The sequence below is a fragment of the Colletes latitarsis genome, chromosome 12 (assembly GCF_051014445.1).
Source record: "Colletes latitarsis isolate SP2378_abdomen chromosome 12, iyColLati1, whole genome shotgun sequence".
NCBI lineage: Eukaryota > Metazoa > Arthropoda > Insecta > Hymenoptera > Colletidae > Colletes > Colletes latitarsis.
This window is the reverse complement of record NC_135145.1, coordinates 10,585,458-10,729,636: the sequence shown is the minus strand read 5'-3', so window position 1 is coordinate 10,729,636 and position 144,179 is coordinate 10,585,458.

Genomic DNA, 144,179 nt, shown 5'->3' with positions numbered 1-144,179 from the left:
ATGAGCCAGATAAGGGCAAATACCAGACCTAATCCAGACCTAACCGGTGTTATACTCTAAAATATAGATTGAATCCATGCTTTACTCACTGTTTCAGTGTGGTACCACATTACTACGTGATCGCAGCCAGAAAAAGCCAAGGATCTTGCCAAGGAGTATACGAAAAATGCGAAAGTATGAGTCAGATGTTTACAAATACCAGACCTAACACAAACCTAACCGGTGTTATCCTCTAAAATATTGATCGAATCCAGGTTTCATTCACAGTTTCAGTGTGGTACCACATTTCAACATGATCCAAAACTGAAGAACCCCAGGATCTGGCCAACAAGCATCCGAAAAATGCGAAAGAATGAGCTAGATGATGGTAAATGCCATACCTAACCCAGACCCAACCGGCGTTATCCTCTAAAATATTAACGGGAACCACGATTAATTGCCTGTTTCGGTGCGCTACTTTATTGCTACGTGATCCAAAGCAGAAGAAGCCCAGGATCTGGCCAACAGGTATGCGAAAAATGCGAAGGTATGATCCAGATGATTGCAAATACCAGACCTACCCCGACCTAACCGGTGTTATACTCTAAAATATAGATTGATTCCAGGCTTGACTCACTGTTTCAGTATGGTACCACATTACTACGTGATCAACACACGAAAAAGCCCAGGATTTGGCCAACAAGTACACCAAGAATGCGAAAGTATGAGCCAGATGATGGTAAATGCCATACCTAACCGAGACAACAACAGGCGTTATCCTCTAAAATATTAATGGGACCGCGATTAATTGCCTGTTTCGGTGCGGTACCTCATTGCTACGTGATCCAAACCAGAAAGAGCCCAGGATCTGGCCAACAAGTATGCGAAAAATGCGAAAGTATGAGCCAGATGAGGGCAAATACCAGACCTAACCCAGGCCTAACCGGTGTTATCCTCTAACATATAGATCGAATCCAGGTTTAATTCACTGTTTCAGTGTGGTACCACATTACCACGTGATCCAAATAAAAAAAAACCCGGGATCTTGCCAAGAAGTATGCGAAAAATGCGAAGGTATGAGCCAGATGAGGGCAAATAACCTAACCCAGACCTTACCGGTGATATCCTCTAAAATGTAGATCGAGCCCAGGTTTAACTCACAGTTTCAGTGCGGTGCCACATTACTACGTGATCGAAACCAGAAGGAATCCAGGATCTGACCAACGAGTATGCGAAAAATGCGAAAGTATAAGCCAGATGACGGCAAATGCCAGACCTAACCCAGACCTAACCGGCGCTGTCCCCTAAAATGTAGGTCGAATCCAGGTTTAACTCACTGCTTCTGTGTGGTACCACATTTCAACATGATCCAAAACAGAAGAAGCCCAGGATCTGGCCAACAAGTATGCGAAAAATGCGCAAGTATGAGCCAGATGAGGGCAAATACCAGACCTAACCTAGTCCTAACTGGTGTTATACTCTAAAATATAGATCGATTCCTGGCTTATCTCACTGTTTCAGTGTGGTACCACATTACTACGTTATCCAAACCAGAAAAAACGCAGGATCTTGCCTCGTAGTATGCGAAAAATGCGAAAGTATGAGCCAGATAATTGCAAATACCAGAACTAACACAAACTTAACCGCTGTTATCCCCTAAAATATAGGTCGAATCCAGGTTTAATTCACTGTTTCAATGTGGAACCATTTTACTACTTGATCGAAACCAGAAAAAGCCCATGATCTTGCCAAGGAGTATGAGAATAATGCGAAGGTATGCGCTAGATTCGGGCAAATACCAGACCTAACCCAGACCTAACCTATGTTAACCTCTACAATATCGATCGAATCCTGGTTTAATTGACTGCTTCAGTGTGGTACCACATTACTACGTGCTACAAACCAGAATCAGCCCAGGATATGGCCAACAAATACACGAAGAATGCGAAAGTATGAGTCAGATGACGGCAAATGCCAGACCTAACCCAGACCTAACCGGCGTAACCTCTAAAATATAGATCGAATCTAGGTTTCATTTACAGTTTCAGCGTGGTACCACATTTCAACATGATCCAAATCAGAAAAACCCAGGATCTTCCCATGAAGTATGCGAAAAATGCGAAGGTATGAGCCAGATGAGGGCAAATACCAGTCCTAACACAAACCTAAACAGTGTTATCTTGTAAAATATAGATCGAATCCAGGATTAACTCACTGTCTCTGTGTGGCACCACATTTCTACGTGATCCAAACCGGAAAAAACCCAGGATCTGGCCAACAGGTATGCGAAGAATGCGAAGGTATGACCTAGATTAGGGCAAATACCAGACCTAACACAAACCTAAACGGTGTTATCTTCAAAAATATAGATCCAATCCAGGATTAACTCACTGTCTCAGTGTGGCAACACATTTCTACGTGATCCAAACCAGAAAAAACCCAGGATCTGGCCAACAGGTATGCGAAAAACGCGAAGGTATGAGCTAGATTAGGGCAAATACCAGACCTAACACAAACCTAAACGGTGTTATCTTCTAAAATATAGATCGAATCCAGGATAAACTCACTGTCTCAGTGTGGCACCACATTTCTACCTGATCCAAACCAGAAAAAACCCAGGATCTGGCCAACAAGTATGCGGAAAATGCGAAAGTATAAGCCAGATGACGGCAAATGCCAGACCTAACCCAGACCTAACCGGTGTTGTCCTCTAAGATATTGATCGATTCAAGGCTAAACTCACTGTTTCAGTGTGGTACCACATTACTACGTGATCAACACGAGAAAAAGCCCCGGATCTGGCCAACAAGTATCCGAAAGATGCGAAAGTATGAGCTACATGTGCGCAAATGCCAGACCTAGCCCAGCCCTAACCGGTGTTATCCTCTAAAATATAGATCGAGTCAAGGTTCAATTCACTGTTTCGGTGTGGTAGCACATTACAACGTGATCCAAATCTAAAAAAGCCCAGGATCTGGCCAACAAGTATCTGAAAAATGCAAATCTATGAGGCAGATAAGGGCAAATGTCTGACCCAACCCAGACATAACCGGTGTTGTCCTATATAATATTGATTGAATCCAGATTTAGCTCACCGTTTCTCTGTGGTACCACATTACTACGTGATCCAAACCAAAAAAAGTCCAGGATCTGGCCAACATGTATGCGAAGAATGCGAAAGTATGAGCCAGATGTTTGCAAATACCAGACCTAACCCAAACCTAACCGGTGTTATCCTCTAAAATATAGATCGAATCCAGGTTTAATTAACTGCATTAGTGCGGTGCCACACTACAATGCGATCCAAACCAGAAAAAGCCCAGGATCTCACCAACAAGTATGCGAAAAATGCGAAGGTATGAGCCAGGTGATTGCAAATACCAGACCTAACACAAACACAACCGGTGATTTCCCCTAAAATATAGGTCGAATCCAGGTTTCATTCACTGTTTCAGTGTGGTACCACATTACTACGTGATCCATACCAGAAGAAGCCCCGGATCTGGCCAACAAGTATGCGAAGAATGCGAAACTATGAGCCTGATGATTGCAAATACCAGACATAACGCAGACCCTGCAGGCGTTATCCACTAAAGTATTAACCGCAACCGGGTTTAATTGCCTGTTTCGGTATGGTACCTCATTACTACGTGATCCACACCAGAAAAAGCCCTGGATCTGGCAAACAAGTTTGCGTAAAATGCGAAGGTATGAGCTACATGATGGCAAACGCCAGACCTAATCCTGACCTAACCGGTGTAATCCTTTAACATATAGATCGAATCCAGGTTTAATTCACAGTTTCAGTGTGGTACTTCATCACAACGTGATCCAAACTAGAAAATACCCAGAAACTGGCCAACATGTATGCAAAAAATGCGGAAGTATGAGCAAGATAATGGCAAATGCCAGACCTAACGCAGACCTAACCGGTGTTATCCTCTAAAATAATAATCGAACCCAGGTTTAACTCACTGTTCCAGTGTGGTACCACATTACAAAGTGATCCAAACCAGAAAATGCCCACGATCCGGCCAACATGTATGCGAAGATTGCGAAAGTATCAGCTACATGACGGCAAATACCAGAGCTAATCCTCACCTAACCTGTGTTATCCTCTTAAATATTGATCGGACCCCGGTGTAACTCACTGTTTCAGTGTGCTACAACATTACTACGTGATCCATACCAGACAAAGCCCAGGATCTGTCCAACATGTATTGCGAGAAATGCGTCAGTTTGAGCCAGATGACAGCAAATACCAGACCTAACCCTCGCCATACCAGTGGTATCCTCTCAAATATTGATCAGACCCCGGTTTATCCCACTGTTGCAGTGTGGTACCACATTACTACCTGATCCAAACCAAAAAACGCCCATGAGCTGGCCAACAAGTATGCGAAAAATGCGAATGTATGAGCCAGATGATGGCAAATACCAGACCTAACCCTGACCTAACTGGTGTTATCCTCTAAAATATTGATCGGACCCAGGTTTAGCTCATTGTTTAAGTGCGGTACCACATTACAAAGTGAACCAAACCAGAAAAATCCCAGGATCTGGCTAACAAGTATGCGAAGAATGCGAAAGTATGAGCCAGATGACTGCAAATACCAGACCTAACCCTGACCTAACCGGTGTCGTCCTCTAAAATATTGATCGAAACCAAGCTTAATTGCCTGTTTGGGTGTTGTACCAAATTACTACGTGATCCAAAACAGAAAGAGCCCAGGATCTGGCCAACAAGTATGCGAAAAATGCGAAAGTATGAGCCAGATGAGGGCAAATCCCAGAGCTAGCCCTGACCTAACCGGTGTTATCCTCTAAAATATTAATCGAACCCAGGTTTAGCTCACTGTTTCAGTGTGGTACCACTTTACAACGTGCTCCAATGCGGAAAAAGCATAACATCTGGCCAGCAAGTATGCGAAAAATGCGAAAGTATGTGCCAGATGATGGCAAAGACCAGACCTAACCCTGACCTAACCGGTGTTATCCTCTTAAATATTGATCGGACGCAGGCTTAACTCACTGTTTCAATGTGATACCACATTAATACCTGATCCAAACCAGAAAAAGCCCAGGATCTGGCCAACAAGCATGCGAAGAATGCGAAAGTATGAGCCTGATGACAGCAAATACCAGACCCAACCCAGACGTATCCGGCGTTATCCTCTAAAATACTGATCGAATCCAGGTTTAGCTCACTGTTTCTGTGTGGTACCACATTATTACGTGATCCAAACAAGAAAAAGCCCAGGATCTGGCCAACAAGTATGCGAAGAATGCGAATGTATGAGCCAGATGATGGCAAATACCAGACCTAACCCTGACCTAACCGGTGTTATCCTTTTAAATATTGATCGGACCCAGGTCTAACTCACTGTTTCAATGTGGTACCACATTACTACGTGATCCACACCAGAAAAGGGCCAGGATCTGGCCAACAAGTATGCGAAGAATGCGAATGTATGAGCCAGATGATGGCAAATACCAGACCTATCCCTGACCTAACCGGTGTTATACTTTTAAATATTATTCGAACCCAGGTTTAACTCACTGTTTCAGTGTGGTACCTCATTACTACGTGATCCAAACCAGAAAAAGGCTAGGATCTTGCCAACAAGTATGCGAGAAATGCGGAAGTATGGGCCCGATGACTTCAAATACCAGACCTAACACAAACCTAACCCGTGTTATCATCTTAAATATTCATTGGACCCAGGTTTAACACAGTGTTTCACTGTGGTACTTCATTACTACGTGATCCAAACCAGAAAAAGCCCAGGATCTGGCCAACAAGTATGCGTAAAATGTGAAGGCATGACCCCGATAATGCCAAATACCAGACCTAACCCTGACCTAACCGCCGTTATCCTCTAAAATATTATTGGAACCCAGGTTTAACTCACTGTTTCAGTGTGGTACCTCATTACTACGTGATCCAAACCAGAAAAAGGCTAGGATCTTGCCAACAAGTATGCGAGAAATGCGGAAGTATGAGCCCGATGACTTCAAATACCAGTCCTAACACAAACCTAACCCGTGTTATCCTCTTGAATATTCATTGGACCCAGGTTTAACACAGTGTTTCACTGTGGTACCTCATTACTGCGTGATCCAAACCAGAAAAAGCCCAGGATCAAGCCAACAAGCATTGCGAGAAATGCGATATCATGATCCAGATGATGGCAAATACCGGACCTAACCCTGGCCAAACCGGTGTTATTCTCTAAAATATCGATAGAATCCATGTTTAACTCGCAGTTCCAGTCTGGTAGCACATTACTACGTGAACCAAACCAGAAGGAGCCCAGGATCTGGCCAACAAGTATGCGAAAAATGAGAAAGTGTGAGCCAGATGATGGTAATTACTAGACCTAACACAAACCTAAACGGTGTTATCCTCTAAAATATTAATCGCACCCAGGTTTCACACACTGTTTCAGTGTGGTACCTCATTACTACGTGATCCAAACCATAGAGAGCCCAGGATCAAGCCAACAAGTATTGCGAGAAGTGCGATAGTATGAGCGAGATGATGGCAAATACCAGAACTAACCCTGAACTATCCGGTGTTATCGTCTAATATATTAATCGAACCTAGGTTTAGCTCACTGATTCGGTGTAGTACCTCATTACTACGTGATACAACCCAGAAATATCCCTGGATCTGGCAAACAAGTATGCGAAGTATGCGATAGTATGAGCCCGATGATTGCAAATACCAGACCTAACACAAACCTAAACGGTGTTCTCCTCTAAAATATTTAGGGAACCACGATTAATTGCCTGTTTCGGTGCGCTACCTCATTGCTACGTGATCGAAACCAGAAAAGCCCAGGACCTAGCCAACAAGTATGCGAAAAATGCGAAAATATGAGCCAGATGAGAGCAAATACCAGAACTAACCCCGACCTAACCGGTATTATCCTCTAAAATATAGATCGAAACCAGGTTTCTCACACTGTTTCAGTGTGGTACCACATTACTCCGTGAACCAAACTAGAAAAGGCCCAGGATCTGGCCAACAGGTATGCGAAAAACGCGAAACTATGAGCCAGACGATGGCAAATACCAGACCTATCCCAGACCTAACTGGTGTTATCCTCTAAAATATCGATCGAATCCAGGTTTAACTCGCAGTTCCAGTCTGATACCACATTACTACGTGAACCAAACCAGAAGGAGCCGAGGATCTGGCCAACAAGTACGCGAAAAATGCGAAAGTATTAGCCAGATGATGGCAAATACCAGACCTATCCCAGTCCTAACTGGTGTTATCCTCTAAAATATTAATCGCACCCAGGTTTCACACACTGTTTCAGTGTGGTACCTCATTGCTACGTGATCCAAACCATAGAGAGCCCAGGATCAAGCCAACAAGTATTGCGAGAATTGCGTTTGTATGAGCCAGATGATGGTAATTACCAGACTTAACCCAGACCTAACCGGTGTTATCTTCTAAAATATAGGGCGGATCCAGGTTTAATGCACTGTTTAAGTGCGGTACCTCATTACTACGTGATCCAAACCAGAAAAAGCCCAGGATATAGCCAACAAGTATGCGTAAAATGCGAAAGTATTAGCCAGATGATGGCAAATACCCGACCTATCCCAGTCCTAACTGGTGTTATCCTCTAACATATTAATCGCACCCAGGTTTCACACACTGTTTCAGTGTGGTACCTCATTGCTACGTGATCCAAACCATAGAGAGCCCAGGATCAAGCCAACAAGTATTGCGAGAATTGCGTTTGTATGAGCCAGATGATGGCAATTACCAGACCTAACCCAGACCTAACCAGTGTTATCCTCTAAAATATAGGGCGGATCCAGGTTTAATGCACTGTTTCAGTGCGGTACCTCATTACTACGTGATCCAAACCAGAAAAAGCCCAGGATCAAGCCAACAAGTATTGCGAGAAATGCGATAGTATGAGCCAGTTGATGGCAAATATCAGACCTAACCCTGACCTAACCGGTGTTACCTTCTAAAATATAGATCAAATCCAGGTTTAATGCACTGTTTAAGTGTGGTACCACTGTAATACGTGATCCAAACCAGAAAAAGCCCAGGATCAAGCCAACTAGTATTGCGAGAAATGCGACAGTATGAACCAGATGGTGGTAAATACCAAACCTAACCCAGACCTATCCGGTGTTATCCTCTAAAATATTAATCGAACCCAGGTTTAACTCACTGTTTCAGTGTGGTACCTCATTACTACGTGATCCAAACCAGAAAAAGCCCAGGATATTGCCAACAAGTATGGGAGAAATGCGACAGTATGAACAAGATGTTGGCAAATACCAAACCTAACCCAGACCTATCCGGTGTTATCCTCTAAAATATTAATCGAACCCAGGTTTAACTCACTGTTTCAGTGTGGTACCTCATTACTACGTGATCCAAACCAGAAAAAGCCCAGGATCTGGCCAACAAGTATGCGTAAAATGTGAAAGCATGACCCCGATAATGCCAAATACCAGACCTAACCCTGACCTAACCGGCGTTATCCTCTAAAATATTATTCGAACCCAGGTTTAACTCACTGTTCCAGTGTGGTACCATATTACAATGTGATCCAAACCAGAAAATGCCCAGGATCTGGCCAACATGTATGGGAAAAATGCGGAAGTATTAGCCAGATAGTGGCAAATACCGGACCTAACCCCTGGCCAAACCGGTGTTATCCTCTTAAATATCGATCGAATCCAGGTTTAACTCGCCGTTTCAGTGTGGTACCACAATGCTACTGGAACCAGACCAGAAAAAGCGCAGGATCTGGCCAACAAGTTTGCGAAGAATGCGAAAGTATGGGCCAGAGGATTGCAAATACCAGACCAAACACAAACCTACACGGCGTTATCTTCTAAAATATAGATCGAATCCAGGTCTCATGCACTGTCTCAGTGTGGTACCACATTACTACGTGATTCCAACCAGAAAAAGCCCAGGATCTTGCCAACAAGTATGCAAAAAATGCGAAATTATTAGCCAGATGACGGCAAATACCGGAACTAACCCTCACCTTACCTGTGTTACCCTCTTAAATATTGATCGGACCCCGGTTGAAATCACTGTTTCAGTGTGGTACCACATTACTACGTGATCCATACCAGAAGAAGCCCCGGATCTGGCCAACAAGTATGCGAAGAATGCGAAAGTATGAGCCTGATGATTGCAAATACCAGACCTAACGCAGACCCTGCAGGCGTTATCCACTAAAGTATTAACCGCAACCGGGTTTAATTGCCTGTTTCGGTATGGTACCTCATTACTACGTGATCCACACCAGAAAAAGCCCTGGATCTGGCAAACAAGTTTGCGTAAAATGCGAAGGTATGAGCTACATGATGGCAAACGCCAGACCTAATCCTGACCTAACCGGTGAAATCCTTTAACATATAGATCGAATCCAGGTTTAATTCACAGTTTCAGTGTGGTACTTCATCACAACGTGATCCAAACTAGAAAATACCCAGAAACTGGCCAACATGTATGCAAAAAATGCGGAAGTATGAGCAAGATAATGGCAAATGCCAGACCTAACGCAGACCTAACCGGTGTTATCCTCTAAAATAATAATCGAACCCAGGTTTAACTCACTGTTCCAGTGTGGTACCACATTACAAAGTGATCCAAACCAGAAAATGCCCACGATCCGGCCAACATGTATGCGAAAATTGCGAAAGTATCAGCTACATGACGGCAAATACCAGAGCTAATCCTCACCTAACCTGTGTTATCCTCTTAAATATTGATCGGACCCAGGTTTAGCTCACTGTTTCAGTGTGGTACCACATTACTACGTGATCCGAACCAGAAAAAGCCCAGGATCTGGCCAACAAGTATGCGAAGAATGCGAAAGTATGAGCCAGATGATGGCAAATACCAGACCTAACCGTCACCTAACCTGTGTTATCCTCTTAAATATTGATCGGACCCCGGTTTAACTCACTGTTTCAGTGTGCTACAACATTACTACGTGATCCATACCAGACAAAGCCCAGGATCTGACCAACATGTATTGCGAGAAATGCGAAAGTATGAGACTGATGACAGCAAATACCAGACCTAACCCTCGCCATACCAGTGGTATCCTCTCAAATATTGATCAGACCCCGGTTTATCCCACTGTTGCAGTGTGGTACCACATTACCACCTGATCCAAACCAAAAAACGCCCATGAGCTGGCCAACAAGTATGCGAAAAATGCGAATGTATGAGCCAGATGATAGCAAATACCAGACCTAACCGTCACCTAACCTGTGTTATCCTCTTAAATATTGATCGGACCCAGGTTTAGCTCATTGTTTAAGTGCGGTACCACATTACAAAGTGAACCAAACCAGAAAAATCCCAGGATCTGGCTAACAAGTATGCGAAGAATGCGAAAGTATGAGCCAGATGACTGCAAATACCAGACCTAACCCTGACCTAACCGGTGTCGTCCTCTAAAATATTGATCGAAACCAAGCTTAATTGCCTGTCTGGGTGTTGTACCAAATTACTACGTGATCCAAAACAGAAAGAGCCCAGGATCTGGCCAACAAGTATGCGAAAAATGCGAAAGTATGAGCCAGATGAGGGCAAATCCCAGAGCTAGCCCTGACCTAACCGGTGTTATCCTCTAAAATATTAATCGAACCCAGGTTTAGCTCACTGTTTCAGTGTGGTACCACTTTACAACGTGCTCCAATGCGGAAAAAGCATAACATCTGGCCAGCAAGTATGCGAAAAATGCGAAAGTATGTGCCAGATGATGGCAAAGACCAGACCTAACCCTGACCTAACCGGTGTTATCCTCTTAAATATTGATCGGACGCAGGCTTAACTCACTGTTTCAATGTGATACCACATTAATACCTGATCCAAACCAGAAAAAGCCCAGGATCTGGCCAACAAGCATGCGAAGAATGCGAAAGTATGAGCCTGATGACAGCAAATACCAGACCCAACCCAGACGTATCCGGCGTTATCCTCTAAAATACTGATCGAATCCAGGTTTAGCTCACTGTTTCTGTGTGGTACCACATTATTACGTGATCCAAACAAGAAAAAGCCCAGGATCTGGCCAACAAGTATGCGAAGAATGCGAATGTATGAGCCAGATGATGGCAAATACCAGACCTAACCCTGACCTAACCGGTGTTATCCTTTTAAATATTGATCGGACCCAGGTCTAACTCACTGTTTCAATGTGGTACCACATTACTACGTCATACAAACCAGAAAAAGCCCGGGCTCTGGCCAACAAGTACGCGAAAAATGAGAAAGTATGAGCCACATGATGGTAATTACCAGACCTAACCCAGACCTAACCGGTGTTATCTTCTAAAATTTAGATCGGATCCAGGTTTAATGCACTGGTTCAGTGTGGTACCACATTACTACGTGATCCACACCAGAAAAGGGCCAGGATCTGGCCAACAAGTATGCGAAGAATGCGAATGTATGAGCCAGATGATGGCAAATACCAGACCTATCCCTGACCTAACCGGTGTTATACTTTTAAATATTATTCGAACCCAGGTTTAACTCACTGTTTCAGTGTGGTACCTCATTACTACGTGATCCAAACCAGAAAAAGGCTAGGATCTTGCCAACAAGTATGCGAGAAATGCGGAAGTATGGGCCCGATGACTTCAAATACCAGACCTAACACAAACCTAACCCGTGTTATCATCTTAAATATTCATTGGACCCAGGTTTAACACAGTGTTTCACTGTGGTACTTCATTACTACGTGATCCAAACCAGAAAAAGCCCAGGATCTGGCCAACAAGTATGCGTAAAATGTGAAGGCATGACCCCGATAATGCCAAATACCAGACCTAACCCTGACCTAACCGCCGTTATCCTCTAAAATATTATTGGAACCCAGGTTTAACTCACTGTTTCAGTGTGGTACCTCATTACTACGTGATTCAAACCAGAAAAAGGCTAGGATCTTGCCAACAAGTATGCGAGAAATGCGGAAGTATGAGCCCGATGACTTCAAATACCAGTCCTAACACAAACCTAACCCGTGTTATCCTCTTGAATATTCATTGGACCCAGGTTTAACACAGTGTTTCACTGTGGTACCTCATTACTGCGTGATCCAAACCAGAAAAAGCCCAGGATCAAGCCAACAAGCATTGCGAGAAATGCGATATCATGATCCAGATGATGGCAAATACCGGACCTAACCCTGGCCAAACCGGTGTTATTCTCTAAAATATCGATAGAATCCATGTTTAACTCGCAGTTCCAGTCTGGTAGCACATTACTACGTGAACCAAACCAGAAGGAGCCCAGGATCTGGCCAACAAGTATGCGAAAAATGAGAAAGTATGAGCCAGATGATGGTAATTACTAGACCTAACACAAACCTAAACGGTGTTATCCTCTAAAATATTAATCGCACCCAGGTTTCACACACTGTTTCAGTGTGGTACCTCATTACTACGTGATCCAAACCATAGAGAGCCCACGATCAAGCCAACAAGTATTGCGAGAAGTGCGATAGTATGAGCGAGATGATGGCAAATACCAGAACTAACCCTGAACTATCCGGTGTTATCCTCTAATATATTAATCGAACCTAGGTTTAGCTCACTGATTCGGTGTAGTACCTCATTACTACGTGATACAACCCAGAAATAGCCCTGGATCTGGCAAACAAGTATGCGAAGTATGCGATAGTATGAGCCCGATAATTGCAAATACCAGACCTAACACAAACCTAAACGGTGTTTTCCTCTAAAATATTTAGGGAACCACGATTAATTGCCTGTTTCGGTGCGCTACCTCATTGCTACGTGATCGAAACCAGAAAAGCCCAGGACCTAGCCAACAAGTATGCGAAAAATGCGAAAATATGAGCCAGATGAGAGCAAATACCAGAACTAACCCCGACCTAACCGGTATTATCCTCTAAAATATAGATCGAAACCAGGTTTCTCACACTGTTTCAGTGTGGTACCACATTACTCCGTGAACCAAACTAGAAAAGGCCCAGGATCTGGCCAACAGGTATGCGAAAAACGCGAAACTATGAGCCAGATGATGGCAAATACCAGACCTATCCCAGACCTAACTGGTGTTATCCTCTAAAATATCGATCGAATCCAGGTTTAACTCGCAGTTCCAGTCTGGTACCACATTACTACGTGAACCAAACCAGAAGGAGCCGAGGATCTGGCCAACAAGTACGCGAAAAATGCGAAAGTATTAGCCAGATGATGGTAAATACCAGACCTATCCCAGTCCTAACTGGTGTTATCCTCTAAAATATTAATCGCACCCAGGTTTCACACACTGTTTCAGTGTGGTACCTCATTGCTACGTGATCCAAACCATAGAGAGCCCAGGATCAAGCCAACAAGTATTGCGAGAATTGCGTTTGTATGAGCCAGATGATGGTAATTACCAGACCTAACCCAGGCCTAACCGGTGTTATCTTCTAAAATATAGGGCGGATCCAGGTTTAATGCACTGTTTAAGTGCGGTACCTCATTACTACGTGATCCAAACCAGAAAAAGCCCAGGATATAGCCAACAAGTATGCGTAAAATGCGAAAGTATTAGCCAGATGATGGCAAATACCAGACCTATCCAAGTCCTAACTGGTGTTATCCTCTAACATATTAATCGCACCCAGGTTTCACACACTGTTTCAGTGTGGTACCTCATTGCTACGTGATCCAAACCATAGAGAGCCCAGGATCAAGCCAACAAGTATTGCGAGAATTGCGTTTGTATGAGCCAGATGATGGCAATTACCAGACCTAACCCAGACCTAACCAGTGTTATCCTCTAAAATATAGGGCGGATCCAGGTTTAATGCACTGTTTCAGTGCGGTACCTCATTACTACGTGATCCAAACCAGAAAAAGCACAGGATCAAGCCAACAAGTATTGCGAGAAATGCGATAGTATGAGCCAGTTGATGGCAAATATCAGACCTAACCCTGACCTAACCGGTGTTACCCTCTAAAATATAGATCAAATCCAGGTTTAATGCACTGTTTAAGTGTGGTACCACTGTAATACGTGATCCAAACCAGAAAAAGCCCAGGATCAAGCCAACTAGTATTGCGAGAAATGCGACAGTATGAACCAGATGGTGGTAAATACCAAACCTAACCCAGACCTATCCGGTGTTATCCTCTAAAATATTTATCGAACCCAGGTTTAACTCACTGTTTCAGTGTGGTACCTCATTACTACGTGATCCAAACCAGAAAAAGCCCTGGATATTGCCAACAAGTATGGGAGAAATGCGACAGTATGAACAAGATGGTGGCAAATACCAAACCTAACCCAGACCTATCCGGTGTGATCCTCTAAAATATTAATCGAACCCAGGTTTAACTCACTGTTTCAGTGTGGTACCTCATTACTACGTGATCCAAACCAGAAAAAGCCCAGGATCTGGCCAACAAGTATGCGTAAAATGTGAAAGCATGACCCCGATATTGCCAAATACCAGACCTAACCCTGACCTAACCGGCGTTATCCTCTAAAATATTATTCGAACCCAGGTTTAACTCACTGTTCCAGTGTGGTACCATATTACAATGTGATCCAAACCAGAAAATGCCCAGGATCTGGCCAACATGTATGCGAAACATGCGGAAGTATTAGCCAGATAGTGGCAAATACCGGACCTAACCCCTGGCCAAACCGGTGTTATCCTCTTAAATATCGATCGAATCCAGGTTTAACTCGCCGTTTCAGTGTGGTACCACAATGCTACTAGAACCAGACCCTGAAAAAGCGCAGGATCTGGCCAACAAGTTTGCGAAGAATGCGAAAGTATGGGCCAGTGGATTGCAAATACCAGACCAAACACAAACCTACACGGCGTTATCTTCTAAAATATAGATCGAATCCAGGTCTCATGCACTGTCTCAGTGTGGTACCACATTACTACGTGATTCCAACCAGAAAAAGCCCAGGATCTTGCCAACAAGTATGCAAAAAATGCGAAATTATTAGCCAGATGACGGCAAATACCGGAACTAACCCTCACCTTACCTGTGTTATCCTCTTAAATATTGATCGGACCCCGGTTGAAATCACTGTTTCAGTGTGGTACCACATTACTACGTGATCCATACCAGAAGAAGCCCCGGATCTGGCCAACAAGTATGCGAAGAATGCGAAAGTATGAGCCTGATGATTGCAAATACCAGACCTAACGCAGACCCTGCAGGCGTTATCCACTAAAGTATTAACCGCAACCGGGTTTAATTGCCTGTTTCGGTATGGTACCTCATTACTACGTGATCCACACCAGAAAAAGCCCTGGATCTGGCAAACAAGTTTGCGTAAAATGCGAAGGTATGAGCTACATGATGGCAAACGCCAGACCTAATCCTGACCTAACCGGTGTAATCCTTTAACATATAGATCGAATCCAGGTTTAATTCACAGTTTCAGTGTGGTACTTCATCACAACGTGATCCAAACTAGGAAATACCCAGAAACTGGCCAACATGTATGCAAAAAATGCGGAAGTATGAGCAAGATAATGGCAAATGCCAGACCTAACGCAGACCTAACCGGTGTTATCCTCTAAAATAATAATCGAACCCAGGTTTAACTCACTGTTCCAGTGTGGTACCACATTACAAAGTGATCCAAACCAGAAAATGCCCACGATCCGGCCAACATGTATGCGAAAAATGCGGAAGTATGAGCCAGATAATGGCAAATACCGGACCTAACCCTGGCCAAACCGGTGTAATCCTTTAACATATGGATCGAATCCAGGTTTCATTCACTGTTTCAGTGTGGTACAACATTACTACGTGATCCACACCAGAAAAAGCCCAGCATCTGGCCGACAAGTATGCGAAAAAAAATGCGCAATTATGAGCCAGATAATGGCAAGTAGCAGACCAAACCCTGACCTACCCAGTGTTATCCTCTAAAATATTAGTCGAACCCAGGTTTAACTCACTGTTTCAGTGTGATACAACGTTACCTACATGATCCAAACCGGAAAAAACCCAGAATGTGGCCAAACAAGTTTGCGTAAAATGCGAAGGTATGAGCTACATGATGGCAAACGCCAGACCTAATCCTGACCTAACCGGTGTAATCCTTTAACATATAGATCGAATCCAGGTTTAATTCACAGTTTCAGTGTGGTACTTCATCACAACGTGATCCAAACTAGAAAATACCCAGAAACTGGCCAACATATATGCAAAAAATGCGGAAGTATGAGCAAGATAATGGCAAATGCCAGACCTAACGCAGACCTAACTGGTGTTATCCTCTAAAATATTAATCGGAACCAGGTCCAATTGCCTGTTTCTGTGTGGTTCCACATTACTACGTGATCCACACCAGAAAAAGCCCAGGATCTGGCCGACAAGTATGCGAAAAAAAAATGCGCAATTATGAGCCAGATAATGGCAAGTAGCAGACCAAACCCTGACCTACCCGGTGTTATCCTCTAAAATATTAATCGAACCCAGGTTTAACTGACTGTTCCAGTGTGGTACTTCATTACTACGTGATCCAAACCAGAAAAAGCCCAGGATCATGCCAACAAGTATGCGAGGAATGCGACAGTATGAACCAGATGGTGGCAAATACCAGACCTAAGCCCGACCTAACCGGTGTTATCCTCTAAAATATTAATCGAAACCAGGTTTAACTCACTGTTCCAGTGTGGTACCACATTACAATGTGATCCAAACCAGAAAATGCCCACGATCCGGCCAACATGTATGCGAAAAATGCGGAAGTATGAGCCAGATAATGGCAAATACCGGACCTAACCCTGGCCAAACCGGTGTAATCCTTTAACATATAGATCGAATCCAGGTTTCATTCACTGTTTCAGTGTGGTACAACATTACTACGTGATCCACACCAGAAAAAGCCCAGCATCTGGCCGACAAGTATGCGAAAAAAAATGCGCAATTATGAGCCAGATAATGGCATGTAGCAGACCAAACCCTGACCTACCCAGTGTTATCCTCTAAAATATTAGTGGAACCCAGGTTTAACTCACTGTTTCAGTGTGATACAACGTTACCTACATGATCCAAACCGGAAAAAACCCAGAATGTGGCCAACAAGTTTGCGAAAAATGCGAAAGTATGAGCTAGATGATGGCAGACGACATACCTAACCCAGACCTAACCGGTGTTATCCTCTAAAATATTAATCGAACCCAGGTTCAACTCACTGTTTCAGTGTGGTACCTCATTACTACGTGATCCAATCCAGAAAAAGCCTAGGATCTGGCCAACATGTATGCGAAAAATGCGGAAGTATCAGCCAGATAATGGCAAATACCGGACCTAACCCTGGCCAAACCGGTGTTATCCTCTTAAATATCGATGGAATCCAGGTTTAACTCGCCGTTTCAGTGTGGTACCACAATGCTACCAGAACCAGACCAGAAAAAGCGCAGGATCTGGCCAACAAGTATGCGAAGAATGCGAACGTATGAGCCTGATGGCTGCAAATACCAGACCTAACACAAACCCAAACGGCGTTATCTTCTAAAATATAGATCGAATCCAGGTTTACTTCACTGTTTCAGTGTGGTACCTGATCACAACGTGATCCAAACCAGAAAATACCCAGAATCTGGCCAACATGTATGCAAAAAATGCGGAAGTATGAGCCAGATAATGGCAAATGCCAGACCTATCGCAGACCTAACCGGCGTTATCCTCTAAAGTATTAACCGTAACCGGGATTAATTGCCTGTTTCGGTGTGGTACCTCATTACTACGTGATCCAAACCAGATAAAGCTCTGGATCTGGCAAACAAGTATGCGAAGAATGCGAAAGTATGGGCCAGAGGATTGCAAATACCAGACCAAACGCAAACCTACACGGCGTTATCTTCTAAAATATAGATCGAATCCAGGTCTAATGCACTGTCTCAGTGTGGTACCACATTACTACGTGATTCCAACCAGAAAAATCCCAGGATCAAGCCGACAAGTATTGCGAGAAATGCGATAATATGAGGCAGATTATGGCAAATACCAGACCTAACGCAGACCTAACCGGCGTTATCCTCTAAAGTATTAACCGGAACCGGGATTAATTGCCTGTTTCGGTATGGTACCACATTACTACGTGATCCAAACCAGAAAAAGCCCACGATCTGACCAACAAGTATGCGAAAAATGCGAAAGCATGAGACAGATCATGGCAAATACCATAACTAACCCTGACCTAACCGGTGTTATCCTCTAAAATATTAATCGATCCCAGGTTTAACTCACTGTTTCATTGTGGTTCCTCATTACTACGTGATCCAAACTATAAAAAGCCAACAAGTATGCGAAGGGAGGATCTGGCCAACAAGTATGCGAAGAATGCGAATGTATGAGCCAGATGATGGCAAATACCAGACCTAACCCTGACCTAACCGGTGTTATACTTTTAAATATTATTCGAACCCAGGTTTAACTCACTGTTTCAGTGTGGTACCTCATTACTACGTGATCCAAACCAGAAAAAGCCCAGGATCAAGCCAACATGTATTGCGAGAAATGCGTCAGTAGGAGCCACATGATGGAAAATAACAGACCTAACACAGACCTAACCGGTGTTATCCTCTAAAATATTGATCGGACCCAGGTTTAACTCACTGTTTCAGTGTGGTACCACATTACTTCGTGATCGAAGCCAGTAAAAGCGCAGGATCTGGCCAACAAGTACGCGAAAAATGCGAATGTATGAGCCAGATGATGGCAAATACCAGGCCTAACCCTGACCGAACCGGTGTCACCCTCTAAAATATTGATCGGACCCAGGGCTATCTCACAGTTTCAGTGTGGTACCACATTACTACGTCATCCAAACCAGAAAAATCCCTGGATCTGGCCAACACGTATGCGAAAAATGCGAAAGTATGAGCCAGATCATGGCAAATACCTGACCTAACCATGACCTAACCGGCGTTATCCCCTAAAATATTAATCGGAACCAGGTTTAATTGACTGTTTCTGTGTGGTACCACATTACTTCGTGATGGAAGCCAGAAAAAGCCCTGGATCTGGCCAACACGTATGCGAAGAATGCGAAAGTATGAGCCAGATGACTGCAAATACCAGACCTAACCCTGACCTAACCGGTGTTATCCTCTTAAATATTGATCGGAACCAGGTTTAATTGACTGTTTGGGTGTGGTACCACATTACTACGTGATCCAAACCAGAAAAAGCCCAGGATCTGGCCAAAAAGTATGCGCAAAATGCGAAAGTGTGAGCCAGATGAGGGCAATTCCCCGACCTATCCCAAACCTAACCGGTGTCGTCCTCTAAAATATTGATCGAATCCAGGTTTAACTCACTGTTTCTGTGTGGTACCACATTACTTCGTGATCCAAGCCAGAAAAAACCCACAGCATGTGGCCAACAAGTATGCGAAAAATGCGAAAGTATCAGCCAGATGAGGGCAAATCCCAGAGCTAGCCCTGACCTAACCGGTGTTATCCTCTTAAATATTCATCGGACCCAGGTCTAACTAACTGTTTCAGTGTGGTACCACGTTACTACGTCATCTAAACCAGAAAAAGCCAAGGATCCGGCCAACAAGTATGCGAAAAATGCGAAAGTATGAGCCAGATCATGGCAAATACCAGAGCTAACCCAGACCTAATCGGCGATATACCCTAAAATATTAATCGAACCCAGGTTTAGCTCACTGTTTCAGTGTGGTACCACTTTACAACGTGCTCCAATGCAGAAAAAGCACAGCATCTGGCCAACAAGTATGCGAAAAATGCGAAAGTATGAGCCAGATGATGCCAAATACCAGACCTAACCATGACCTAACCGGCGTTATCCCCTAAAATATTAATCGGAACCAGGTTTAATTGACCGTTTCTGTGTGGTACCACATTACTTCGTGATCGAAGCCTGAAAAAGCCCAGGATCTGGCCAACAAGTACGCGAAAAATGCGAATGTATGAGCCAGATCATGGCAAATACCTGACGTAACCATGACCTAACCGGCGTTCTCCCCTAAAATATTAATCGGAACCAGGTTTAATTGACTGTTTGGGTGTGGTACCACATTACTACGTGATCCAAACCAGAAAAAGCCCAGGATCTGGCCAACAAGTATGCGAAGAATGCGAAAGTATGTGCCAGATGATGGCAAAGACCAGATCTGACCCTGACCTAACCGGTGTTATCCTTTTAAATATTGATTGGGCCCAGGTCTATCTCACTGTTTCAGTGTGGTACCACATTAATACGTCATCCAAACCAGAAAATGCCCAGGATCTGGCCAACAAGTATGCGAAGAATGCGAAAGTATGAGCGAGATGATGGCAAATACCAGACCTAACAAAAACCTAACCGGTGTTATCTCCCAAAGTATTGATCGGACACAGGTTAACTCATCGTTTAAGTGTGGTACCACATTACAACGTGAACCAAACCAGAAAAATCCCAGGATCTGGCAAACACGTATGCGAAAAATGCGAAAGTATGAGCCAGATCATGGCAAATACCAGACCTAACCATGACCGAACCGGCGTTATCCCCTAAAGTATTAATCGGAACCAGGTTTAATTGACCGTTTCTGTGTGGTACCACATTACTTCGTGATCGAAGCCAGAAAAAGCCCAGGATCTGGCCAACAAGTACGCGAAGAATGCGAATGTATGAGCCAGATGACTGCAAATACCAGACCTAACAAAAACCTAACCGGTGTTACCTCCTAAAGTATTGATCGGACACAGGTTAAGTCATTGTTTAAGTGTGGTACCACATTACAACGTGAACCAAACCAGAAAAATCCCAGGATCTGGCCAACACGTATGCGAAAAATGCGAAAGTATGAGCCAGATCATGGCAAATACCAGACCTAACCCTGACCTAACCGGTGTCATCCCCTAAAGTATTAATCGGAACCAGGTTTAATTGATCGTATCTGTGTGGTACCACATTACTTCGTGATCGAAGCCAGTAAAAGCCCAGTATCTGGCCATCAAGTACGCGAAAAATGCGAATGTATGAGCCAGATCATGGCAAATACCAGACCTAACGCTGACCTAACCGGTGTCACCCTCTAAAATATTGATCGGACCCAAGGCTATCTCATTGTTTCAGTGTGGTACCACATTACTACGTCATCCAAACCAGAAAAAGTCCAGGATCTGGCCAACAAGTATGCGAAGAATGCGAAAGTATAAGCCAGATGACTGCAAATACCAGAACTAACCCTGACCTAACCGGTGTCATCCCCTAAAGTATTAATCGGAACCAGGTTTAATTGATCGTATCTGTGTGGTACCACATTACTTCGTGATCGAAGCCAGTAAAAGCCCAGTATCTGGCCAACAAGTACGCGAAAAATGCGAATGTATGATGCCATATCATGGCAAATACCAGACCTAACGCTGACCTAACCGGTGTCACCCTCTAAAATATTGATCGGACCCAAGGCTATCTCATTGTTTCAGTGTGGTACCACATTACTACGTGATCCAAACCAGAAAAGGCCCAGGATCTGGCCAACAAGTATGCGAAGAATGCGAAAGTATGTGCCAGATGATGGCAAAGACCAGATCTGACCCTGACCTAACCGGTGTTATCCTCTTAAATATTGATTGGACCCAGCTCTAACTCACTGTTTCAGTGTGGTACCACATTACTACGTCATCCAAACCAGAAAATGCCCAGGATCTGGCCAACAAGTATGCGAAGAATGCGAAAGTATGAGCCAGATGATGGCAAATACCAGACCTAACCCTGACCGAACCGGTGTCACCCTCTAAAATATTGATCGGACACAGGGCTATCTCACTGTTTCAGTGTGGTACCTCATTACTACGTCATCCAAACGAGAAAAAGTCCAGGATCTGGCCAACACGTATGCGAAAAATGCGAAAGTATGAGCCAGATCATGGCAAATACCAGACCTAACCATGACCTAACCGGCGTTATCCCCTAAAGTATTAATCGGAACCAGGTTTAATTGACCGTTTCTGTGTGGTACCACACTACTTCGTGATCGAAGCCTGTAAAAGCCCAGGATCTGGCCAACAAGTACGCGAAAAATGCGAATGTATGAGCCAGATCATGGCAAATACCAGACCTAACGCTGACCTAACCGGTGTCACCCTCTAAAATATTGAGCGGACCCAAGGCTATCTCATTGTTTCAGTGTGGTACCACATTACTACGTCATCCAAACCAGAAAAAGTCCAGGATCTGGCCAACAAGTATGCGAAGAATGCGAAAGTATAAGCCAGATGACTGCAAATACCAGACCTAACCCTGACCTAACCGGTGTCATCCCCTAAAGTATTAATCGGAACCAGGTTTAATTGATCGTATCTGTGTGGTACCACATTACTTCGTGATCGAAGCCAGTAAAAGCCCAGTATCTGGCCAACAAGTACGCGAAAAATGCGAATGTATGATGCCATATGATGGCAAATACCAGACCTAACGCTGACCTAACCGGTGTCACCCCCTAAAATATTGATCGGACCCAAGGCTATCTCATTGTTTCAGTGTGGTACCACATTACTACGTGATCCAAACCAGAAAAGGCCCAGGATCTGGCCAACAAGTATGCGAAGAATGCGAAAGTATGTGCCAGATTATGGCAAAGACCAGATCTGACCCTGACCTAACCGGTGTTATCCTCTTAAATATTGATTGGACCCAGGTCTAACTCACTGTTTCAGTGTGGTACCACATTACTACGTCATCCAAACCAGAAAATGCCCAGGATCTGGCCAACAAGTATGCGAAGAATGCGAAAGTATGAGCCAGATGATGGCAAATACCAGACCTAACCCTGACCGAACCGGTGTCACCCTCTAAAATATTGATCGGACACAGGGCTATCTCACTGTTTCAGTGTGGTACCTCATTACTACGTCATCCAAACCAGAAAGAGTCCAGGATCTGGCCAACACGTATGCGAAAAATGCGAAAGTATGAGCCAGATCATGGCAAATACCAGACCTAACCATGACCTAACCGGCGTTATCCCCTAAAGTATTAATCGGAACCAGGTTTAATTGACCGTTTCTGTGTGGTACCACATTACTTCGTGATCGAAGCCAGAAAAAGCCCAGGATCTGGCCAACAAGTACGCGATGAATGCGATTGTATGAGACAGATGACTGCAAATACCAGACCTAACAAAAACCTAGCCGGTGTTACCTCCTAAAGTATTGATCGGACACAGGTTAACTCATTGTTTAAGTGTGGTACCACATTACAACGTGAACCAAACCAGAAAAATCCCAGGATCTGGCCAACACGTATGCGAAAAATGCGAAAGTATGAGCCAGATCATGGCAAATACCAGACCTAAACCTGACCTAACCGGTGTCATCCCCTAAAGTATTAATCGGAACCAGGTTTAATTGACCGTATCTGTGTGGTACCACACTACTTCGTGATCGAAGCCTGTAAAAACCCAGGATCTGGCCAACAAGTACGCGAAAAATGCGAATGTATGAGCCAGATCATGGCAAGTACCAGACCTAACGCTGACCTAACCGGTGTCACCCTCTAAAATATTGATCGGACCCAAGGCTATCTCATTGTTTCAGTGTGGTACCACATTACTACGTCATCCAAACCAGAAAGAGTCCAGGATCTGGCCAACAAGTATGCGAAGAATGCGAAAGTATGAGCCAGATGACTGCAAATACCAGACCTAACCCTGACCTAACCGGTGTCATCCCCTAAAGTATTAATCGGAACCAGGTTTAATTGACCGTATCTGTGTGGTACCACATTACTTCGTGATCGAAGCCAGTAATGCCCAGGATCTGGCCAACAAGTACGCGAAAAATGCGAATGTATGAGCCAGATCATGGCAAATACCAGACCTAACGCTGACCTAACCGGTGTCACCCTCTAAAATATTGAGCGGACCCAAGGCTATCTCATTGTTTCAGTGTGGTACCACATTACTACGTCATCCAAACCAGAAAAAGTCCAGGATCTGGCCAACAAGTATGCGAAGAATGCGAAAGTATAAGCCAGATGACTGCAAATACCAGACCTAACCCTGACCTAACCGGTGTCATCCCCTAAAGTATTAATCGGAACCAGGTTTAATTGATCGTATCTGTGTGGTACCACATTACTTCGTGATCGAAGCCAGTAAAAGCCCAGTATCTGGCCAACAAGTACGCGAAAAATGCGAATGTATGATGCCATATCATGGCAAATACCAGACCTAACGCTGACCTAACCGGTGTCACCCTCTAAAATATTGATCGGACCCAAGGCTATCTCATTGTTTCAGTGTGGTACCACATTACTACGTGATCCAAACCAGAAAAGGCCCAGGATCTGGCCAACAAGTATGCGAAGAATGCGAAAGTATGTGCCAGATTATGGCAAAGACCAGATCTGACCCTGACCTAACCGGTGTTATCCTCTTAAATATTGATTGGACCCAGGTCTAACTCACTGTTTCAGTGTGGTACCACATTACTACGTCATCCAAACCAGAAAATGCCCAGGATCTGGCCAACAAGTATGCGAAGAATGCGAAAGTATGAGCCAGATGATGGCAAATACCAGACCTAACCCTGACCGAACCGGTGTCACCCTCTAAAATATTGATCGGACACAGGGCTATCTCACTGTTTCAGTGTGGTACCTCATTACTACGTCATCCAAACCAGAAAGAGTCCAGGATCTGGCCAACACGTATGCGAAAAATGCGAAAGTATGAGCCAGATCATGGCAAATACCAGACCTAACCATGACCTAACCGGCGTTATCCCCTAAAGTATTAATCGGAACCAGGTTTAATTGACCGTTTCTGTGTGGTACCACATTACTTCGTGATCGAAGCCAGAAAAAGCCCAGGATCTGGCCAACAAGTACGCGATGAATGCGATTGTATGAGACAGATGACTGCAAATACCAGACCTAACAAAAACCTAGCCGGTGTTACCTCCTAAAGTATTGATCGGACACAGGTTAACTCATTGTTTAAGTGTGGTACCACATTACAACGTGAACCAAACCAGAAAGAGTCCAGGATCTGGCCAACAAGTATGCGAAGAATGCGAAAGTATGAGCCAGATGACTGCAAATACCAGACCTAACCCTGACCTAACCGGTGTCATCCCCTAAAGTATTAATCGGAACCAGGTTTAATTGACCGTATCTGTGTGGTACCACATTACTTCGTGATCGAAGCCAGTAATGCCCAGGATCTGGCCAACAAGTACGCGAAAAATGCGAATGTATGAGCCAGATCATGGCAAATACCAGACCTAACCATGACCTAAACGGCGTTATCCCCTAAAATATTAATCGGAACCAAGTTAAATTGACTGTTTCTGTGTGGTACCACATTACTTCGTGATCCAAGCCAGAAAAAGCACAGCATGTGGCTAACAAGTATGGAAAAATGCGAAAGTATGAGCCAGATGGGGGCAAATCCCAGAGCTAGCCCTGACCTAACCGGTGTTAAACTCTAAAATATTAATCGAACCCAGGTCTAACTCACTGTTTCTGTGTGGTACCACATTACTACGTCATACAAACCAGAAAAAGTCCAGGATCTGGCCAACAAGTAAGCGAAGAATGCGAAAGTATGTGCCAGATGATGGCAAAGACCACACCTAACCCTGACCTAAGCGGTGTTATCCTCTTAAATATTCACCGGACCCAGGTCTAACTCACTGTTTCAGTGTGGTACCACATTACTACGTCATCCAAACCAGAAAATGCCCAGGATCTGGCCAACAAGTATGCGAAAAATGCGAAATTATGAGCCAGATCATGGCAAATACTAGACCTAACCATGACCTAACCGGCGTTATCCCCTAAAATATTAATCGGAACCAGGTTTAATTGACCGTTTCTGTGTGGTACCACATTACTTCGTGATCCAAGCCAGAAAAAGCACAGCATGTGGCTAACAAGTATGCGAAAAATGCGAAAGTATGAGCCAGATGAGGGCAAATCCCAGAGCTAGCCCTGACCTAACCGGTATTATCCTCTAAAATATGGATCGAATCCAGGTTGAATTCACTGTTTCAGTGCGGTACCACATTACATCATGCTCAAAAGCAGAAAATGCCCAGGATCTGGACAACAAGTATGCGAAGAATGCGTATGTATGAGCAAGATGATGTTAAATACCAGACCTAACACTGACCTAACCGGTGTTATCCACTAAAATATTGATCGAATCCAGGTTTAACTCACTGCTTCTGTGTTGTACCACATTACTGCGTGATCTAAACCAGAAAAAGCCCAGAATCTGGCCAACAAGTACGCGAAGAATGCGAATGTATGAGCCAGGTGAAGGCAAATACCTGACCTAACCCAGACCTAACCGGAGTCGTCCTCTAAAATATTGATCGAAGCCAGGCTTAATTGCCTGTTTGGGTGTGGTACCACATTACTACGTGATCCAAACCAGAAAAAGCCCAGGATTCTGCCAACAAGTATGCGAGAAATGCGAAAGTATGAGCCTCATGAGGGCAAATACCAGACCTAACCATGACCTAACCGGCGTTGTCCCCTAAAATATTAATCGGAACCAGGTTTATTTGACTGTTTCTGTGTGGTACCACATTACTTCGTCATCGAACACAGCAAATGCCCAGGATCTGGCCAACAGTACGCGAAGAATGCGAATGTATGAGCCAGGTGATGGCAAATACCAGAACTAACCCAGACATAACCGGTGTCGTCCTCGAAAATATTGATCGATACCAAGCTTAATTGCCTGTTTGGGTGTGGTACCAAATTACTACGCGATCCAAAACAGAAAATGCCCAGGATCTGGCCAACAAGTATGCGAAAAATGCGAATGTATGAGTCAGATGATGGCAAATACCAGACCTAACCCTGACCTAACCGGTGTTATCCTCTTAAATATTGATCGGACCCAGGTCTAACTCGCTGTTTCAATGTGGTACCACAATACTACGTCATACAAACCAGAAAAATCCCTGGATCTGGCCAACACGTATGCGAAAAATGCGAAAGTATGAGCCAGATCATGGCAAATACCTGACCTAATCATGACCTAACCGGCGCTATCCCCTAAAATATTGATCGGAACCAGGTTTAATTGACTGTTACAGTGTGGTACCACATAACTTCGTGAACGAAGCCAGAAAAAGCCCAGGATCTGGCCAACAAGTACGCGAAAATTGCGAACGTATGTGCCAGATGATGGCAAAGACCAGACCTAACAAAAACCTAACCGGCGTTATCCCCTAAAGTATTGATCGGACACAGGTTAACTCATTGTTTCAGTGTGGTACTACATTACTACGTCATACAAGCCAGAAAAAGCCCAGGATTCTGCCAACAAGTATGCGAAAAATGCGAAAGTATGAGCCTGATGAGGGCAAATACCAGACCTAACCATGACCTAACCGGTGGTATCCTCTAAAATATTAATCGAACCCCAGGTATAGCTCACTGATTCAGTGTGGTACCTTCCTACTATATGGTCCAAACCAGAAAAAGCCCAGGATCTGGCCCACGAGTACGCGATAAATGCGAAAGTATGAACCAGATGATGGCAAATACCAGACCTAACCCTGACCTAACCGGTGTTATCCTCCAAAATATTAATCGGTCCCAGGTTTAACTCACTGTTTCAGTGCAGTCCCACGTTACTACGTGATCCATACCAGACAAAGTCCAGGATCTATCCAACATGTATTTTTTTTTTTTTTTTTTTTTTTTTTGTCGTGGGGAAAATCTTCGAAAGACTCCCTCCCACCTCCTTGGGGAGAGGTGGGAGGGGTGTGTGGGATTCCCCGCGCCCGTACAACGACAGGCGCGGGACCTACCCACTAAAAACCCCACGGTGACCCTTCGGCACGCTTTGGGAGGATACCGGGAATCGCTCGAAGCATTCTTCCGGTATCCTCCCCGTGCCCGCGCTTTCGCGCCCATCCCCCGGGGGAACAATCGGTCCCCCCAGTAGACACACTGCCTCATAGCGGCGGGACGGGGCCACTCCATCCCGCCGCTATCCGTCCCGGGGATCCAACATGTATTGCGAGAAATGCGTCAGTATGAGCCAGATGATGGCAAATACCAGACCTAACCCTGACCTAACCGGTGTTATCCTCTAAAATATTGATCGGACCCAGGTTAACTTATTGTTTCAGAGTGGTACCTCATCACAACGCGATCCAAACCAGAAGACGCCCCGGATCTGGCCAACAAGTATGCGAGAAATGCGTCAGTATGAGCCAGATGATGGCAAATACCAGACCTAACCCTGTCCTAACCGGTGTTATACTCTAAAATATTGATCGGAACCAGGTTTAACTCATTGTTTCAGTGTGGTACCACATTACTACCTGATCCAAACCTGAAAACGCGCAGGAGCTGGTCAACAAGTATGCGAAGAATGCGATAGTATGAGCTTGACGACTGCAAATACCAGACCTAAAACAAACCTAACCGGTGTTATCCTCTAACACATTGATCGGACCCAGGTTAACTTATAGTTTCAGTGTGGTACCACATTAGTACGTGATCGATACAAGACAAAGCCCAGGATCTATCCAACATGTATTACGAGAAATGCATCAGTATGAGCCTGATGATGGCAAATACCAGACCTAACCCTGTCCTAACCGGTGTTATCCTCTAAAATATTGATCGGACCCAGGTTTAACTCACTGCTTCAGTGTGGTACCACATTTCTACGTGATCCAAACCAGAAAAAGCCCACGATCTGGCCAACAAGTATGCGAAAAATGAGAAATCATGAGCCAGATGATGGCAATTACCAGACCTAATCCAGACCTAACCCGTGTTATCCTCCAAAATATTGATCGGACCCAGGTTTAACTCACTGCTTCAGTGTGGTACCACATTTCTACGTGATCCAAACCAGAAAAAGCCCACGATCTGGCCAACAAGTATGCGAAAAATGAGAAATCATGAGCCAGATGATGGCAATTACCAGACCTAACCCTCACCTAACCTGTGTTATCCTCTTAAATATTGATCGCACCCAGATTATTTCACTGTTTCAGTGTGGTAGCTCATCACAACGTGATCCAAACCACAAAAAGCCCCAGATGTGGCCAACAAGTATGCGAAAAATGCGAAAGTATGAGCCAGATGATGGCAAATACCAGACCTAACCCTGACCTAACCGGTGTTATCCTCCAAAATATTAATCGGTCCCAGGTTTAACTCACTGTTTCAGTGCAGTCCCACGTTACTACGTGATCCATACCAGACAAAGTCCAGGATCTATCCAACATGTATTTTTTTTTTTTTTTTTTTTTTTTTTGTCGTGGGGAAAATCTTCGAAAGACTCCCTCCCACCTCCTTGGGGAGAGGTGGGAGGGGTGTGTGGGATTCCCCGCGCCCGTACAACGACAGGCGCGGGACCTACCCACTAAAAACCCCACGGTGACCCTTCGGCACGCTTTGGGAGGATACCGGGAATCGCTCGAAGCATTCTTCCGGTATCCTCCCCGTGCCCGCGCTTTCGCGCCCATCCCCCGGGGGAACAATCGGTCCCCCCAGTAGACACACTGCCTCATAGCGGCGGGACGGGGCCACTCCATCCCGCCGCTATCCGTCCCGGGGATCCAACATGTATTGCGAGAAATGCGTCAGTATGAGCCAGATGATGGCAAATACCAGACCTAACCCTGACCTAACCGGTGTTATCCTCTAAAATATTGATCGGACCCAGGTTAACTTATTGTTTCAGAGTGGTACCTCATCACAACGCGATCCAAACCAGAAGACGCCCCGGATCTGGCCAACAAGTATGCGAGAAATGCGTCAGTATGAGCCAGATGATGGCAAATACCAGACCTAACCCTGTCCTAACCGGTGTTATACTCTAAAATATTGATCGGAACCAGGTTTAACTCATTGTTTCAGTGTGGTACCACATTACTACCTGATCCAAACCTGAAAACGCGCAGGAGCTGGTCAACAAGTATGCGAAGAATGCGATAGTATGAGCTTGACGACTGCAAATACCAGACCTAAAACAAACCTAACCGGTGTTATCCTCTAACACATTGATCGGACCCAGGTTAACTTATAGTTTCAGTGTGGTACCACATTAGTACGTGATCGATACAAGACAAAGCCCAGGATCTATCCAACATGTATTACGAGAAATGCATCAGTATGAGCCTGATGATGGCAAATACCAGACCTAACCCTGTCCTAACCGGTGTTATCCTCTAAAATATTGATCGGACCCAGGTTTAACTCACTGCTTCAGTGTGGTACCACATTTCTACGTGATCCAAACCAGAAAAAGCCCACGATCTGGCCAACAAGTATGCGAAAAATGAGAAATCATGAGCCAGATGATGGCAATTACCAGACCTAATCCAGACCTAACCCGTGTTATCCTCCAAAATATTGATCGGACCCAGGTTTAACTCACTGCTTCAGTGTGGTACCACATTTCTACGTGATCCAAACCAGAAAAAGCCCACGATCTGGCCAACAAGTATGCGAAAAATGAGAAATCATGAGCCAGATGATGGCAATTACCAGACCTAACCCTCACCTAACCTGTGTTATCCTCTTAAATATTGATCGCACCCAGATTATTTCACTGTTTCAGTGTGGTAGCTCATCACAACGTGATCCAAACCACAAAAAGCCCCAGATGTGGCCAACAAGTATGCGAAAAATGCGAAAGTATGAGCCAGATGATGGCAAATACCAGACCTAACCCTGACCTAACCGGTGTTATCCTCTAAAATATTGATCGGACCCAGGTTTAACTCACTGCTTCAGTGTGGTACCACATTTCTACGTGATCCAAACCAGAAAAAGCCCACGATCTGGCCAACAAGTATGCGAAAAATGAGAAATCATGAGCCAGATGATGGCAATTACCAGACCTAATCCAGACCTAACCCGTGTTATCCTCCAAAATATTAATCGGACCCAGGTTTAACTCACTGTTTCAGTGCGGTCCCACGTTACTACGTGATCCATACCAGACAAAGCCCAGGATCTATCCAACACGTATTGCGAGAAATGCGTCAGTATGAGCCAGATGATAGCAAATACCAGACCTAACCCTGACCTAACCGGTGTTATCCTCTAAAATATTGATCGGACCCAGGTTTAACTCATTGTTTCAGTGTGGTACCACATTACTACCTGATCCAAACCTGAAAACGCGCAGGAGCTGGTCAACAAGTATGCGAAGAATGCGATAGTATGAGCTTGACGACTGCAAATACCAGACCTAAAACAAACCTAACCGGTGTTATCCTCTAACACATTGATCGGACCCAGGTTAACTTATAGTTTCAGTGTGGTACCACATTAGTATGTGATCGATTCAAGACAAAGCCCAGGATCTATCCAACATGTATTACGAGAAATGCATCAGTATGAGCCTGATGATGGCAAATACCAGACCTAACCCTGTCCTAACCGGTGTTATCCTCTAAAATATTGATCGGAACCCGGTTTAACTTACTGTTTCAGTGTGGTACCACATTACTACCTGATCCAAACCAGAAAACGCCCAGGAGCTGGCCAAAAAGTATGCGAAAAATGCGAAAGTATGAGCTACATGATGGCAAATACCAGAGCTAACCCACACCTAACCTGTGTTATCCTCTTAAATATTGATCGCACCCAGATTAATTCACTGTTTCAGTGTGGTAGCTCATCACAACGTGATCCAAACCAGAAAAAGCCCCTGATGTGGCCAACAAGTGTGCGAAAAATGCGAAAGTATGAGCCAGATGATGGCAATTACCAGACCTAATCCAGACCTAACCCGTGTTATCCTCCAAAATATTAATCGGACCCAGGTTTAACTCACTGTTTCAGAGCGGTCCCACGTTACTACGTGATCCATACCAGACAAAGCCCAGGATCTATCCAACACGTATTGCGAGAAATGCGTCAGTATGAGCCAGATGATAGCAAATACCAGATCTAACCCTGACCTAACCGGTGTTATCCTCTAAAATATTGATTGCTCCCAGGTTTAGCTCACTGATCCAGTGTGGTACCTCATTACTACGTGATCCAAACCAGAAAAAGCCCAGAATCAAGCCAGCAAGTATTGCGAGAATTGTGCCAGTATGAGCCACATGATGGCAAATACCAGTCCTAACCCTGACCTAAACGGTGTTATCCTCTAAAATAGTGATCGAAACCAGGTTTAATTGCCTGTTTGGGTGTCGTACCACATTACAACATGCTCAAAAGCAGAAAATGCCCAGGATCTGGACTACAAGTATGCGAAAAATGCGAAAGTATGAGCCTGACGACTGCAAATACCAGACCTAAAACGAATCTAACCGGTGTTATCCTCTAACACATTGATCGGATCCAGCTTAACTTATTGTTTCAGACTGGTACCACATTACTACGTGATCCATACCAGACAAAGCCCAGGATCTGTCCAACATGTATTGCGAGAAATGCGTCAGTATGAGCCAGATGATGGCAAAAACCAGACCTAACCCAGACCTAACCGGTGTTATCCTCTAAAATATTAATCGAACCCAGGTATAGCTCACCGATTCAGTGTGGTCCCTTACTACTATGTGATCCAAACTAGAAAAAGCCCAGGATCTGGCCCACGAGTACGCGAAAAATGCGAAATTATGAGCCAGATGATGGCAATACCGGACCTAACAAAAACCTAACCGGTGTTATCCCCTAAAGTATTGATCGGACACAGGTTAGCTCAACGTTTCAGTGTGTTACCACATTACAACGCGATCCAAACCTGAAAAATCCCTGGATCAGGCCAACAAGTATGCGAGGAATGCGAAAGTATGAGCCTGACGACTGCAAATACCAGACCTAAAACAAACCTAACCGGTGTTATCCTCTAAAATATTAATCGATCCCAGGTTTAACTGATTGTTTCAGTGTGGTACCTCACTACTACGTGATCCAAACTAGAAAAACCCCACGATTTTTTTTTTTTTTTTTTTTTTTTTGTCGTGGGGAAAATCTTCGAAAGACTCCCTCCCACGTCCTTGGGGAGAGGTGGGAGGGGTGTGTGGGATTCCCCGCGCCCGTACAACGACAGGCGCGGGACCTACCCACTAAAAACCCCACGGTGACCCTTCGGCACGATTTGGGAGGATACCGGGAATCGCTCGAAGCATTCTTCCGGTATCCTCCCCGTGCCCGCGCTTTCGCGCCCATCCCCCGGGGGGACAATCGGCCCCCCCAGTAGACACACTGCCTCATAGCGGCGGGACGGGGCCACTCCATCCCGCCGCTATCCGTCCCGGGACCGCGTTTAGTGGCGGCTGCGAGCCCCAACTCGCAACCGCCCGCGACCCCGTTTCCACCCCTCGGCGGCCGGGCGTTCATGGCCGCACCAGACCGCCGAGGGTGCCTCCCCTTGCGTCGGACCGGTAGGGGGAGGCACTCCTACCCCCAACCGGTCCGACCCGGCGCCGCCTGGCGGGAGGAGGGTCCCCTCAGGACCCCCCTCCCAGCCTAGGTCATCCGCCACGCCGAGGCGGCCGCCCGCGACGCCTCGCGACCGGGCGACGACCTCGGGCCACCGCACGAGCGCGAGCTTCAGCGCGCCGCTGAAGCTCGCGCTCCCTCCCCGCGGCCTCCTTCTGCAACATTACGTTCTCGCAGAAGGAGGCCACGGCCCTCCACTTCTCCTCGCTGCCGAGCATGGCGCGCACCACGCCCGGCAGCGAGACATCCCGCCCGACGACGCCGACCAGGACACGGCGCTCCCCCTCCCACGCGGGGCATACCTCCAGGGTATGATCCGCCGTGTCCTGCTCAGCGTCGCAGTGGCAGCAACGCGCCGTCGGCTCCTTCCCTATCCGGCACAGGTATCTTCCGAAGCTGCCATGCCCGGAAAATACCTGTGCCCGCCGGTAGGTGAGGCTGCCATGGCCTCTGTCCAGCCACTCCTTCAGGAGTGGCCGAACAGCCCCGACAGTCCGGTGCCCCGCGGTTGGCAGAGCCAGCCGCTCCTGCCACGCGAGCAACACGGACTGCCGGGCCTGGAGCTTCAAATCGCCCCAAGCAGGTTCCTGCCCGCCCGGGACCGCCCCCACCCCCGCGCGACGGTCGACGCGGTGCCGGTACATCGCCGCGTGCGACCGCGCGAGCAGGTCCATGGGCGGCATCCCCGCTAGAACCGTCGCCGCCTCATGTGACATGGTCCGATACCCGCGGACGACCCTGAGCGCCATGCGCCTCTGCACCCGACGCAGCATAGTCATGCTGCGCCGGGAGGCAGCCAGGTCGTCCGCCCAGACGGGGGCCCCGTATAGGGCCACCGAATGGACCATTGCCACATAGAGGCGACGAACTCGGCCCGCCGGGCCCCCCAGGTTGGGCAGGATCCGGCCCAGAGCCGCAACCATCCTTTCCAACCGGGGGACCAGGCAGCGGAAATGCTTCTCGAAACGCCAGTGGCTATCGAGGATCAGCCCCAGATACCTGATCTGGGGCTTCACCTCGATGTCAGCCCCACCCACCCGAATCAGAGGGGGTGGCGGATCCTGCCGAGGTGAATGAAACCCAATCACCTCGGTCTTATGGACCGCCACCGTCATCCCCATCCCCCTGATCCGGTCGACGACGCGTTGCGACCCCTCCTCCGCGCGACGCATGGCCCTCCCCCAGTGCGCCCCGACGGCCAGCACCAGTGTGTCATCCGCATAACACACCGTGCTGACGCCGTCGGGGAGGCCGGCCCGCAACACCGAGTCGTACGCGATGTTCCACAGGAGTGGCCCGAGGACCGACCCCTGCGGAACACCGCAGTACACCTCCCTCCGCATATCACCATCCCGGCCCGGATACTCGATCCACCTGCCGCGGAGATAATCCCCGACGACCGCCCTGAGACAAGGGGGGACTCGATGATATTCGAGCCCCCTCCTTATCCCTTCCCAGGGGAGGGTGTTAAAGGCATTGGCAATATCCAAGGATATTGCCAATGCCACCCCTCCCCGGGAGACGGCCGCCTCCGAGAGGGCCCTCACACGACCTATCGCGTCGATAGTCGATCGGCCCCCCCGGAAACCGAACTGGCAGTCGGCCAGACCGGGATCACCCCGCGACAGGTGCTCGACGAGGCGGGCAGCAATCACACGCTCGAAGAGCTTGCCCACCTCGTCGAGGAGACAAATGGGCCGGTATGCGGAGGGAGACTCCGCGGGCCGACCCTCCTTCCGGAGGAGGACCATCCTCGCCACCTTCCAACTGGGGGGGAATCGCCCGTCCCTCAGGCAGCGGTCGAACAACCGCCTGAGGTCGGCCCCAAGGACGCCCTGGGTCAAGACCCAAACCCGGCCGGGCACACCATCCGGACCCGGGGCCGTGTTACGAACCCCGAGCCGTCTGATGGCCGCTGCCAGCTCCTCCTGCGTGACCCCCAGCTCGGCCGTCCACTCCACTGGGACAGCCGCCGCCGCCGGAGGACGCGGTCCCCTCTCCCCAATTGGGAAGAGTGTATTGACCACGTCATCCAGCAGCCGGGGGTCAAGACCCTCGGTGACGGGTGGCGCCCACGGGCGGAGCTTATTCAGCACCACCTTATATGGGCGCCCCCATGGATCGTCATCAAGGGTCTGGAGGAGCTCCTTCCATGCCTGGGTCTTGGTCCGTTTGATGGCGACCTGCAGAGCAACCCACGCCACGCGGTATGCTCCATACAGGTCATCAGCTGCCCTCGCTCGCGCCACGCCGTCGCCTGTACGTTGACGACGGCGCGCGCGGGTGTACTGGCGTCGGGCGCGGACAGTCGCGACTCGCAACTCCGCGATCGCGTCCGACCACCAGTACACCGCCCGGCGAGGAGAAGCCCGCCCGACCCGAGGCATCGCCGCGTCGCAAATACCCGCGACCAATGCTCCGAGTCGGGCGACCTCCTCCTCTATGCTCGGCAACTCGGCCGCCCCCTGCGGCCAAGTTGCAGCGAGGGCAGCTGCCATCAGGGCGTCCTTGTCCAGGCGCCGAAGCGCCCAGCGGCGTGGTGGGGTGCCACGCAGGCGGCCGTGTCGGGATGCACTCGCGGCGGCAGAGACCTCCATCCGGATGTACCGGTGATCGGAGAGTGTCTCTGCCCCCGCGACCACGTGCCAACCCGACACCATGCGCACGGCGTTGGGGGTCGCGAATCCAACATCCACGATGGACCCCCCATATCGCCGCACGCATGTGTGCTCCGACCCCCGGTTCAATACCCGGAGGTCGAGCCCCGCCGCCCAATCGCCCAGGATCCCGCCGCGAACGGAGGTCCTGGGGGATCCCCAAGCCACCGACTTGGCATTAAAATCCCCCAGGACCAGCACCGGCCGGGCCGCGCAGCGCTGCACGCATGCCGCGACCTCGGCCAAGTACAGCTCGAACGCAGCGTGACCGCTACGGGGCGAAATGTAGCACCCCACCACAGCGACTCCCCCCCAGTCCACGGCGACGAATCCCCGACCGCGCTCCAACAAGGAGAACGGTGGGGACCCGTCGCCCCCTCCCCATACCGTCGCCACCAAGCCGTCCGCGTCGCCCACCCAATGAGGGTGATCAGGGACGCGGTACGGCTCGGCGGCGACCGCCAGGCCAACCCCCCACTCCGCGAGGACTTGGGACATCAAGTCCTGTGCCGCGCGGCAGTGGTTGAGGTTGGCCTGGAGGAGGAGGCGGGGCGGCATTAATTAATGGCCGCGCCAGCCTCCTCCCGGCCGTCCGTCCCCGTAGCACCGTCCACCTCCATGGAGGACGATGCCACCGCCCTCGGCACCGGAGCCGGTGCAGCCCGCCTCTTCCTCTCCTTCCGGGAGGGGGGGGAGCACTTCTTGCTCCCCACCCTGTGATCGGCTGGCCTCCCCATGTCCGCACACAGCGGGCAGTGGGGGGCCGCCGAGCACTGGCTCGCACGGTGCTCTTTGGCACCGCAGCGGTAACACTGACCGCTGCGGTCCACCGGCGAGGTGCACCACTGCCTCACGTGCCCCAATTCGAGGCAGCGGTGACACTGGAGCGGGCGCGGCGCGAGGATTTCCACTCGCGCCGAAACCCACCCCACCAACACCCTCCCGGATTCCGCCACCTTACGGGCGGCGGAGAGGGGGCACCGGGCCCACACCGACCCGAGGCCGGAGGGCGACCTGCGGATCTCTCCGATCCGCAGGTCCTCCACAGGACAGTCCCCCGCCCTCGCAAGGGCACGGGACACATCCTGTGCGCTGACCGAGTCGTCCAGCCCACAAACGCGCATCTCCGTGCGCTTCGTGGGCCGGGCGACCCGGACACCTCGCTCGCCCAGCTGCTCCCGGAGCCTCTGGGCGAGACGATCCGCCTTCGCGCCGCCTTCTGCACCGGGGATCTCCAGCAAGAGACCCCCGGTCACGGCCCTCTTCGCCCTCACGGAGGCGATGCCCAGCTCTTCCAGGGAGATATTCTCCCTGGCGAGCCGCATCGCCTCCGCGAGGGTCAGGTCGCCCCCCTGCGCAACGGTCAGCGTCACCGCGGCCGTTTTTGGGGGACGACCTGGTCGTGCCATCCCGACCTTCGCGGCCTTTACCTTGGCCGCCGGCGGCGGAGGCGGAGGCTGCGGTTGCGAGGCCTTCCTCGCCGCCCGCTTCGCCTTCCGCCCCACCACCTCACTCCACGCCACCCCCCCTTGGGAGGGTGCTGTGGAGGACGCGACCACCGCGACCACGGGTACACCACCCCCCTTGGGGGTCGCGACCCGGGGCCCTGGTGCCGCAACGCTGGGCGGAGCCTTCACTCCGCCCTTCTTTGCCTTCCCCGACTGTACCGGAACAGGTCGGGGAGGCACCGCCTTCCTGCTGACCGCTCTTCCGGCGAGGAGCTCCTCCCGGAAGGCGGCCAGCTTGCCATCAATCATGTCCCCAATCCTCCTCAGAAGATCGTCTTCTGAGGGGGACGGGGACTTCTTCACGGGCGGAGTGCGGGTGGAGGGGCCCGCGGTGCCCCGCACCACTGCCGCCGCACTCCGCTTATTTACCTCCGCCGAGGGACGCGGCGGTGGAGGAGGAGGGAGGATGGGAGGGAGGGCCGCGCTGTTCCACAGCGCCTCTGCCCTCCTCCTCCCCTGTCGCTCCTCCTCCAACAGGAGCTGCAGACGGGCGTTCCGCCCTCTGAGCTCCCGCGCCGCCTCCCTCATTTCCTCCGCCGCGGCCTTCAGGGCCTCCGCGCCACCGCTTTTCTGCCCCTTAAAGGCGCAGGCAGCGGCGACTTTCTCCACCCGCCTCAGGGACGAGGAGATCCTCTCCGATATCTCCTCGGTCACCTCGTCCCTGAGGCAACTCAGCCTCACCTACGGGCTCATCGCCCCGCCCACCTCGACGACGGCCTGCCCCGTCCTCTTCCTCTTAGAGCCTATGTGGCTCGTGCTGGAGGAGAAGGACGAGACCGACGCCGTCTCGTCGTCCTCCTCCACCCTCCACGAAGCCGGACCTGGCGCTGAGTGGGGCGCGAGCGCCGCCACCCTAACCCCAACCCCGTCTCCGTCCTCCCCAACCGACAAAACCCGCCCCATCCCCATTTTATTTTCTGTGTCCATAATAGTCCCACGAGATGGTCGGAAATAAAGGTCCACCCGGGCAGAGCCGCCTTACCCGGGTAAGCCTAATACTCCGGGGGTTCGGCAGGTTCCCCGGAGGTGGTCGCTTGGGATTGGGCCTTCTCCCCCAACCATGCATCCCATCGCCGCGCACCATAGCTTAGGATTGGAGGGCGATTTTATAGAGTCGCCATACTCGTGGCCCAGACGGTTAAGCCAAGACCCCCGTTCCTCCTGCCGTCACGTACCATTCACAAAACCAATAGGGAATTGTGAATGGGTCGTTGTGACGACCAACAGGAGGCTTACGGTGTGTGTATGACTCGGGTACCCCGGGTTCGTTAAGCCCGTACTGCAGCTGAAAGGCTGGCAGCCCCTGAGGGAATCTAGCTCATACTTTCGCATTTTTCGCAATACATGTTCGACAGATCCTGGGCTTTGTCTGGTATGGATCACGTAGTAATGTGGTACCACACTGAAACAGTGAGTTGAACCGGGTTCCGATCAATATTTAAGGGGATAACACCGGTTAGGTCAGGGTTAGGTCTGGTATTTGCCATCATCTGGCTCATGCTTTCGCATTTCTCGCAATACATGTTGGCTAGAACCTGGGTTTTCTCCGGTTTGGATCACGTAGGAATGATGTCCCACATTGAATCAGTGAGCTATACCTGGGTTCGATTAATATTTTATAGTATAACACCGGTTAGGTGAGGGATAGGTCTGGTATTTGTCATCATCTAGCTCATACTTTCGCATTTTAAGCATACTTGTTGGACAGATCCTTGGCTTTTGCTGGTGTGGATCACGTAGTAATGAGGTACTACACTGAAACTGTGAGTTAAACCTGGATTCGATCAATATTTGAGAGGATAACACCGGTTAGGTCTGGGTTCGGTATGGTATTTTCCATCATCTGGCTCATACTAACGCATTTCTCGCAATACTTGTTGGCTTAATTCTGGGCTCTTTCTGGTTTGGATCACGTTGTAATGTGGTACCACACTGAAACAGTGAATTAAACCTGAATTCGATCTATATTTTAGAAGATAACACTCTTTAGGTTTGTGTTAGGTCTGGTATTTGCCATCATCTGGCTCATACTGACGCATTTCTCGCAATACATGTTGGCCAGAACCTGGGTTTTTTCTGGTTTGGATCACGTAGTAATGACGTCCCACACTGAGTCAGTGAGTTATACCTGGATTCGGTCAATATTTGAGAGGATAACACCGGTTAGGTCCGGGTTAGGTATGGTATTTTCCATCATCTGGCTCATGCTAACGCATTTCTCGCAATACTTGTTGGCTTAATTCTGGGCTCTTTCTGGTTTGGATCACGTTGTGATGTGGTACCACACTGAAACAGTGAATTAAACCGGTGTCCGTTCAATATTTAAGAAGGTAACACAGGTTAGGTGTGGGTTAGGTCTGGTATTTGCCATCATCTAGCTCATACTTTCGCATTTTTCGCATACTGTTTGGCCAGCTCCTGGGCGTTTTCTGGTTTGGATCAGGTAGTAATGTGGTACCACACTGAAACAGTGAGTTAATCCTGGGTCCGATCTATATATTAGAGGATAACACAGGTTAGGTCTGGGTTAGGTCTGGTATTTGCCATCATCTGGCTCATACTATCGCAATTCTCGCAATACATGTTGGCTTGATGCTGGGCTTTTGGTGGTGTAGATCACGTAGTAATGTGGTACCACACTGAAACAGCGCATTAAACCTGGATTCGATCTACATGTTAGAGGATAACTCCGGTTACATTTGTGATAGGTCTGGTATTTGCAGTCATCTGTCTCATACTTTCGCATCCGCCGCATAATTCTTGGCCAGATGCTGGGATTTTTCTGGTTTGGATCATGTAGTAATGACGTTCCACACTGTATCTGTGAGCTAAACCAGGGTTCGATTAATATTATAGAGGATAACACCGGTTATGTCAGTGTTAGTTCTGGTATTTGCCATCATCTGGCCCATACTAACGCATTTCTCGCAATACTTGTTGGATTGATCCTGGGCTTTTTCTGGTGTGGATCACGTAGTAATGAAGTACCACACTGAAACAGTGAGTTAAACCTGGAAACGGTCAATATTTGAGAAGATAACACCGGTTAGGTCTGGGTTTGGTATGGTATTTTCCATCATCTGGCTCATAGTAACGCATTTCTCGCAATACTTGTTGGCTTAATTCTGGGCACTTTCTGGTTTGGATCACGTTTTAATGTCGTACCACTCTGAAACAATGCATTAAACCTGGTTTCGAACAAAATTTTAGAAGATAACACCGTTTAAGTTTGTGTTAGCTCTGGTATTTGCAATCATCTGGCTCATACCTTCGTATTCTTCGCATACTTGTTGGCCAGATCGTGGGGTTCCTCAGGGACGAGGTGACCGAGGAGATATCGGAGAGGATCTCCTCGTCCCTGAGGCGGGTGGAGAAAGTCGCCGCAGCCTGCGCCTTTAAGGGGCAGAAAAGCGGTGGCGCGGAGGCCCTGAAGGCCGCGGCGGAGGAAATGAGGGAGGCGGCGCGGGAGCTCAGAGGGCGGAACGCCCGTCTGCAGCTCCTGTTGGAGGAGGAGCGACAGGGGAGGAGGAGGGCAGAGGCGCTGTGGAACAGCGCGGCCCTCCCTCCCATCCTCCCTCCTCCTCCACCGCCGCGTCCCTCGGCGGAGGTAAATAAGCGGAGTGCGGCGGCAGTGGTGCGGGGCACCGCGGGCCCCTCCACCCGCACTCCGCCCGTGAAGAAGTCCCCGTCCTCCTCAGAAGACGATCTTCTGAGGAGGATTGGGGACATGATTGATGGCAAGCTGGCCGCCTTCCGGGAGGAGCTCCTCGCCGGAAGAGCGGTCAGCAGGAAGGCGGTGCCTCCCCGACCTGTTCCGGTACAGTCGGGGAAGGCAAAGAAGGGCGGAGTGAAGGCTCCGCCCAGCGTTGCGGCACCAGGGCCCCGGGTCGCGACCCCCAAGGGGGGTGGTGTACCCGTGGTCGCGGTGGTCGCGTCCTCCACAGCACCCTCCCAAGGGGGGGTGGCGTGGAGTGAGGTGGTGGGGCGGAAGGCGAAGCGGGCGGCGAGGAAGGCCTCGCAACCGCAGCCTCCGCCTCCGCCGCCGGCGGCCAAGGTAAAGGCCGCGAAGGTCGGGAAGGCACGACCAGGTCGTCCCCCAAAAACGGCAGCGGTGACGCTGACCGTTGCGCAGGGGGGCGACCTGACCCTCGCGGAGGCGATGCGGCTCGCCAGGGAGAATATCTCCCTGGAAGAGCTGGGCATCGCCTCCGTGAGGGCGAAGAGGGCCGTGACCGGGGGTCTCTTGCTGGAGATCCCCGGTGCAGAAGGCGGCGCGAAGGCGGATCGTCTCGCCCAGAGGCTCCGGGAGCAGCTGGGCGAGCGAGGTGTCCGGGTCGCCCGGCCCACGAAGCGCACGGAGATGCGCGTTTGTGGGCTGGACGACTCGGTCAGCGCACAGGATGTGTCCCGTGCCCTTGCGAGGGCGGGGGACTGTCCTGTGGAGGACCTGCGGATCGGAGAGATCCGCAGGTCGCCCTCCGGCCTCGGGTCGGTGTGGGCCCGGTGCCCCCTCTCCGCCGCCCGTAAGGTGGCGGAATCCGGGAGGGTGTTGGTGGGGTGGGTTTCGGCGCGAGTGGAAATCCTCGCGCCGCGCCCGCTCCAGTGTCACCGCTGCCTCGAATTGGGGCACGTGAGGCAGTGGTGCACCTCGCCGGTGGACCGCAGCGGTCAGTGTTACCGCTGCGGTGCCAAAGAGCACCGTGCGAGCCAGTGCTCGGCGGCCCCCCACTGCCCGCTGTGTGCGGACATGGGGAGGCCAGCCGATCACAGGGTGGGGAGCAAGAAGTGCTCCCCCCCCTCCCGGAAGGAGAGGAAGAGGCGGGCTGCACCGGCTCCGGTGCCGAGGGCGGTGGCATCGTCCTCCATGGAGGTGGACGGTGCTACGGGGACGGACGGCCGGGAGGAGGCTGGCGCGGCCATTAATTAATGCCGCCCCGCCTCCTCCTCCAGGCCAACCTCAACCACTGCCGCGCGGCACAGGACTTGATGTCCCAAGTCCTCGCGGAGTGGGGGGTTGGCCTGGCGGTCGCCGCCGAGCCGTACCGCGTCCCTGATCACCCTCATTGGGTGGGCGACGCGGACGGCTTGGTGGCGACGGTATGGGGAGGGGGCGACGGGTCCCCACCGTTCTCCTTGTTGGAGCGCGGTCGGGGATTCGTCGCCGTGGACTGGGGGGGAGTCGCTGTGGTGGGGTGCTACATTTCGCCCCGTAGCGGTCACGCTGCGTTCGAGCTGTACTTGGCCGAGGTCGCGGCATGCGTGCAGCGCTACGCGGCCCGGCCGGTGCTGGTCCTGGCGGATTTTAATGCCAAGTCGGTGGCTTGGGGATCCCCCAGGACCTCCGTTCGCGGCGGGATCCTGGGCGATTGGGCGGCGGGGCTCGACCTCCGGGTATTGAACCGGGGGTCGGAGCACACATGCGTGCGGCGATATGGGGGGTCCATCGTGGATGTTGGATTCGCGACCCCCAACGCCATGCGCATGGTGTCGGGTTGGCACGTGGTCGCGGGGGCAGAGACACTCTCCGATCACCGGTACATCCGGATGGAGGTCTCTGCCGCCGCGAGTGCATCCCGACACGGCCGCCTGCGTGGCACCCCACCACGCCGCTGGGCGCTTCGGCGCCTGGACAAGGACGCCCTGATGGCAGCTGCCCTCGCTGCAACTTGGCCGCAGGGAGCGGCCGAGTTGCCGAGCATAGAGGAGGAGGTCGCCCGTCTCGGAGCATTGGTCGCGGGTATTTGCGACGCGGCGATGCCTCGGGTTGGGCGGGCTTCTCCTCGCCGGGCGGTGTACTGGTGGTCGGACGCGATCGCGGAGTTGCGAGTCGCGACTGTCCGCGCCCGACGCCAGTACACCCGCGCGCGCCGTCGTCAACGTACAGGCGACGGCGTGGCGCGAGCGAGGGCAGCTGATGACCTGTATGGAGCATACCGCGTGGCGCGGGTTGCTCTGCAGGTCGCCATCAAACGGGCCAAGACCCAGGCATGGAAGGAGCTCCTCCAGACCCTTGATGACGATCCATGGGGGCGCCCATATAAGGTGGTGCTGAATAAGCTCCGCCCGTGGGCGCCCCCCGTCACCGAGGGTCTTGACCCCCGGCTGCTGGAGGACGTGGTCAATACACTCTTCCCAATTGGGGAGAGGGGACCGCGCCCTCCGGCGGCGGCGGCTGTCCCAGTGGAATGGACGGCCGAGCTGGGGGTCACGCAGGAGGAGCTGGCAGCGGCCATCAGACGGCTCGGGGTTCGTAACACGGCCCCGGGTCCGGATGGTGTGCCCGGCCGGGTTTGGGTCTTGACCCAGGGCGTCCTTGGGGCCGACCTCAGGCGGTTGTTCGACCGCTGCCTGAGGGACGGGCGATTCCCCCCCAGTTGGAAGGTGGCGAGGATGGTCCTCCTCCGGAAGGAGGGTCGGCCCGCGGAGTCTCCCTCCGCATACCGGCCCATTTGTCTCCTCGACGAGGTGGGCAAGCTCTTCGAGCGTGTGATTGCTGCCCGCCTCGTCGAGCACCTGTCGCGGGGTGATCCCGGTCTGGCCGACTGCCAGTTCGGTTTCCGGGGGGGCCGATCGACTATCGACGCGATAGGTCGTGTGAGGGCCCTCTCGGAGGCGGCCGTCTCCCGGGGAGGGGTGGCATTGGCAATATCCTTGGATATTGCCAATGCCTTTAACACCCTCCCCTGGGAAGAGATAAGGAGGGGACTCGAATATCATCGAGTCCCCCCTTGTCTCAGGGCGGTCGTCGGGGATTATCTCCGCGGCAGGTGGATCGAGTATCCGGGCCGGGATGGTGATATGCGGAGGGAGGTGTACTGCGGTGTTCCGCAGGGGTCGGTCCTCGGGCCACTCCTGTGGAACATCGCGTACGACGCGGTGTTGCGGGCCGGCCTCCCCGACGGCGTTAGCACGGTGTGTTATGCGGATGACACACTGGTGCTGGCCGTCGGGGCGCACTGGGGGAGGGCCATGCGTCGCGCGGAGGAGGGGTCGCAACGCGTCGTCGACCGGATCAGGGGGATGGGGATGACGGTGGCGGTCCATAAGACCGAGGTGATTGCGTTTCATTCACCTCGGCAGGATCCGCCACCCCCTCTGATTCGGGTGGGTGGGGCTGACATCGAGGTGAAGCCCCAGATCAGGTATCTAGGGCTGATCCTCGATAGCCACTGGCGTTTCGAGAAGCATTTCCGCAACCTGGTCCCCAGGTTGGAAAGGATGGTTGCGGCTCTGGGCCGGATCCTACCCAACCTGGGGGGCCCGGCGGGCCGAGTTCGTCGCCTCTATGTGGCAATGGTCCAGTCGGTGGCCCTATACGGGGCCCCCGTCTGGGCGGACGACCTGGCTGCCTCCCGGCGCAGCATGACTATGCTGCGTCGGGTGCAGAGGCGCATGGCGCTCAGGGTCGTCCGCGGGTATCGGACCATGTCACATGAGGCGGCGACGGTTCTAGCGGGGATGCCGCCCATGGACCTGCTCGCGCGGTCGCACGCGGTGATGTACCGGCACCGCGTCGACCGTCGCGCGGGGGTGGGGGCGGTCCCGGGCGGGCAGGAACCTGCATGGGGCGATTTGAAGCGCCAGGCCCGGCAGTCCGTGTTGCTCGCGTGGCAGGAGCGGCTGGCTCTGCCAACCGCGGGGCACCGGACTGTCGGGGCTGTTCGGCCACTCCTGAAGGAGTGGCTGGACAGAGGCCATGGCAGCCTCACCTACCGGCTGGCACAGGTATTTTCCGGGCATGGCAGCTTCGGAAGATACCTGTGCCGGATAGGGAAGGAGCCGACGGCGCGTTGCTGCCACTGCGACGCTGAGCAGGACACGGCGGATCATACCCTGGAGGTATGCCCCGCGTGGGAGGGGGAGCGCCGTGTCCTGGTCGGCGTCGTCGGGCGGGATGTCTCGCTGCCGGGCGTGGTGCGCGCCATGCTCGGCAGCGAGGAGAAGTGGAGGGCCGTGGCCTCCTTCTGCGAGAACGTAATGTTGCAGAAGGAGGCCGCGGGGAGGGAGCGCGAGCTTCAGCGGCGCGCTGAAGCTCGCGCTCGTGCGGTGGCCCGAGGTCGTCGCCCGGTCGCAAGGCGTCGCGGGCGGCCGCCTCGGCGTGGCGGATGACCTAGGCTGGGAGGGGGGTCCTGAGGGGACCCTCCTCCCGCCAGGCGGCGCCGGGTCGGACCGGTTGGGGGTAGGAGTGCCTCCCCCTACCGGTCCGACGCAAGGGGAGGCACCCTCGGCGGTCTGGAGCGGCCATGAACGCCCGGCCGCCGAGGGGTGGAAACGGGGTCGCGGGCGGTTGCGAGTTGGGGCTCGCAGCCGCCACTAAACGCGGCCCCGGGACGGATAGCGGCGGGATGGAGTGGCCCCGTCCCGCCGCTATGAGGCAGTGTGTCTACTGGGGGGACCGATTGTCCCCCCGGGGGATGGGCGCGAAAGCGCGGGCACGGGGAGGATACCGGAAGAATGCTTCGAGCGATTCCCGGTATCCTCCCAAAGCGTGCCGAAGGGTCACCGTGGGGTTTTTAGTGGGTAGGTCCCGCGCCTGTCGTACGGGCGCGGGGAATCCCACACACCCCTCCCACCTCTCCCCAAGGAGGTGGGAGGGAGTCTTTCGAAGATTTTCCCCACGACAAAAAAAAAAAAAAAAAAAAAAAAAAAAAAAAAAAAAGTATGAGCTAGATGATGGTAAATACCGGACCTAACCCTCACCTAACCTGTGTTATCCTCTTAAATATTGATCGCATCCCAGTTTAATTCACTGTTTCAGTGTGGTCCCACGTTACTACGTGATCCATAGCAGACAAAGCCCAGGATCTATCCAACATGTATTGCGAGAAATGCGTCAGTATGAGCCCGATGATGCAAATACCAGACCTAACCCTGACCTAGCCGGTGTTATCCTCTAAAATATAGATCGGAACCAGGTTTAACTCACTGTTTCAGTATGGTACCACGTTACTACCTGATCCAAACCAGAAAACGCCCGGGGTCAAGCCAACATGCATTGCGAAAAATGCGTGAGTATGAGCCAGATGATGGCAAATACCATACCTAACACTGACCTAACCAGTGTTATCCTCTATAATATTAATCGAATCCATGTTTACCTCACTGTTTCAGTGTTGTACCACATTACAACTTGATCCAAACCAGTAAAAGCCCACGATCTGGCCAACAAGTATGCCAAAAATGCGGAAGTATGTGCCAGATTAACGTAGTAATGTGGTACCACACTGAAACAGTGACTTAAACCGGGGTCAGGTCAATATTTAACAGGATAGCACAGGTTAGGTCAGGGTTAGGTATGGTATTTGCCATTATATGGCTCATACTGACGCATTTTTCGCAATACATGTTGGCTTAATCCTGGGCTTTTTCAGGTTTGGATCACGTTGTGATGTGGTACCACATTTAAACAATAAGTTAACCGGGGTCCGATCAATATGTTTGAGGATAACACCGGTTAGGTTTGTGTTAGGTCTGCTATTCGCAGTCATCATGCTCATACTTTCGCATTTTCCGCAAACTTCTTGGCCAGATTCTGGGCTTTCTATGGTATGGATCACGTACGAATGAGGTACCACACTGAAACAGTGAGTTAAGCCGGGGTCCGATCAATATTTGAAAGGATAACACAGGTTAGATGAGGGTTAGGTCTTGTATTTGCCATCATCTAGCTCATACTTTCGCATTTTTCGCATACTTGTTGGCCAGATCCTGGGCTTTTCCTGGTAGGGATCACGTACTAATGACGTCCCACACTGAATCAGTGAGCTATACCTGGGTTCGATTAATATTTTATAGTATATCACTGGTAAGGTGAGGGTTAGGTCTGGTATTTGCCATCATCTGGCTCATATGTTCGCATTTTTCGCGTACTTGTTGGACAGATCCTGGACTTTTGCTGGTTTGGATCACATAGTAGAGAGGTACCACACTGGATCTGTGAGATAAACCTGGGTTCGATTAATATTTTTGAGGATAACACCGTTTAGGTCAGGGTTAGGTATGGTATTTGCCATCATCTGGCTCATACTGACGCATTTCTCGCAATACATGTTGGATAGATCCTGGGCTTTGTCTGGTATGGATCACGTAGTAATGTGGTACCACACTGAAACAGTGAATTAAACCTTGTTTCGATCTATATTTTAGAGGATAACACCGGTGAGGACTGGGTTAGGTCTGGTAATTGCCATCATCTTGCTCATACTTTCTCATTTTTTGCATACTTGTTGGCCAGATCCTGGGCTTTTTCTGGTTTGGATCACGTTGTAATGTGGTACAACACTGAAACAGTGAGGTAAACATGGATTCGATTAATATTATAGAGGATAACACTGGTTAGGTCAGTGTTAGGTATGGTATTTGCCATCATCTGGCTCATACTCACGCATTTTTCGCAATGCATGTTGGCTTGACCCTGGGCGTTTTCTGGTTTGGATCAGGTAGTAACGTGGTACCATACTGAAACAGTGAGTTAAACCTGGTTCCGATCTATATTTTAGAGGATAACACCGGTTAGGTCAGGGTTAGGTCTGGTATTTGCATCATCGGGCTCATACTGACGCATTTCTCGCAATACATGTTGGATAGATCCTGGGCTTTGTCTGCTATGGATCACGTAGTAGCGTGGGACCACACTGAAACAGTGAATTAAACTGGGATGCGATCAATATTTAAGAGGATAACACAGGTTAGGTGAGGGTTAGGTCTGGTATTTGCCATTATGTAGCTCATACTGTCGCATTTCTCGCAATACATGTTGGTTAGATCCAGGGCTTTGTCTTGTATGGATCACGTAGTAATGTGGTACCACACTGAAACAATAAGTTAACCTGGGTCCGATCAATGTGTTAGAGGATAACACCGGTTAGGTTTGTTTTAGGTCTGGTATTTGCAGTCGTCAGGCCCATACTATCGCATTCTTCGCATACTGTTGACCAGCTCCTGGGCGTTTTCTGGTTTGGATCAGGTAGTAATGTGGTACCACACTGAAACAATGAGTTAAACCTGTGTCCGATCAATATTTTAGAGGATAACACCGGTTAGGTCAGGGTTAGGTCTGGTATTTGCCATCATCTGGCTCATACTGACGCATTTCTCGCAATACATGTTGGATAGATCCTGGGCTTTTTCTTTTTGATCACGTAGTAATGTGGTACCACACTGAAGCAGTGAGTTAAACCTGGTTCCGATCAATATTTTAGAGGATAACACCGGTTATGATAGGGTTAGGTTTGGTATCTGCCATCATCTGGATCAAACTTTCGCAATTCTCGCAATTCTTGTTGGCTTGATCCCGGGCTTTTTCTGGTTTGGAACAGGTTGTGATGAGGTACCACTCTGAAGCAGTGAATTAAACGTCGACTCGATCTATATTTTAGAGGATAACACCGGTAAGGTCAGGGTTAGGTCTGATACTTGCCATCATCTAGCTCACACTTTCGCATTTTTCGCAATACATCTTGGACAGATCCTGGGCTTTGTCTGGTATGGATCACGTAGTAATGTGGTACCACACTGAAAGCTGTTGTGGGTTAAATCTGCATTCGATCAATATTTTAGAGGATAATACCGGTTAGGTCTTAGTTAGGACTGGTATTTCCCATTATCTGGCTCATACTTCGGCATTTTTCGCACACTTGTTGGCCAGATCCTGGGCTTTTTCTGGTTTGGATCACGTTGTAATGTGGTACCACTCTGAAGCAGTGAATTAAACGTCGACTCGATCTATATTTTAGAGGATAACACCGGTAAGGTCAGGGTTAGGTCTCATATTTGCCATTATCTGGCTCATACTTTCGCAAATTTCGCATACTTGTTGGCCAGATCCTGGGATTTTTCTGGTTTGGACCACGTTGTAGCGTGGTACCATACAGAAACAGTCAATTAAACCTCGTCTCGATCTATATTTTAGAGGATAACACCGTTTAGGTTAGGGTCTGGGTTAGGTCTGGTATTTGCCCTCATCTGGCTCATACTTTCGCATTATACGCACACATGTTGGCTAGATCCTGGGCTTTCTCTGGCTTGGATCACGTTGTAATGTGGTCCCACACTGAAAACTCTTGTGAGTTAAATCTGGATTCGATCAATATTTTAGAGGGTAACACCGGTTAGGTCTGACTTAGGTCTGGTATTTGCCATTACCTGGCTCATACTTTCGCATTTTTCACATACTTGATGTCCAGATCCTGGGCTTTTTCTGTTTTTTGTTCACGTAGTAATGTGGTGTCACACTGAAATAGTGAAGTAAGCCTTGATTCAATCTATATTTTAGAGGATAACCCCGGTTATGTCTGGGTTAGTTTTGGTATTTGCCATCATCTGCCTCATACTTTCGCATATTTCGCATACTTGTTGGCCAGATCCTGGCCTTTTTCTGCATTGGATCACGTTGTAATGTGGTACCACACTGAAACAGTGAAATAAGCCTGGATTCGATCTATATCTTAGAGGATAAGACTGATTAGCTGGGTGTAGGCCTGGCATTTGCCATTATCTAGCTCATACTTTGGCATTTTTCCATACTTGTTAGCCAGATCCTGCGCTATTTCTGGGTTGGATCACGTTGTAGTGTGGTACCACACTGAAACAGTGAATTAAACCTGGATTCGATCAATATTTTACAGGAAAACACCGGTTAGGTCTGGTTTAGGTCTGGTATTTGCCATTATCTGGCTCATACTTTCGCATTTTTAACATACTTGATGTCCAGATCCTGGGCTTTTTCTGTTTTTGATCACGTTGTAATGTGGTGCCACACTGAAATAGTGAGTTAAACCTGGATTCGATCAATAATTTGGAGGATACAACGGTTAGGTCTGGGTTATGTCTGGTATTTGCCATTATCTGGCTCATACTTTCGCATTTTTCGCATACTTGTTGGCCAGATCCTGGCCTTTTTCTGCATTGGATCACGTTGTAATGTGGTACCACACTGAAACAGTGAAATAAGCCTGGATTCGATCTATATCTTAGAGGATAAGACTGATTAGCTGGGTGTAGGCCTGGCATTTGCCATTATCTAGCTCATACTTTGGCATTTTTCCATACTTGTTAGCCAGATCCTGCGCTATTTCTGGGTTGGATCACGTTGTAGTGTGGTACCACACTGAAACAGTGAATTAAACCTGGATTCGATCAATATTTTACAGGATAACACCGGTAAGGTCTGGGTTAGGTATGGTATTTGCCCTCATCTGGCTCATACATTCGCATTATACGCACACTTGTTGGCCAGATCCTGGGCTTTTTCTGATATGGATCACGTTGTAATGTGGTACCACACTGAAACGGTGAACTAAACCTGGATTCGAACTATATTTTAGAGAATTACACCGCTTGTGTTTGTGATAGGTCTGGCATATGCAAACATCTGGCTCATACTTTCGCATTCTTCGCATAGTTGTTGGCCAGTTCCCCGGTTATGTTCTGGTTTGGATCTCTTAGTAATGTGGTACCACACTGAAACAGTGAATTAAACCTGGATTCGATCAATATTTTACAGGAAAACACCGGTTAGGTCTGGTTTAGGTCTGGTGTTTGCCATCATCTGGGTCATACTTTCGCATTTTTAACATACTTGATGTCCAGATCCTGGCCTTTTTCTGGTTTATATCACGTTGTAGTGTGGTACCACACTGGAACAGTGAATTAAACCTGGATTCGATCTATATTTTAGAGCATAACACCGGTAAGGTCGGGGTTAGGTCTGGTATTTGCCCTCACCTGTCTCAAACCTTTCGCATACTTGTTGGCCAGATCCTGGGCTCTCTCTGGCCTGGATCACGTTGTAATGTGGTACCACACTGAAATAGGGAGATAAACCTGGATTCGATCTATATTTTAGAGAATTACACCGCTTGTGTTTGTGTTAGGTCTGGCATATGCAAACATCTGGCTCATACTTTCGCATTCTTCGCATAGTTGTTGGCCAGTTCCCCGGTTTTTTTCTGGTTTGGATCTCTTAGTAATGTGGTACCACACTGAAACAGTGAATTAAACCTGGATTCGATCAATATTTTACAGGAAAACACCGGTTAGGTCTGGTTTAGGTCTGGTGTTTGCCATCATCTGGGTCATACTTTCGCATTTTTAACATACTTGATGTCCAGATCCTGGCCTTTTTCTGGTTTATATCACGTTGTAGTGTGGTACCACACTGGAACAGTGAATTAAACCTGGATTCGATCTATATTTTAGAGCATAACACCGGTAAGGTCGGGGTTAGGTCTGGTATTTGCCCTCACCTGTGTCATACCTACGCATTCTTCGCACACTTGTTGGCCAGATCCTGGGCTATTTCTGGTTTGGACCACGTTGTAGTGTGGTACCTCACTGAAACAGGGAGCCAAACCTGGATTCCATCAATATTTTAGAGGATAACACCTGTTAGGACTGTATTAGGTCTGGTATTTGCCATCATCTAGCTCATAATTTCGCATTATTCGCATACTTGTTGACCGGATCCTGGCCTTTTCTGGTTTATATCACGTTGTAGTGTGGTACCACACTGGAACAGTGAATTAAACCTGGATTCGATCAATATTTTACAGGATAACACCGGTTAGGTCTGGGTTAGGTCTGGTACTTGCCACTATCTGGCTGATACTTTCGCATATTTCGCATACTTGTTGGCCAGATCCTGGGCTTTCTCTGGTTTGGATCACGTTGTAATGTGCTACCACACTGAAACAGTGAAATAAACCTGGATTCGATCTATATTTTACAGGATAACACCGGTTAGGCCTGGGTTAGGTCTGGTATTTGGCATCATCTGGCTCATACTTTCGCATTTTTCGCATACTTGTTTGCCAGATCCTGGGCTTTGTCTGGTTTGGATCACGTTGTAATGTGCTACCACACTGAAACAGTAAATTAAACTTGGATTCGATTAATATTTTACAGGATAACACCGGTTAGGTCTGGCCTAGATCTGGTATTTGCCATCATCTGGCTCATACTTTGGCATTTTTCGCACACTTGTTGGCCAGACCCTGGGCTTTTTCTGATATGGATCACGTTGTAATGTGGTCCCATACTGAAAACGGTTGTGATTGAAACCTGTATTCGATCAATATTTTACAGGATAACACCGGTTAGGTCAGGGCTAGGTCTTGTATTTGCCATCATCTGGCTCATACTTTGGCATTTTTCGCATACTTGTTGGCCAGATCCTGGCCTTTTTTCTGGATTGGATCACATAGTAACGTGGTACCACACAGAAACAGTGAGTTGAACCTGGATTCGATATATATTTTAGGGGATAACCCCGGTTAGGTCTGGGTTAGGTCTGGTATTTGCCATCATATGGCTCATACTTTCGCATTTTTCGTGTAACTGTTGGCCAGATCCTGGGCTATTTCTGCTTTGGATCACGTTGTAGTGTGGTACCACACTGAAACAGTGAACTAAACCTGGTTTCGATCTATATTTTAGAGGATAACACCGATTAGGTCTGGGTTAGGTCTAGTATTTGCCCTCACCTGTCTCATACCTACGCATTTTTCGCACACTTGTTGGCCAGATCCTGGGCTATTTCTGGTTTGGATCACGTTGTAGTGTGGTACCTCACTGAAACAGGGAGCCAAACCTGGATTCCATCAATATTTTAGAGGATAACACCAGTTACGTCTGGGTTTGGTCTGGTATTTGCCATCATCTGGCTCATACTTTCGCATTTTTGGCACACTTGTTAGCCAGATCGTGGGCTTTTTCTGGTCTGGATTACGTAGTAGTGTGGTACCACACTGAAACAGTCAATTAAACCTGGATTCGATCTATATTTTACAGGATTACACCGGTTAGGTCTGGGTTAGGCCTGGCATTTGCCATCATCTGGCTCATACTTTCGCATTCTTCGCATACTTGATGGCCAGATACTGTGCTTTTCCTCGTTTGGATTACGTAGTAATGTGGTACCACACTGAAACAGTGAGTTAAACCTGGGTCCGATCAATATTTTAGAGGATAGCACCGTTTAGGTCAGGGTTATGTCTGGTATTTGCCATCATCTGGTTCATAGTATCGCATTTTTCGCATACTTGTTGGCCAGATCCCGGGCTTTTTCCCGGTATGGATGATGTAATAATGTGGTAGCTCACTCAAACAGTTTGTTAAACCCGGATTCGATCAATATTTTACAGGATAACCAATGTTAGGTCAGGGTTAGGTCTGGTATTTGCCATCATCTGGCTCATACTTTCGCATTTTTCGCATACTTATTGGCCAGATCCTGGGCTTTTGCTGGTTTGGATCACGTTGTAATGTGGTACCACACTGAGACAACGAACTAAACCTGGATTCGATCTATATTTCAGAGGATAACCCCGGTTAGGTCAGGGTTAGGTCTGGTATTTGCCATCATCTGGCTCATACTTTCGCATTTTTCGCATACTTATTGGCCAGATCCTGGGCTTTTGCTGGTTTGGATCACGTTGTAATGTGGTACCACACTGAGACAACGAACTAAACCTGGATTCGATCTATATTTCAGAGGATAACCCCGGTTAGGTCTGGGTTATGTCTGGTATTTGCCATTATCTGGCTCATACTTTCGCATTTTTCGCATACTTGTTGGCCAGATACTGGGCTTTTTCTGGTTTGGATCACGTTGTAATGCGGTACCACACTGAAACAGTGTACTAAACCTGGATTCGATCTATATTTCAGAGGATAACCCCGGTTAGGTCTGGGTTAGGTCTGGCATTTGCCATTACCTGGCTCATACCTTCCCATCTTTCACATACTTGATGTCCAGATTCTGGGCTTTTTCTGTTTTTGATCACGTAGTAATGTGGTACCACACTGGAACAGTGAGTTAAACCTGGATTCGATCAATAATTTAGAGGATAACTCCGGATAGGTCCGGGTTAGGTCTGGCATTTCCCATCATCTAGCTCACACTTCAGTAATTTTCGCATACTTGTTGGCCAGGTCCTGGGCTTTTTCTGGTTTGGATCACGTTGTGATGTGGTACCACACTCAAATAGTGAATTATACCTGGATTCGATCTATATAGTAGAGGATAACACCGGTTAGGTCTGGTATTTGCCATCATCTGGTATGATGGCAAATCATACCAGTATCAATATATTTGTGGGACGTATTATTTATAGAAAACTGAGCCTTAATCAAAGCCTGATCCCAGGTCTCGTCCGCACTCATTTTAGCTAATATCGATCGTAGAAATCGGTTGACTCTCTCAACTTGGTCATTGGCTCTGGGTGTTGCGCTAGCTACTTTAACATGCTCAATTCTTAATTCCGTCAACAAATCCGAAAATTCACTGGATGTGAACGAGCTGCCTCTGTCAGAGATAATTCGTTTACAAGAGCCAAAATGATGAAAATACTGTTTCAAAGACGAGATAAGTTCTTTAACCGCAGTGGATTTAACCGGGTACATTATTACAAATTTGGTGAAGGCATCTATGAGAATGAAAATATACTTAAAGCCTCGACTTGTTTTTTGCAGTGGGCCGTAATGGTCTACATGAATAGTATCAAAAGGTCGAATACCTTTGTCATAGATATGCGATTGTCCTTCAAGCTTTCCAGTAGGAACAGAATATGTTAAACATTTGAAACAATTATCGATGTGTTCCTTCACCTGCACACGCATGCCTGGAAACCAATAGCTTTTAATAATTAAACTGATGGTCTTTTCCAAACCTACATGTCCAACATCATTATGACATCTTTGTATAACCTCACGAGTCATTGACTCGGGGACATAAAATAAAAGATTTTTATCATACTTTCTATATACAACGCCGTTTCTCAACTCAAATTTATCATCTTCCCGAATCTCTAACTCTCTATGAATAGTTTTTATTACAGGGTCTTGTAGTTGCTTATAGACTAAAATTTGATCAAATGACAAAGATTCAATAAATAATATATTTCTACTCAGCGCATCCACGTGACGCATACGATCTGATGCTCGATGTACAATTTCGAAGGAATAGTTTTGCAAAATCATCGCCCAACGACTGATACGTGGATTAATATCTTTTTTGCTAAGCGCTAATTTAACAGCACTACAATCGGTCACAATAGTGAAGTTTATTCCTTGTAAATAAACCCGAAATCTCTCTAACGCATAGACAATTGACATCATCTCAAGCTCATAACTATGGTACCGGCTTTCTGTCTCCGTTGTTCGTCGACTAAAATACATAATAGGATGCATTTGTGAATCTTTCGGTTGTTGGAATAGAATGGCACCGTAGCCACAAGAACTTGCGTCAGAATGCAACTCAGTTTTTGCCGTTGGATTGTAGAAAGCTAATACCGGTGTACTCACTAATCGATTGCGAAGTGTTTCAAACGCATTCAACTCTGCCGCACCAAATTTAAAAGGTACATCCGTCTTAATTAGGTTATAAAGAGGTCTAGCAATTAAAGCAAAACCTGACACGAATTTACGAAAATAGCTAGTTAAGCCAAGAAAACGTTGTACTTGTCTAACAGTAGTAGGTTGCTGAAAAGATTGAATAGCTTCAACGTTGGCCTTATTCGGTGTCACCCCATTTTTTGAAATATTGTAGCCTAAATATTCGATATTTTGTTTCAAGAAGTGACATTTCCGAAAATTGAGTTTCAAGTCGTATTCCGATAACAATTTTAAAACATCGCGAAGAATATCTAAGTTCTCCTCAACAGTGTCAGTGGCAATTAAAATATCATCCATGTAGAAAAGAATTTTGCCTACATCAAGCAAAGGTCTGAATACTAAACTAATGAATCTTTGAAAAGCGGCTGGCGCATTAGCCAATCCAAATGGCATCTTAAGATATTCAAACTGTCCATCCGGAGTAACAAACGAAGTAAATTTGACAGAATCCTTAGCCATAGTTACCTGATGAAATCCATCTTTAAGATCGAGACTAGTATAATAGGAACTATTGGCTAGACGAGCAATTTGGTCCTCAATCAACGGGAGGGGAAACCTAACTTTGAGTGTTATTTTATTCAAAGTGCGATAATCGACGCACAATCGGTAACTATTATCTTTTTTCTTAACTAACACTATTGGACTGCTAAAATTAGAGTTACTTGGCCTGATTATTCCCTTTTTTAATAACCCGTCAATAATTTTCTTAACCTTACTTCTCTCATGCCACGACAGACGCCTAGGAGTGAAATAAAATGGCTTACCTGTATCTACAAGATTGACATTAAATTCATAATCGACATTACCAGTGCCACCCTTAACGTGCATATAAGCATCTAATAACCTCAACAGTTCATCTTTGGTTTCATAGGAGAGTGAAGAATCCAAACTATCTGCAATTAGATCTAATTCGTTATTGTATTCGGTAATCTCTATATTTAAAATATTAGCAACGGATTCATCATATTCTAATTTCAAAGAATCTGTCTCATTAAAAGTAATCGTCAACCCTGACTGGAATAGAAACTCTCGGCCCAACAAAAGAGCATATGTCGTAGTCGAATCAGGCGCAACAGCAAATTTTACTGTAAAAATATGATCAGGTATTAATTTGATGCGAATTCCTAAAATAATGTATCCATGTACTACTAGCGGCGACTTATTTAACCCTCCATAATTAGTTCCACATTTTTCCCGAATGCGGGTGTATAACTACAGCGTTTCAATATCCATTTGAATGTGTTCCGCTTTCGAATGGAACCATTGCAACGCTTTGCCCCGTAATTTGGTCCCAATCAACACCCTGGTAGTATTATCATTTAAATCATAAGTAGTGCGTAATAGCCTCACCTGTTTTCCCCAGGAAGGAAATGTGTATTCTAAGCCATCGAAGTTACTCAACAAGTCACTCATTGCTTTGATGCCCACATTTGGCCTATCAGAAACGTGCGATACAGTCCGGGAAGAACTCCTTAATATCACGTTTTCTCGATGGGCAAGTGCAAGCTCCCTCCTCATCAAATCTGCTTCTCGCCGCATAAATTCCATTTCCCTGGCCGGCGAGTGTACTTCAGCCTCATTCAGTGCATCACCCGATCCTGGCAGACTTTCCTCCAGCCTCAGATTTTGCACCTCAGGAACAGCTTCCGGCAGCATCTCTTTCCATGCGTTATTAGGAAAAGCAGCTTCTAATCTCAACAACAATTCACCCTTGTTGCCTCAGACAGAAATGCCCACATGCCTTGCGACATTTCTTAATTGCGTCACAGAAATGTTGTTTTGGCACATTTTTCACAAAATACAAATAAGCAAATAACTAAATTCCAATAAATGAATTAATGACTCGTGCACCGGTACTTTTAAAGGATGAACCGAAGTACATAAAATTCACTCAACGGGCGGAAAATTTTTAAAAAAAAAAAATAACTGGCTTAAACACGTAGTTCCTCTAAATGATAAAGCGCACACGTAGCCTCTTTATCCCTGTTAAAATAGGTGCGAGTCGGTCAGGTGGGGGGTTTTCTCCCCTGACCCGATCTCTCACCCTTTAACGGGGTGTCCGAATTTCGAGGGATTGGAATTGTGTGGGAAAGTGAATTGTACATTTAAAAATTTCCTTCGCCTGGTCCACCGGACACAGGCCGTTTATTTAAACAAAATAAAGTTGAAAATAAACAAAAAATGAAGGAAATTAAATTTATTTATTATTTAAAAAAGTTGCAGGAAAAAACCCCGAGCTGATGGCTCGGGAAAAAAAACCTGCGCCGCCGTTGGCTCCTACGGCTCTCGTCTCGGTCTTCTGTAATCAAAAGAAATACCGAAATCCGGCGGTTAATACCTGACAACGCTCGGTGCGTTGTCTGACTCGCTCTAATCCACACGCTCCTTCTTCCGTTTACGGTAAACAGGAGCGGGATTCTTACACAGCGATACACAACTGTGTTAGTGGACTGTATTATTATTTCAACGTTTCAGTTTTTGGAAACGTTGAATTGCAGATGGGAAGACGAGATTCTAATCTCGATCTTCCCACTGCTGCAGGCTTGGTTTTTGCAGGAGAGGACAACAAGTGGAGGTTGTAAGGCTCCAAAGGTTGTCAACTCCGCGGTCCCTCGCCGTTCCCTGGTCCGTACGGGACCGGTGTGATGCAGAGCCTTAACTGCGCAGAAGCGACTGATTATTAAGGTTCTAACACCACGGTGCCCTTTGAACATAGTTCTACGTCGAGTGTCCGTACCCACTGACGATCTGGAACCCACGCTCGAGCAGGTCGAAACCAGCCGAGATATTTACCCAGGGAATACCAAATAAGGCCCCTATCGGGTGTTATCCCAAACTTTTGTTTCGACCCTGGAAAACGACGAACCCAACCCATGGATTTTGCATCGAAGGCTCCCTATAGATTGGGTTTTTGAACCGTGCAATAGCCAAGCAGAGAATCAAGAAATTCTCTCGGTTCTCGAACACGACCACTGATTACAGCAATCCGTGTTCTTCGTCGCAACGGTGGCGATAATCAAGCACTATTTTAGTGTAAATTTGATTATGCTCAGCCACCGATTGCGGGTTAAATCTTTGGAAAGATAATCACGCTGATTTTGATTCATTTCCACTTCTACACGACCACTGATTACAGCAATACGTGTTTATTCAGCACCGATGGCGGTAACCAATCACTATAAAAGTGTAAATTTGGTACTTTTCAGCCATCGGTTGCTTCTTGAGCGAAGTGGAAAGAAAATCAGTTGGATTTTGTTTCTTTCCAAAATGGTTCGTTCGTCGCGGTGACCGATTTCTGCATGTGAACGTATGGCCGGAATATTTTGACTCAAGGGCAGGATTATTTAAATCCGCTGCAGTCTCAATTCCGAGCAACTTTGTTCACATGATTCTACGACAGGTTAGACAAAACTAACTTGTCGAGAATCGGTCTCCGACTTCAGACGAGGTCGACGATGAGGTCCGCTCTCGCCGAGAACCAAATAGCGAGTCCACCTGAGACATACCTGCTTAACCGTGGCCACGAGGGAGGGGAAATTTTCATCTCGTGGCGCTGTCTGGTCTAAGCTGTCTGTCTCTTATTAATTTTGAATCCTCTCTTCGTTTCGGCGTAGTAACACCTGTTCTCTTGGAACCGTTACTGGGCCGATCGCGGAACTGCTATCGAATGTAAATACGGAGTTTTTCTATGCGGTATTGTTCCCGTAACGTATTACGCCTCAGAGAAGCCTCTGGAATGTCGCGTAAACAAGGAACAACACCGTACAAGAAATGGTCCGTTTTTCTCTCGATCACGCGATGGTTTAACCGACGTTTTTCGATTGTCGAATTAACGCGATATTTAAACAATCCCACTGCTGATAATAACTGTAAGATATTTTTGTGCTAATAATTGTAAAATATTTCCGTACATTTTTGTATCCCAAAAACTAAACTGATCGTAACCGTAACTAATTGAACCGTCTTTAACAAAAGATAAACAAATCACATGAACAACTTTAAAACGTACACTTCACACGAAACACTCGCACACAGTCGGCAATGCACTCAACCAATACTCTCACACATCATAACTTCATTCATTCATTAAAAACATCTACTTACAATAGTATAAGCCAGATGATGGCAAATACCAGACCTAACCCTGACCTAACCGGTGTTATCCTCCAAAATATTGATCGGACCCAGGTTTAACTCACTGTTTCAGTGTGGTACCACATTACTATGTGATCCAAACCAGAAAAAGCCGAGGATCTGGCCAACAAGTATGCGAAGAAAGCGAAAGTATGAGCCAAATGTTTGCAAATACCAAACCTAACACAAACCTAAACGGTGTTATCTTCTAAAATATTGATCGAATCCAGGTTTAACTCACTGTTTCAGTGTGGTACCACATTACTACGTGATCCAAACCAGAAAAAGCCCAGGATCTTGCCAACAAGTGTGCGAGAAATGCGAAAGTATGAGCCAGATAATGGCAAATACCAGACCTAACCTTGATCTAACCGGTGTTATCCTCCAAAATATAGATTGAATCCAGGTTTAACTCACTGTTTCAGTGTGGTACCACATTACTACATGATCTAAACCAGAAGAAGCCCAGGATCAAGCCAACAAGTATTGCGAGAAATGCGACAGTATGAGCCAGATGATGGCAAATACCAGACCTAACCCAGACCTAACCGGCGTTATCCTCTTAAATATTGCTCGGACCCAGGTTTAACTCACTGTTTCAGTGTGATACCAAATTACTACGTGATCCAAACCAGAAAAAGCGCAGGAACTGGCCAATAAGTATGGGAAAAATGCGAAAGTATGAGCCAGATGAGGGCAAATATCAGACCTAACCCTCACCTAACCTGTGTTATCCTCTTAAATATAGACCGGAACCCGGTTGAACTCACTGTATCAGTGTGGTACCACAGTACAACGTGCTCCAATGCAGAGAAAGCGCAGCATCTGGCCAACAAGTATGCGAAAAATGAAAAAGTATGAACCAGATAATGGCAAATACCTGACCTAACCCAGACCTAACCGGTGTTATCCTCTAAAATATTGATTCAATCCAGGTTTAATTCACTGTTTCAGTGTGGTATCACATTACAACGTGATCCAAACCAGAAAAATTCCAGGATCTGGCCAACAAGTATGCGAAAATTGCGAAAGTATGAGCCAGATAATGGCAAATACCAGATCTAACCCAGACCTAACCGGCTCTATCCTCTAAAGTATTAATCGGAACCAGGTTTGACTCACTGTTTCAGTGTGGTACCACATTACTACGTGATCAAAACCAGAAAACGCCCAGGATCTGGCCAACAAGTACGCGAAAAATGAGAAAGTATGAGCCAGATGATGGAAAATTCCAGAGCTAACCCTGACCTAACCGGTGTTATCCTCTAAAATGTAGATCGAAAGCAGGTTTAACTAACTGTTTCAGTGTGGTACCACAAAACTACGTGATCCAACCCAGAAAACGCCCAGGATCTGGCCAACAAGTATGCGAAAAATGTGAAAGTATGAGCCAGATGATGGCAAATTCCAGACCTAACCCTGACCTAACCGGTGTCATCCTCTAAAATCTAGATCGAATCCAGGTTTAATTCACTGTTTCAGTGTGGTACCACATTACAAAGTGCTCCAAAGCAGGAAAAACCCAGGATCTGGCCAACAAGTATGCGACAAATGCGAAAGTATGAGCCAGATGATGGCAAATACCAGACCTAACCCTGACCTAACCGGAGTTATCCTTTAAAATATTGATCGTATCTAGGTTTAACTAACTGTTTCAGTGTGGTACCACATTACTACGTGATCCAAACCAGAAAATGCCCAGGATCTTGAAATCAAGTATGCGAAAAATGCGAAAGTATGAGCCAGATGATGGCAAGTACCAGACCTAACCCTGACCTACCCGGTGTTATACTCTAAAATATAGATCGAAACCAGGATTAATTCACTGTTTCTGTGTGGTACCACATTACAAAGTGATCCAAAGCAGAAAAAACCCAGGATCTGGCCAACATGTATGTGAAAATTGCGAAAGTATGCGGTAGATGATGGCAAATACCAGACCTAACCCTGCCCCAGCCGGTGTTTTCCTATAAAATATAGATCGAATGCTGGTTTAACTCACTGTTTCAGTGTGGCACCACTTTACTACATGATCTAAACCAGAAATAGCCCAGGATCAAGAGTAGGTGAGTAAGGGGAGTTCTGGACAGGGGGCTCCGGGGGGGGGGGCCTGTGCGCCGGAGTGGGGGGCCCGTGGTGGGTCCGTCGGGGGGGGGGGGGGGGGGGGGGTAGTCCGGGGGGGGGGAGGGTCGGTAACTATTACCGACAGTCGATAATTGGTATCTACGGTCGGTAATTAGTATCTATGGTTGGTAATTAGTATTTATGGTCGGTAATTAGTATCAACGATCGATAATTGACATTGACGGCTGGTAATTAGCAGAGGTTAGAAAATGAAAGAGGGTAATTGCCTGGTATCGATAAAAAGGGAAGGGGGGATAAAAGAGATGCATCTGGTAAAAAGAAGTGGTAATTATCAAAGGTAATTATCAGAGGTCGATAAAGAGGTGGTGGGGAAAGAAATTAGACGTCTTTTGACTATTTCGAAATTTTATTCCACAAAAATTAGATACAGTTTTTTATTTTTAATAATTAATAGCATCATATAAAATGTTATCCAGCGCATATGCCAACAGCTCGCAATCTACAGGCGAATTTTTATCGTAATATTCACGAAGGATTTTGTCTGCATCACGTTTACGCATAATACTATTGCGTTTCAAAATATTTGTAAATTCTTGGTATTTCTCACCAACATAGTGCGCATTTTGGCATAGCCACGAATATGCATGCTCGATGCACTGTTCCAGTTCGAATAAAAACAATAGAGTTGTCGGTTTCATATACATGCAAGCATCATGCAATTTCACTTGTACAATGTTCATATCATGCATTGCAACAACCGTAAGCACCAAATCACAAATTGATAACGATGTTGGGGAAGGAGCTGATAGCACATGTTGTTTGATGTCCTCGCGTTTCTGAATAAACACCATCCATGTTGGGTAACACTGCAACAATTTATTTCCTCGAGTATCGCCAAGTATAATTTCCACGGTGGATACAGGTCCTACACCGATTGCAATATCCAAATACTTGTATGCTGTGGATGTGACGGCAAACCTCCTTCCCAGTATATGAGGCGTTGAATGCTGTTTCTTGCTACTGTTACATGTAGAAAAGTAAATAAAGAATAAAAGGTAAGTAATGACAATAAGTAATAACAATAAGAAAAAATGGATAAGAAAAAAATTGTGGTAATAATACTTACTCATTACTTGTGCATGCTGTATCGTAAGGAATGCAATAATTCATTTTTTCAGAAAAAATTTGAACGTAGAATTCAATAGATAATGTTTCACGACGATACTATCAAACGAGTGTGAATATTGTGCAGCACTTAAATGCAACGTTGCATCATATGTATCAGGGAAGCGGGTGGCGCGTAGTGGGGGGACGAATTTCAGGGAAGCGGGTGGCGCGTAGTGGGGGAAGGAATTTTTTATATCACATTTTCTTCTTCTGCGAAAAGTGCAACTTTTGCAAAAATGTCTTTTAGATTACCTTGAACACGTCTAGACATGCAACTTCTGCAAAGCGTATAACATTACATTCGCAGGATGATGCAAACAAATAATATTCTTCGCGACATAGATCATTTGTGGGGAAGGAGGAATTTTTTATATCACGTGTTCTTCTTCTGTGAAAAGTGCAACTTTTAGCAAAAATTGTTTTTTAGATTACCTTGAACATGTCTAAACATGCAACTTCTGCAAAGCGTATAAGCGTGCGAGCTATTGGGGTCCTAATCATTTTACGTACACGCTATTCATATTCTTATTTTATGTCGCATGTTCTTCTTTTGCGATGAGCGCAACGTTTTTTTTTTGCAAGACGTTTTAGATTACACTGAACACGTGCAAAAACGCAACTTCTGCAAACGTATACATTGCATTCACAGGCAAAGAATTCTGTAACATATATATATGGAGACCCTTACCATGGGAAAGAAATTAGATACCATGTTTTGATGATTTAAAAATATGATATATTTATTAAAGCAATGAATAATTATGTTACAAAACATTACTTTTGTGGATCCACGAATTGTGCGAGTTATTGAGCCCCAACCATTTTACGTACACGTTGTTCCCCTTCTTACGCAATACTTTTTCAACTAGATACACGTCGGAATTTGCAACGCGTTGCAACTCGTGTTCGTAGAATCCTCCAGCAATTGGTTTTTCATAAATATCTTTCAGCAGATACGTTGCAGGATTAGTTTTCTGTACCTCGGCGATTGTAAATATTTCAGTGCTCCAATTCGGTGTGTAACTTTTTTCAAAAATTGTCTTGAATTTGCTCACGCGTACTGCATCTCCCACTATGAATCGTGCAGGAGCGGCAATTTTTATATGATTATACGCCATTGTTAAGAGCTTAGCAGCGTTTGTTGGTGTAACATCAATTGGTCGCATAGCGATAGTTCGATGCTTTCGCGCGTTGTAATTTGATATGAGATGCTGCAGCGAATCAATCCATTTATAATTTCCATTAAGTGTAAACAGTTTCCACATATCGTTTTTGAGTGTACGATTGAACCGCTCGACGACTGACGCCTTCATCACCGAATACGTTGAATAATGATTTATTGTGTATTTTGACAAAAGTTTTTGCATATTTGCGTTGTAAAATTCCTTTCCTTTGTCGGTCTGCAAATTTTTCGGGTACCTCCCACTGTCTCGGATTATCTTCCCGATCGCTGTAGAAACTGCATTTCCATTCTTGGTTTTGAGGGGTATAGCCCACGCATGCTTACTCAGCACATCGATAACAGTGAGTATGTAATGGAAGCCTCTGTTATATCGCGTGTAAGGTCGCATCTCGACCACGTCCGCTTGCCATAGGTCGTCGTATCCATGTACTATGACGCGTCTTCGAGGAAAATGTCTTCTCGCTGGATCATGCAATTCTTCCACAAGACATCGTTTCTCGATACTGGAGGTTTTCTTCTCGGCCATGTATGACTCGCCACTAACGCGAAGACCTAACGCACACGTCTTATCAATCAATGTTCAACGTCTCAACACCCCAACGTCCCCAACACCCCAACGTCCCAACGTTCCAACGTCCCAACGTTCCAACGTCCCAACGTTCCAACGTCCCAACATCCAGCTATTGATGCATTTGATTTCGGAATTCGATAATATCCCTCTCCAAGTGATTCAGTTGATCTTTAAAATTCTAAACGTAATCTTGAAACATGATCATCTTCTTGTCGAATTCATCTTGTCGATTTTTTATAAATGTCATGTTTTCTTGCAAGTATAGTTTGTTGATAGCGTCACCATCCTCTACAGGTGGTGCTACTCGACGAATCTTGCGCGCCTTTGCATCATAATCGGCACCGACAATACATAGAGCGTTGTTGCGCACATAATTTCTCACTACTCCATTCCAGCGATAGTATGATTCCATTGTTCCAAACGATGACCCAAACTTGTTGATTGGCATTTTGATAATGATTGATTCTATTGTCAAAGTGCAGCTTAATTTATAATGAGCTCTGCCTCGCGAAGTTCCTCGATAATCGATAACATCTCATTATCGTGAGCATTGTGACCAGCTTGACGCGAAGCCTCGAGCAATCGAAGCCGATCTACGAGTTCGTTAGGATCATTCCAATGAACGTATTCAATTTTGTTGCTGGTTAATCTCATCGAGCTTGGTACACCCTTTCCAACTTTTCTATCTTTCAATAAAGGCTTGATTACATAGTTATACTTGTATCCTTTGTTGCCTAATGTTTTACCATACGAATCATGCTTATACTTATGTGCACTCGTTGTCAGTAGTATGTCCCTATATTTGCATTCATCAGCCTCAGTATAAATGTCGTTATCTGGAATTTTCTTAAATATCAATTCATAAAGACCGGGTGTACCAGAATATCGTATGCCATCGATAATTATGTTATCAGCATTGTCCACATCAACATGTTTATTACCGAGCATCGGTCCATCATTACCGAGATAAACACCATACACATGATCCATACCAACCTCTATGTCTCCACGTAATACAGGCGCGATGTATTTTTGACTCAGCGGACCTAGGTGATTCCGTAACGTTTTTTCACCTTCCGACGTTTGCAACCGACTTCGAACAGATGTTGAGAAACTGCTTTTTGGGCTTTCAAAAACATCTTCGTTTGCTAAGCTTTTTGGACTTTCAAAAGTATCTTCGTTTCCTAAGCTTTTTGTTGCTGGTGTTGTTTTAATCGGTATAGAGGTCATCGTATTCATACCAGGTAAACTGCTTAATCTTGCTGAGGTTTTTATTGTTGGTACTATCTTAATCGGTGTAGAGGCCATCAGATTCGTATCGGGTAAACTTGGTGAGCTTTTTATTGTTGGCATCGTCTTAATCGATGTAGAGGCCGGTGTAGAAATCATGGGATTCATATCGAGTAAACTGCTTAATCTTGGTTTTTTTATTTTTAGTGGTTTCGAAAGATTTAGCCAGTAATTTGATTGTGTTTTATCCAATTCTTTGATATTCGGAGTGGCTAATGGTTCGCTTCCGATATCTGTATTATTGTATAGATCATAATTTTTTGTCGCGTTATCAACAATTGCTTTCAACGGTTCAGTAACAGGCTTAAAGTGTTTTTCCAGCGCAATCTCTTCCTCAATTTTACCAGTTTTCAATTCACGATATTTTTTGCGAAACAAATCACTCGTTCTCGCAATCTGTTTCGTTATCCTCTCACAATCTTCAATATTGTTGCTCATGTTGGAACACTGCTTTGTCAACGTATCGGAAATAACTGAACATGTTATGATATTGCAAAGTCATTAAATCCCTTTCTATAGCGACCATTCCATAATGCGCTGTCTTTATCTGTTGAAAAGCTGATGCTTTTAACGACGAAGTCCGGATAGAGGGATCGGATTTTTATTGTGGGAAGTGAGTTGGGAATGTAAGATTTTCTTTTTCAAAAAACTGTTTATTATAAAAATAAATAAAATAAACAATAAGAACTGAAGAAAATCCTTAGCTAGTTTTCCACTTCTGGTCGGAACCGACACGTTGAGGTAGGCCAAGATTCTGTGAACAGAAAAACACGGCAATGTGTTAGACACGTAAACACGTTACACGTATATTCGCCGCGTGTGTGTCCTTACGCTCCTGGCTTCGATATTCGAATGTATAGGAGCGGAGAATTTCGCTCGCTCGTAATATACGAGCTCGCAAGTGGACTGTATTTAATATCTGGCGTGAAAAGAATTAAATTTCCTTTCGACGCCGAACTGAGTCGATTGTCTAGTGGGCGGGGATGCAAGTGGAGGTTGTAAGGCTCCAAATGCACTGATCCCGTGAGTATGCCCACGGAGTCTGTGCGTCGAGTCGCACTGCAGTACAACGGCACGACCGTCGATCTGCGGCTTCTCTTTAACGTTCCAACAGATGACTTGTTGGTCGAGAATTGTACTGCGAAGCCCGACAGCACGTGGTTCACTGCACGAATGCACCACTCGATGTGATTCGTGACAGTATTTGAACTACGTGGGGGCCTGACCCGCGACTCCTTGACCTCTCCGCACAGGTGCTCCTCTAAGCGTTACACCGGCGGGGTCTGTAGAGGGAAGGAATCGAAGACCGAAAGTCAAGCGTCCGAAGTGGACGCTGACCTGACTCCAGTGAGCCCACCTGGAGGTTCACCACGTAGGTGCCTCCGTTCGGTGTCTCCTAAGCCGAACGACAATCACAGAGAAGTTTGAACGGTATTCGCCCACTTCTCTGTGTTTCAAACGTTTATACGCTTGAAACGACAAAATAATACTGCACGAGGGGGGTCGAGCACCTTATTGGTGTATTCTCGAGCCCTCCAAATTAGACAGAAAATAGAAATTGAGCTTGTTTGGGACTTTCCCGAACGAAACTCCTGAATGCTTTTATTCGAATCGAGAGTCGACTCGTTTGATAAGCAAAGACTAAAATTAATGAGTGCTAGTTTGAGTTTTAATGAATTCTCAGCTGTGCGAGGTCAATCAGAGGACCCGCACCAGACTGAACATCGACTCGTTGCACCCTTTATTCAGTAATTGTCTGCTAGCTTTATCTCGAGAATTTCACTCTCGAGATTCGCTCGAAATCTGTTCGGGCACGATCGGGAGCCGATGTACCTTCTTCAGAAGTCGTTGTGAGACTGTGCGGATTGACAGCCGAAGACGTCGCCGTGGTACTCTAATTAGCCGTTCCGCGGCGCTGTCCAAATTTCGGCAGTCGATCTTTGTCTAATTATTTGCGCGCTACTCTCTCACGATACTGACGTCATCAACACCGTTGGCACACTCGAATCGAAGGTAATGAGCCGTTACCGATGGCAGAAAAACTAGTAATACACGCGTTTTTCTATCACTGCTTCCTATACAAATCCTATTAGAGATAATCTCCTTCGAATTGTACGTTAACAGGATTAACGGTAATTGCGGCCGAGAATAATCGCTCGGCATTATACAATCTTTAAACATTATCAATCACTACAAATCCATATTTTTCTTGCCAACAAGCGGTACACAATTTGCAGAAATTCTCAAATGACATGTCAGTGTTAACATGATCGTTGTATACATGTTTTAGATTTGTACCATCTTGTTTGAACATGATCAGCAGGTTCGCGTTGTCGCGTATCAGATGCTTCGGTATCTTTGCATATGTCTGACAAAGATAGAAACAGTCAACGTCCGAGTGCCTACCCATTGCAAAGTATTCTCTTACCACGTTTTGCTTATCACATGCCACATCATCAAAGATAAAAATGGAATTCGGAAGTGCATCGCTCGGCGGAACGACATCGCTGTTATTCGAAAATGTAAAATAACCAATTTCGTCTATCGATGAGAATATATTTTCTAGATATCGATATTTCGGTTGGTGCAACGATTTCGAGTACACGTATACGTTTTCGAAACGAACACCGTGCGGACTTTCTAACAAACTAATCAACACGTTCGTTTTGCCACAATTCGATGGACCGCAGATGATACCACGTATAGAGGCCGGCAGCATATTTCCATGTTTGCGTAACTCTTTCTCAGACTGTATCTTTTTGTCTAGATTAGTCACTTTGATCATAGGTGATTGGCGTATAAACTTCATATTTTATCAGCGTTATACAAATGAAGATACTTTCGAAAGAGTGCAGGTCTATTTATAGCGATGCATAGAGCTGAAACAATCAGTATTCAAATATAACCTGTCGAGTCAGCAGAACACACATTGACTGTCTACCACCACCATCGATAAACAACTGTGACGAATGTCAGCAAAAATTGGGAAAGGCCTATTAAATCGCGTTATAAACACACTTCCGATTGAATTACATATTCCAGGTTATCAGTTTTGTGGCCCCGGAACACATTTAGAGAAACGTTTGGCGCGAGGCGATCAAGGTATCAATCCGCTGGATGCTGCATGTCGCGAGCATGATATAGCGTATTCACAAAATAACGATCTCGTAAAACGACACGCAGCTGACAACATCCTAGCAGCAAAAGCACGAGAACGCATTACTGCGAGAGATTCCAGTCTCGGGGAAAAGGCTGCTGCTACAACCGTTTGGGCGGCTATGAAGGCCAAAACAAAATTCGGCATGGGTTTGAAAAAGAAAAAAAAGAGTGCTGTGAAGAAGCGAATACTTCCAACGGCGAAACGTGGCGGTATCCTACCGATTTTACCATTATTGGGGGTTCTTGGCTCATTGGTTGGAGGGGCGGCAGGAGTCGCGAAGGCTGTGAACGATAAGAAGGCAATGCATCGCCAGCTAGAAGAAATGAAACGTCATAATCTCGCCATAGAAGGTCGCGGACTTTATCTCGCGCCATACAATCGCGGGCGAGGAGTCTCAAAGAGGAAAAAAAGAAAGTCAAAATTAAAATGCCTGAAGGCGTAACCACAAACATACAACTGCAGCAACTGGCAAAACGTATGCGTATTCCATATTTCAGAGGTATTTTTATGCGCAATACTTTACCAACAGATGGGGTACGCAGGAATGAGAGCGGGATCGTAAATTTGGATACTGTTGAGGGACCAGGTACTCATTGGGTGGCATACGCAAAACGGGGAACATGCGCCATATATTTTGATAGTTTTGGCAATCTTCAACCACCGAGGGAACTGATACAATATTTGAAGAATAGTGTAATTGAGTATAATCACATGCCTTATCAGCGCTATAATCAAAGCAATTGTGGACAGCTGTGTTTGCAGTTTCTGCTGACAGTTGACAATCAATTTAAGGATAATCATTGTACGCTTTAACTCCAGTATCCGTTGGAACATGTCGCTGACGCTAACGCTCACCGGGCAAAGTAGTATTCTCGCAGTAAGCTATTTTCCAGCCATCGATTTGAGCAATGGTGATTACGAATTCGGTCTTATGGACTTTGAAACATATTACACAATACTGAATGTAAATTTGTCAAATAATAAATTTTACTATGATAATGATGATAAGGAAATCATTATTCCCGAGGGATCTTATGAGCTGGACGACATTCACATGTATTTGCAACGATCGCTTTCATGGGATAATGAAGGGAACCCGCCCTTGATGCTTAGAGCTAACAACAATACGATGAAGAGCGAAATTAGGTGTAATTATAGCATAAATTTTACCAAACCCAATACTATTGGCTCGTTATTGGGGTTTTCAACGAATCGGGTGCTACAACCACGAAAATGGTACGAATCGGATACATCAATCAATATAATGAATGTAAATATCATTCGCATTGAATGCAACGTGACAGCTGGCGCTTACAGCAATAACAAGTGTGCGCACACGATACATGAGTTTTCGCCTACCGTTCCACCAGGATATAAGATATCGGAAAGACCAACACAGATCATTTACCTTCCGATTACTGCACGAAGCATTTCGGATTTGACGATTCGTGTTGTGAATCAAGACGATCAATTGCTCGATTTTCGAGGGGAACAGATCACCGTTCGATTGCATGTGCGGAGACAGCGACTGTAGTAGGAGATGCTTGTGCTGAACGAAGGGGAGCAAGTGAAACAGACGACGCATGAAAATAAAGAGAAGACAATTCAATCGCTTGCACACCACACTGTATCGAATATTGACTGTCTAAAACCATCAGGCGAGAGGACAATTCGATCACCCACAAAACTTACTGCATCGAATGTTGAATTTCTGAAATCGTTGGGTTTTGTTGTACGAAATGACTAATATCTTAAACATTGGAAGCGAACCGATCTTTGATGATCGCATTGTCAAGATTGAGACTCACACATACAACCCATACGCCAACACGACGTTTGGACACAACGATGAGATACGAATACCTATACAACAGCAGGATTTATACCATGTGAGAGCTTTCTATACGTTGAAGGAAGATTCATAGTAAAGAAGCCAAACAATGAGTTGGATGCATTCCTCGGAAATAATTGTGTTGCGTTTATGTTTGATAAAATTCGATATAAATTCAATGGTGTGGAGATCGATCGTAACAGAAACGTTGGGATAACAAGTACCATCAAAACATTTGTGTCCTCAACATATAACAAATCGTTAATTTTACGGAATGCTGGATGGGCCGCACAATCAAACATGCCGACAGGTTACTTTAACTTTTGTTTACCGCTTAATATGCTGTTGGGGTTTTGCGAAGATTACAAGCGTATAGTAGTCAACGCTCGACGTGAACTCATCCTTATACGCGCTCGCAATGATAACAACTGCATCATTGCAAATTCCGCGCTGGAGCCGGAGATTGAATTACTAAAGATACAGTGGCGAATGCCTCGCATTATACTGAATGATACGAATAAACTATCGATGTTGCGGATTTTGGAAAGCGGACATTACCTAAGCATGAGTTTTCGTTCGTGGGACCTGTATGAGTACCCATTATTGCAAAGTACAACAAAACATTCGTGGGCTGTTAAAACTGCAACTCAGCTGGAGAAGCCACGATACGTCATTTTTGCGCTGCAGACTGGTCGGAAGAACAACATGTCTAAAGATGCAAGCAATTTCGATGAATGTAACTTGACCAATGTGAAACTGTATCTAAACTCTGACTTTTATCCATATGATGACTTGAATCTTGATTTTGATAAAAACAGATATGCTATTCTTTTTGATACGTATGCACGTTTTCGTAAAGCTTATTATGGATACGACTGTTACGAAACGCTTTGCAACAGGGAGAACTTTTCGTTGTATGGACCGTTTGTAGTCATCGATTGTTCGAGACAGAACGAATCAATCAAGAGCGCTACCATAGATGTGCGAATAGAATTTGATTGTAAAGAAAACGTGCCAGCAAATACTACCACCTATTGTCTTATTTTACATGATCGTGTTGTCGAATACTGTCCCCTGTCCAACGTTGTGCGCAAGATTACATAAACTGTAACATCAGCAATGTTTGTAATATATATAACAGGCGGACACGCCGCATTGCAGCATAGTTTCAAAGATATTTTCATGATGGTACCAACATTTGTCGACATGCAGGGGTTCGTTAGCGACACAGAGTTTGTTGTAAAGGAAGTGGCGGTGTTGAAAAAAGGAAGCACTCTAGCGCATTATATCTTCCAAAGTCCATATCCATGGTGTTTATTATCAGCGCCCGATAAATCACGAGCTACTTGGGTGACGAAGAATTACCACGGACTGTCGTGGGACGACGGTTTTATACCATACAACATGAGCAAAATGCTTATTACATCGGCAATAATTGATGAGTCAAACCCAATCGTCTATGTTAAAGGACTTCAAAAACGTGATTGGTTAACAAACATGGTGGCTGAACATATTAATGCAGAGAACATCGATGCTGATTATGGTGATATTGAATGTTTAAAAAATCTTGATTGTGCAAACACATGGCGATGTGGTAACCATAAAAAGACATGCGCTATGCAAAATGTATTTAAATTATACAATTGGTGGTTAAAATATCAAAAATAAATGTACCTTTTTTGATTTGTAAAATGTATTTAAATTATGCAATTGGTGGTTAAAATATTGGAAATAAATGTATCTTTTTGAATCAATTTATGTCACTTAAAAAATACATCTAATTTCCTCATCCTCCTCCTTCCTAGCAATTTTTATAAAATTATGAACTTTCAGAATATGTCTAAAAATCTTTTAATGTTTTTGCAAGCTTCTGAAAAACATGTACTTATTAGTGATGGTTGAAATATTGGATATAAATGTATCTTTTTATAAAATTATGAACTTTAGAATAAATCTAAAACCATTGATGCCGATTATGAAGATATCAAGTGTTTGAAAAATCTCGATCGTGCTAATACATTGTAATCCAACAACCATGAAAAGACTTGTGTTTTACAAAAATGTATTTAAATTATACAGCGAGTGGTTAAAATATCAGAAATAATAATTTTTTTTTTTTTTTTTTTTTTTTTTTTACTGTGAACTTTTCCTAATGTAAAATTAATAACAAATTGGGGTGAGGGAGATGTGTAGAGATACCATGTATATATAAATTGTTTTATTACATACTATAATTACATACATAAAAATATATATATAATGAAATGAATAAAAAATATAAAAATTACATGAAAATATAAATAAAAAATATATATATTGAAAAATGAATAAGAAATATAAAAATTACATAAAAAATATAAATAAAAATATATATATTGAAAAATGAATAAGAAATATAAAAATTACATAAAAAATATATATATTGAAAAATGAATAAGAAATATAATTGGTATGTCTAAAGCGGTATTTTATAATGCCCCCACGGCAGCGTCTTGGTTGAATATGGTACAATATATCGTTTGTCATCGTATGGACTCAAAGCAATTTTTGTTTCTGATACCGTGTACACTTCATGCAACATGGATCTTATACACGATTGGTGACAAATCTTTTCAACCTCACCCATCAAACATTGCACATAATCATCAAATGTTATAGTTCGCGCTACAACATTACTCTTGACACCTTTCACCTTTTTCGTATCTTTCTTACCATCGACTTGTATGGCATACATCTTCGCTCTCAATCCAACAAATTCGGTCATAATCGCACCATTATTTTCATCTTTCATTAAACCTGGTATCTTCTTATTAGTAAGCGGAATACCATATCGATTATCTGTGGGATAATCGCTCGTGTCAAAGCGGGTAATATCGCGTATCATAAGTTCATAAATATCGTCACACTCGATGTAGTAGATTAGACTGTCTGTATCGGTGTACATAATTTTACATTTATGCCTATGTGTGGGTAACATGTAATCGTGATGGAATTCATACAAACAAATCTTAGATATATCATACCCACATAGATTGGTTTGTTAAATTTTACGAACAATTTATGTAGTTCGATCGCAACTAGGTTTTCCGAAAATATGCTGCGACTATGGAAATTTGGCTTAGCGATCAGTGCCTCTGCACCATATCTCCCTCCCCATTTCGTTACTAATTTGACATCTACATGATTGCGCACATTCTCCATGGTTTTGCCAAACACTGCATTATTCATTAACTTATATAAATTTTTCTCAAAATCGTTTGTAGCAAGAGTTCTGAACTTTGTATTTAGTTCGATGTAATCGCGAAGCCATGGGGATTGGGAAAACTGTAATACGCGGTGAACTTCAGTTACACGAAGGCCGTGACGAATACATTGCTGCAGATTGCGATAGTGTATTACGTAACGCTTCTTATCGTATAGAGTCGCGAGGAGCTTCTCCTGGCACTTGCCAGGCGGTTTATCACGTGTTGGGCAGAACGGTAGGTCAGTGTGCGAATCATGCAGATGTTGCGGATACTCCAGGTCGACTTCCAAAATATACCCCATCGATGAGTCTAACGCTACGGCCATTACATCTACATCTTTGTTGTTGGCCCACTGAAAATTGGCATATGGTAATGGTTGACACATTGCCCAGGCGTACAAATTATTTACATCGAAATACATTAAATATGACGACGGTTGCGATGGATCGTGCGACTGCATGTACTTGTTGTTGGCTCACGCGCGTCTGTTGGAACATTGACTCAAACCACCACGTATACCACGTTCGATAAATAGGACCATGTCGATATCGGTAAGAAGTTCGAAATTGATACGTGTATGCTTCAGCATGGCATCCCACGTAAAACCAGGCAAAGTATAATAGTGCGTGGGGTCGAGTCCATAACTTGCGATGCAACTATTGCGAAAATTTTCAAAAATATCAGCCAACAGCAAGACATCCGTCTTCATATACAAATCGCTATACTCGCCGAGCGTTTCAATGGAGAACCGCTTCCACACGTTGACAGCGTGTGCGTAGTCGTTTTCGGATACTGTATCGCCAGTTAAGGAACTGTAAAATGAATTGCGTGATGGTAAACAGGATTGGTCCAACTTTTCGACACAGTCAATGTACTCGTACGGAAACACCCCTTTTCGCGTCAATAAATCAAAATCTTCCGCAGATAATTTTTGAAACTCGGACCGTGTAATTTCAAGTTATGTAAGTCAAGCCCTAAGGTATGTGCGAAGCGCAGTGGGAAGCACCATTTTGTAAATGAAATGTACTTCTCTTTTGTTATCGGCAATACAGTGACATCACCCTCAAATGCTGTGGCTATCTCCTTGATAATAAAATGTGAATCATAACCGGATAAATTGTGAATGACTATGGGGATGACAAACGCGTCTTTATAATTTAGATTGTGATTTGAATGTGCAGGACCTCTGTATCGACCGGTTAAGTGGCAATGATCGCGTACCCGCTTATCATCTCGCGTAAACGGTGTTTCGCATATATGACAGTGTGTTGCCATATTAAAATTTCGTAATTGTTCAGCTGATAAATTTTCCATGGGTACATTGATCGATAAAATAGACTTTACACGATGTGACAAATCTTGAAGTTGTCTCACAAACCATGATACGCAATCGGGATCGCGACGACATTGAAACGTAGATAACGAGTCGTCGTACGAGCACCGCACATAATATCCCACGCTAAATACTCGATGATGCTGGTACGTGTATCTTGACGCTTCTCGATCAGTATCTGTTTTCTCCAGGATGCATTCCAGATTGGCATACACAATAAACGGAACACGCTCTTTCTTGTTGTAGTTGCTGAAGCTGAGCCACTTACTGCAATCATCAGTTGGCAATATGATTGCGCAATCGTTCATCTTCTCACAATCCATGGTGTGAGCTTCCAGCTTCTCATTCGAACTAAAGTAGTGTAAGCATCTGCAATAAGAGACATAATTTTTATCTAACATAAAATATTTAAAAGATTTATTATATACATACCTATCACAAAAGTATTTCCTGCCATTATGTTTACTCAATTGTGTGCATACGAGGCGAGATAAGTTCTTAATCCATGTGAAATGTCCCACGTCGTTTGCTCCTAAATACAACAAATTGACATGTCTTTCCATCTTCTTATCGGTGACTCGTATTGGTAACACCTTCTTATTCTCAATGGTATAGACATTGATGGAGATGTTGTTGATATGTTCAAACTTTTTAATTTGGTTCAATGTCATTGGAAATTCAATATCCTGGATATTCAACACTGTTGTATAATGAGGATATGACGATGCCAGAGATACGCGACTTTCGGCTGGATACAGAGCGGCCACCACCGACCACGCAAAACATGCATTGTCCGTCGAGCATACATTGATCACTGCTTTCTTTAGTCGTATCTCTCGCGGTAATTGTATGGCACGTCCTGCATGCATCGGCATATATTTATTTACATTAACAATTAAATTCAGTATACGCGACAGCGCCCACCCACTATCGCGTTCCTGAAACTCGTCTATGGATGCTAGAATGGGTTCGATGACGCGTAAATCGTACCATTCGCGTAGGTCAGACAAGTGAAAAAGTTCACAGTTTTTCGTGTTAACACTTTTGTTTGCACATTTGTTACCAGCCACAAATTCACCGTTAAGTATAGTATTTATTTTTACACTATCATGTTTCAGCACAATGTTTCGCACATGATCGACTACAATATCCCTTGCATCTTCGAGAAAATTGCAAAGTTCTATGTGGTTAGAATTTATCACTGCACCGGTCAATATACGGTTAACGAAAGCCGTATCAATTTCATGCCATCTGAGTCTTGCACTATGTCCAGCACCCGCATGTACAAATCGATTGCGTGTCGAATCTTTTAGACCTTCTAATCTAGCGATACGAGCAATCAATGATTGTTTTTCACCGATTGAGAGTCGCAGTCTCTTGATTCGGCTTCGTTCCTCCAACAAATCGAGATAATCGCCAAATCGATGTTCCCATAAATTGTATTCTTCCATCGACCTTAATTGAGCGGCTTGCTCGTACAGCTCCTGCTCTTGATGATCCATACTGCCGTCTTTTGTGTTAATGTGTATAGTGATGCATACGACATATTACAAAAATTACTGTTTCCGATGATGCTTTCGGTGATGCTCGCGATATATTACAGAAATCTGTGTCCGCGAATGCGCTGTTATAGGTTTTGCAAAGGTTGTGTTTTTTTGCGCGTGCTCGTCCACAAATGTATTGTATACGTTTTTTGCACATGTTCAGTGTAATCTAAAACACCTTGCAAAAAAGTTGCGCTTTTCGCAGAAGAACATGTAACATAAAATAGTAAGAAGGGGGAACAACGTGTACGTAAAATGGTTGGGGCTCAATAACTCGCACAATTCATGGATCGAACACGAGTTGCAACGCGTTGCAAATTCCGACGTATATCTAGTTGAAAAAGTATTGCGTAAGAAGGGGAACAACGTGTACGTAAAATGGTTGGGGCTCAATAACTCGCACAATTCGTGGATCCATAAAAGTAATGTTTTGTAACATAATTATTCAATGCTTTAATAAATATATCATATTTTTAAATCATCAAAACATGATATCTAATTTTTTCCCACGGTAAGGGTCTCCATATATATATATACATATATTAGAAAATTCTTTGTCTGTGAATGCAGTGTATACGTTTTGCAGAAGTTGCGTTTTTGCACGTGTTCAGTGAAATCTAAAACGCCTTGCAAAAAACGTTGCGCTTTTCGCAGAAGAAGAAGAACATGCGACATAAAATAACAAGATGAACAGCGTGTACGTAAAATGATTAGGACACAATAGCTCGCACAATTCGTGGATCCCATAAAAATTATTGGGTATAGTATGAATGTAAAAGAAATGATCTATGTCGCGAAGAATATTATTTGGTTGCATCATTCTGCGAATGTAATGTTATACGCTTTGCAGAAGTTGCATGTTTAGACATGTTCAAGGTAATCTAAAAGACATTTTTACAAAAGTTGCACTTTCCGCAGAAGAAGAACATGTGATATAAAAAATTCCTCCCCCCACTACGCACCACCCGCTTCCCCTGATACATATGATGCAATGTTGCATTTAAGTGCTGTACAATATTCACTCTCATTCGATAGTATCGTCGTGAAACATTATCTATTGAATTCTACGTTCAAATTTTTTCTGAAAAAATGAATTATTGCATTCCTTGCGATACAGCATGCACAAGTAATGAGTAAGTATTATTATCACCATTTTTCTTATCCATTTTTTCTTATCGTCATTACTTATTGTCATTACTTACCTTTTATTCTTTATTTACTTTTCTACATGTAACAGTAGCAAGAAACAGCATTCAACGCCTCATATACTGGGAAGGAGGTTTGCCGTCACATCCACAGCATACAAGTATTTGGATATTGCAATCGGTGTAGGACCTGTATCCACCGTGGAAATTATACTTGGCGATACTCGAGGAAATAAATTGTTGCAGTGTTACCCAACATGGATGGTGTTTATTCAGAAACGCGAGGACATCAAACAACATGTGCTATCAGCTCCTTCCCCAACATCGTTATCAATTTGTGATTTGGTGCTTACGGTTGTAGCAATGCGTGATATGAACATTGTACAAGTGAAATTGCATGCTGCTTGCATGTATATGAAACCGACAACTCTATTGTTTTTATTCGAACTGGAACAGTGCATCGAGCATGCATATTCGTGGCTATGCCAAAATGCGCACTATGTTGGTGAGAAATACCAAGAATTTACAAATATTTTGAAACGCAATAGTATTATGCGTAAACGTGATGCAGACAAAATCCTTCGTGAATATTACGACAAAAATTCGCCTGTAGATTGCGAGCTGTTGGTATATGCGCTGGATAACATTTTATATGATGCTATTAGTAATTAAAAATAAAAACCGTATCTAATTTTTGTAGAATAAAATTACACAATTTATACTTGCACTGAATTGTGATAAAAAATTAAATATATTACTTTTTCGAAATAGTCAAAAGGCGTCTAATTTCTTTCCCCACCTCCTCTTTATCGACCTCTGATAATTACCATTGATAATTACCACTTCTTTTTACCAGATGCATCTAATTTATCCCCCCTTCCCTTTTTATCGATACCAGGCAATTACCCTCTTCCATTTTCTAACCTCTGCTAATTACCAGCCGTTAATGTCAATTACCGATCGCTGATACTAATTACCGACCACAGATACTAATTACCAACCATAGATACTAATTACAGACCGTAGATACCAATTATTGACTGTCGGTAATAGTTACCGAACCCCCACTCCGACTGTCGCCCCCCCCCGCCAACGGACCCCCCACGGCCCCCCCACTCCGACGCGCAGGCCCCCTCCCCCATCTCCCCTCCCCCACATCTCCCCCCCCCCCCGCAACACCCGTGGAGCCCCGTGTCCAGAACTCCTCTAAAATATAGATCGAATCCAGGAGTAACCCACTGTTTCAGTGTGGTACCACATTACTTCGTGATCCAAACCAAAAAAAGCCCAGGATCTGGCCATCAAGTATGCAAAAAAACGCAAAAGTATGAGCCAGATGCGGGCATAACCAAGACCTAACACAAACATAACCGGTGTTATCCTCTAAAATATCGATCGAATCCAGGATTAATCGACTGTTTCAGTGTGGTACCACATTACTACGTAAACCAAACCATACAAAGACCAGGATCTGGCCAACAAGTATGCGAGAAATACGAAAGTATGAGCCTGACGATGGCGAATACCAGACTTAACCCAGACCTAACATGCGTTATCCGCTAAAATATTGATCGAGACCAGGTTTAATTGCCAGTATCTATGTGGTATCATATTACTACGTGATCCAAACCAGAAAGAGTCCAGAATCTGGCCAACAAGTACGCGAAAAATGCGAAAGTATGAGCCAGATAATGGCAAATACATAATGGCAGACATAGCCCAGACGTAACCCGTGTTATCCTCTAAATTATTGATCGAATCCAGGTTTAACTCACTGTTTCAGTGTGGTACCACATTACTGCGTGATCCAACCCAGAAAACGTCCAGGATCTGACCAACAAGTATGCGAAAAATGCGAAAGTATGAGCCAGATGATGGCAAATACCAGACCTAACCCTGATCTAACCGGTGTTATCCTCTAAAATATAGATCGAATCCAGGTTTAATTCACTGTTTCAGTGTGGTACCACATAACAATGTGCTCCAAAGCAGAAAACGTCCAGGATCTGACCAACAAGTATGCGAAAAATGCGAAAGTATGAGCCAGATGATGGCAAATACCAGACCTAACCCTGATCTAACCGGTGTTATCCTATAAAATATAGATCGAATCCAGGTTTAATTCACTGTTTCAGTGTGGTACCACATTACAACGTGCTCCAAAGCAGAAAAAACCCAGGATCTGGCCAACATGTATGTGAAAATTGCGAAAGTATGAGCCAGATGATGGCAAAGACCAGACCTGACCCTGATCTAACCGGTGCTAACCTCTAAAATATAGATTGAATCCAGGTTTAACTCACTGTTTCAGTGTGGTACCACACTACTACGTGATCCAACCCGGAAAACGCCCAGGATCTGGCAAACATGTATGTGAAAATTGCGAAAGTATGAGCCAATGATGGCAAAGACCAGACCTGACTCTGACCTAACCGGTGTTATCCTCTAGAATATTAATCGAAGCCAGGTTGAACTCACAGTTTCAGTGTGGTACCTCATTACTACGTGATCCAAACCAGAAAAGCCCTAGGATCTGGCCAACTAGTATGCGAAGAGTACGAAAGTATGACCCAGATGAATGCAAAAACCAGTCCTAACCCAGACCTAACCGGAGTTATCCTCTAAAATATAGATCGAATCCAGGTTTAATTCACTGTTTCAGTGTGGTACCACATTACTACGTGATCCAAACTAGAAAAAGCCCAGGATCTGGCCAACATATATGCGAAAAATGTGAAAGTATGAGCGAGATAAGGGCAAATCCCAGACCTAACCCAGACCTAACCGGCGCTATCCTGCAAAGTATTAATCGGAACCAGGTATAAATACCTGTATCGGTGTTGTACCACATTACTACGTGATGCAAACCAGAAAAAGCCCAGGATCTGGCCAACAAGTATGCGAAAAATGCGAAAGTATGAGCCAGGTGATGGCAAATACCAGACCTAACCCTGATCTAACCGGTGTTATCCTCTAAAATATAGATTGAATCCAGGTTTGTCTCACTGTTTCAGTGTGGTACCACATTACTACGTGATCCAAACTAGAAAAAGCCCAGGATCTGGCCAACATGTATTCGAAAAATGCGAAAGTATGAGCCAGAGGATGGCAAATACCAGACCTAACCCTGACCTAACTGGTGTTATCCTATAAAATATAGATCGAATCCAGGTTTAATTCACTGTTTCAGTGTGGTACCACATTACAACGTGCTCCAAAGCAGAAAAAACCCAGGATCTGGCCAACATGTATGTGAAAATTGCGAAAGTATGAGCCAGATGATGGCAAAGACCAGACCTGACTCTGACCTAAACGGTGATATCCTCTAAAACATTGGTCGTATCCAGGTTTGACTCTCTGTTTCAGTGTGGTACCACATTACTACACGATCTAAACCAGAAAAAGCCCAGGATCTGACCAACAAGTATGCGAAAAATGCGAAAGTATGAGCCAGATGATGGCAAATACCAGACCTAACCCTGACCTAACCGGTGTTATCCTCGAGAATATTAATCGAAGCCAGGTTGAACTCACTGTTTCAGTGTGGTACCTCATTACTACGTGATCCAAACCAGAAAAGCCCTAGGATCTGGCCAACAAGTATGCGAAGAGTACGAAAGTATGAGCCAGATGATGGCAAATACCAGACCTAACCCTGATCTAACCGGTGTTATCCTCTAAAATATAGATCGAATCCAGGTTTAATTCACTGTTTCAGTGTGGTACCACATTACTACGTGATCCAAACTAGAAAAAGCCCAGGATCTGGCCAACATGTATGCGAAAAATGCGAAAGTATGAGCGAGATAAGGGCAAATCCCAGACCTAACCCAGACCTAACCGGCGCTATCCTGCAAAGTATTAATCGGAACCAGGTATAAATACCTGTATCGGTGTTGTACCACACTACTACGTGATGCAAACCAGAAAAAGCCCAGGATCTGGCCAACAAGTATGCGAAAAATGCGAAAGTATGAGCCTGATGATGGCAAATACCAGACCTAACCCTGATCTAACCGGTGTTATCCTCTAAAATATAGATTGAATCCAGGTTTAACTCACTGTTTCAGTGTGGTACCACACTACTACGTGATCCAAACTAGAAAAAGCCCAGGATCTGGCCAACATGTATTCGAAAAATGCGAAAGTATGAGCCAGAGGATGGCAAATACCAGACCTAACCCTGACCTAACTGGTGTTATCCTATAAAATATAGATCGAATCCAGGTTTAATTCACTGTTTCAGTGTGGTACCACATTACAACGTGCTCCAAAGCAGAAAAAACCCAGAATCTGGCCAACATGTATGTGAAAATTGCGAAAGTATGAGCCAGATGATGGCAAAGACCAGTCCTGACTCTGACCTAAACGGTGTTATCCTCTAAAACATTGGTCGTATCCAGGTTTGACTCTCTGTTTCAGTGTGGTACCACATTACTACACGATCTAAACCAGAAAAAGCCCAGGATCTGACCAACAAGTATGCGAAAAATGCGAAAGTATGAGCCAGATGCGGGCATAACCCAGACCTAACACAAACATAACCGGTGTTATCCTCTAAAATATCGATCGAATCCAGGTTTAATCGACTGTTTCAGTGTGGTACCACATTACTACGTAAACCAAACCATACAAAGACCAGGATCTGGCCAACAAGTATGCGAGAAATACGAAAGTATGAGCCAGATGATGGCAAATACCAGACCTAACCCTGATCTAACCGGTGTTATCCTCTAAAATATAGATCGAATCCAGGTTTAATTCACTGTTTCAGTGTGGTACCACATAACAATGTGCTCCAAAGCAGAAAAAGCCCAGGATCTGGCCAACAAGTATGCGAAAAATGCGAAAGTATGAGCCAGATGATGGCAAATACCAGACCTAACCCTGATCTAACCGGTGCTAACCTCTAAAATATAGATTGAATCCAGGTTTAACTCACTGTTTCAGTGTGGTACCACACTACTACGTGATCCAACCCGGAAAACGCCCAGGATCTGGCAAACATGTATGTGAAAATTGCGAAAGTATGAGCCAATGATGGCAAAGACCAGACCTGACTCTGACCTAACCGGTGTTATCCTCTAGAATATTAATCGAAGCCAGGTTGAACTCACAGTTTCAGTGTGGTACCTCATTACTACGTGATCCAAACCAGAAAAGCCCTAGGATCTGGCCAACTAGTATGCGAAGAGTACGAAAGTATGACCCAGATGAATGCAAAAACCAGTCCTAACCCAGACCTAACCGGAGTTATCCTCTAAAATATAGATCGAATCCAGGTTTAATTCACTGTTTCAGTGTGGTACCACATTACTACGTGATCCAAACTAGAAAAAGCCCAGGATCTGGCCAACATATATGCGAAAAATGTGAAAGTATGAGCGAGATAAGGGCAAATCCCAGACCTAACCCAGACCTAACCGGCGCTATCCTGCAAAGTATTAATCGGAACCAGGTATAAATACCTGTATCGGTGTTGTTCCACATTACTACGTGATGCAAACCAGAAAAAGCCCAGGATCTGGCCAACAAGTATGCGAAAAATGCGAAAGTATGAGCCAGATGATGGCAAATACCAGACCTAACCCTGATCTAACCGGTGTTATCCTCTAAAATATAGATTGAATCCAGGTTTGTCTCACTGTTTCAGTGTGGTACCACATTACTACGTGATCCAAACTAGAAAAAGCCCAGGATCTGGCCAACATGTATTCGAAAAATGCGAAAGTATGAGCCAGAGGATGGCAAATACCAGACCTAACCCTGACCTAACTGGTGTTATCCTATAAAATATAGATCGAATCCAGGTTTAATTCACTGTTTCAGTGTGGTACCACATTACAACGTGCTCCAAAGCAGAAAAAACCCAGGATCTGGCCAACATGTATGTGAAAATTGCGAAAGTATGAGCCAGATGATGGCAAAGACCAGACCTGACTCTGACCTAAACGGTGATATCCTCTAAAACATTGGTCGTATCCAGGTTTGACTCTCTGTTTCAGTGTGGTACCACATTACTACACGATCTAAACCAGAAAAAGCCCAGGATCTGACCAACAAGTATGCGAAAAATGCGAAAGTATGAGCCAGATGATGGCAAATACCAGACCTAACCCTGATCTAACCGGTGTTATCCTCAAAAATATAGATTGAATCCAGCTTTAACTCTCTCTTTCAGTGTGGTACCACATTACTACGTGATCCAAACTAGAAAAAGCCCAGGATCTGGCCAACAAGTATTGTGAGAAATGCGACTGTATGACCCAGATGATGGCAAATACCAGACCTAACCCTGACCTAACCGGTGTTATCCTCGAGAATATTAATCGAAGCCAGGTTGAACTCACTGTTTCAGTGTGGTACCTCATTACTACGTGATCCAAACCAGAAAAGCCCTAGGATCTGGCCAACAAGTATGCGAAGAGTACGAAAGTATGAGCCAGATGATGGCAAATACCAGACCTAACCCTGATCTAACCGGTGTTATCCTCTAAAATATAGATCGAATCCAGGTTTAATTCACTGTTTCAGTGTGGTACCACATTACTACGTGATCCAAACTAGAAAAAGCCCAGGATCTGGCCAACATGTATGCGAAAAATGCGAAAGTATGAGCGAGATAAGGGCAAATCCCAGACCTAACCCAGACCTAACCGGCGCTATCCTGCAAAGTATTAATCGGAACCAGGTATAAATACCTGTATCGGTGTTGTACCACACTACTACGTGATGCAAACCAGAAAAAGCCCAGGATCTGGCCAACAAGTATGTGAAAAATGCGAAAGTATGAGCCTGATGATGGCAAATACCAGACCTAACCCTGATCTAACCGGTGTTATCCTCTAAAATATAGATTGAATCCAGGTTTAACTCACTGTTTCAGTGTGGTACCACACTACTACGTGATCCAAACTAGAAAAAGCCCAGGATCTGGCCAACATGTATTCGAAAAATGCGAAAGTATGAGCCAGAGGATGGCAAATACCAGACCTAACCCTGACCTAACTGGTGTTATCCTATAAAATATAGATCGAATCCAGGTTTAATTCACTGTTTCAGTGTGGTACCACATTACAACGTGCTCCAAAGCAGAAAAAACCCAGGATCTGGCCAACATGTATGTGAAAATTGCGAAAGTATGAGCCAGATGATGGCAAAGACCAGACCTGACTCTGACCTAAACGGTGATATCCTCTAAAACATTGGTCGTATCCAGGTTTGACTCTCTGTTTCAGTGTGGTACCACATTACTACACGATCTAAACCAGAAAAAGCCCAGGATCTGACCAACAAGTATGCGAAAAATGCGAAAGTATGAGCCAGATGATGGCAAATACCAGACCTAACCCTGATCTAACCGGTGTTATCCTCAAAAATATAGATTGAATCCAGCTTTAACTCTCTCTTTCAGTGTGGTACCACATTACTACGTGATCCAAACTAGAAAAAGCCCAGGATCTGGCCAACAAGTATTGTGAGAAATGCGACTGTATGACCCAGATGATGGCAAATACCAGACCTAACCCTGACCTAACCGGTGTTATCCTCGAGAATATTAATCGAAGCCAGGTTGAACTCACTGTTTCAGTGTGGTACCTCATTACTACGTGATCCAAACCAGAAAAGCCCTAGGATCTGGCCAACAAGTATGCGAAGAGTACGAAAGTATGAGCCAGATGATGGCAAATACCAGACCTAACCCTGATCTAACCGGTGTTATCCTCTAAAATATAGATCGAATCCAGGTTTAATTCACTGTTTCAGTGTGGTACCACATTACTACGTGATCCAAACTAGAAAAAGCCCAGGATCTGGCCAACATGTATGCGAAAAATGCGAAAGTATGAGCGAGATAAGGGCAAATCCCAGACCTAACCCAGACCTAACCGGCGCTATCCTGCAAAGTATTAATCGGAACCAGGTATAAATACCTGTATCGGTGTTGTACCACACTACTACGTGATGCAAACCAGAAAAAGCCCAGGATCTGGCCAACAAGTATGTGAAAAATGCGAAAGTATGAGCCTGATGATGGCAAATACCAGACCTAACCCTGATCTAACCGGTGTTATCCTCTAAAATATAGATTGAATCCAGGTTTAACTCACTGTTTCAGTGTGGTACCACACTACTACGTGATCCAAACTAGAAAAAGCCCAGGATCTGGCCAACATGTATTCGAAAAATGCGAAAGTATGAGCCAGAGGATGGCAAATACCAGACCTAACCCTGACCTAACTGGTGTTATCCTATAAAATATAGATCGAATCCAGGTTTAATTCACTGTTTCAGTGTGGTACCACATTACAACGTGCTCCAAAGCAGAAAAAACCCAGAATCTGGCCAACATGTATGTGAAAATTGCGAAAGTATGAGCCAGATGATGGCAAAGACCAGTCCTGACTCTGACCTAAACGGTGTTATCCTCTAAAACATTGGTCGTATCCAGGTTTGACTCTCTGTTTCAGTGTGGTACCACATTACTACACGATCTAAACCAGAAAAAGCCCAGGATCTGACCAACAAGTATGCGAAAAATGCGAAAGTATGAGCCAGAGGATGGCAAATACCAGACCTAACCCTGACCTAACTGGTGTTATCCTATAAAATATAGATCGAATCCAGGTTTAATTCACTGTTTCAGTGTGGTACCACATTACAACGTGCTCCAAAGCAGAAAAAACCCAGGGTCTGGCCAACATGTATGTGAAAATTGCGAAAGTATGAGCCAGATGATGGCAAATACCAGACCTGACCCAGATCTAACCGGCGCTATCCTGTAAAGTATTAATCGGAACCAGGTTTAGTTGCCTGTATCGGTGTTGTACCACATTACTACGTGATCCAAACCAGAAAAAGCCCAGGATCTGGCCAACAAGTATGCGAAAAATGCGAAAGTATGAGCCAGAGAATGGCATATACCAGACCCAACCCTGACCTAACCGGTGTCATCCTCTAAAATCTAGATCGAATCCAGATTTAATTCACTGTTTCAGTGTGGTACCACATTACAAAGTGCTCCAAAGCAGAAAAAACCCAGGATCTGGCCAACATGTATGTGAAAATTGCGAAAGTATGAGCCAGATGATGGCAAATACCAGACCTAACCCAGACCTAACCGGCGCTATCCTGCAAAGTATTAATCGGAACCAGGTATAAATACCTGTATCGGTGTTGTACCACACTACTACGTGATGCAAACCAGAAAAAGCCCAGGATCTGGCCAACAAGTATGCGAAAAATGCGAAAGTATGAGCCTGATGATGGCAAATACCAGACCTAACCCCGATCTAACCGGTGTTATCCTCTAAAATATAGATTGAATCCAGGTTTAACTCACTGTTTCAGTGTGGTACCACATTACTACATGATCTAAACCAGAAGAAGCCCAGGATCAAGCCAACAATTATTGCGAGAAATGCGACAGTCTGAGCCACATGATGGCAAATACCAGACCTAACCCTGACCTAACCGGTGTTATCCTCTAGAATATTAATCGAAGCCAGGTTGAACTCACAATTTCAGTGTGGTACCTCATTACTACGTGATCCAAACCAGAAAAGCCCTAGGATCTGGCCAACAAGTATGCGAAGAGTGCGAAAGTATGAGCCAGGTGAATGCAAAAACCAGTCCTAACCCAGACCTAACCGGAGTTATCCTCGAAAATATAGATCGAATCCAGGTTTAACTCACTGTTTCAGTGTGGTACCACATTACTACGTGATCTAAACCAGAAAAAGCCCAGGATCTTCCAATCAAGTATGCGAAAAATGCGAAAGTATGAGCCAGATGATGGCAAAGACCAGACCTGACCCTGACTTAAACGGTGTCATCCTCTAAAATATAGCTCGTATCCAGGTTTAATTCACTGTTTCAGTGTGGGTACCACATTACTACGTGATCCAAACCAGAAAAAGCCCAGGATCTTGCAATCAAGTATGTGAAAATTGCGAAAGTATGAGCCAGATGATGGCAAATACCAGACCTAACCCCGATCTAACCGGTGTTATCCTCTAAAATATAGATTGAATCCAGGTTTATCTCACTGTTTCAGTGTGGTACCACATTACAAAGTGTTCCGAAGCAGAAAAACCCCAGCATCTGGCCAACAAGTATGCGAAAAATGCGAAAGTATGAGCGAGATAAGGGCAAATCCCAGAACTAACCCAGACCTAACCGGCGCTATCCTGTAAAGTATTAATCGGAACCAGGTTTAGTTGCCTGTATCGGTGTTGTACCACATTACTACGTGATCCAAACCAGAAAAAGCCCAGGATCTGGCCAACAAGTATGCGAAAAATGCGAAAGTATGAGCCAGAGAATGGCATATACCAGACCTAACCCTGACCTAACCGGTGTCATACTCTAAAATCTAGATCGAATCCAGATTTAATTCACTGTTTCAGTGTGGTACCACATTACAAAGTGCTCCAAAGCAGAAAAAGCCAAGGATCTGGCCAAGATGTATGTGAAAATTGCGAAACTATGAGCCAGATGATGGCAAATACCAGACCGAACCTTGATCTAACCGGTGTTATCCTCTAAAATATAGATTGAATCCAGGTTTAACTGACTGTTTCAGTGTGGTACCTCATTACTACGTGATCCAAACCAGAAAAGCCCTAGGATCTGGCCAACAAGTATGCGAAGAGTGCGAAAGTATGAGCCAGATGAATGCAAAAGCCAGTCCTAACCCAGACCTAACCGGAGTTATCCTCTAAAATATAGATCGAATCCTGGTTTAATTCACTGTTTCAGTGTGGTACCACATTGCAACATGCTCGAAGGCAGAAAATGCCAAGGATTTGGCCAACATGTATGTGAAAATTGCGAAAGTATGAGCCAGATGATGGCAAAGACCAGACCTGACCCAGAACTAACCGGCGCTATCCTGTAAAGTATTAATCGGAACCAGGTTCAATTGCCTGTATCGGTGTTGTACCACATTACTACGTGATCGGAACCAGAAAAAGCCCAGGATCTGCCCAACAAGTAAGCGAAAAATGAGAAAGCATGAGCCCGATGATGGCAATTCCCAGACCTAACACTCATCTAACCGGTGCATCCACTAAAATATTGATCGAAACCAGGATGACAGCCGGCTTAGGTGTGGTACCACATTACTACGCGATCCAAATCAGAAAAAGCCCAGCATCTGGCCAACAAGTATGCGAAAAATGCGAAAGTATCGGCGAGATAAGTGCAAATCCCAGACCTAACCCAGACCTAACCCAGACCTAACCCAGACCTAACCGGCGCTATCCTGTAAAGTATTAATCGGAACCAGGTTTAATTGCCTGAATCGGTGTGGTACCACATTACTACGTGATCCAAACCAGAAAAAGCCCAGGATCAAGCCAACAAGTATTGCGAGCAATGCGACAATTGGAGCCACATGAGGGCAAATACCAGTCCTAACTCTGACCTAACCTGTGTTATCCTCTTATATATTCATTGGACCCAGGTTTAGGTCAATGTTTCAGTGTGGTACCACATTACTACGTGATCCCAACCAGAAAAAGTCCAGGATCAAGCCGACAAGTATTGTGAGAAATGCGATAGTATGAGCCAGATGATGGCAAATACCAGAACTAACCCTGAACTATCCGGTGTTATCCCCTAATATATTAATCGAACCTAGATATAGCTCACTGATTCAGTGTGGTATCTCATTACAACGTGATCCTAACCCGAAATAGCCCTGGATCTGGCAAACAAGTATGCGAAGAATGCGAAAGTATGAGCCAGATGATTGCAAGTACCAGACCTAACACAAACCTAAACGGTGTTATCTTCTAAAATATAGATCGGATACAGGTTTAATGCACTGTTTCAGTGGGGTACCACATTACAACGTGATCCACACCAGACAAAGCCCAGGATCTGGCCAACAAGTATCCAAAAACTGCGAAGGTATGTGCCAGATGATTGCAAATACCAGACCTAACCAAGACCTAATCGGTGTTATCCTCAAAAATATAGGTCGAATCCAGGTTTAATGCGCTGTTTCAGTGTGGTACCACATTACCACCTAACCGGTGTTATCCTCTAAAATATTGATCGGACCCAAGTTTAGCTCACTGTTTCGGTGTGGTACCACATTACTACGTGATCCAAAGCAGAAAAAGCCCAGGATCTTGCCAACAAGTATGCGAGAAATGCGGAAGTATAAGCCCTATGACTGCAAATACCAGACCTAACGCAAACCTAACCGGTCTTATCCTCTTAAATATTCATCGGACCCAGGTTTCAGACACTGTTTCAGTGTGGTACCCCATTACTACGTGATCCAAACCAGAAAAAGCCTAGGATCCAGCCAACAAGTATTGCGAGAAATGCGATAGTCTGATCCAGATGATTGCAAATACCGGACCTAACACTCGCCAAACCGGTGTCATTCTCTAAAATATCGATCGAATCCAGGTTTAACTCGCAGTTTCAGTGTGGTACCACATTACTACGTGATCCAAACCAGAAAATGCCCAGGATCAAGCCAACAAGTATTGCGAGAAATGCGATAGTATGATCCAGATGATTGCAAATACCGGACCTAACCCTGGCCAAACCGGTGAATTCCTTTAACATATAGATCGAATCCAGGTTTAATTCACTGTTTCAGTGTGGTACCCCATCACAACGTGATCCAAACCAGAAAATACCCAGAATCTGGCCAACATGTATGCAATAAATGCGGAAGTATGAGCCAGATAATGGCAAATACCAGACCTAATGCTGACCTAACCGGCGTTATCCTCTAAAGTATTAAACGGAACCAGGTTTAATTGCCTGTTTCGGTGTGGTACCTCATTACTACGTGATCCAAACCAGAAAAAGCCTAGGATCAAGCCAACAAGTATTGCGAGAAATGCGATAGTATGATCCAGATGATGGCAAATACCGGACCTAACCCTGACCTAACCGGTGTTATCCTCTAAAATAGTAATCGAAGCCAGGTTTGGCTCACTGTTTCAGTGTGGTACCTCATTAGTACGTGATCCACACCAGAAATAGCCCAGGATCTGGCCAACAAGTATGCGAAAAATGCGAAAGTATGAGCCAGATGATGGCAAATACCAGACCTAACCCAACCCTAACCGGCGTTATCCTCTATAATATTGATCGAAACCAGGTTTAATTGTCTCTTTCAGTCTGTGTACCTCATTACTACGTGATCACACCAGAAAAAGCCCAGAATTAGGCCAACAAGCTTGCGAAAAATGCGAAGGTATGAGCTATATGATTGCAAATGCCAGTCCTAACACAGACCTAACCGGTGTTATCCTCTAAAATATTAATCGAACCCAGGTTTAACTCACTGTTTCAGTGTGGTACCTCATCACTACGTGATCCAAACCATAAAGAGCCCAGGATCAAGCTAACAAGTATTGCGAGAAATGCGTTAGTATGAGCCAGATGATGGCAATTACCAAACCTAACCCAGACCTAACCGGTGTTATCCTCTAAAATATTAATCGAACCCAGGTTTAACTCAGTGTTTCAGTGTGGTACCTCATTACTACGTGACCCAAACCAGAAAAAGCCCAGGATCTTGCCAACAAGTATGCGAGAAATGCGGAAGTATGAGCCCGATGAATGCAAATACCAGACCTAACACAAACCTAAACGGTGTTATCCTCTAAGGTATAGGTCCAATCCAGGTTTCGTTTACTGTTTCAGTGTGATACAACGTTACTACATGATCCAAACCGGAAAACACCCAGGTTCTGGCCAACACGTTTGCGAAAAATGCGAAAGTATGAGCTAGATGATGGCAAACGCCATACCTAACCCAGACCTAACCGGTGTTATCCTCTAAAATATTAATCGAACCCAGGTTTAACTCAGTGTTTCAGTGTGGTACCTCATTACTACGTGACCCAAACCAGAAAAAGCCTAGGATCTTCCCAACAAGTATGCGAGATATGCGGAAGTATGAGCACGATGACAGCAAATACCAGACCTAACACAAACCTAACCGGTGTTATCCTCTTAAATATTCATTCGACCCAGGTTTAACACACTGTTTCAGTGTGGTACCTCATTACTACGTGATCCAATCCAGAAAAAGCCCAGGATATGGCCAACAAGTTTCCGAAAAATGCGAAGGTATGTGCCAGATGAATGCAAATACCAGACCTAACACAAACCTACACGGTGTTATCTACTAAAATATAGATCAAATCCAGGTTTTCATGCACTGTTTCAGTGTGGTACCACAGTACTACGTGATCCAAACCAGAAAAAGCCCAGGATCAAGCTAACAAGTATTGCGAGCAATGCGACAATTTGAGCCACATGAGGGCAGATACCAGTCCTAACTCTGACCTAACCTGTGTTATCCTCTTATATATTCATTGGACCCAGGTTTAGCTCAATGTTTCAGTGTGGTACCTCATTACAACGTGATCCAACCCCGAAATAGCCCTGGATCTGGCAAACAAGTATGCGAAGAATGCGAAAGTATGAGCCAGATGATTGCAAATACCAGACCTAACAAAGACCTAATCGGTGTTATCCTCTAAAATATAGATCGAATCCAGGTTTAATGCGCTGTTTCAGTGTGGTACCACATTACCACCTAACCGGTGTTATCCTCTAAAATATTGATCGAACCTAAGTTTAGCTCACTGTTTCGGTGTGGTACCACATTACTACGTGATCCAAAGCAGAAAAAGCCCAGGATCTTGCCAACAAGTATGCGAGAAATGCGGAAGTATAAGCCCGATGACTGCAAATACCAGACCTAACACAAACCTAACCGGTCTTATCCTCTTAAATATTCATTGGACCCAGGTTTCAGACACTGTTTCAGTGTGGTACCCCATTACTACGTGATCCAAACCAGAAAATACCCAGAATCTGGCCAACATGTACGCAAAAAATGCGGAAGTATGAGCCGGATAATGGCAAGTACCAGACCTAACGCAGACATAACCGGCGTTATCCTCTAAAGTATTAACCGGAACCAGGTTTAATTGCCTGTTTCGGTGTGGTACCTCATTACTACGTGATCCAAACCAGAAAATGCCCAGGATCAAGCCAACAAGTATTGCGAGAAATGCGATAGTATGATCCAGATGATTGCAAATACCGGACCTAACACTGGTCAAACCGGTGTCATCCTCTAAAATATCGATCGAATCCAGGTTTAACTCGCAGTTTCAGTGTGGTACCACATTACTACGTGATCCAAACCAGAAAATACCCAGAATCTGGCCAACATGTATGCAAAAAATGCGGAAGTATGAGCCGGATAATGGCAAATACCAGACCTAACGCAGACATAACCGGCGTTATCCTCTAAAGTATTAACCGGAACCAGGTTTAATTGCCTGTTTCGGTGTGGTACCTCATTGCTACGTGATCCAAACCAGAAAATGCCCAGGATCAAGCCAACAAGTATTGCGAGAAATGCGATAGTATGATCCAGATGATTGCAAATACCGGACCTAACACTGGTCAAACCGGTGTCATCCTCTAAAATATCGATCGAATCCATGTTTAACTCGCAGTTTCAGTGTGGTACCACATTACAAAGTGCTCCAAAGCAGAAAAAACCCAGGATCTGGCCAACATGTATGTGAAAATTGCGAAAGTATGAGCCAGATGATGGCAAAGACCAGACCTGACTCTGACCTAAACGGTGTTATCCTCTAAAACATTGGTCGTATCCAGGTTTAACTCTCTGTTTCAGTGTGGTACCACATTACTACATGATCTAAACCAGAAAAAGCCCAGGATCAAGCCAACAAGTATTGCGAGAAATGCGACAGTAAGAGCCAGATGATGGCAAATACCAGAACTAACCCTGACCTAACCAATGTTATACTCTAAAATATAGATTGAATCCAGGTTTATCTCACTGTTTCAGTGTGGTACCACATTACTACGTGATCCAAACTAGAAACAGCCCAGGATCTGGCCAACAAGTATTCGAAAAATGCGACAGTAAGAGCCAGATGATGGCAAATACCAGACCTAACCCTGCTCTAACCGGTGTTATCCTCTAATATATAGATTGAATCCAGGTTTAACTCACTGTTTCAGTGTGGTACCACATTACTACATGATCTAAACCAGAAAAAGCCCTAGGATCTGGCCAACAAGTATGCGAAGAGTGCGAAAGTATGAGCCAGATGAATGCAAAAGCCAGTCCTAACCCAGACCTAACCGGAGTTATCCTCTAAAATATAGATCGAATCCTGGTTTAATTCACTGTTTCAGTGTGGTACCACATTGCAACATGCTCGAAGGCAGAAAATGCCAAGGATTTGGCCAACATGTATGTGAAAATTGCGAAAGTATGAGCCAGATGATGGCAAAGACCAGACCTGACCCAGAACTAACCGGCGCTATCCTGTAAAGTATTAATCGGAACCAGGTTCAATTGCCTGTATCGGTGTTGTACCACATTACTACGTGATCGGAACCAGAAAAAGCCCAGGATCTGCCCAACAAGTAAGCGAAAAATGAGAAAGCATGAGCCCGATGATGGCAATTCCCAGACCTAACACTCATCTAACCGGTGCATCCACTAAAATATTGATCGAAACCAGGATGACAGCCGGCTTAGGTGTGGTACCACATTACTACGCGATCCAAATCAGAAAAAGCCCAGCATCTGGCCAACAAGTATGCGAAAAATGCGAAAGTATCGGCGAGATAAGTGCAAATCCCAGACCTAACCCAGACCTAACCCAGACCTAACCCAGACCTAACCGGCGCTATCCTGTAAAGTATTAATCGGAACCAGGTTTAATTGCCTGAATCGGTGTGGTACCACATTACTACGTGATCCAAACCAGAAAAAGCCCAGGATCAAGCCAACAAGTATTGCGAGCAATGCGACAATTGGAGCCACATGAGGGCAAATACCAGTCCTAACTCTGACCTAACCTGTGTTATCCTCTTATATATTCATTGGACCCAGGTTTAGGTCAATGTTTCAGTGTGGTACCACATTACTACGTGATCCCAACCAGAAAAAGTCCAGGATCAAGCCGACAAGTATTGTGAGAAATGCGATAGTATGAGCCAGATGATGGCAAATACCAGAACTAACCCTGAACTATCCGGTGTTATCCCCTAATATATTAATCGAACCTAGATATAGCTCACTGATTCAGTGTGGTATCTCATTACAACGTGATCCTAACCCGAAATAGCCCTGGATCTGGCAAACAAGTATGCGAAGAATGCGAAAGTATGAGCCAGATGATTGCAAGTACCAGACCTAACACAAACCTAAACGGTGTTATCTTCTAAAATATAGATCGGATACAGGTTTAATGCACTGTTTCAGTGGGGTACCACATTACAACGTGATCCACACCAGACAAAGCCCAGGATCTGGCCAACAAGTATCCAAAAACTGCGAAGGTATGTGCCAGATGATTGCAAATACCAGACCTAACCAAGACCTAATCGGTGTTATCCTCAAAAATATAGGTCGAATCCAGGTTTAATGCGCTGTTTCAGTGTGGTACCACATTACCACCTAACCGGTGTTATCCTCTAAAATATTGATCGGACCCAAGTTTAGCTCACTGTTTCGGTGTGGTACCACATTACTACGTGATCCAAAGCAGAAAAAGCCCAGGATCTTGCCAACAAGTATGCGAGAAATGCGGAAGTATAAGCCCTATGACTGCAAATACCAGACCTAACGCAAACCTAACCGGTCTTATCCTCTTAAATATTCATCGGACCCAGGTTTCAGACACTGTTTCAGTGTGGTACCCCATTACTACGTGATCCAAACCAGAAAAAGCCTAGGATCCAGCCAACAAGTATTGCGAGAAATGCGATAGTCTGATCCAGATGATTGCAAATACCGGACCTAACACTCGCCAAACCGGTGTCATTCTCTAAAATATCGATCGAATCCAGGTTTAACTCGCAGTTTCAGTGTGGTACCACATTACTACGTGATCCAAACCAGAAAATGCCCAGGATCAAGCCAACAAGTATTGCGAGAAATGCGATAGTATGATCCAGATGATTGCAAATACCGGACCTAACCCTGGCCAAACCGGTGAATTCCTTTAACATATAGATCGAATCCAGGTTTAATTCACTGTTTCAGTGTGGTACCCCATCACAACGTGATCCAAACCAGAAAATACCCAGAATCTGGCCAACATGTATGCAATAAATGCGGAAGTATGAGCCAGATAATGGCAAATACCAGACCTAATGCTGACCTAACCGGCGTTATCCTCTAAAGTATTAAACGGAACCAGGTTTAATTGCCTGTTTCGGTGTGGTACCTCATTACTACGTGATCCAAACCAGAAAAAGCCTAGGATCAAGCCAACAAGTATTGCGAGAAATGCGATAGTATGATCCAGATGATGGCAAATACCGGACCTAACCCTGACCTAACCGGTGTTATCCTCTAAAATAGTAATCGAAGCCAGGTTTGGCTCACTGTTTCAGTGTGGTACCTCATTAGTACGTGATCCACACCAGAAATAGCCCAGGATCTGGCCAACAAGTATGCGAAAAATGCGAAAGTATGAGCCAGATGATGGCAAATACCAGACCTAACCCAACCCTAACCGGCGTTATCCTCTATAATATTGATCGAAACCAGGTTTAATTGTCTCTTTCAGTCTGTGTACCTCATTACTACGTGATCACACCAGAAAAAGCCCAGAATTAGGCCAACAAGCTTGCGAAAAATGCGAAGGTATGAGCTATATGATTGCAAATGCCAGTCCTAACACAGACCTAACCGGTGTTATCCTCTAAAATATTAATCGAACCCAGGTTTAACTCACTGTTTCAGTGTGGTACCTCATCACTACGTGATCCAAACCATAAAGAGCCCAGGATCAAGCTAACAAGTATTGCGAGAAATGCGTTAGTATGAGCCAGATGATGGCAATTACCAAACCTAACCCAGACCTAACCGGTGTTATCCTCTAAAATATTAATCGAACCCAGGTTTAACTCAGTGTTTCAGTGTGGTACCTCATTACTACGTGACCCAAACCAGAAAAAGCCCAGGATCTTGCCAACAAGTATGCGAGAAATGCGGAAGTATGAGCCCGATGAATGCAAATACCAGACCTAACACAAACCTAAACGGTGTTATCCTCTAAGGTATAGGTCCAATCCAGGTTTCGTTTACTGTTTCAGTGTGATACAACGTTACTACATGATCCAAACCGGAAAACACCCAGGTTCTGGCCAACACGTTTGCGAAAAATGCGAAAGTATGAGCTAGATGATGGCAAACGCCATACCTAACCCAGACCTAACCGGTGTTATCCTCTAAAATATTAATCGAACCCAGGTTTAACTCAGTGTTTCAGTGTGGTACCTCATTACTACGTGACCCAAACCAGAAAAAGCCTAGGATCTTCCCAACAAGTATGCGAGATATGCGGAAGTATGAGCACGATGACAGCAAATACCAGACCTAACACAAACCTAACCGGTGTTATCCTCTTAAATATTCATTCGACCCAGGTTTAACACACTGTTTCAGTGTGGTACCTCATTACTACGTGATCCAATCCAGAAAAAGCCCAGGATATGGCCAACAAGTTTCCGAAAAATGCGAAGGTATGTGCCAGATGAATGCAAATACCAGACCTAACACAAACCTACACGGTGTTATCTACTAAAATATAGATCAAATCCAGGTTTTCATGCACTGTTTCAGTGTGGTACCACAGTACTACGTGATCCAAACCAGAAAAAGCCCAGGATCAAGCTAACAAGTATTGCGAGCAATGCGACAATTTGAGCCACATGAGGGCAGATACCAGTCCTAACTCTGACCTAACCTGTGTTATCCTCTTATATATTCATTGGACCCAGGTTTAGCTCAATGTTTCAGTGTGGTACCTCATTACAACGTGATCCAACCCCGAAATAGCCCTGGATCTGGCAAACAAGTATGCGAAGAATGCGAAAGTATGAGCCAGATGATTGCAAATACCAGACCTAACAAAGACCTAATCGGTGTTATCCTCTAAAATATAGATCGAATCCAGGTTTAATGCGCTGTTTCAGTGTGGTACCACATTACCACCTAACCGGTGTTATCCTCTAAAATATTGATCGAACCTAAGTTTAGCTCACTGTTTCGGTGTGGTACCACATTACTACGTGATCCAAAGCAGAAAAAGCCCAGGATCTTGCCAACAAGTATGCGAGAAATGCGGAAGTATAAGCCCGATGACTGCAAATACCAGACCTAACACAAACCTAACCGGTCTTATCCTCTTAAATATTCATTGGACCCAGGTTTCAGACACTGTTTCAGTGTGGTACCCCATTACTACGTGATCCAAACCAGAAAATACCCAGAATCTGGCCAACATGTACGCAAAAAATGCGGAAGTATGAGCCGGATAATGGCAAGTACCAGACCTAACGCAGACATAACCGGCGTTATCCTCTAAAGTATTAACCGGAACCAGGTTTAATTGCCTGTTTCGGTGTGGTACCTCATTACTACGTGATCCAAACCAGAAAATGCCCAGGATCAAGCCAACAAGTATTGCGAGAAATGCGATAGTATGATCCAGATGATTGCAAATACCGGACCTAACACTGGTCAAACCGGTGTCATCCTCTAAAATATCGATCGAATCCAGGTTTAACTCGCAGTTTCAGTGTGGTACCACATTACTACGTGATCCAAACCAGAAAATACCCAGAATCTGGCCAACATGTATGCAAAAAATGCGGAAGTATGAGCCGGATAATGGCAAATACCAGACCTAACGCAGACATAACCGGCGTTATCCTCTAAAGTATTAACCGGAACCAGGTTTAATTGCCTGTTTCGGTGTGGTACCTCATTGCTACGTGATCCAAACCAGAAAATGCCCAGGATCAAGCCAACAAGTATTGCGAGAAATGCGATAGTATGATCCAGATGATTGCAAATACCGGACCTAACACTGGTCAAACCGGTGTCATCCTCTAAAATATCGATCGAATCCATGTTTAACTCGCAGTTTCAGTGTGGTACCACATTACAAAGTGCTCCAAAGCAGAAAAAACCCAGGATCTGGCCAACATGTATGTGAAAATTGCGAAAGTATGAGCCAGATGATGGCAAAGACCAGACCTGACTCTGACCTAAACGGTGTTATCCTCTAAAACATTGGTCGTATCCAGGTTTAACTCTCTGTTTCAGTGTGGTACCACATTACTACATGATCTAAACCAGAAAAAGCCCAGGATCAAGCCAACAAGTATTGCGAGAAATGCGACAGTAAGAGCCAGATGATGGCAAATACCAGAACTAACCCTGACCTAACCAATGTTATACTCTAAAATATAGATTGAATCCAGGTTTATCTCACTGTTTCAGTGTGGTACCACATTACTACGTGATCCAAACTAGAAACAGCCCAGGATCTGGCCAACAAGTATTCGAAAAATGCGACAGTAAGAGCCAGATGATGGCAAATACCAGACCTAACCCTGCTCTAACCGGTGTTATCCTCTAATATATAGATTGAATCCAGGTTTAACTCACTGTTTCAGTGTGGTACCACATTACTACATGATCTAAACCAGAAAAAGCCCAGGATCAAGCCAACAAGTATTGCGAGAAATGCGACAGTAAGAGCCAGATGATGGTAAATACCAGAACTAACCCTGACCTAACCAATGTTATACTCTAAAATATAGATTGAATCCAGGTTTAACTCACAGTTTCAGTGTGGTACCACATTACTACATGATCTAAACCAGAAATTACCCAGAATCTGGCCAACATGTATGCAAAAAATGCGGAAGTATGAGCCAGATAATGGCAAATACCAGACCTAACGCAGACCTAACCGGCGTTATCCTCTAAAGTATTAACCGGAACCAGGTTTAATTGCCAGTTTCGGTGTGGTACCTCATTTCTACGTGATCCAAACTAGAAAAAGCCCAGGATCAAGCCAACAAGTATTGCGAGAAATGCGATAGTATGAGCCAGATGATGGCAAATATCAGACCTAACCCTGACCTAACCGGTGTTATCCTCTAAAATATTAATCGAACCTAGGTTTAACTCACTGCTTCAGTGTGGTACCTCATTAGTACGTGATCCACACCAGAAATAGCCCAGGATCTGGCCATCAAGTAACCGAAAAATGCGAAAGTATGAGCTAGATGATGGTAATCGCCAGACCTAATCCTGACCTAACCGGAGTTATCCTCTAAAATATTAATCGAACCCAGGTTGAACTCACTGTTTCAGTGTGGTACCTCATTACTACGTGATCCAAACCAGAAAAAGCCCAGGATCTGGCCAACAAGTATGCGAAAAATGCGAAGGTATGAGCCAGACGATTGCAAATACCAGACCTAACACAAACCTAAACGGTGTTATCTTCGAAAATGTAGATCGAATCCAGGTTTAATGCACTGTTTAAGTTTGGTGCCACATTACAACGTGATCCAAACCAGAAAGAGCCCAGGATCAAGCCAACAAGAATTGCGAGAAATGCGTTAGTATGAGCCAGATGATGGCAAATACCAGACCTAACCCTGACCTAGCCGGTGTTATCCTCTAGAATATTAATCGAAGCCAGGTTGAACTCACAGTTTCAGTGTGGCACCTCATTACTACGTGATCCAAACCAGAAAAGCCCTAGGATCTGGCCAACATGAATGCGAAAAATGCGAAAGCATGAGCCAGATGATGGCAAATACCAGACCTAACCCCGATCTAACCGGTGTTATCCTCTAAAATATAGATTGAATCCAGGTATATCTCACTGTTTCAGTGTGGTACCACATTACTACGTGATCCAAACTAGAAACAGCCCAGGATCTGGCCAACAAGTATTCGAAAAATGCGAAAGTATGAGCCAGATGATGGCAAATACCAGACCTAACCCTGCTCTAACCGGTGTTATCCTCTAATATATAGATTGAATCCAGGTTTAACTCACTGTTTCAGTGTGGTACCACATTACTACATGATCTAAACCAGAAAAAGCCCAGGATCAAGCCAACAAGTATTGCGAGAAATGCGACAGTAAGAGCCAGATGATGGTAAATACCAGAACTAACCCTGACCTAACCAATGTTATACTCTAAAATATAGATTGAATCCAGGTTTAACTCACAGTTTCAGTGTGGTACCACATTACTACATGATCTAAACCAGAAAAAGCCCAGGATCAAGCCAACAAGTATTGCGAGAAATGCGACAGTAAGAGCCAGATGATGGCAAATACCAGAACTAACCCTGACCTAACCAATGTTATACTCTAAAATGTAGATCGAATGCAGGTTTAACTCACTGTTTCGGTGTGGTACGACATTTCTACGTGATCCAAACCAGAAAAAGCCCAGGATCTGACCAACAAGTATGCGAAGAATGCGAAAGTGTGAGCCAGATGAATGCTAAAACCAGTCCTAATCCAGACCTAACCGGAGTTATCCTCTAAAATATAGATCGAATCCAGGTTTAGTTCACTGTTTCAGTGTGGTACCACATTACAAAGTGTTCCGAAGCAGAAAAACCCCAGCATCTGGCCAACAAGTATGCGAAAAATGCGAAAGTATGAGCGAGATAAGGGCAAATCCCAGAACTAACCCAGACCTAACCGGCGCTATCCTGTAAAGTATTAATCGGAAGCAGGTTTAGTTGCCTGTATCGGTGTTGTACCACATTACTACGTGATCCAAACCAGAAAAAGCCCAGGATCTGGCCAACAAGTATGCGAAAAATGCGAAAGTATGAGCCAGATGAATGCAAAAGCCAGTCCTAACCCAGACCTAACCGGAGTTATCCTCTAAAATATAGATCGAATCCTGGTTTAATTCACTGTTTCAGTGTGGTACCACATTGCAACATGCTCGAAGGCAGAAAAAGCCAAGGATTTGGCCAACATGTATGTGAAAATTGCGAAAGTATGAGCCAGATGATGGCAAAGACCAGACCTGACCCAGAACTAACCGGCGCTATCCTGTAAACTATTAATCGGAACCAGGTTCAATTGCCTGTATCGGTGTTGTACCACATTACTACGTGATCGGAACCAGAAAAAGCCCAGGATCTGCCCAACAAGTAAGCGAAAAATGAGAAAGCATGAGCCAGATGATGGCAATTCCCAGACCTAACACTCATCTAACCGGTGCATCCACTAAAATATTGATCGAAACCAGGATGACAGCCGGCTTAGGTGTGGTACCACGTTACTACGCGATCCAAATCAGAAAAAGCCCAGCATCTGGCCAACAAGTATGCGAAAAATGCGAAAGTATCAGCAAGATAAGTGCAAATCCCAGACCTAACCCAGACCTAACCCAGACCTAACCGGCGCTATCCTGTAAAGTATTAATCGGAACCAGGTTTAATTGCCTGAATCGGTGTGGTACCACATTTCTACGTGATCCAAACCAGAAAAACCCCAGGATCAAGCCAACAAGTATTGCGAGCAATGCGACAATTTGAGCCACATGAGAGCAAATACCAGTCCTAACTCTGACCTAACCTGTGTTATCCTCTTATATATTCATTGGACCCAGGTTTAGGTCAATGTTTCAGTGTGGTACCACATTACTACGTGATCCCAACCAGAAAAAGTCCAGGATCAAGCCGACAAGTATTGTGAGAAATGCGATAGTATGAGCCAGATGATGGCAAATACCAGAACTAACCCTGAACTATCCGGTGTTATCCCCTAATATATTAATCGAACCTAGGTATAGCTCACTGATTCAGTGTGGTACCTCATTACAACGTGATCCAAACCCGAAATAGCCCTGGATCTGGCAAACAAGTATGCGAAGAATGCGAAAGTATGAGCCAGGTGATTGCAAGTACCAGACCTAACACAAACCTAAACGGTGTTATCTTCTAAAATATAGATCGGATACAGGTTTAATGCACTGTTTCAGTGGGGTACCACATTACAACGTGATCCACACCAGACAAAGCCCAGGATCTGGCCAACAAGTATCCAAAAATTGCGAAGGTATGTGCCAGATGATTGCAAATACCAGACCTAACCAAGACCTAATCGGTGTTATCCTCTAAAATATAGATCGAATCCAGGTTTAATGCGCTGTTTCAGTGTGGTACCACATTACCACCTAACCGGTGTTATCCTCTAAAATATTGATCGGACCCAAGTTTAGCTCACTGTTTCGGTGTGGTACCACATTACTACGTGATCCAAAGCAGAAAAAGCCCAGGATCTTGCCAACAAGTATGCGAGAAATGCGGAAGTATAAGCCCTATGACTGCAAATACCAGACCTAACGCAAACCTAACCGGTCTTATCCTCTTAAATATTCATTGGACCCAGGTTTCTGACACTGTTTCAGTGTGGTACCCCATTACTACGTGATCCAAACCAGAAAAAGCCTAGGATCCAGCCAACAAGTATTGCGAGAAATGCGATAGTATGATCCAGATGATTGCAAATACCGGACCTAACACTCGCCAAACCGGTGTCATTCTCTAAAATATCGATCGAATCCAGGTTTAACTCGCAGTTTCAGTGTGGTACCACATTACTACGTGATCCAAACCAGAAAATGCCCAGGATCAAGCCAACAAGTATAGCGAGAAATGCAATAGTATGATCCAGATGATTGCAAATACCGGACCTAACCCTGGCCAATCCGGTGAATTCCTTTAACATATAGATCGAATCCAGGTTTAATTCACTGTTTCAGTGTGGTACCCCATCACAACGTGATCCAAACCAGAAAATACCCAGAATCTGGCCAACATGTATGCAAAAAATGCGGAAGTATGAGCCGGATAATGGCAAATACCAGACCTAATGCTGACCTAACCGGCGTTATCCCCTAAAGTATTAACCGGAACCAGGTTTAATTGCCTGTTTCGGTGTGGTACCTCATTACTACGTGATCCAAACCAGAAAAAGCCTAGGATCAAGCCAACAAGTATTGCGAGAAATGCGAAAGTATGAGCTAGATGATGGTAATCGCCAGACCTAACCCTGACCTAACCGGTGTTATCCTCTAAAATAGTAATCGAAGCCAGGTTTGGCTCACTGTTTCAGTGTGGTACCTCATTACTACGTGATCCAAACCAGAAAAAGCCCAGGATCTGGCCAACAAGTATGCGAAAAATGCGAAGGTATGAGCCAGACGATTGCAAATACCAGACCTAACACAAACCTAAACGGTGTTATCTTCGAAAATTTAGATCGAATCCAGGTTTAATGCACTGTTTAACTTTGGTGCCACATTACTACGTGATCCAAACCAGAAAAAGTCCAGGATCTGGCCAACAAGTATGCGAAAAATGCGAAAGTATGAGCCAGATGATGGCAAATACCAGACCTAACCCAACCCTAACCGGCGTTAACCTCTATAATATTGATCGAAACCAGGTTTAATTGTCTCTTTCAGTCTGTGTACCTCATTACTACGTGATCACACCAGAAAAAGCCCAGAATTAGGCCAACAAGCTTGCGAAAAATGCGAAGGTATGAGCTATATGATTGCAAATGCCAGTCCTAACACAGACCTAACCGGTGTTATCCTCAAAAATATAGGTCGAATCCAGGTTTAATGCGCTGTTTCAGTGTGGTACCACATTACCACCTAACCGGTGTTATCCTCTAAAATATTGATCGGACCCAAGTTTAGCTCACTGTTTCGGTGTGGTACCACATTACTACGTGATCCAAAGCAGAAAAAGCCCAGGATCTTGCCAACAAGTATGCGAGAAATGCGGAAGTATAAGCCCTATGACTGCAAATACCAGACCTAACGCAAACCTAACCGGTCTTATCCTCTTAAATATTCATCGGACCCAGGTTTCAGACACTGTTTCAGTGTGGTACCCCATTACTACGTGATCCAAACCAGAAAAAGCCTAGGATCCAGCCAACAAGTATTGCGAGAAATGCGATAGTCTGATCCAGATGATTGCAAATACCGGACCTAACACTCGCCAAACCGGTGTCATTCTCTAAAATATCGATCGAATCCAGGTTTAACTCGCAGTTTCAGTGTGGTACCACATTACTACGTGATCCAAACCAGAAAATGCCCAGGATCAAGCCAACAAGTATTGCGAGAAATGCGATAGTATGATCCAGATGATTGCAAATACCGGACCTAACCCTGGCCAAACCGGTGAATTCCTTTAACATATAGATCGAATCCAGGTTTAATTCACTGTTTCAGTGTGGTACCCCATCACAACGTGATCCAAACCAGAAAATACCCAGAATCTGGCCAACATGTATGCAATAAATGCGGAAGTATGAGCCAGATAATGGCAAATACCAGACCTAATGCTGACCTAACCGGCGTTATCCTCTAAAGTATTAACCGGAACCAGGTTTAATTGCCTGTTTCGGTGTGGTACCTCATTACTACGTGATCCAAACCAGAAAAAGCCTAGGATCAAGCCAACAAGTATTGCGAGAAATGCGATAGTATGATCCAGATGATGGCAAATACCGGACCTAACCCTGACCTAACCGGTGTTATCCTCTAAAATAGTAATCGAAGCCAGGTTTGGCTCACTGTTTCAGTGTGGTACCTCATTAGTACGTGATCCACACCAGAAATAGCCCAGGATCTGGCCAACAAGTATGCGAAAAATGCGAAAGTATGAGCCAGATGATGGCAAATACCAGACCTAACCCAACCCTAACCGGCGTTATCCTCTATAATATTGATCGAAACCAGGTTTAATTGTCTCTTTCAGTCTGTGTACCTCATTACTACGTGATCACACCAGAAAAAGCCCAGAATTAGGCCAACAAGCTTGCGAAAAATGCGAAGGTATGAGCTATATGATTGCAAATGCCAGTCCTAACACAGACCTAACCGGTGTTATCCTCTAAAATATTAATCGAACCCAGGTTTAACTCACTGTTTCAGTGTGGTACCTCATCACTACGTGATCCAAACCATAAAGAGCCCAGGATCAAGCTAACAAGTATTGCGAGAAATGCGTTAGTATGAGCCAGATGATGGCAATTACCAAACCTAACCCAGACCTAACCGGTGTTATCCTCTAAAATATTAATCGAACCCAGGTTTAACTCAGTGTTTCAGTGTGGTACCTCATTACTACGTGACCCAAACCAGAAAAAGCCCAGGATCTTGCCAACAAGTATGCGAGAAATGCGGAAGTATGAGCCCGATGAATGCAAATACCAGACCTAACACAAACCTAAACGGTGTTATCCTCTAAGGTATAGGTCCAATCCAGGTTTCGTTTACTGTTTCAGTGTGATACAACGTTACTACATGATCCAAACCGGAAAACACCCAGGATCTGGCCAACACGTTTGCGAAAAATGCGAAAGTATGAGCTAGATGATGGCAAACGCCATACCTAACCCAGACCTAACCGGTGTTATCCTCTAAAATATTAATCGAACCCAGGTTTAACTCAGTGTTTCAGTGTGGTACCTCATTACTACGTGACCCAAACCAGAAAAAGCCTAGGATCTTCCCAACAAGTATGCGAGATATGCGGAAGTATGAGCACGATGACAGCAAATACCAGACCTAACACAAACCTAACCGGTGTTATCCTCTTAAATATTCATTCGACCCAGGTTTCAGACACTGTTTCAGTGTGGTACCCCATTACTACGTGATCCAAACCAGAAAAAGCCCAGGATCTGGCCAACAAGTATGCGAAAAATGCGAAGGTATGAGCCAGACGATTGCAAATACCAGACCTAACACAAACCTAAACGGTGTTATCTTCGAAAATTTAGATCGAATCCAGGTTTAATGCACTGTTTAACTTTGGTGCCACATTACTACGTGATCGAAGGCAGAAAAAGTACAGGATATGGCCAACAAGTATGCGAGAAATGCGGAAGTATAAGCCCGATGACTGCAAATACCAGACCTAACGCAAACCTAACCGGTCTTATCCTCTTAAATATTCATTGGACCCAGGTTTCAGACACTGTTTCAGTGTGGTACCCCATTACTACGTGATCCAAACCAGAAAAAGCCCAGGATCAAGCTAACAAGTATTGCGAGCAATGCGACAATTTGAGCCACATGAGGGCAAGTACCAGTCCTAACTCTGACCTAACCTGTGTTATCCTCTTATATATTCATTGGACCCAGGTTTAGCTCAATGTTTCAGTGTGGTACCACATTACTACGTGATCCCAACCTGAAAACGTCCAGGATCAAGCCGACAAGTATTGCGAGAAATGCGATAGTATGAGCCAGATGATGGCAAATACCAGTCCTAACTCTGACCTAACCTGTGTTATCCTCTTATATATTCATTGGACCCAGGTTTAGCTCAATGTTTCAGTGTGGTACCACATTACTACGTGATCTCAACCAGAAAAAGTCCAGGATCAAGCCGACAAGTATTGCGAGAAATGCGATAGTATGAGCCAGATGATGGCAAATACCAGAACTAACCCTGAACTATCCGGTGTTATCCCTTAATATATTAATCGAACCTCGGCATAGCTCACTGATTCAGTGTGGTACCTCATTACAACGTGATCCAACCCCGAAATAGCCCTGGATCTGGCAAACAAGTATGCGAAGAATGCGAAAGTATGAGCCGGATGATTGCAAAGACCAGACCTAACCAAGACCTAATCGGTGTTATCCTCTAAAATATAGATCGAATCCAGGTTTAATGCGCTGTCTCAGTGTGGTACCACATTACCACCTAACCGGTGTTATCCTCTAAAATATTGATCGAACCCAAGTTTAGCTCACTGTTTCGGTGTGGTACCACATTACTACGTGATCCAAAGCAGAAAAAGCCCAGGATCTTGCCAACAAGTATTCGAGAAATGCGGAAGTATAAGCCCGATGACTGCAAATACCAGACCTAACGCAAACCTAACCGGTCTTATCCTCTTAAATATTCATTGGACCCAGGTTTCAGACACTGTTTCAGTGTGGTACCCCATTACTACGTGATCCAAACCAGAAAATACCCAGAATCTGGCCAACATGTATGCAAAAAATGCGGAAGTATGAGCCGGATAATGGCAAATACCAGACCTAACGCAGACGTAACCGGCGTTATCCTCTAAAGTATTAACCGGAACCAGGTTTAATTGCCTGTTTCGGTGTGGTACCTCATTACTACGTGATCCAAACCAGAAAATGCCCAGGATCAAGCCAACAAGTATTACGAGAAATGCGATAGTATGATCCAGATGATTGCAAATACCGGACCTAACACTGGTCAAACCGGTGTCATCCTCTAAAATATCGATCGAATCCAGGTTTAACTCGCAATTTCAGTGTGGTACCACATTACTACGTGATTCAAACCAGAAAATACCCAGAATCTGGCCAACATGTATGCAAAAAATGCGGAAGTATGAGCCAGATAATGGCAAATACCAGACCTAACGCAGACCTAACCGGCGTTATCATCTAAAGTATTAACCGGAACCAGGTTTAATTGCCAGTTTCGGTGTGGTACCTCATTTCTACGTGATCCAAACTAGAAAAAGCCCAGGATCAAGCCAACAAGTATTGCGAGAAATGCGATAGTATGATCCAGATGATTGCAAATACCGGACCTAACACTGGTCAAACCGGTGTCATCCTCTAAAATATCGATCGAACCTAGGTTTAACTCACTGCTTCAGTGTGGTACCTCATTAGTACGTGATCCACACCAGAAATAGCCCAGGATCTGGCCATCAAGTAACCGAAAAATGCGAAAGTATGAGCTAGATGATGGTAATCGCCAGACCTAATCCTGACCTAACCGGAGTTATCCTCTAAAATATTAATCGAACCCAGGTTTAACTCACTGTTTCAGTGTGGTACCTCATTACTACGTGATCCAAACAAGAAAAAGCCCAGGATCTGGCCAACAAGTATGCGAAAAATGCGAAGGTATGAGACAGACGATTGCAAATACCAGACCTAACACAAACCTAAACGGTGTTATCTTCGAAAATGTAGATCGAATCCAGGTTTAATGCACTGTTTAACTTTGGTGCCACATTACAACGTGATCCAAACCAGAAAGAGCCCAGGATCAAGCCAACAAGAATTGCGAGAAATGCGTTAGTATGAGCCAGATAATGGCAAATACCAGACTTAACCCAGACCTAACCGGTGTTATCCTTTAAAATATTAATCGATGCCAGGTTTAACTCAACTGTTTCAGTGTGGTACCTAATTACTACGTGATCCACACCAGAAAAAGCCCGCGATCTGGCCAACAGGTATGCGAAAAATGCGAAAGTATGAGCCAGGTGATGGCAAATACCAGACCTAACCCAGACCTAACCGGTGTTATCCTCTAAAATAGTAATCGAACTCAGGTTTAGATGACTGCTTCAGAGTGGTTCCACTTTACAATGTGATCCAAACCAGAAAAAGCCCAGGGTCAACCCAACAAGTATTGCGAGAAATGCGTTAGTATGAAACACATGATGGCATATACCAGACCTAACCCTCACCTAACCTGTGTTATCCTCTTAAATATTGACCGGACCCAGGTTTAACTCACTGTTTCAGTGTGGTACCACATTACTACATGATCCAAACCAGAAAAAGCCCTGGATCTGGCCAACAAGTGTGTGAAAAATGCGAAAGTATGAGCCAGATGATGGCAAATATCAGACCTAACCCAGACCTAACCGGTGGTATCCTCTATAATATTGATCGAAACAAGGTTTAATTGTCTCTTTCAGTGTGGTACCACATTACAACGTGAGTCACACCAGAAAAAGCCCAGGATCTGGCCAACAAGTATCCGAAAATTGCGAAGGTATGAGCCGGATGATTGCAAATACCAGACCTAACACAAACCTAAACGGTGTTATCCTCTTATATATTGACCGGACCAAGGTTTAACTCATTGTTTCAGTGTGGTACCACATCACTACCTGATCCAAACCAGAGAAAGCCCAGGATCTTGCCAACAAGTATGCGGAAAATGTGAAAGTATGAGCATGATGACTGCAAATGCCAGAACCTAACACAAACCTAAACAGTGTTATCTTCTAAAATATACATCGAATTCAGGTTTAATTCACTGTTTCAGTGTGGTACCACATTACAACGTGATCCAAACCTGAATGAGCCCATAATTAAGCCAACAAGTATTGCGAGAAATGCGTTAGTATGAGCCAGATGATGGAAAATACCATACCTAACCCAGACCTAACCGGTGTTATCCTCTCAAATACTGCCCGAAACCAGGTTTAACTCACTGTTTCAGTGTGGTATCTCATTACTACGTGATCCACACCAGAAAAAGCCCAGGATCAATCCAACAAGTATTGTGCGAAATGCGTTAGTGTGAGCCAGATGATGGCAAATACCAGACCTAACCCTGACCTATCCGGTGTTATCCTCTAAAATATTGATCGGATCCAGGGTTATCTCACTGCTTCAGTGTGGTACCACATTTCTACGTGTTCCAAACCAGAAAAAGCCCAGGTTCAAGCCAACATGTATTGCGAGAAATGCGTCAGTATGAGCCAGATGATGGCAAATACCAGACCTAACAAAAACCTAACCGGTGTCATCCTCTAAAATATTGATCGGACCCAGGTTAACTCATTGTTTCAGTGTGGTTCCACATTTCTGCGTGACCCAAACCAGAAAAAGCCCAGAATCTGGCAAACAAGTATGCGAAAAATGGGAAAGTATGTGCCAGATCATGGCAAATACCGGAATTAACTCTGACCTAACCGGTGGTATCCTCTAAAATTTTAATCGAATCCAGGTTTAACTCTCTGTTTCAGTGTGGTACCACATTACTACATGATCTACACCAGAAAAAGCCCAGGATCAAGCCAACAAGTATGCGGAAAATATGAAAGTATGAGCATGTTTAAAGATTTGCATAATGCCGAGCGATTGTCCTCGGCCGCGATTACCGTTAATCCTATTAACGTACAATTCGAAGGAGATTATCTCTAATAGGATTTGTATGGCAAACAGTGATAGAAAAACGCGTGTATTACTAGTTTTTCTGGCATCGGTAACGGCTCATTGCCTTCGATTCGAGTGTGCTAACGGTGTTGATGACGTCAGTACCGTGAGAGAGTAGTGCGCTGAGATTCAGACGGAGAAAGACTGCCGAAATTTAGGCAGCGCCGCGTAACGACTAATTAGAGTAACGCGGCCGCGTCTTCGGCTGTCAATCCGCGCAGTCCTACGTAGACTTCCAACTAAAGCGGATCGGCTCCCGATTGCACTCGAAAGGAAAGATTTACAAAAGGAAAGTTCGAATTGTTTGATATTCAGAACGATTCTGCCTGTAGTTAAAGGGTGTATAGAATAGATGTTCAGTCTGGTGCGGGTCCACTGATTGACCTCGCACAGCTGAGAATTCGATAAAACTCGAGAAAAGTGGGGAAATAATCCGCCTTTTCCTTGACAAACGGATCGGTTTAGATTCGGTCAAGTACGCCCCGGAATCTTGTATGGGATTTCCCAAATCGAGATTCCACGAAATCAGTCCTGCGACAGGAGATCGAGAAAATACACCAGTAAGGTGTTCGATCCCTCCGTGCAGAATTGAACGGCCGTCTCGATCGTATAAACGATCGAGGCATAAGAAAGTTGGCAAAAATTACGCTTCAATTTTCTTGTGATTACCGCCAGGCTGAGGAGACACCAATGGAAGGCACCTACGTGGTGAACCATCCAGGTGGGTCCATTGTAGTCGGGTCAACGTCCACAAAGGACGTCTGACTTTTCCGGTCTGCGAGTCCTTACTCCTACAGATCCCGCCGGTGTAACGTTTAGAGGATCACCTGTGCGGAGGAGTAACGGAGTCGTGGGTCAGGCCCCCACGTGGTTCGAATACTGTTAAGTGCAACGAATAGATGTGGAACGTGCAGTGAACCACGTGCAGTCGGGCTCCGTAGTGCAACCCCTGACCAATAAGTCGTCTGTTGAAGCAGCCAAGAGCAGCCACAGTTCGACGGTTGGGCTGTTGCACTGCACTGCGTTTCGGCGCATAGACTCAGTGGGCAGACTCATGGGAAAAGTGCATTTGGAGCCTTACAACCTCCACTTGCAATCCCGTCCACAAGGTAATCGACTGCAAACGGCGTAGATAAGGAATTTATTCTTTATCAAAAGCCAAAATTATAAATACAGTCCACTAGCCAGCTCGTATATTACGAGCGAGCGTAATTCTCCGCTCCTATACATTCGATCCCCGAAGCCAGGAGCGTGAGGACACAAACGCGGCATAGATACGTATAACGTGTTTACGTGTGTCTAACACATAGCCGTGTTTTTCTGATTATAGGAACCTTGGCCTACCTCAACCCGGCGAGTTAGGCGACGAGGCAGGCAACGTCCCAGCACGATTATAGACAATCACAATTTACTTTGGTTTTCGATTGTTATTTTTATTTCAATTTTACGTTTGTAATAAAAGGTCGGCGTAGAAGGCCGACGAAAAGAAAACCAGACGTCAGTAATTATTATCCCTGAAAACTCCTATACCTCTATCCGGACCTCGTCATTAAAAGCATCAGCTTTTTAACAGAACATGATGACTGCAAATACCAGACCTAACACAAACCTAACCGGCGTCATCCTCTAAAGTATTAATCGGAACCAGGTTTAATTGCCTGTTTCGGTGTGGTACCACATTACAACGTGCTCAAAACCAAAAATGCCCAGGATCTGCCCAACATGTATTGCGAGAAATGCGTCAGTATGAGCCAAATGATGGCAAATACCAGACCTGACCCTCACCTAACCTGCGTTATCCTCTTAAATATTGATCGGACCCCGGTTTAATTCACTGTTTCAGTGTGGCACCTCATCACAACGTGATCCAAACCAGTAAAAGCCCACGATCTGGCCAACAAGTATGCGAAAAATGAAAAAGTATGAGCTAGATGATGACAAATAACAGACCTATCCTAACCTAACCGGTGTTATCCTCTAAAATATTGATCGGACCCAGGTTAACTCATTGTTTCTGTGTGCTACCACATTACACCGAGATGCAAACCAGAGGAATCCCAGGATCCGGCCAACAAGTATGCGAAAAGTGCGAAAGTATGTGCCAGATCATGGCAAATACCAGACCTAAAGCAAACCTAACCGGTGTTATCTTCTTAAATAGAGATCGGACCCCGGTTTAAATCACTATTTCAGTGTGATACCTCATCACAACGTGATTCAAACCAGAAAAAGCCCAGGATCTGGCCAACAAGTGTACGAAGAATGCGAAGGTATGAGCCTGACGACAGCAAATACCAGACGTAACACAAACCCAACCGGTGTTATCCTCAAACATATTGATCGGACCCCGGTCAACTTATTGTTTCAGTGTGGTACCTCATCACAACGTGATCCAAACCAGAAAAAGCCCAGGATGAAGCCAACATGTATTGCGAAAAATACATCAGTATGAGCCAGATGATGGCAAATACCAGACCTAACACTGACCTAACCGGTGTTATCCTCTAAAATATTGATCGGACCCAGGTTAACTCAATGTTTCTGTGTGCTACTACATTACACCGAGATGCAAACCAGAGAAATCCCAGGATCTGGCCAACAAGTATGCGAAAAGTGCGAAAGTATGTGCCAGATCATGGCAAATACCAGACCTAAAGCAAACCTAACCGGTGTTATCCTCTAACACATTGATCGGACCCAGGTTAACTTATTGCTTCAGTGTGGTACCTCATTAGTACGTGCTCCAAACTAGAAAAAGCCCAGGATCTGGCCAACAAGTATGCGAAGATTGCGAAAGTATGAGCCTGACGACTGCAAATACCAGACCTAACAAAAACCTAACCGGTGTTATCTTCTAAAATTGTAATCGAACCTAGGTTTAGCTGACTGATTCAGTGACGTACCTCATTGCTACGTGATCCAAACCAGACAAAGCCCAGGATCTGGCCAACAAGTATGCAAAAAATGCGAAAGTTTGAGCCAGATGATGGCAAATACCAGACCTAACCCTGACTTATCCGGTGTTATCCTCTAAAATATCGATCGGACCCAGGTTAACTCATTGTTTCTGTGTGCTACCACATTACACCGAGATGCAAACCAGAGAAATACCAGGATCTGGCCAACAAGTATGCGAAAAGTGTGAAAGTATGTGCCAGGTCATGGCAAATACCATTAATAACCCTGACCTAACCGCTGTTATCCTCTAAAATATTAATCGAACGCAGGTTTAGCTCACTGTTTCAGTGTTGTACTTCATTAGTGCGTGATCCAAACCAGAAAAAGCCCTGGATCTGACCAACAAGTATGCGAACAATGCGAAAGTATGAGACAGATGACTGCAAATACCAGACCTAACCCTCACCTAACCTGTGTTATCTTCATAAATAGTGATCGGACACCGGTTTAATTCACTGTTTCAGTGTGGTACCGCATCACAACGTGCTCCAAACCAGAAAACGCCCAGGAGCTGGCCAACAAGTATGCGAAAAATGCGAAAGTATGAGCCAGATGATGGCAAATACCAGACGAAACCCTGACCTAACCGGTGTTATCCTCTAAAATATTGATCGGACCAAGGTTAACTCATTGTTTCTGTGTGCTACCACATTACACCGAGATGCAAACCAGAGGAATCCCAGGATCCGGCCAACAAGTATGCGAAATGTGCGAAAGTATGTGCCAGATCATGGCAAATACCAGACCTAAAGCAAACCTAACCGGTGTTATCCTCTAACACATTGATCGGACCCAGGTTAACTTGTTGTTTCAGTGTGGTTCCTCACTAGTACGTGATCCAAACTAGAAAAAGCACAGGATCTGGCCAACAAGTATGCGAAAAATGCGAAAGTATGAGCCAGATGATGGCAAATACCAGACGAAACCCTGACCTAACCGGCGTTATCTTCCAAAATATTGATCGGACCCAGGTTTCACACACTGTTCCAGTGTGGTACCACATTACTGATCCAAACCAGAAAACGCCCAGGAGCTGGCCAACAAGTATGCGAAGAATGCGAAAGTATGAGCATGACGACTGCAAATACCAGACATAACCCTCACCTCACCTGTTCTATCTTCTGAAATATTGATCAGACAGCGGTTAATTCACTGTTTCAGTGTGGTACCTCATCACAACGTGATCCAAACCAGAAAAAGCCCAGGATCTGGCCAACAAGTATGCGAAGAATGCGAAAGTATGAGACAGATGACTGCAAATACCAGACCTAACAAAAGCCTAACCGGTGTTATCCTCTAAAATATTGATCGGACCCCGGTTTAATCCATTGTTTCAGTGTTGTACCTCATTAGTGCGTGATCCAATCTAGAAAAAGCCCAGGATCAATCCAACAACTATTGCGAGAAATGCGTTAGTATGAGCCAGATGATGGCAAATATCAGACCTAACCCAGGCATAACCGGTGTTATCCTCTAAAATATTAATCGAACCCAGGTTTAACTCACTGTTTCAGTGTGGTACCTCATTACTACGTGATCCAAACTCGAAAAAGCCCAGGATCAATCCAACAAGTATGCGAAAAATGCGAAAGCACGAGACAGATGATGGCAAATATCAGACCTAACCCTGGCATAACCGGTGTTATCCTCTAAAATATTAATCGAACGCAGGTTTAGCTCACTGTTTCAGTGTTGTACCTCATTAGTGAGTGATCCAATCCAGAAAAAGCCCAGGATCTGGCCAACAAGTATGCGAAAAATGCGAAAGTATAAGCTAGATGATGGCGAATACAAGACCTAACAAAGACCTAACCGGTGTTATCCTCTAAAATATTGATCGAATCAAGGTTTAACCCACTGTTTCTGTGTGGTACCACATTACTACGTGATCCAAACCAGGAAAAGCCCAGGATCTGGCCAACAAGTATGTGACAAATGCGAAAGTATGTGCCAGATCATGGCAAATATCAGACCTAACCCAGGCCTAACCAGTGTTATCCTCTAAAATATTGATCCGACCCAGGTTAACTCATTGTTTCAGTGTGGTACCACATTACAATGTGATCCAAACCAGAAAAAGCCCAGGATCTGGCCATCAAGTATGCGAAGAATGCGAAAGTATGAGCCAGATGATGGCAACTATCAGACCTAACCCTGACCTAACCAATGTTATCCTCTAAAATATTGATCGGACCCAGGTTAACTCATTGTTTCAGTGTGGTACCACATTACAACTTGATCCAAACCAGAAAAATCCCACGATCTGGCCAACAAGTATGCGAAGAATGCGAAAGTATGAGACAGATGACTGCAAATACCAGACCTAACAAAAACCTAACCGGTTTTATCCTCTAACATATAGATCGGACCCCGGTTTAACTCACTGCTTCAGTGTGGTACCACATTACTACCTGATCCAAACCAGAAAACGCCCAGGAGCTGGCCAACAAGTATGCGAAAAATGCGAAAGTATGAGCTAGATGATGGCAAATACCAGACCTAACTCTCACCTAACCTGTGTTATCCTCTCAAATATTGATCGGACCCCGGTTTAACTGACTGTTTCAGTGTGGTACCACATTACAACTTGATCCAAACCAGAAAAATCCCACGATCTGGCCAACAAGTATGCGAAAAATGCGAAAGCACGAGGCAGATCATGGCAAATACCATAAATAACCCTGACCTAACCGGTGTTATCCTCTAAAATATTAATCGAACGCAGGTTTAGCTCACTGTTTCGTGTTGTACCTCATTAGTGCGTGATCCAAACCAGAAAAAGCCCTGGATCTGGCCAACAAGTATGTGAAGCATGCGAAAGTATGAGACAGATGACTGCAAATACCAGACCTAACCCTCACCTAACCTGTGTTATCTTCATAAATAGTGATCGGACACCGGTTTAATTCACTGTTTCAGTGTGGTACCGCATCACAACGTGCTCCAAACCAGAAAACGCCCAGGAGCTGGCCAACAAGTATGCGAAAAATGCGAAAGTATGAGCCAGATGATGGCAAATACCAGACGAAACCCTGACCTAACCGGTGCTATCCTCTAAAATATTGATCGGACCCAGGTTAACTCATTGTTTCTGTGTGCTACCACATTACACCGAGATGCAAACCAGAGGAATCCCAGGATCCGGCCAACAAGTATGCGAAATGTGCGAAAGTATGTGCCAGATCATGGCAAATACCAGACCTAAAGCAAACCTAACCGGTGTTATCCTCTAACACATTGATCGGACCCAGGTTAACTTGTTGTTTCAGTGTGGTTCCTCACTAGTACGTGATCCAAACTAGAAAAAGCCCAGGATCTGGCCAACAAGTATGCGAAAAATGCGAAAGTATGAGCCAGATGATGGCAAATACCAGACGAAACCCTGACCTAACCGGCGTTATCTTCCAAAATATTGATCGGACCCAGGTTTCACACACTGTTCCAGTGTGGTACCACATTACTGATCCAAACCAGAAAACGCCCAGGAGCTGGCCAACAAGTATGCGAAGAATGCGAAAGTATGAGCATGACGACTGCAAATACCAGACATAACCCTCACCTCACCTGTTCTATCTTCTGAAATATTGATCAGACAGCGGTTTAATTCACTGTTTCAGTGTGGTACCTCATCACAACGTGATCCAAACCAGAAAAAGCCCAGGATCTGGCCAACAAGTATGCGAAGAATGCGAAAGTATGAGACAGATGACTGCAAATACCAGACCTAACAAAAGCCTAACCGGTGTTATCCTCTAAAATATTGATCGGACCCCGGTTTAATCCATTGTTTCAGTGTTGTACCTCATTAGTGCGTGATCCAATCTAGAAAAAGCCCAGGATCAATCCAACAACTATTGCGAGAAATGCGTTAGTATGAGCCAGATGATGGCAAATATCAGACCTAACCCAGGCATAACCCGTGTTATCCTCTAAAATATTAATCGAACCCAGGTTTAACTCACTGTTTCAGTGTGGTACCTCATTACTACGTGATCCAAACTCGAAAAAGCCCAGGATCAATCCAACAAGTATTGCGAGAGATGCGTTAGTGTGAGCCAGATGATGGCAAATATCAGACCTAACCCTGGCATAACCGGTGTTATCCTCTAAAATATTAATCGGGCCCAGGTTTAACTCACTGTTTCAGTGTGGTACCTGATTACTACGTGATCCAAACTAGAAAAAACCCAGGATCTGGCAACCATGTATTGCGAGAAATGCGTCAGTATGAGCCAGATGATGGCAAATACCAGTCCTAACCCTGACCCAACCCGTATTATCCTCTGAAATATTAATCGAACCCAGGTTTAGCTCACTGTTTCGGTGTTGTACCTCATTAGTGCGTGATCCAAACCAGAAGAAGCCCAGGATCCGGCCAACAAGTATGCGATGAATGCGAATGTATGAGCTAGATGATGATAAATACCAGACCTAACACTGACCTAACCGGTGTTATCCTCTAAAATATTATTCGAACCCAGGATTAGCTCACTGTTTCAGTGTGGTACCTCATTACTACGTCATCCAAACCAGAAAAAGCCCAGGATCTGGCCAACAAGTATGCGAAAAATGCGAAAGCACGAGACAGATCATGGCAAATACCATAAATAACCCTGACCTAACCGGTGTTATCCTCTAAAATATTAATGGAACGCAGGTTTAGCTCACTGTTTCAGTGTTGTACCACATTACAACATGCTCAAATGCAGACAATGCCCATGATCTGGACAACAAGTATGCGAAGAATGCGAATGTATGAGCCAGATCATGGCAAATACCAGACTTAACCATGTACTAACCTGTGTTATCCTCTCAAATGTTGATCGGACCCAGGTTTAACTCACTGTTTCAGTGTGGTACCACATTACAACATGCTCAAAAGCAGACAATGCCCAGGAGCTGGACAACAAGTATGCGAAGAATGCGAATGAATGTGCCAGATGATGGCAAATACCAGACCTAACACTGACCTAACCGGTGTTGTCCTCCAAAATATTGATTGGACCCAGGGTTATCTCACTGTTTCAGTGTGCTACCACTTCACAACGTGCTCCAATGCAGAAAAAGCACAGCATCTGGCCAACAAGTATGCGAAAATTGCGAAAGAATGAGCCAGATGATGGCAAATACCAGACCAAACCCTGTCCTAACCGGTGTTATCCTCTAAAATATTAATCGGAACCATGTTTAGTTGACTGTTTCTGTGTGGTACCACATTACAACATGCTCAAAAGCAGAAAATGCCCAGGATCTGGACAACAAGTGTGCGAAGAATGCGAAGGTATGAGCCTGACGACAGCAAATACCAGACATAACCCTGACCTAACTGGTGTGTTATTCTCTAAAATATTAATTGAACCCAGGTTTCGCTCACTGTTCCAGTGTGGTACCACATTACTGATCCAATCCAGAAAACGCCCATGATCTGGCCAACAAGTATGCGAAAAGTGCGACAGTATGTGCCAGATCATGGCAAATACCAGACCTAAAGCAAACCTAACCGGTGTTATCCTCTAACACATTGATAGGACCCAGGTTAACTTATTGTTTCAGTGTGGTACCTCATTAGTACGTTATCCAAACTAGAAAAAGCCCAGGATCTGGCCAACAGCTATGCGAAGAATGCGAAAGTATGAGACAGATGACTGCGAATACCAGACCTAACAAAAACCTAACCGGTGTTATCTTCTAAAATTGTAATCGAACCTAAGCTTAGCTGACTGATTCAGTGACGTACCTCATTGCTACGTGATCCAAACCAGAAAAAGCCCTGGATCTGGCCAGCAAGTATTTTTTTTTTTTTTTTTTTTTTTTTTTGTCGTGGGGAAAATCTTCGAAAGACTCCCTCCCACCTCCTTGGGGAGAGGTGGGAGGGGTGTGTGGGATTCCCCGCGCCCTTACAACGACAGGCGCGGGACCTACCCACTAAAAACCCCACGGTGACCCTTCGGCACGCTTTGGGAGGATACCGGGAATCGCTCGAAGCATTCTTCCGGTATCCTCCCCGTGCCCGCGCTTTCGCGCCCATCCCCCGGGGGGACAATCGGTCCCCCCAGTAGATGGCCAGCAAGTATGCGAAGAATGCGAAAGTATGAGACAGATGACTGCAAATACCAGACCTAACAAAAACCTAACCGGTGTTATCCTCTAACATATAGATCGAATCCAGGTTTAATTCACTGTTTGGGTGTGGTACCTCAACACACCGTAATCCAAACCAGAAAAAGCCCAGGATCTGGCCAACAAGTATGCGAAGAATGCGAAAGTTTGAGCCAGATGATGGCAAATAACAGACCTAACCCTGACTTATCCGGTGTTATCCTCTAAAATATTGATCGGACCCAGGATTAACTCACTGTTTCATTGCGGTAAAGCATTACTACGTGATGGAAACCAGAAAAAGCACAGGATCTGGCCAACAAGTATGCCAAAAATGCGAAAGTATGAGCCAGATAATGGCAAATACAAGACCTTACCCAGACCTAACCGGCGTTATCCTCTAAAGTATTAATCTGAAACAGGTTTAATTGCCTGTTTCGGTGGGGTACCACATTACAACGTGCTCAAAAGCAGAAAAAGCCCAGGATCTGGCCAACAAGTATGAGAAAATGCGAAGGTATGAGCTAGATGATGGCAAATGCCAGACCTATCCCAGACCTAATCGGCGTTATCCTCTAAAATATTAATCGTAACCAGGTTTAATTGCCAGTTTCTGTGCGGCAACACATTACTACGTGATCAAAACCTGGAAAAGCCCAGGATCTGGCCAACAAATGTGCGAAAAATGCGGAAGCATGAGCTGTTTGATGGCAGATACCACACTTAACACACACCTAACCGGCGTTATCCTCTAAAATATTAATCGGAACCAGGTTTAATTGACTGCATCTGTGTGGTACAACATAACTAAGTGGTCCAAACCAGAAAAAGTACAGGATCTGGCCAACAAGTATGCGAAAAATGCGAATGTGTGAGTCAGATCATGGCAAATACCAGACCTAACCCTGACCTAACCGGTGTTATCCTCTAAAATATTGATCGAATCCAGGTTTAACCCACTGTTTCTGTGTGGTACCACATTACTACGTGATCCACACCAGGAAAAGCCCAGGATCTGGCCAACAAGTATGTGGCAAATGCGAAAGTATGAGCCAGATCATGGCAAATACCAGACCTAACCCTGAACTAACCGGTGTTATCCTCTAAAATATTGATCGGATGCGGGGTTATCTCACTGTTTCAGTGTGCTACCACTTCACAACGTGCTCCAATGCAGAAAAAGCACAGCATCTGGTCAACAAGTATGCGAAAATTGCGAAAGAATGAGCCAGATGATGGCAAATACCAGACCAAACCCTGTCCTAGCCGGTGTTATCCCCTAAAATATTAATCGGAACCATGTTTAGTAGACTGTTTCTGTGTGGTACCACATTACTTCATGATCCAAGCCAGAAAAAGCCCAGCATTTGGCCAAAAAGTATGCGCAAAATGCGAAAGTATCAGCAAGATGAGGGCAAATCCCAGACCTACCCCAGACCTAACTTCCGTTATCCTCTAAAATATTGATCGGGACCAGGTTTAATTGCCTGTTTGGGTGTGGTACGACATTACAACATGCTCCAATCCAGAAAAAGCGCAGCATCTGGCCAAACTGCCAGTTCGGTTTCCGGGGGGGCCGATCGACTATCGACGCGATAGGTCGTGTGAGGGCCCTCTCGGAGGTGGCCGTCTCCCGGGGAGGGGTGGCATTGGCAATATCGTTGGATATTGCCAATGCCTTTAACACCCTCCCCTGGGAAGAGATAAGGAGGGGGCTCGAATATCATCGAGTCCCCCCTTGTCTCAGGGCGGTCGTCGGGGATTATCTCCGCGGCAGGTGGATCGAGTATCCGGGCCGGGATGGTGATATGCGGAGGGAGGTGTACTGCGGTGTTCCGCAGGGGTCGGTCCTCGGGCCACTCCTGTGGAACATCGCGTACGACTCGGTGTTGCGGGCCGGCCTCCCCGACGGCGTCAGCACGGTGTGTTATGCGGATGACACACTGGTGCTGGCCGTCGGGGCGCACTGGGGGAGGGCCATGCGTCGCGCGGAGGAGGGGTCGCAACGCGTCGTCGACCGGATCAGGGGGATGGGGATGACGGTGGCGGTCCATAAGACCGAGGTGATTGCGTTTCATTCACCTCGGCAGGATCCGCCACCCCCTCTGATCCGGGTGGGTGGGGCTGACATCGAGGTGAAGCCCCAGATCAGGTATCTGGGGCTGATCCTCGATAGCCACTGGCGTTTCGAGGAGCATTTCCGCTGCCTGGTCCCCCGGTTGGAAAGGATGGTTGCGGCTCTGGGCCGGATCCTGCCCAACCTGGGGGGCCCGGCGGGCCGAGTTCGTCGCCTCTATGTGGCAATGGTCCAGTCGGTGGCCCTATACGGGTCCCCCGTCTGGGTGGACGACCTGGCTGCCTCCCGGCGCAGCATGACTATGCTGCGTCGGGTGCAGAGGCGCATGGCGCTCAGGGTCGTCCGCGGGTATCGGACCGTGTCACATGAGGCGGCGACGGTTCTAGCGGGGATGCCGCCCATGGACCTGCTCGCGCGGTCGCACGCGGTGATGTACCGGCACCGCGTCGACCGTCGCGCGGGGGTGGGGGCGGTCCCGGGCGGGCAGGAACCTGCTAAGGGCGATTTGAAGCGCCAGGCCCGGCAGTCCGTGTTGCTCGCGTGGCAGGAGCGGCTGTGTGAGTGGCTGGACAGAGGCCATGGAAGCCTTACTTACCGGATGGCACAGGTATTTTCCGGGCATGGTAGCTTCGGAAGATACCTGTGCCGGATAGGGAAGGAGCCGACGGCGCGTTGCTGCCATTGTGACGCCGAGCAGGACACGGCTGATCATACCCTCCAGGTATGCCCAGATTGGGAGGGGGAGCGACGTGTCCTGGTCGGCGTCATAGGGCGGGATGTCTCGCTGCCGGGTGTGGTGCGCGCCATGCTCGGCAGCGAGAGGAAGTGGAGGGCCGTGGCCTCCTTCTGCGAGACCGTAATGCTGCAAAAGGTGGCCGCGGGAAGGGACCGCGAGCTTCAGCGGCGCGCTGAGGCTCGCGCTCGTATGGTGGCGCGAGGGCGTCCCGGGCGGCGGCCCTTGCGCGGCGGATGACCCTGGTTGGGAGGGGGGCCCTGAGGGGAGCCTCCTCCCGCCAGGCGGCGATGGGTCGGACCGGGTGTGTCCGGCCCACGGGGAGGCACCCTCGGTGGCCTGGAGCGGCCATCAGCTCCCGGCCGCCGAGGGGTAGAAACGGGGTCGCAGGCGGTTGCGGGTTGGGGCTCGCAGCCTGCCACTAAATGCGGCCCCGGGACGGACGGCGGCGGGATGGAGTGGCCCCGTCTTGCCGCTATGAGACAGTGTGTCTACCGGGGGGACCGTTTGTCCCCCCCGGGGATGGGCGCAAAGCGCGGGCACGGGGAGGATACCGGAAGAATGCTTCGTGCGATTCCCGGTATCCTCCCAAATCGTGCGTAAGGGTCACCGTGGTGTTTTTAACGGGTAGGTCCCGCGCCCGTCATTCTACGGGCGCGGGGAGTCCCACACACCCCTCCCGCCTCTCCCCAAAGAGGTGGGAGGGTGTCTTTCGAAGATTTTCCCCACGACAAAACAAAAAAAAAAAAAAAAAAACAGATACTTGTTGGCCAGATCCCGGGTTTTTTCTAGTTTGGATCACGTGGTAATGTGGTACCACACTGAAACAGTGAGTTAAACCTCGATTCGATCAATATTTTAGAGGATAGCACCGGTTAGGAACGGGTTAGGTCTGGTATTTACCATCATCTGGCTTATGCTGTCGCATATTTCGCATACTTGTTGGCCAGATCCTGGGCTTTTCCTGGTTTGGATCACGTAGTAACACTGTTCTACACAGAAACAGTGGGTTGAACCTGGATTCGGTCAATATTTTGGAGGATAACACCGGTTAGATCTGGGTTAGGTCTGGTATTTGCCATCATCTGGCTTATACTTTTTTTTTTTTTTTTTTTTTTTTTTGTCGTGGGGAAAATCTTCGAAAGACTCCCTCCCACCTCTTTGGGGAGAGGCGGGAGGGTTGTGTGGGATTCCCCGCGCCCGTAGAATGACGGGCGCGGGATCTACCCACTAAAAACCCCACGGTGACCCTTCCGCACGATTTGGGAGGATACCGGGAATCGCTCGAAGCATTCTTCCGGTATCCTCCCCGTGCCCGCGCTTTGCGCCCATCCCCGGGGGGGACAAACGGTCCCCCCGGTAGACACTCTGTCTCATAGCGGCAGGACGGGGCCACTCCATCCCGCCGCGATCCGTCCCGGGGCCGCATTTAGTGGCGGGCTGCGAGCCCCAACTCGCAACCGCCTGCGACCCCGTTTCTACCCCTCGGCGGCCGGGAGCTCATGGCCGCTCCAGACCACCGGGGGTGGCTCCCCGTGGGCCGAACCCACCCGGTCCGACCCATCGCCGCCTGGCGGGAGGAGGCTCCCCTCAGGGCCCCCCTCCCAGCCAGGGTCATCCGCCGCGCAAAGGCCGCCGCCCGCGACGCCTGGCGCCCGGGCGACGCCCTCGCGCCATCATACGAGCGCGAGCCTCAGCGCGCCGCTGAAGCTCGCGCTCCCCCCCCGCGGCCTCCTTCTGCAGCATTACGGTCTCGCGGAAGGAGGCCACGGCCCTCCACTTCCTCTCGCTGCCGAGCATGGGGCGCACCACACCCGGCAGCGAGACATCCCGCCCTATGACGCCGACCAGGACACGGTGCTCCCCCTCCAACGCTGGGCATACCTGGAGGGTATGATCAGCCGTGTCCTGCTCGGCGTCACAATGGCAGCAACGCGCCGTCGGCTCCTTCCCTATCCGGCACAGGTATCTTCCGAAGCTACCATGCCCGGAAAATACCTGTGCCATCCGGTAAGTAAGGCTTCCATGGCCTCTGTCCAGCCACTCACACAGCAGTGGCCGAACAGCCCCGACTGTCCGGTGCCCCGCAGTTGGCAGTGCCAACCGCTCCTGCCACGCGAACACCACGAACTGCCGGGCCTGGCGCTTCAAATCGCCCCAAGCAGGTTCCTGCTCTCCCGGGATCGCCCCCACTCCCGCGCGACGGTCGACACGATGACGATACATCATCGCGTGCGACCGCGGGAGGAGATCCATGGGCGGCATCCCCGCAAGAACCGTCGCCGCCTCATGCGACACGGTCCGGTAGCCGCGGACGACCCTCAGCGCCATCCGCCTCTGCACCCGACGCAGCATCGTCATGCTGCGCCGGGAGGCCGCCAGGTCGTCCGCCCAGACGGGGGCCCCGTATAGGGCCACCGACTGAACCATTGCCACATAGAGGCGGCGAACTCGTCCCGCCGGGCCCCCCAGGTTGGGGAGGATCCGGCCTAAAGCCGAGACCATCCTCTCCAACCGGGGAACCAGGCAGCGGAAATGCTCCTCGAAGCGCCAGTGGCTATCGAGGATCAGCCCCAGATACCTCATCCGGGGCTTCACCTCGATATCAGCCCCACCCACCCGGATCAGAGGGGGTGGCGGATCCTGCCGAGGTGAGTCATCCCCATCCCCCTGATCCGGTCGACGACGCGTTGCGCCCCCTCCTCGGCGAGGCGCTTGGCCCTCCCCCACTGAGCCCCGACGGCCAGCACCAGTGTGTCATCTTTTTTTTTTTTTTTTTTTTTTTTTTTTTTTGTCGTGGGGAAAATCTTCGAAAGACTCCCTCCCACCTCCTTGGGGAGAGGTGGGAGGGGTGTGTGGGATTCCCCGCGCCCGTACAACGACAGGCGCGGGACCTACCCACTAAAAACCCCACGGTGACCCTTCGGCACGCTTTGGGAGGATACCGGGAATCGCTCGAAGCATTCTTCCGGTATCCTCCCCGTGCCCGCGCTTTCGCGCCCATCCCCCGGGGGGACAATCGGTCCCCCCAGTAGACACACTGCCTCATAGCGGCGGGACGGGGCCACTCCATCCCGCCGCTATCCGTCCCGGGGCCGCGTTTAGTGGCGGCTGCGAGCCCCAACTCGCAACCGCCCGCGACCCCGTTTCCACCCCTCGGCGGCCGGGCGTTCATGGCCGCACCAGACGGCCGAGGGTGCCTCCCCTTGCGTCGGTCCAGTAGGGGGAGGCACTCCTACCCCCAACCGGTCCGACCCGGCGCCGCCTGGCGGGAGGAGGGTTCCCTCAGGACCCCCCTCCCAGCCTAGGTCATCCGCCACGCCGAGGCGGCCGCCCGCGACGCCTCGCGACCGGGCGACGACCTCGGGCCACCGCACGAGCGCGAGCTTCAGCGCGCCGCTGAAGCTCGCGCTCCCTCCCCGCGGCCTCCTTCTGCAACATTACGTTCTCGCAGAAGGAGGCCACGGCCCTCCACTTCTCCTCGCTGCCGAGCATGGCGCGCACCACGCCCGGCAGCGAGACATCCCGCCCGACGACGCCGACCAGGACACGGCGCTCACCCTCCCACGCGGGGCATACCTCCAGGGTATGATCCGCCGTGTCCTGCTCAGCGTCGCAGTGGCAGCAACGCGCCGTCGGCTCCTTCCCTATCCGGCACAGGTATCTTCCGAAGCTGCCATGCCCGGAAAACACCTGTGCCATCCGGTAGGTGAGGCTGCCATGGCCTCTGTCCAGCCACTCCTTCAGGAGTGGCCGAACCGCCCCGACAGTCCGGTGCCCCGCGGTTGGCAGAGCCAGCCGCTCCTGCCACGCGAGCAACACGGACTGCCGGGCCTGGCGCTTCAAATCGCCCCAAGCAGGTTCCTGCCCGCCCGGGACCGCCCCCACCCCCGCGCGACGGTCGACGCGGTGCCGGTACATCGCCGCGTGCGACCGCGCGAGCAGGTCCATGGGCGGCATCCCCGCTAGAACCGTCGCCGCCTCATGTGACATGGTCCGATACCCGCGGACGACCCTGAGCGCCATGCGCCTCTGCACCCGACGTAGCATAGTCATGCTGCGCCGGGAGGCAGCCAGGTCATCCACCCAGACGGGGGCCCCGTATAGGGCCACCGACTGGACCATTGCCACATAGAGGCGACGAACTCGGCCCGCCGGGCCCCCCAGGTTGGGCAGGATCCGGCCCAGAGCCGCAACCATCCTTTCCAACCGGGGGACCAGGCAGCGGAAATGCTTCTCGAAACGCCAGTGGCTATCGAGGATCAGCCCCAGATACCTGATCTGGGGCTTCACCTCGATGTCAGCCCCACCCACCCGAATCAGAGGGGGTGGCGGATCCTGCCGAGGTGAATGAAACGCAATCACCTCGGTCTTATGGACCGCCACCGTCATCCCCATCCCCCTGATCCGGTCGACGACGCGTTGCGACCCCTCCTCCGCGCGACGCATGGCCCTCCCCCAGTGCGCCCCGACGGCCAGCACCAGTGTGTCATCCGCATAACACACCGTGCTGACGCCGTCGGGGAGGCCGGCCCGCAACACCGAGTCGTACGCGATGTTCCACAGGAGTGGCCCGAGGACCGACCCCTGCGGAACACCGCAGTACACCTTCCTCCGCATATCACCATCCCGGCCCGGATACTCGATCCACCTGCCGCGGAGATAATCCCCGACGACCGCCCTGAGACAAGGGGGGACTCGATGATATTCGAGCCCCCTCCTTATCTCTTCCCAGGGGAGGGTGTTAAAGGCATTGGCAATATCCAAGGATATTGCCAATGCCACCCCTCCCCGGGAGACGGCCGCCTCCGAGAGGGCCCTCACACGACCTATCGCGTCGATAGTCGATCGGCCCCCCCGGAAACCGAACTGGCAGTCGGCCAAACCGGGATCACCCCGCGACAGGTGCTCGACGAGGCGGGCAGCAATCACACGCTCGAAGAGCTTGCCCACCTCGTCGAGGAGACAAATGGGCCGGTATGCGGAGGGAGACTTCGCGGGCCGACCCTCCTTCCGGAGGAGGACCATCCTCGCCACCTTCCAACTGGGGGGGAATCGCCCGTCCCTCAGGCAGCGGTCGAACAACCGCCTGAGGTCGGCCCCAAGGACGCCCTGGGTCAAGACCCAAACCCGGCCGGGCACACCATCCGGACCCGGGGCCGTGTTACGCGCCCCGAGCCGTCTGATGGCCGCTGCCAGCTCCTCCTGCGTGACCCCCAGCTCGGCCGTCCACTCCAACGGGGCCGTCGCCTCTGCCGGAGGACGTGGTCCCATCTCCCCAATTGGGAAGAGAGTATTGCCCACGCCCTCCAGCAGCCGGGGGTCAAGACCCTCGGTGACGGGGGGCGCCCACGGGCGGATCTTGTTCAGCACCACCTTATAAGGGCGCCCCCAAGGGTCGTCATCAAGGGTCTCGAGGAGCTCCTTCCATGCCCGGGTCTTGGCCCGATTGATGGCGACCTGCAGAGCCATCCGCGACATGCGGTATGCCTCATACAGGTCATCTGCCCTCGCTCGCGCCACGCTATCGTCTCTCCGTAAACGACGGCGCGCGCGGGTGTACTGGCGTCGGGCGCGGACACTCGCGTCTCGCATTTCCGCGATCGCGGCCGACCACCAGTACACCGCCCGGCGAGGTGAAGCCCGCCCGACCCGGGGCATCGCCGCGTCACATATGTTCGCGACCATCCCCCCGAGCCGGGCGACCTCATCCTCTATACTCGGCAACTCGGCCGCCCTCTGCGGCCAAGTTGCAGCGAGGGCAGCCGACGTCAGGGCATCCTTGTCCAGGCGCCGAAGCGCCCAGCGGCGCGGTGGGTTACCACCCGGACGGTGGTGTCGGGATGCATCCCCCGCGGCGGCAGAGACCTCCATCCGGATATACCGGTGGTCCGATAGTGTCTCTGCCCCCGCGACCACGTGCCACCCCGACACCATGCGCACGGCGTTGGGGGTCGCGAATCCAACGTCCACGATAGACCCCCCATATCGCCGCACACACGTGTGCTCCGACCCCCGGTTCAGTAACCGAAGGTCGAGACCCGCCGCCCAGTCGCCCAGGATCCGGCCGCGAACGGAAGTCCTGGGGGACCCCCACGCCACCGACTTGGCGTTGAAGTCTCCCAGGACCAGCACCGGCCGGGCCGCGCAGCGCTGCACGCATGCCGCGACCTCGGCTAGGTACTGCTCGAACGCGACGTGACCGCTGCGAGGCGATATGTAGCACCCCAGCACGGCGACTCCCCCCCAGTCCACGGCGACGAATCCCCGACCGCGCTCCAGCATGGAGAACGGCGGGGACCCGTCGCCACCTCCCCATACCGTCACCACCAAGCCGTCCGCGTCGCCCACCCAATGAGGGTGATCAGGGACGCGGTACGGCTCGGCGGCGACAGCCAGGCCAACCCCCCACTCCGCGAGGACTTGGGACATCATATCCTGTGCCGCGCGGCAGTGATTGAGGTTGGCCTGGAGGAGGAGGTGGGGCGCCATTAATTACCGACCGCCCCAGCCTCCTCCCGGCTGTCCGTCCCCGTGGCACCTTCCACCACCATGGTGGACGATACCACCGCCCGCGGCGCCGGAGTCGGAACGGCCCGCCTCTTCCTCTCCTTCCGGGAGGGGGGAGAGCACTTCCTGCTCCCCACCCAGTGGTCGGCTGGCATCCCCCTGTCCGCACATAGCGGGCAGTGGAGGGCCGCCGAGCACTGGCTCGCGCGGTGGTCCTTTGCCCCGCAGCGGTAACATTGACCGCTGCGGTCCACCGGCGAGGTGCACCACTGCCTCACATGCCCCAATTCGAGGCAGCGGTGACACTGGAGCGGATTCCGCCAATTTATGGGCGACGGAGAAGGGGCAGCGGGCCCACACGGACCCCAGGCCGGAAGGAGATCTGCGGATCTCCCCGACCCGCAAATCCCCCTCAGGGCAATCTCCCGCCCTTGCTAGGGCACGCGCCACGTCCTTCGCGGTGGCCGAGTCGTCCAGCCCACACACGCGCATCTCCGTGCGCTTCGTGGGCCGGGCGACCCGGACACCCCGCTCGCCCAGCTGCTCCCGGAGCCTCTGGGCGAGTCGGTCGGCCTTCACGCCGCCGTCTGGACCGCGGATCTCCAGCAGGAGACCCCCAGTCACGGCCCGCTTCGCCCTGACGGAAGCGATGCCAAGCTCTTCCAGGGACACATTGTCCCTGGCAAGCCGCATCGCCTCCGCGAGGTTCAGGTCGCCCCCTTGCGCAACGGTCAGCGCTACCGCTGCCGTTTTAGGGGGGCGGCCAAGTCGCGCCTTCGCGGCCTTTCCTTTGGCCGCGGGCAGCGGGGGCGGAGGCTGCGCCTGCGGGGCCTTCCTCGCCGCCCTCCTCGCCCTCCGCCCCACCACCTCGCTCCACGACACCCTCCCTTGGGGCGGTGCCGCGGAGGACGCGGGAACCGGGACCACGGGTACGCTTCCCCCCTTGGGGGTCACGACCCGAGGCCCCGGAGTCGCCACGGTGGGCGGAGCCTTCGCTCCCCCCACCTTCGCCTTCCCCGGCCGTGCTGGCACTGGTCGGGGTGGCACCACCCTCCCACCGACCGCTCTTCCGGGGTGGAGCTCCTCCCGGAAGGCGGCCAGCTTCTTCTCGATCATGTCCCCTATCCTCCTCAGGAGATCGTCCTCTGAGGAGGACGGGGACCTCTGCGCGGGCGGAGTGCGTGTGGAAGGGCCCGTGGAGGCCCGCACCACCTCCGCCGCACTCCGCTTCCTAACGGCCACAGGAGGGCGCGGCGTAGGAGGAGGGAGGACAGGAGGGAGGGCCGTGCTGTTCCAGCGCGCCTCTGCCCTCATCCTCCCCCGTCGCTCCTCCTCCAACAGGAGCTGCAGACGGGTGTTCCGCCCGCTTAGCTCCCGCGCCGCGTCCCTCATCATTTGGGCAGCCTCCCTCAGAGCCTCTGCCCCGCCGCTCTTCTGCCCCTTAAAAGAGCAGGCAGCGGCCACTTCTCCACTCGTCTCAGGGACGAGGAGATCCTCTCCGATATCTCCTCGGTCACCTCGTCCCTGAGGCAGCTCATCCGGACAACCGGGCTCATCGCCCTGCCCACTTCATTGACGGCCTGCCCCGTCATCTTTCTCTTGGAGCCTATAAGGCTCCTGGTGGAGGAGAAGGACGAGACTGACGCAGTCTCGTCGTCCTCCTCCACCCTCCACGAAGCCGGGCCAGGCGCTGGAGGCGGCGCGAGCGCCGTCACTCCAGTCCCAACACCGCTTTCCTCCTCTCCCTCTGACTCACCCCGTCCCATCCCCGTTTTAATTTTATACTCCATATTATTCCCACGAGCAGGTCGGAAGAAAAGGTCCGCCCGGGCAGAGCCGCCTTACCCGGGTAAGCCTATATACTCCGGGGGTTCGGCAGGTGCCCCGGAGGTGGTCGCTTGGGATTGGGCCTCCTCCACCAACCAGGCATCCCATCGCCGCGCACCATAACTTAGGATTGGAGGGCGATTTTATAGAGTCGCCATACTCGCGGTCCCGGGCGGTTAAGCCAAGGCCCCCGTTCCTCCTGCCGCCACGTACCATTCACAAAACCAAAAAAGAAATTGTGAATGGGTCTTTGTGACGACCAACAGGAGGCTTACGGTGTGATAAGCATCAGGTACCACGGGGTCGCTACGCCCCGTACTGCGGCCGACGATTGCCGGACACAGCCCCTGAGGGAGGCCAACAAATATGCGAAAAATGCCAAGGTATGAGCTAGATGATGGCAAATGCCAGACCTAACCCAGACCTAACTGGCGTTATAATGTAAAATATTGATCGAATCCAGATTTATCTCACTTTTTAAGAGTGGTACCACATTACAACGTGATCCAATCTGGAAAAAGCCCGGGATCTGTCCAACAAGTATGGAAAAAATGCGAAATTAAGGCCCAGATGAGGACAAATACCAGACCTAATCCAGACCTAACCGGTATTATCCTCTAAAATATTGATCGAATCCAGGTATTATTCACTGTTTCAGTGTGGTACCACATTACTACGTTAATCTGGCACATACTTTCGCATTTTTCGCATACTTGTTGGCCAGATCCTGGGCTTCTTCTGGTTTCGGATCACGTAGTAATGTGGTGCCACATAAAAACAGGCAATTAAACCTGGTTCCGATTAATATACTAGAGGATAACGCCGGTTAGGTCTGGGTCAGGTCTGGCATTTGCCATCATCTTGCTCATACTTTCGCATTTGTCACATACTTGTTGTTCAGTTCCCGGGCTATTTCAGGTGTGGATCACGTTGTAATGTGGTACCACACTGAAACAATGAGTTAACCTGGGTCCGATCAATATTTTAGGGGATAACACCGGTTAGGTTTTTGTTAGGTCTGGTATTTGCAGTCATCTGGCTCTTACGTTCACATTCTTCGTATACTTGTTGGGCAGATCCTGGGCTTTTTCTGGTTTGGATGACGTAGTAATGTGGTACCACACTGAAACAGTGAGTTAAACCTGGGTCCAATCAATATTTAAGGGGATAACACTGGCTAGGTCAGGGTTTGGTCTGGTATTTGCCATCATCTAGCTCATTCTTTCGCATTCTTTGCATACTTGTTGGGCAGATCCTGGGCTTTTTCTGGTTTGGATCACGTTGTGATGTGGTACCACACTGAAACAATGAATTAAACAGGGGTCCGATCACTATTTAAGAAGATAACACAGGTTAGGTGAGGGTTAGGTCTGGTATTTGCCATCATCTAGCTCATACTTTCGCATTTTTCGCGTACTCGTGGGCCAGATCCTGGGCTTTTTCTGGTATGGATCACACAGTAGCGAGGTACCACACTGAATCAGTGAGCTAAACCTGTGTTCGATCAATATTTTAGAGGGTAACACCGGTTTGGCCAGGGACAGTTCCGGTATTTGGCATGATCTGACACATACTTTCGCACTTTTCGCATACTTGTCGGCTTGATCGTGGTCTTTTTCTGGTTTGGATCACGTTGTGATGTGGTACCACACTGAGACAATAAGTTAACCGGGGTCCGATCAATATGTTTGAGGCTAACACCGGTGAGGTCTGGGTTAGTTCCGGTATTTGCCATGATCCGGCACATACTTTCGTCCTTTTCGCATACTTGTTGGCCAGATCCTGGTATTTTTCTGGTCTGGATCTCAGTGTAATGTGGTAGCACACAGAAACAATGAGTTAAACCTGGGTCCGATCAATATTTTAGAGGATAACACCGGATAGGTCAGGGTTAGGTCTGGTATTTGCCCTCATCTGGCTCATACTTTCGCATTTTTCGCATACTTGTTGGCCAGATCGTGGGCTTTTACTGGTTTGGATCACGTTGTGATGAGGTACCACACTGAAACAGTGAATTAAACCGGGGTCCAATCAATATTTAATAGGATAACACAAGTTAGGTGGGGCATAGGTCTGGTATTTGTCATCATCTAGCTCATACCTTCTCATTTTTCGCATACATGTTGGCCAGATCCTGGGCTTTTACTGGTTTGGATCACGTTGTGATGTGGTACAACACTGAAACAATTAGCTAACGGGGGTCCGATCAATATGTTTGAGGATAACATCGGTTATGTTTGTGTTAGGTCTGGTATTTGTTGTCGTCAGGCTCATACCTTCGCATTCTTCGCATAATTGTTGGCCAGATCCTGGGCTTTTTCTGGTTTGGATCACGTTGTAATGTGGTACAACACTGAAACTGTGAGCTAAACATGGATTCGATTAGTATTATAGAGGATAACACTGGTTAGGTCAGTGTTAGGTATGGTATTTGCCATCATCTGGCTCATACTTTCGCACTTTTCGCATACTTGTTGGCTTGATCCTGGTCTTTTTCTGGTTTGGATCACGTTGTGATGAGGTACCACACTGAAACAGTGAATTAAACCGGTGTCCGATCTATATGTTAGAGGATAACACCGGTTAGGTGAGGGTTAGGTCTGGTATTTGCCATCATCTGGCTCATACATTCGCATTCTTCGCATACTTGTTGGCCAGATCCTGGGCTTTTTCTGGTTTGGATTACGGTGTGTTGAGGTACCACACCCAAACAGTGAATTAAACCTGGATTCGATCTATATTTTAGAGGCTAACACGGGTGAGGTCTGGGTTAGGTCTGGTATTTGCCATCATCTAGCTCATACTTTCGCATTTTTCTCATACTTGTTGGCCAGCTCCTGGGCGTTTTCTGGTTTGGATCAGGTAGTAATGTGGTACCACACTGAAACAGTGAGTTAAACCGGGGTCCGATCTATATTTTAGAGGATAACACCGGTTAGGTGAGGGTTAGGTCTGGTATTTGCCATCATCTAGCTCATACTTTCGCATTCTTCGCATACTTGTTGGCCAGATCCTGGGCTTTTTCTGATTTGGATCACGTTGTGATGAGGTACCACAATGAAACAGTGAATTAAACCGGTGTCCGAACAATATTTCAGAAGATAACATAGGTGAGGTGAGGGTTAGGTCCGGTATTTGCCATCATCTAGCTCATACTTTCGCATTTTTCGCATACTTGTTGGCCAGAACCTGGGCTTTTTCTGGTTTGAATCACTCACTAATCAGGTACAACACTGAAACAGTGAGCTAAACCTGCGTTCGATTAATATTTTAGAGTATAACACCGGTTAGGTCAGGGTTATTTATGGTATTTGCCATGATCTGTCTCATACTTTCGCATTTTTCGCATACTTGTTGACCAGATCCTGGGATTTTTCTGGTTTGGATCACGTAGTACTGTGGTACCACACTGAAACAATAAGTTAACCTGGGTCCGATCAATGTGTTAGAGGATAACACCGGTTAGGTTTGTTTTAGGTCTGTTATTTGCAGTCGTCAGGCTCATACTTTCGCATTCCTCGTATACTTTTTGGCCAGCTCCTGGGCGTTTTCTGGTTTGGATCAGGTAGTAATCAGGTACCACACCGAAACAGTAAGTTAAACCTGGATTTGATTAATATTTTAGGGGATAACACAGGTTAGTTCAGGGTTAGGTCTGGTATTTGCCATCATCTTACTCATAATTTCGCATTTTTCGCGTACTCGTGGGCCAGATCCTGGGCTTTTTCGGGTTTGTAAGGTACCACACTGAATCAGTGAGCTATACCTGGGTTCGATTAATATTTTAGAGGATAACACCGGTTAGGTCTGGGCTAGGTCTGGTTTTTGCCTTCATCTGGCTCATACTGACGCATTTCTCGCAATACATGTTGGACAGATCCTGGGCTTTGTCTGGTATGGATCACGTAGTAATGTGGTAGCACCCTGAAACAGTGAGTTAAACCGGGGTCCGATCAATATTTAAGAAAATAGCACAGGTTAGGTGAGTGTTAGGTGTGATATTTGCCATCATCTTGCTCATACTTTCGCATTTTTCGCATACTTGTTGGCCAGCGCCTGGGCGTTTTCTGGTTTGGATAAGGTAATAATGTGGTACCACACTGAAACAGTGAGTTAAACCTGGGTCCGATCAATATTTAAGAGGATAACACAGGTTAGGTGAGGGTTAGCTCTGGTATTTGGCATCATGTAGCTCATACTTTCGCATTTTTCGCATACTTGTTGACCAGATCCTGGGATTTTTCTGGTTTGGATCACGTAGTAATGTGGTACCACACTGAAACAATAAGTTAACCTGGGTCCGATCAACGTGTTAGAGGATAACACCGGTTAGGTTTGTTTTAGGTATGGTATTTGCAATCGTCAGGCTCATACTTTCGCATTCCTCGCATACTTGTTGGCCAGCTCCTGGGTGTTTTCTGGTTTCGATTAGGTAGTAATCAGGTACCACACAGAAACGGTGAGTTAAACCTGGGTTCGATTAATATTTTAGGTGATAACACCGGTTAGTTCAGGGTTAGGTCTGGTATTTGCCATCATCTGGGTCATAATTTCGCATTTTTCGCGTACTCGTCGGCCAGATCCTGGGCTTTTTCTGGTTTGGATCACGTTGTGATGTGGTACCACACTGAAACAATAAGTTAACCGGGGTCCGATCAATATGTTTGAGGATAACACCGGTTAGGTTTGTGTTAGGTCTGGCATTTGTAGTCAACAGGCTCATACTTTCGCATTCTTCGCATACATGTTGGCCAGATCCTGGGCTTTTTCTGGTTTGCATTACGGTGTGTTGAGGTACCACACCCAAACAGTGAATTAAACCTGGATTCGATCTATATTTTAGAGGCTAACACGGGTGAGGTCTGGGTTAGGTCTGGTATTTGCCATCATCTAGCTCATACTTTCGCATTTTTCTCATACTTGTTGGCCAGCTCCTGGGCGTTTTCTGGTTTGGATCAGGTAGTAATGTGGTACCACACTGAAGCAGTGAGTTAAACCGGGGTCCGATCTATATGTTAGAGGATAACACCGGTTAGGTGAGGGTTAGGTCTGGTATTTGCCATCATCTAGCTCATACTTTCGCATTCTTCGCATACTTGTTGGCCAGATCCTGGGCTTTTTCTGGTTTGGATCACGGTGTGATGAGGTACCACACTGAAACAGTGAATTAAACCGGTGTCCGAACAATATTTCAGAAGATAACATAGGTGAGGTGAGGGTTAGGTCCGGTATTTGCCATCATCTAGCTCATACTTTCGCATTTTTCGCATACTTGTTGGCCAGATCCTGGGCTTTTTCTGGTTTGGATCACTCACTAATGAGGTACAACACTGAAACAGTAAGCTGAACCTGCGTTCGATTAATATTTTAGAGTATAACACCGGTTAGGTCAGGGTTATTTATGGTATTTGCCATGATCTGTCTCGTGCTTTCTCATTTTTCGCATACTTGTTGGCCAGATCGTTGGATTTTTCTGGTTTGGATCACTTTGTAATGTGGTACCACACTGAAACAATGAGTTAACCTGGGTCCGATCGATATTTTAGAGTATGACACCGGATAGGTTTGTTTCAGGTCTGGTATTTGCCATCATCTAGCTCATACTGACGCATTTCTCGCAATACATGTTGGATAGATCCTGGGCTTTGTCTGGTATGGATCACGTAGTAATGTGGGACCACACTGAAACAGTGAGTTATACCTGGGTCGCCATGGCAGCCTCACCTACCGGCTGGCACAGGTATTTTCCGGGCATGGCAGCTTCGGAAGATACCTGTGCCGAATAGGGAAGGAGCCGACGGCGCGTTGCTGCCACTGCGACGCTGAGCAGGACACGGCGGATCATACCCTGGAGGTATGCCCCGCGTGGGAGGGGGAGCGCCGTGTCCTGGTCGGCGTCGTCGGGCGGGATGTCTCGCTGCCGGGCGTGGTGCGCGCCATGCTCGGCAGCGAGGAGAAGTGGAGGGCCGTGGCCTCATTCTGCGAGAACGTAATGTTGCAGAAGGAGGCCGCGGGGAGGGAGCGCGAGCTTCAGCGGCGCGCTGAGGCTCGCGCTCGTGCGGTGGCCCGAGGTCGTCGCCCGGTCGCGAGGCGTGGAAACGGGGTCGCGGTCCCCTCAGGACCCTCCTCCCGCCAGGCGGCGCCGGGTCGGACCGGTTGGGGGTAGGAGTGCCTCCCCCTACCGGTCCGACGCAAGGGGAGGCACCCTCGGCGGTCTGGTGCGGCCATGAACGCCCGGCCGCCGAGGGGTGGAAACGGGGTCGCGGGCGGTAGCGAGTTGGGGCTCGCAGCCGCCACTAAACGCGGCCTCGGGACGGATAGCGGCGGGATGGAGTGGCCCCGTCCCGCCGCTATGAGGCAGTGTGTCTACTGGGGGGACCGATTGTCCCCCCGGGGGATGGGCGCGAAAGCGCGGGCACGGGGAGGATACCGGAAGAATGCTTCGAGCGATTCCCGGTATCCTCCCAAAGCGTGCCGAAGGGTCACCGTGGGGTTTTTAGTGGGTAGGTCCCGCGCCTGTCATTGTACGGGCGCGGGGAATCCCACACACCCCTCCCACCTCTCCCCAAGGAGGTGGGAGGGAGTCTTTCGAAGATTTTCCCCACGACAAAAAAAAAAAAAAAAAAAAAAAAAAATACTTGTTGGCCAGATCCTGGGCTTTCTCTGGATTGCATCAGGTAGTAATGTGATACCACACTGAAACAGTGAGTTGCACCTGGATTCGATCTATATTTTAGAGTATAACACCGGTAAGGACTGGGTTAGCTCTGGTATTTGCCAATACCTGTCTCATACATTCGCATTTTTCGCATACTTGTTGGCCAGATCCTGGGCTTTTTCTGGTTGGGAAGACGTTGTAATGTGGTACCACACAGAATCAGTGAGCTGAACCTGGATTCTATCAATATTTTGGAGGATCACACCGGTTAGGTCTGGGTTAGGATTTGCTCTCATCTGGCTATTAATTTCGCATTTTTTCCATACTTGTTGGCCAGATCCCGGGCTTTTTCTGGATTGGATTACGTTGTAATGTGGTACCACACTTAAATAGTGAGTTAAACCTGGATTCGATCAATAATTTAGAGGATAACACCGGTTAGGTCTTGTATTTGCCATCATGTGGCTCATGCTTTCGCATTTTTCGCATACTTGTTAGCCAGATCCTGGGCTTTTTCTGGTTTGGATCACGTTATAATGTGGTACCACACTGAAACACTGAACTGAACCTGGATTCGATCTATATTTTAGAGTATAGCACCGGTAAGGACTGGGTTAGGTCTGGTATTTGCCACTATCTGTCTCGAACTTTCGCATTTTTCGCATACTTGTTCGCCCGAGCCTGGGCTTCTTTTTGTAGTTTGGATCTGGTAGTAATGTGCTACCACACTGAAACAGTGAGTTAAACCTGGGTCCGACCAATATTTTAGAGGATAGCACCGTTTAGGTCTGGGTTAGGTTTGGCATTTGGCCTCATCTGGCTCATACTTTCGCATTATACACACACACGTTGGCCAGATCCTGGGCTTTTTCTGGTTTAGATCACGTTGTAATGTGGTTCCACACAGAAGCAGTGAGTTGAACCTGGATTCTATCAATATTTTGGAGGATAACACCGGTTAGGTCAGGGTTAGGTCTGGTATTTGCCCTCATCTGGCTATTAATTTCGCATTTTTTCCATACTTCTTGGCCAGATCACGGGCTTTTTCTGGATTGGATTACGTTGTAATGTGGTCCCACACTTAAACAGTGAGTTAAACCTGGATTCGATCAATAATTTTGAAGATAACACCGGTTAGGTATGGGTTAGGTCTGGTATTTGCCATCATCTGGCTCATACTTTCGCATTTTTCGCATACTTGTTGGCCAGATCCTGGGCTTTTTCTGTTTTCGGTCACGTAGTAATGAGGTGCCACACTGAAACAGTTAGTTGAACCTGGATTCGATCAATATTTTAGAGGATAACACCGTTTAGGTCTGGCTTATGTCTGGTATTTCGCATTATCTGGCTCATACTTCGGCATTTCTCCCATACTTGTTGGCCAGATCCTGGGCTTTCTCTGGTTTGGATCACGTTGTAATGTGGCACCACACTGAAACAGTGAAATAAACCAGGTTTCGATCTATATTTTAGAGGACAACCCTGGTTAGGTGTGTGTAGGCCTGGCATTTGCCATCATCTAGCTCATACTTTGGCATTTTTCCATACTTGTTGGTCAGATCCTGGGCTTTTTCGGGTATGGATCACGTTGTAGTGTGGTACCACACTGTAGCAGTGAGTTAAACCCGCATTCGATCAATATTCTTCAGGATAACACCGGTTAGGTCTGGGTTAGGTCTGGCATTTGCCATCATCTAGCTCTTACTTTGGCATTTCCGCAATACTTGTCGGCCAGATGCTGGGCTTTCCCTGGTTTGGATCACGTTGTAATATGGTACGACACTGAAACAGTGAGTTAAATGTGCATTTGATTAATATCTTCCAGGATACCACCGGTTAGGTCTGGGTTAGGTCTGGTATTTGCCATTACCTGGCTCATACTTTTGCATTTTACACATACTTGATGTCCAGATCCTGGGCTTTTTCTGTTTTCGGCCACGTAGTAATGAGGTGCCACACTGAAACATTGAGTTGAACCTGGATTCGATCAATACTTTAGAGGATAACACCGTTTAGGTCTGGTTTATGTCTGGTATTTCCCATTATCTCGCTCATACTTCGGCATTTCTCCCATACTTGTTGGCCAGATCCTGGGCTTTCTCTGGTTTGGATCACGTAGTAATGAGGTGCCACACTGAAACAGTGAATTGAACCTGGATTCGATCAATATTTTGGAGGATAACACCAGTTACGTCTGGGTTAGGTCTGATATTTGCCATCATCTGGCTCATACTTTCGCATTTTTCGCATACTTGTTGGCCAGATCCTGGGCTTTTTCTGGTTTGGATCACGTTGAAATGTGCATCCACACTGAAACAGTGAATTAGACGTCGACTCGATCTACATTTTAGGGGATAACACCGGTTAGGTCTGGGTTAGGTCTGGTATTTCCCATCATCTGGCCCCTACTTTCGCATTTTTCGCATACTTGTTGGCCAGATCCTGGGCTTCTTCTGGTTTATATCACTTTGTAATGTGGTACCACATCAAACAGTGGTTTAGACCTCGATTCGCTCGACATATTAGACGATAACACCGGTTAGGTCTGGGTTGGGTCTGGTATTTGCCATCACATGGCTCATACTTTCGCATTTTTCGCACATTTGTTGGCCAGATCCTGGGCTTTTTCTGGTTTGGATCACGTTGTAATGTGCATCCACACTGAAACAGTGAATTAGACGTCCACTCGATCTACATTTTAGGGGATAACACCGGTTAGGTCTGGGTTAGGTCTGGTATTTCCCATCATCTGGCCCCTACTTTCGCATTTTTCGCATACTTGTTGGCCAGATCCTGGGCTTTTTCTGGTTTGGATCACGTTGTAATGTGCATCCACACTGAAACAGTGAATTAAACGTCGACTCGATCTACATTTTAGAGGATAACACCGGTAATATCAGGGTTAGGTCTGGTATTTGCCCTCATCTGGTTCATGCTTTCGCAAATTTCGCATACTTGTTGGCGAGATCCTGGGATTTTTGTGGTTTGGATCACGTTGTACTGTGGTATCACACTGAAACAGTGAGTTAAACCTGGATTCGATCAATAATTTAGAGAATAACACCGGTTAGGTCTGGGTTATATCTGGCATTTGCCATCATCTAGCTCATACTTTGGCATTTTTCCATACTTGTTGGCCAGATCCTGGGATTTTTCTGGTTTGGATCACGTTGTAATGTGGTATCACACTGAAACAGTGAGTTGAACCTGGATTCGACCAATATTTTGGAGGATAACACCAGTTACGTCTGGGTTAGGTCTGGTATTTGCCATCATCTGGCTTATACTTTCGCATTTTTCGCATACTTGTTGGCGAGATCCTGGGCTTTTTCTGGTTTGGATCACGTTGTAATGTGCGACCACACTGAAACAGTGAATGAAACGTCGCCTCGATCTATATTTTAGGGGATAACACCGGTTAGGTCTGGGTTAGGTCTGGTATTTCCCACCATCTGGCCCGTACTTTCGCATTTTTCGCATACTTGTTGACCAGATCCAAGGCTTATTATGGTTTGGATCACGTTGTAATGTGCAACAACACTGAAACAGTGAATTAAACGTCGACTCGATCTATATTTTAGAGGATAACACCGGTAAGGTCAGGGTTAGGTCTGGTATTTGCCCTCATCTGGTTCATACTTTCGCAAATTTCGCATACTTGTTGGCCAGATCCTGGGATTTTTGTGGTTTGGATCACGTTGTACTGTGGTATCACACTGAAACAGTGAGTTAAACCTGGGTCCGATCAATATTTTAGAGGATAACACCGGTAAGGTCAGGGTTGGGTCTGGTTTTTGCCCTCATCTGGCTCATACTTTCGCGAATTTCGCATACTTGTTGGCCAGATCCTGGGATTTTTCTGGTTTGGATCACGTTGTAGTGTGGTACCACACTGAAACAGTCAATTAAACCTGGATTCGATCTATATTTTAGAGGATAACTCCGGTTAGGCCTGGGTTAGGTCTGGTATATGTCATTACCTGGCTCAGACTTTCGCATCTTTCACATACTTGTTGGCGAGATCCTGGGCTTTTTCTGGTTTGGATCACGTTGTAATCTGCAACCACACTGAAACAGTGAATGAAGCGTCGACTCGATCCATATTTTAGGGGATAACACCGGTTAGGTCTGGGTTAGGTCTGGTATATCCCATCATCTGGACCATACTTTCGCATTTTTCGCATACTTGTTGGCCAGATCCAGGGCTTATTATGGTTTGGATTACGTTGTAATGTGCAACCACACTGAAACAGTGAAATAAACGTCGACTCGATCTATATTTTATGGGATAACACCGGTTAGGTCTGGGTTAGGTCTGGTATTTCCCACCATCTGGCCCCTACTTTCGCATTTTTCGCATACTTGTTGACCAGATCCAAGGCTTATTATGGTTTGGATCACGTTGTAATGTGCAACAACACTGAAACAGTGAATTAAACGTCGACTCGATCTATATTTAAGGGGATAACACCGGTTGGGTCTGGGTTAGGTCTGGTATTTCCCATCATCTGGCCCCTACTTTCGCATTTTTCGCATACTTGATGGACAGATCCAGGGCTTATTATGGTTTGGATCACGTTGTAATGTGCAACCACACTGAAACAGGGAATTAAACGTCGACTTGATCTATATTTTAGGGGATAACACCGGTTAGGTCTGGGTTAGGTCTGGTATTTCCCATCATCTGGCCCCTACTTTCGCATTTTTCGCATACTTGTTGGCCAGATCCAAGGCTTATTATGGTTTGGATCACGTTGTAATGTGCAACAACACTGAAACAGTGAATTAAATGTCGACTCGATCTATATTTAAGGGGATAACACCGGTTAGGTCTGGGTTAGGTCTGGTATTTCCCATCATCTGGCCCCTACTTTCGCAAATTTCGCATACTTGATGGACAGATCCAGCGCTTATTATGGTTTGGATCACGTTGTAATGTGCTACCACACTGAAACAGTGAGTTAAACCTGGGTCCGATCAATATTTTAGAGGATAACACCGGTAAGGTCAGGGTTGGTTCTGGTATTTGCCCTCATCTGGCTCATACTTTCGCGAATTTCGCATACTTGTTGGCCAGATCCAGGGCTTATTATGGTTTGGATCACGTTGTAATGTGCAACAACACTGAAACAGTGAATTAAATGTCGACTCGATCTATATTTAAGGGGATAACACCGGTTAGGTCTGGGTTAGGTCTGGTATTTCCCATCATCTGGCCCCTAGTTTCGCATTTTTCGCATACTTGATGGACAGATCCAGCGCTTATAATGGTTTGGATCACGTTGTAATGTGCTACCACACTGAAACAGTGAGTTAAACCTGGGTCCGATCAATAATTTAGAGGATAACACCAGTTAGGTCTGGGTTAGGCCTGACATTTGCCATCATCTAGCTCATACTTTGGCATTTTCCGCATACTTGTCGGCCAGATCCTGGGCTTTTTCTGGTTTGGATCACGTTGTAATGTGCAACAACACTGAAACAGTGAATTAAATGTCGACTCGATCTATATTTAAGGGGATAACACCGGTTAGGTCTGGGTTAGGTCTGGTATTTCCCATCATCTGGCTCATACTTTCGCATTTTTCGCATACTTGATGGCCAGATCCTGGGATTTTTCTGGTTTGGATCACGTTGTAGTGTGGTACCACACTGAAACAGTCAATTAAACCTGGATTCGATCTATATTTTAGAGGATAACCCCGGTTAGGTCTGGGTTAGGTCTGGTATATGTCATTACCTGGCTCAGACTTTCGCATCTTTCACATACTTGTTGGCGAGATCCTGGGCTT